Source organism: Camelus ferus, chromosome 19 (assembly GCF_009834535.1).
Source record: "Camelus ferus isolate YT-003-E chromosome 19, BCGSAC_Cfer_1.0, whole genome shotgun sequence".
Classification (NCBI taxonomy): Eukaryota; Metazoa; Chordata; class Mammalia; order Artiodactyla; family Camelidae; genus Camelus; species Camelus ferus.
In genome coordinates, this window is record NC_045714.1 from 17,696,605 (window position 1) to 17,840,783 (window position 144,179).

The 144,179-nt window shown below is 47.1% G+C and overlaps 1 protein-coding gene across 3 annotated transcripts; it reads right to left on the reverse strand.

The window, feature by feature from the left end:
* Positions 1-463: 463 nt before the first annotated feature.
* Positions 464-91,303, reverse strand: KIZ (kizuna centrosomal protein). 3 transcript variants are annotated; one of them, XM_032461738.1, is made up of 13 exons: positions 91,141-91,303; positions 87,030-87,092; positions 83,952-84,114; positions 74,517-74,609; positions 60,748-61,393; positions 60,055-60,370; positions 31,157-31,304; positions 23,625-23,790; positions 22,728-22,793; positions 12,628-12,732; positions 9,980-10,076; positions 2,282-2,325; positions 464-661 (listed from the first exon to the last, which is right to left on the reverse strand). In XM_032461738.1, exons 1-13 carry the CDS (start codon positions 91,227-91,229, stop codon positions 555-557), a joined length of 2,103 nt encoding a protein of 700 aa, XP_032317629.1. In that variant the 5' UTR covers positions 91,230-91,303; the 3' UTR covers positions 464-554. The 3 variants fall into 3 exon arrangements, with proteins under 3 accessions (XP_032317629.1, XP_032317630.1, XP_032317632.1); XM_032461739.1 differs by lacking the exon at positions 74,517-74,609; XM_032461741.1 differs by lacking the exon at positions 83,952-84,114 and having other exon boundaries at positions 91,141-91,198.
* Between the last annotated feature and the right edge of the window lie 52,876 nt (positions 91,304-144,179).

Genomic DNA, 144,179 nt, shown 5'->3' on the forward strand with positions numbered 1-144,179 from the left:
GTGGGCTCCACCTGCCTTCTTTTGCACGAGGCCGCCCAGGGTCCCAGCATCACTTGTTGAAGAGACCACTCCTCCCCGCCCTGAATCCTTATTGAAAATTGACCATCAATGTGAGGCTTGATTTCTGGATGATCAATTCTAGACTCTATATAAATCAGCAATGCTTCACTGATCCATGTATGTGTGCGCAGCACCACGCTCTCAATCACTGTGGCCTTTCAGTAAGTTTCAAAACTGGCACGTGTGAGTCCTCCGGCTTTCTCAGGGCTGTTGTGGCCATTCTGGGCCCTGAATTTGCATATGAATATTTCTACAAAGGAACCAACTGAAGATGGATGAGCACTGTGGCTGGTCGTCCCTGTGCTTTCTGGTAACACTTAACAAATGTGCCAGTTCATATTTATGCCATGAAATTTCACTGGAACAGTAACATGGTCCCAAGTTTTCACGTTAAACAATTAGAAAACACAAAATAACACGTTTATTGTGAACATCCCATCTGAACACAGGGTTTTAGTTTGTTGACAGGCTTTATTTCCAACAGGTGCTACAGCTTACAGGTCATAAAAATCATCAGAATCGTCAGTGGGCGTGTTACGGTTTCTTGGACGTAAAGCAGCTTCAATTTCTGAGTTGCTGTCATCAGACTCTCCCCAGAAGGCTGGAAGAGGAACCGGACACTGGTCAGCATCCCTGCATGCGGGCCAGCTTGGCTTCAGCAGCCCGACCGGGTCACTGGAGCCCTGGTCCGGCCCAGCCTCCCAGGCCCCTGCACGGCACACCTGCCCAGACGTGCCTGGAACACAGCTCAGCCCTGCACAAACGTGCCCATTTCTGTGTGGTCTACACCTTGTTACGGAAAACGCTCGGCAGAGCACGTTCTTTCCCTTCTGCTCAACTCTTTACGGCATGATCGGGGCTCGGAAGCAGGGGGCCAGGGGGTTCCATCAGCCCAGACACCTCACCACGCCCCTCCATCCTCAGTAGAGCCCAGAGGAGGGAAGTCGTGGGGAGGCACAGCAGCGAGGGTGCCACAGACACATGTTTACTTGGGAGGGGATCCTGGGGCCCATGATGGGAGAGGGACCCGGGGAAGACAGAGGCCCCTCGCAGGGCAGGCAGTGGACAGCTGGGGTCAGTCCTGCGGGGGTGGGGGGGCTCTGAGAGGCTGCGGACTCTCCCCAAATCTTCCCGCAGGAGAGGAAGGAAGGGGGCCATTTATCCACCAGCTCCAGCCCTGGTTGGCTGGGGTTGTTCTCAAGCAGGGGTCAGCTCCCTGGGTTCCAGGTCGCTCGTGAGGGCTGAGCTGGCTCCTTCGGCCACAGGAAGCCCTTGGGGGCTCCAAGCTGCCTGGGGTCTGGTGGTCCAACACTGACCACTGTGACTGCAGACCCACAGGCTCTGCCCAGCTCTGCGGTGATTTTTCATACACCCCATTTAATCCTTGCCCCAACCTGGTGAGTACAAAGTCTCTGTTTTATTGAGCAAATTGAGGCTGAGAGGTTAAGTAACTGGCCACAATCACAGTGACAGGGGGTGGTCAAGCCAGGAGTCCCCCCAGGGTGTCTGACTCAAATCCGTGCTCTGGGCTGGGAAGAGGATCTAAGAGACAAGAGGAGAGGGAGACCAGGCGCAGCCGCGGAAAGCCAGCGCTGGATGGAAGGAGGGCTCTGAGGGATGCAGAGGAGCTCCCTGGACAGAAGGACTGTCCCAGAGAAGGAACAGCAGGAGCAAGGGCACTGAGGCACGAGTGTGGCGCAGTGGGAAAGCGCCCACGGCTGGACCCAAAGAGGACAAGACGCCGGCAGGGGTCTTGCAGGCGGCGGGGCACTGGCTGTTCTTCCCCTGGAGTGCAGGGAGGACAATGGGGGTTCCGAGGCGGGTGTCCAGCCAGGGGAGGGCAGCCGGGAGCGGGGAGGGTGGGGGAGTTTTCCACAAGAGCCGTCAGGTCACGAGCAGTGGGTACTCGGGGGCATTCGCGGGGAGGACAGGGACTGAAGTGGGAAACATTTCATGGTGGAACACACTGGTGTGGGGGCCAGGATGCCCTGCACTGTGGTCCACGGCCCGAGCGTCCTCAGACAGCCCTGGCCCTGGAGACCGGTGCTCAGAGAAGCCCCTGTCCCCTCCGAGGCCACCCCCCCCCCGCCACCTGGAGAGCTGCGGGGCCCGTGACACAGGCAGGCTGTGGCCCACAAGTGTGCAGATGACCCACGCACCACAAACCACTCTTTTAGTTAAAACGCAAAATCAAAATCTGGTCTCCAGTTAGCTCTCTTACCTTTAGACTTTAAATTGGTAGTTGGTTTCCTCTTGTTTTCATACCTGTAAAATAAAGACATAACCTGAATCCTGAAAAAAGACAGGCTAGCACCTTCACAGTGAGCATGGCAGCACATGCGACTCACCACCTGGCCAGGCACTCTACATTTCCTCCCTGGGTGTTAAAAGCAACACGCAGGCATCAGGACCCCCGAGGCCCAAGGCTTCTGCAGGTGTCCTTCCAGGAGGGCTCGCAGTGCACCTCTGCGGGGATGGGGTGGCCTCGGGGTCCCGGAGAAAGCAAGGCACCCTGGACTCTGCTGTGACAGCGGGCAAGGACGTCCCGGAGGGACAGAGGCAGGCGAGCACACGCCGGGCCCCCAGCCCTGGCTTTGAGCGCACAGCATGCCCAGTGCTCACTGCTCACTCTGCTCGGCCACGAGAGCACCTCCCGGCTGACTCGCCCATCCACCACCAAACCCACGGCCCTTCTCCTGTCTCAGCCGACAGACCCCCGCCCTCCAGTCCCTCTCAAGCCCCGGGTCACTCCCCTGCCCCACCCCAGGCCCTGCCCACCCCCAGCACCTCCCAGGGTCCTTCCTCTTCCCTGTGCACCACCCCACCCGCTCGCAAAGCCAGCATCTCTCGCCAGACCGTTCTGACAGCCCCTGACGGGTGACACCACGTCCCCCTGGTCCCCTGCAACCCACTTTCCCTCGGCAGCAAGAGTGGGCTTGTGGACCACAAATCTCATCACTCTGCCTCCTCACTTACAACACTTCAGTACCTCCCCTGTGCTTCTGGCAGAAGAACTAAATCCTGGACAGGGTCCAAGGCTGATGCCCAGACCTCATCGGACCCTCCTGTGTGGCCTCACTCCCGAGTCATCATCGAAGTTGCTATTTCACAGCCATTTGTGTCACTGACATGTGACCCTCCCCGGGCTATCTGTCCACAGGAGCAGCACCGCAGCGTCGCAGCTCCCCCCCACCCCCACCGGCGCCCGAGCTTGAGCGCAGTGGGTGCTCAGAATGTGCAGAGTGGACAGATGGCCCTCACCATGCACGGGCCTTGCCTGAAGGCATTTGGTCAATTTAAAAAAAAAAAAGTTAGCTTTTTTCCCTTTTTTGTTTTTTTTGGGGGGGAGTAACTAGGTTTATTTTTTAAATAAAGGCACTGGGGACAGAACCCAGGACCTCGTGCCCGCTGGGCACGCGCTCCACCCCTGAGCTGCACCCGCCCCCTCGGTCAGATGGAACCCGGCTCCCACGTGAGCTCAGTCAGGCTGTTCACGCTTCTTCCCAGAACCAGACACGGGGTGGCCGCGCGGAGGGTGGAAGGTGCTGCCGGGCGCTCCCTGCGCCGCCCTCTCCCCTGCGGGGCGGCTTCTTTTCCCTACGGGAGACCGTCTCTGCGTCTCTGGGAGTCGACCTGACACTGCAGTTCCAGGCTGATCTTTACCACACACAACTCCCAGGTCGACACATCTTCCTCTGCGTCACACGGAACGTGGAAGGCCAAGGCGGGGCCCAAAGGGCGGCATGAGAACTTCCCGTGGACTGGACAGAGCCGTCAGCGGGGCCTGGAGTCCAAGCACCTCCCCTGCCCGAGCTCGGGGACGCATCTGCGAAGAGGTGGACGGCAAGCGGTCCCTGTCACACCTCCAGCCCTGGACGAGCTGGGAAGGGACAGGTGGGGCTGTGTTACCACCACCCTTGTCCAGGCGACACTGAAACCGCTCACGTAACCTTCAGGAGTCGCACGGCACTGTTCTTGGCCTTTCCCCAACCACAGAAAGTGAGCATGGCCTCAGCCGGCGGGCTGCACGGGACCAGGCGGGGCCTGGGCCCAGGACTGTGGGGCCGTCGTGAAGCGCGGCCGCGGGGTGCTGCCTGAGCATCGACCGAGGAGCCCGCCGCCCCGGACGGTCGCGGCAACCGCTGGACTCCAGGGGAGCAGACGCGGGCATTTCCCCCACACGCTTACGTAATTAGCCTGGATGCCTTATTGCACTAAGACCACAGAGAACTGATCAGATTGAGTCAGTGTGAGCGCGTCCCTGGCCTCGTCACAGCAGGACAGCGGTCTCTGTGGTGTCCCCCCCACCGCCCAGTGAGCCCCACATGCCCACCAGTCAGAGGCTCCAGTTAGTGCGGGCCACGCCAGCCCAGTCACACCTTCCCTCTGCCCGTCCATCAAGCAGTCTCAGTTCGTGACGCATTTCGGTAACTGCTGGTAAATTCCCTCGCTGTTGATAAGGAGCCAGGGCGACGCGCGCAGCCAAGCGCTTCTGTCCTTGTCTGTGCTGCCCGCACGGAGGCGGGCGGCCAGGGTCTCACCGCAGGTCCCACGGTAAGCCCGGCCCCCAGCCCGGGGTGAACGGCGCCAGCTGTGACCCAGTGACCCGGGCACTAAAGAAAATAGTCAAAGTTGTAAGCGTCGGTCGCCTGTTCATTTTCTATGCACAGAAGGCCAACAACACCGATAGAAACGGTCCACACGAGTAAAAAGCAAGGTGGCAAGGACGTCTGCTAGCATTCAGTTCTGCCTGCGGGCAGCACGTAGAGACAAAAGTGAGACAGAAGCAGCCAGGAAGAGGCCTGAGAGCGTCTGGAGGATCGAGCCAGGGCCTTCGCGGTGGGGGTGGTGGGGCCCAGAGAGGTTGAGGGATGTGTCTCAGCACACAGAGCTGGGCGGGGCGGGGCGGGAGTGGAACGGGATGCTCTTCCCAGCTCACAGAAGCTTACAAAACACACGTTCAAACCATGGTCTCCGCCCCCCAGAGAAGCAGTAAAGCAGGAGGCAGGGGGTGGATGCTTCCGGGAGCTGTCATGCCCAAGGCCACTCCCTCAGCCCTGCAAGTTCCCCTCCTGAGCAGGCTGGTCTGTGAATCAGCAGGAAGGCCCCCTTGGAGCATCCAAAGGGCTCAGAGATGGCCCTGCAGGGAGCGGGGGCCAGGGAAGCAGTCTGGCTGCACAAGCCTGTTTGGGAGGAGGTGGGGCTCAGCTGCAGGGGGCCAAGGACAGGTGAGGCTGGGGCTGCATGAAGCCTCCTCCTCCAGGAGCTGATGGACAGGAGCGCTCAGGCGGATGGGAAACTCCCCTGACAGGCCTCCCACCAGCGGGGCAGGGCCTCAGGGGGCAGCAGTTCCATGTTCACTCCCTCCTTCTCTCCGCAGATACCACACAGGTGACAAGGTGACAACGCCTCGGGCTCTGTGCTCTGTGGCAGCAACAAACAGGACGTGCTTGACCTCGGCCCTCAGGGCTCTCATGCTCGGATTGGGGACAGACACCAAAACCATACCTGCCACTGCAGAGGGGGCTGCGGGGAGGGCTGAGGACTGATGGCGGCAGAACTGGGGGTAACATTCCGGCCCCACACGTGCCGGGGCACCCCCGCCCTCATCCAGCTCAGGGCCAGGAGGCAGACAAACACCCCTTCACTGGCAGACTGGATGGAGGGCAGGCCAGCACCCCGAAGACACACTGGTGGGTGCTCATCCAGCTCCTGCTCCCGAAAAACAGGGGTGCAGAACACGCGCGGACAGGATGGAACCAAAGCTGATGTCTGTGTGCACGTGCCCCGGCTCCCGCAACTCATGTGGGTAGCGCGATGGGACACAGGGGTCCTGCGGCCGGGGTACCTGACTCCGCAGAGGCGAAGGCACTCATGCACCTGGCTTTTATAAAGAAGAATGCTTGCGTGGACAGCAGGACCGGACACTGATGATCACACACTCAAAGTGCAGCGGTGACCGAGCACCACTGACGGAGAAAAGCCCCTGAGCAGCAGGCTGCGTGAGTGCAAGGCAGAGGCCGGGCGGCCGGGCAAGCGGAGGGTCCTGGGGCTGCAGCGCAGGGCTGCCTCTGAGCTGGGGAGGGGGAGGCAGTCAGGTTTCTTCATTGATTTCTGCTTGGAGGAGGTACAGGGCACTGGACCTGGGACCTCTTGGGTGCTAAGCGTGCACCCTAGCACTTGAGCTGCGACCTTCCCCTGCATTTCTGAAGGAAGGCAGTAGCTACAGGCCACCCACACGCACGCCAAGCTGCCACGGCTTTGAGGCCACGTCCGTCGAGACGCCGAGGGCCCTGTGGGGAACTCGGTCTGTGGTGCTGGGGACAGTGGGGGAGCCCTGGCGGTTCGAGGCTCTTGTTAGAGGCCTGAAAATAATAACTAACCTTCCAGATGTGGGCTCTACACTCTGAATTCTATAACTTTAAATGATTTTGACTGCTAGGTACAATCAGAATTAAAATGTCTCATAGCATCTTCTGCTAGAATTTTCTTCTAAACAGACATGTGTCTGAAAAATACAAGGCAAAAAAAAATTTAAAAATTCAAAAAAAAATCCCAACAAGTGCGCCAACAGACCTCTGAACCCTCCCTTTCAAGTGTCCGAGGCCGGCCAGGTCGAGGACAGTTTGACACAGTCTGAGCGCCCCCTGGTGGCTGGCCAGGGACCCTGCAGGTACCATTTTCAGGGAACTTTACTCCTCCCCTTCAGCTATCAAACCAGAGACTGTTCTTTCGAGCTTGGAGTAGAAAAAATAAAGTAGGCGGGCTTATGGCAAGAAGCGTTTGGAATACTTATTAAGAAGCTGCTAAACTGGGAGAATTTATGGAGAATGTAGATTTGCTAAGCCAGAGACAGAGATGGGGCTTTTATATTAGAACCTAGAGGACTTTCTGGAAGACCTCATTTTTATTTCTTGGGACTGCTGGTTCCTGGTGATCTTCACATTTCCCCGGGGAAATGGCACACGGGCCGCGGAGGAGAGACGGCGAGCACTGGCTGCAGCCTGGCGCCCTCCGCTGGCCGCTCCCGTGGCTGCAGGGCTGCCCCGAAGGCCACCCACGGCGGCCCCCAGGGTGTAGGGGGCAGGGTGCCTCTGCTACCTCTTCCCTAGTCAGGCTGCAAGCACATCCTTTCCTTTTGGCGAAACATCATATTGATCCAAGCCAGAAACTGGCGGCTAAACTACACTGTCCGCTGAACAAATGGATGGGGAGGGTGAGGCGGCTTCCCGGGAAGGTGCGGGAGGCAGTGTCTGCAGGGGAGGAAGCTCTGGCATGCACCCTGAACAAAAGGGGACAAGTGGGCTTTACTCTGAGAGCCGCATCCTATTAGGACTCACTCCTTCCTACATCCTTTCATCCCCACTCAACCACAAAATGATTTTGCTGAAGCAAAGACAATGGTGGAAAAAGATTTACACTGAAAGAATCTTTAATAATAAACTGTTGCCGATCTGCCTACTTGCCCATGATTTATAATACAATAAACACCGGATTCTGTTCCGGCTCATGCACGGAGGCCGCGGCTCCGGCAGAGGGAATATGAAAGCACTGGGACCCCACCACCATCACAATGAAATGAGCAGGGATAAATGTGCTAAGAGTATCTCTTTGCATCTTTTATAGCTGGTGTGTATTAATCTGTAACGCTTATTAAGAAAGTCATTGCTATGCAAAGCAGCACCAATCCCTTTCTCTGGCTTTTCAACAGAGTGCACTGTTTAGCCAATAGGACGGACCCTCGGGCCCTCATTCTGCATTCATCGCAGGCAACATTTGCACAATGTATCTCTCAAAGGCGGCTGAAAGGAAGGCCTTAATACTCATGTAAACAACTGCAAACCAATTACTTAATGAATCAGGCCCACACATAATGAGGTGCAGACAAAGAGCTATAAATGCATTTTTGCGCCCAAGCCGCTGCTTTAAAGTAAAATCCCTCAGCTGTAGTTTGGGCTTAACTAGCACATCATAATTATTGTCTCCAGGACATCAGAGGAAGCCATTTTTTTTTAAGGTCCAGCAGGGTCTTTTTTTTTTTTTTTTTTTTTTTTGAGGTTGCTCATCAGCTCACTGACAAAACAGAGCAAAGAAGAATTTGTAAAAGGGCTGCGGCAGCACCGCACTGCCATGTTTATTCTCAAGTACTGGGTTTCGAGACCACTTGTAAAAGCAATAAAGCACGAGGACTGACTGCGGGACGTGGGAGCCTTGCATGTAAGCCGCTACGAAATTGCAGTGAATTTAGGCGCAGGCGGCAGAGCCCGGCTCTCCACAGCCCAGGGTGGCGACCACCACGGAGCCCGGCACGAGGCCCTTGAGGCGACACGCAGAGCGCTGAACCCGCACACCCCACGCCCGGGGCTCCGCGGCACACCCAGAACCACGGGTTGCTTAAAGCCTTTTTTTCCTTCCCTTAAAAGGGATGATGTTATTACCTGTGATTCAGGAAATTAATTTCATGCAGAAACAACAGGACTAACAAAAGGCCCCCGCCTCAAACTGAAGGGGAAAAAAGTTTGATTTCATAATGAAATATAAATGCAAGACGCGAAATGATCAGACTGAGAACACGTTCTACAGGATCCGACTGCTTGCTGAGTGTACTGAAGCTTGCCCAAAGAATATATATTTAAAAGGTTTAAGAAGAACTGGGCTTTTTAGTGCTTCAAAAATATAAAGGGAACAAACACTTCTAACAATCTTTAAAAACAAAAGGGATGTGTTACTAAACCAAACGGTGACATCAAACCCTGAAACTACCTGTGGAGTTTGTTTCCTGCAGGTCCCTGCAGCAGCCCTCGACCTTGCATCTGGCACAGCCGTGAGCAATGCAGCGCTTTAGCGCCTCCTGCCCCGAACGCACCCTCACTTCCTTCAGAAACAGAGACGACAACTCAGATCTTAAAGATACTTCCAAAATTAAGTAGTTCCCTAAAATCAAACTTACCAGGTTTCTGAAAGCAAGAACTTAATTTCAAAGAATTGATCTCATTTAAATGTATTCCAGGTCCTGAAAATAATGTTTTTCAAAACATAAATGAAACTGAAAATTTTTTCCATTGTAAAAACACATTTCTGAACAAATAATTTTACCTTACTGGACATCAGAAATGTAAAGTTCCTGTTTTAAAATTTTATCGGGGTGAGCAGTTAATTCAAATGTAACACAATCACCTAAAGACATCTTTTGAGGAGAAATCTTACTACAAATGCAGACTTGTGCTATCTTAAATGACATTTAGCCCAACGCAGAAAGGTAGCTGTTTCACCAACGACTGCTGCTTTCCACAGCCATAAATTCTCCCCATGTGGCTCAACGCCATGGCGTGGCATTTCACCCCGATGACAAATCTAGCGCTCGACTCCCTTATCAGGGCTCGAAAACTTACAAGATCTGCTACAGTTCAACAAATGCAAAAAGAGGAATTTTGTTCCTTATGGACAATAAGCAAGAAAGTATCAGAAAGGGAAAGAACCACCCAGCCCAAATGCTTGGTAAAAGCGCGGAGCACAAAGCAAGCGCCCAGCAACGGCTTGTGCACATATCCGCGTCTCCCAAAGAACAGGCCACTTCCTTTCTCTGGAGCCCCGTCTCCCTGCCCTGCCCGACACCCTCCATTGTGTGCTTTCTAAGAGGCCCTACTGGGAGCAGCTGTAGACGCTAATTTGTGGTTCACTGAGGTGTCAACTGAGTCTTAAACCAAGGAAACAGCAGCTGCAAGACAATACTTGGCCCTGGTGCAAATATTTTCAAAGGTAGACTGAAGTTTCAACTGTCATTTCAGAGAAACAAAAACCTAAACGGTAACCTTCCATCGAGTCACACAACAACATAACACCAGCCAGAGTGTAGTTCATGGAGAAGTGACATTTCTCATCTTGGGGCCGCTGTTCAGAAAGGCCCGCTCGACTTTACCTTGACAAAGGGCTCCCTTCGCTAGATGAAAAGCTAGCTTCTGAGGCGGTTTTGCGAGCTGTCTTTGTCCGGAACGTCCTGCTGCCAGTGTTCAAACCTGTGATGAGCACAAACGTGGAGAGTGAGCGGGGCCTGCGGCGGGGGAGCCACGGCCCCCCGGGAACTTGTGAAACAAACGTCAACAGGGGACGAGCTGTTCGCCGAAAGCCAGGCGCGTCCGAGGCTGAGGAAGGCCACGCTGGCTGAGATGGGAAGGAAGGGGGCTTTCCTGTGAGGCCTACACAGAAGCCACAAAAAGCAGGAAATCAACCCATTCAAAGGGCACTGCCTCAAATGGCCAAGACCCGTGTGGGCACGTGGCTGTCCTGCGGCACCAGGCTCTGGCTGCCCGACGCTGCCCAGACACCGGGAGCTGGGGACCGGGTCTCGGAGATAACCGACTCCTCCAGATGATGGTTACAGCCCACCCATCCTGAAGTCCCTGTGCCCAAGCCTCTTGTTTTCCTCTCTTGCAGAGAACAAGTCTCCACTGAAAACCACCAAGGCCACCTCTGACCAGCCTGGACAGGATGGCGGGGAAGATGTACTGTCCACCCCTTTCCCTGGAGCCGGGGACCCAGGCTGTCCCCACGGTGCTCCCAGCGAGCAGGCAACACTTGACCTCTGTGTCCTGGGTGCCCTCAGCCTTGGATATTTCTGCCACAAGGCTGATTCTCAACGGGCGGGCAGCCAGGATCTCAGACAGAGACGCATGAGCATCTTGGCAAAACGCAGCCGCTGGGCTCCTAACCCGTGCCCCACCGGCCTGCATGCAACCTCTGCAGCAAAGCTGTTCTCTTAACAACGTGCCCATGTTGGGCCCCAGGACGGTCTGCACCCCCTTAAGAAGACCAGGGCTCTTCAGACACGAGGACAAAGTGGCTCTCCGCAGGGACAGGCGCAGAGCCAGAGACCCAGCGTCTGGCACAGACAGGAGCTGGAACGCGCGCTTCTGGGGGCTCCGGGTTCAGAGTGCACACCCAGCCCTGCCTGTGACTCTGGGAGAAGTTCAGCCCTGCGGTGGCCCTCCCAGCCCACTTCCTGCTTCTCTGTTGGGCTCAGAGAAGTCCTAAGGATCAGGGTGAGGGCGAGAATGAAAAAGGGACGCGTGACCAAATGCCAGATAAACTCCAGGGCTGCATCAAACTTCAGCGACAGCCAACACGATCAGAAGCACATCTAAGCCCAGCGCCGGGGAATCTGGAACCTTGCGAAGCACGTGGTGTAACTCTGAGTGAGGACTAAGGGGCCGAAACCTCGGGGTGCCTGGCTGCACAACCCGCACTGTGTGCATCACTTCACGTGGGTAAGTTAACAGACCAGCACGTGGACTGTCAGCACGTTACCAGTGCTGCAGTTTCTGATGCGCGGCCGAGGGAAGACACACCCTCTGAGCCGGTCTCAGCAAGTGGGTTTGCAGCGCCACCTTGCAAACCGCGTGTGCCTGCTAGCGGGCTGCAGTGCTCTGAGCGAGGCAAACTGGTAAATTAGGGGGTTGGACAAACACTCTGACACCCCTCTGGACTGATTCTGTGACTCAAATGTGAAGAAGGTGATGAGAGCAAACAGGGAAGGGCTCACAAGGGCTGCGTCTTCCCAGCGCGATGCAGACCTCCACTGGGCAGAGCCCGTTTGTACCTTAACAAACTACCAGGTCTCCTGCTTGAGGAGTTGAAATAACCACCACCGCCGTGGCCAGCCCTCCCGGGGGCTTCTCTCCAGCAAGCCCTGCACCGGGCATTGAATGTGCAGAGGCTCCCTGAACCCTCAAAGCCACCGAAGTAACTGAATTTTGCAGCAACTAATTGTAGCACTGATACTGCCCAGGAAACAGCTCGCCAAGGACAGGCAGCGAAGTCTGCTGTACCTAAATATGCCCTTTCAAAAAGAATCTCTCTGATGAAGACATCTTGGAGGCAACTGGGAAGTCTGAATATGGACTGGGAATTATGTGACATTAAGAATTCACTGTTCATTGTGATGGGTGAAATTCCAGCACGGTGGTTTATATGACAATAGGAAAGTCGTTAAAGTGTACTTCCTTCTGTATTAATCCATTTACAAAGGGAGCTGAAGTAACTTTTACTAAATGGAAGGTAATAAAAACTCTGAAAAATAATGAAAATGTAACATAAAATACAAGAAAACTAAGAAAATTACAATTAAAAAACAAAAATCCTAGATTGAAGGAGCTACATTTAAGCTTAAAACTGAGCTTTCCTTGGGACTTACAGTCTTTCCATTTAAAGAACGCCAAGTCCCCCAGCATTCTGGGACGGGGGAGGCCCAGACGACACTCCCCACTGCTGATTAAGAAACTGGAAGATGTGCAAAGAGAAGGAACTGGAGGTATCTCCTGTGGCGCTCAGGGTCAAGGCACCCTCAGGACACGGCTGGCAGAGTCCAAGGGCCCGTGAGGCCATCGCCAGCACACACCCTGGAGGGAGGCCTCTTCCGAACTCCTGTTTGTCAAGGACTGGAAAAGTGACCCCATGACAGCCTGTTACAGAGCAAAGCCCAGAAACCTTCCCAGAGGGAGCACCCTTCCCTGACAACGCAGCCCTGGCCACAGCCTGGCGTCCCAGACACTGGCCCGTCTGCCTGCTTACCTGGCAGTGGCGGCACAGAGGCCTCCGCCTTCTGGAGCCTGTCTTCAGTTTGGCGTGCGCCGTCCTGAAGGGTAGACAGCTTCAACACCTGGTAGGCTTTCGTCTCTACAGATTAGAAAAAGGCACAGATAACTGGGCATCCGATGTGCAACAGGATGAAGGTGGACCCCAACCTTCCATCATCCACAAGAATCAACTCAGGAAGGATTCAAGACTTAAATGTAAGACCTAAAACTAGGGGAAAAAACGTAGGAGAAAACTGAAAACGTAGGAGAAAAGCTTCAGGACACTGGACTTGGCAGGATTTCTTGGATGCAACCCCAAAAGCACAGTCAACCAGACAGACAAGCAGGACCACCTCCACCCTAAAACCTCTGCATGTCAACAGAAACAACCCACAGACCCCTCGGCCCGCTCTCAGAATAGGAAAGACTGCTGGGAAAAGCAGGAAATAAAAGTCCCGTGACAGCCCCGGGTGACGCAAGCTTCCCCACTGCCCGAGTCCCAAGGATGCCTGAGTGGAACGGAGGGCAGAGAGTCAGAGTTTCAGCAGAGACACACCCAGCGAGGCAGCATCCGTGGGCACAGACAAAGGGCTCCTGCGGTCAGCACGGGGCGCTGGCTGTCGGCTGCACTCCTGCTTTTGCTGGTTCAATTTAAGAACTTAACCACAAACCCCTAATTACTGGAGTAAAACTACCATCACACTGAAGAATGGAAATACAACTTACCCTGCCCTTCTGAGAAAGATCAAGACAAAAATAAGTATCTAAAGTGAGCATTGCATTTTGGAGTAGGAAATGCTATGTAATTAAAATATGTACACAACAGGTCCTCTTTACCTCTGAATATACTAAACCCTAAGGCAACCTTTTTTTTTAACGTTGCTGGATTGTGAAATCAGTGTACCCTGGAATTAGCATTTTGAAAAATGTAGTTTAGAAAACACCAGAGGCAGCCTGTGCAGAAGGGGAAGCGCTGCCCTGAGTGCCTTCTCCGTGCGCCTACCGGGGGCCGGCCCAGGACAGGCGGTGTCTCTGGCCGCGGGTCTGCCCCACGGCCCCGCACGGCTCAGCGGGGCGGCGTCCCGCCACTCCCCAGCTGCCACCTCAGACTCCTCGTCACGTGATTCTGGGAGCACGGAGAAGGTATTAATAAAAATCAAAGATGGAGTGTCTGAATTCTGAAAAGGTAAAGGAGCACCGTTCAAGAGGTAAAAATGCCGTTTTGTTTTTATTTTCTGGAGATCAACCGAACAGTGTTTTAGCTCTCAGGACACAAGGCCAGGCCTTAGTGACATTCTGCCACTTCCACATTCAGTTAAATTTGTTTGGTCAAGGAAAAGGTAGCAAAGATAGAAAGAACTTTTTTAAAAAGAAAGAAAGAAAAAAAAAAAAGCAGCTCCTTGACAAACCAAGTCTCCTGGTGGCCGGAGCTGGGGTGGCCTCTGTCCACTGCCTCAGGTAAATCATCTGACTCCAGGGAGCCAGCCCTCAGCTTCTCAGAAACCAGGGAAACACGTGCTATTTATTTTCAGGAGAGGATTTTTGTGAAAACTATCAGGCTAGTGGTTGTGAGGTGATTTCAGACAGGGGGAGTCCGTATGCCGCCCAAATATAAGACTGTCTCGTTACTGGTCTGAGCCCCGGATGGAAGACTGGGAGGGAGCTAGCCAGCACAGGGGCCAGGTGCCCACAGGGCAGGCCCCGCACGCCTTCCATGCTGGTTCCTTCTTGAAGGATGTGGACCCTTTCACGGGCTGCCCATCAATGCTGCCGAGTCTGCTTTCAATGGTACAGGAGTTTGGAGGGAGAAAGCTCCCCCCGCCCGCCCGCTCTGACGCCCTTCCCAACCGCGGCTCCGCACCGGCACTCAGTCCTTGAACCTCCTGGGGCCCCTCTCCAAGCAGGGCCCTGGCGCCTTTGTCTGGGATGTGGCTGCCCTGACCCAAGTAGTAAAGGCTGGCAAAACCCAGGCCCGTCGCCTGCCCCACCTCCCGTTCTGTGAGGTGCGAGGGCAGAGTGGAGCTGCAGAGGAACAGCGTCAGTGCGCTCAGCTGGAGGAGCTAACATTGTGCGGGGCAGCAGGAGGGACCCCCAGCAGCCGGCGCCCAGAGCGTCTGGTCAGAAGAGCTGCACAGAATAACACTTGAAGGACTGAGATGACGCAAAAAGGGAAAACAAAATTAAAGTTTGGTTAAAAATATAACCAGGAGAGGTTAAAGACTGCAGCCTGTGCAGAACCAAAGGAAGAAGGGCTCGGGTACACAGGCTCCTGTGAACAGGCCGGACAGGGCAGGCCTGGAAGTGTGGGCACTCTGGGGCCGCATGCCCAGACAGATGTGACCCGGCTGGGGGAGCAGTGGGAGGGCTGACCTGCAGCCTGCTGGAGACCTCGTGCCCGGTCCAGTGGGGACAGCTGTCCTCTGGCCTCAGCCGACGGCTGCCAGCAGGGAAAGTGGCCAAGTTTGCCGGATTTGTGCTTTTAGAAGAAGTTAAAATGTTGCACAGGCCGAACAGAACATAGCTGCAGCCTTGAAAGTAGACAGCAGTGAGCAATTTTTCATGTGTTCACTGAAAGTGGCACAAGAACACGTAGAGAAACTTCAGCCACGGGGTACAGGCTAGGTGTCAGTCTAGGCTTCTCAGCTGAAGAGCTGCCCGAGCCGGGCCACAGCGTCCAGGGAGGCTACAGCAGCTGCACGGGGGGCAGGACGGAGCTGCCTGCACCAAACGGCCCTGGCTTCAGGCTCTCTGGGGGCAAGAGTGCACGTTCTGCTAGGGGAGCTCACACAGTTCAGACATTCTCCTGGAACAGCCCAGAAGCCTCAGCCAGGATGCCCGCTGCACTGAGGCAGGGCTCCGGCCTTGAGGTCTGCGGCATGGCAGGCCCAGACTTCTCCAGAAAGAAGGACAGTGAGGAATGAAGCGGGTAAAAGCCGCACGGTGTAGCCCCGCCAACCCACAGGTATGAAAGGAGTTAGGGGAGAGACGGGAGCCACGGGAGCACATGGAGACGCTCCAGCCAGCCTGCTGCAGACAGGGTGGGGACAAGGGTCACACAGGCCCAAGGTGCGAAGACCCTACGCCCGCCAACTCGAGGACCACGCGGCCCCTCAAGGCTTCACTTGGTAGCCTGTGACTCAGAACTCCAGAGAAATACTTCCTCCCGTTAGTAATGATGCTGAGTAGTGCAAACAATGAGAGAAAACAGGGATTTCTAAGGAGACAATGACAGTCGACGAGGTGCCCCAGAGAGCTCGCTCTGGCTCTCTGCTCCAGGGGGCTTGGCGATACTCAGAGCTGTGTCAGGATTTAGCTTCCAAAGTAGGAAACACTGCAGCTTAAAATACAAAGTAAGGCAAGGGGGCCGGGGGCGTAAATCTAACCTTTGCTATCAATTCCAGACTGATGACACAAGGAGATAAATTCATTTTTCCCTCCTTCATTACATAAGCTGGCTGAACCCAATCATCTACCTTCCTGCAAAGTGGTGAATGATCACTGAGACTGTTTTTTCCCTTCTTGATATGCATTTGGTGTCTAGGAAATGGAAACAGAAAATGAAAACGTGCTGAATAAAAGGAGGCAGGAGAGACGATGCTGAGGAGAGAAAGAAAAAGCCCAACTTCTTACCGCCGTCCTTTTATATGCAAATGTACACCTGCTAAAATACTTCTAAATCTACAGAGAAAAAGAAAAAGAGAGTATCTGATGAACAAGTGCTTTTAACAGCCCGTTACAAGAGCCAGATGAACAAGCGGTTCACCAGCCTCGGAGGGGTGGCTCTCAGGCAGAGGGTCCGCCGTGGCTTTCGCGGAAATCCCTCGTGAAAAAAAGAAGAGTTGGGCCCAGAAAGGGAACAACAAAAGGAGATGCGGACAATACTATCGCTACAGCTGGAAAAACGGCCTTGAACTGACAAATAGCTGGGCACTTCTGAGTCAGGAAGGATAATTACCATTCCTGTAAGAAATGTATAGAAATTCTCAACTCAACTTCAAAAAATATTTTCTGTCCATGAGCCCCTCAGGGCTGTTACTCTCCACGTACTTTACGCGCACGTCAGTTTTCCATGCACACTGCACCAGATGTGTCGCTAATGCAGCAAACCCAGTTGCTTTTGTAAAATGAAATGAAAATTGTGGAATATAATTCTAAAATTAGTTCTTAAGATACTATTACTTAAAACACAGAAATCACTTGTCCAGTAATCTACTCAAAACCTTTAGGGTAAGGGTGCTTCCACAATTCTGAAACACAGAAGATGCATCTACACTTAGGATTTTGTTTTTAATGCCATCCATCCATGTGAATGTGAGACACACGGGCCGGGCCCACAGGCAGTCCCCTTCCACATCCAGACCTCCCATGGGAACCCCTGCTCCAACGGCGGGCCTGGCCGCGCGTCTCCCGCCCAGCACCTCTCCGGCCTGGTGCGCAGCCCCGGGTGCGCAGGGGGAAAGCAGCTCCTGGTTCAGGTGAGCCGCCTGCTGCTGCTGCAGAGGGCAGGTGTCTACCTCACACTCCGAGTGTCTCTGGGGCAAGTCAACAATCACACCTGAAGTCAAATGCCAGGCTTCCATGGGCCTTTAATGAACATTCCCAAACTGAACTGAAGCAGTTTTGCTGATACTAATCACATGCAAATTCATAACCACGGCACTGCCACTCACCAATGCTCAGTCACGGGAGGTGGATCTTCAACCCTCAAGGTCATGGGATTGTTAACTTTTGATTATCTTGATCAGGAAGCTGTATGTTACTGCTATAATTAAATAGTTTCTTAAAAACAACATTTTTAGCAGTTTGCACTCAATGATTTATAAAATGAGAAGAACTGGAAATAAAGACAATATTGGCATCATCATCACCTCTAGGAGGGCAAGGAATAATCTCTGTGCAAGATGAACCAGGAGCTAGAAATTTAAAAAGAAGAAATCTCTCCTCATACTCTGTAGTGGGCTGAACAGTGTCTTCCCTCCCGAGTCATGTCTACTGAGAACCTCAGAATGTGATCTTATTTGTAAACAGGATCCCAGCAAATGCATCAGCTAAGGATCTCAAGATGAAACCAGCCTGCATTTATGGTGGGCCCTAAATCCAGTGACTGGGGTCCTGCCAGGATGAGGACATAGGGACACAGAAAAGGAGGCAATGTGATGACTGGGGCAGAGAGTGGAGTCACCTGGTCCTGGAGCCACAAACCAGGAGCCACCAGGGGCGGGAGCAGGCCAGGCCTCCCGGGAGCCTCGCAGGGCCTGCTGACCCTGATTTCAGGCTTGGGCCCCTGGAGCCGAGCGAGTGCAGGCTGTCACGGCGACCCTGGGCAGAGTGCACCCCCCCGTCCCTGGTGGTGGTGACACAGCTAAAGCCCAGCCTCTCCTCTCTCCACCTGAGTCTCCTGCATCAAGTGAGGGTGTCTCACTACGTGACCTACAAGGGCCCTTCCAGCTCTGAGACCCCAGCTTCACGTTCTCAAACCCAGGCAGTCACCTGTTACGAAAGCCTGCTGCCTGGTCTCGGCCCCTAGGGGCTCGCGGGAACTGGTCGGGGGTGTGGCTGGGGCACAGGGTTCTGCTGTGCGGCCACGGGAGAGTTTCACAGGCGCCTTGAGTTCACTTGCCTGAATGCACCCAGTCAAGCGCTCTGCAGAAAGGGGTTTCCCATTCCTCCATGACCATGGCACAGAGCAGCACCAGCCTGCCACGTCCTGAGCAACGAGTTCTTGGCTATGTGAGCAGCAGGCCCCAAGGGTGAAGCCCCACTAGCCCAACCCGTCACAGGAATGGGGCCACACGGGCAGGGCCAGGGACAATCCAGCAGCAGACAGTGGTTCCTGGGGCCTTGCCTGAGTTGGGGGCTCCCTGCCCCAGGCACAGCCCAGACACCCTGACTTGACTGACTACGCACTTCTGGGAAAGAGCAGGTGACGCGGCTTCTCGGTGATGGCTCAGCAGGGAAGTGCTATGCCCCTGGACTCCAGCCGTCCAAAGCTGTTACCCCAGTTTTCTCTCCCAGGATAAATCAAGTCACCAATGACAATGTGGCCATCGTCTATTTCCAGCCTTTCCCCAGTCTGATGTAAAACTCAAGCAATAACGTTTGGGGAAGCACTGCCCAGAACCTCAAGTGGCACCCTTCACGTCTCTGCTGACCTCCCGCAAAGCTTCTAAGTGGACGTACCTCGTATGACCTTGAATCCTTCGGCTTGCCAAAGAGTATCAGTGAGAAATGGCAGTCAGGCAGCCACTTTCAACACAGCTTGACCAAGAGAACTGGTGTCAAAAGAATGAGAGGCTGAATGGACATTCTTAGAGGCTTAATCCTCTCCAGATAAAAGCTGAGAGCCCTTTTCACATGGAGCTTAAGGAGATGCGTTTTGCCAGGATGGGCACGTGGGGTGGGAAAAGTGTCGGTGGACTGAGTGACTGAGAGTATTCTGGCCTGAATCAACAAGTGATCAAGGAAACTCCTTAATACTCTCGTTTTTATTCATTCGCCCGACAAACTGCGTGCCCACTGTGTGCTAGACACCATGTTGGAGGCTGGGCTTTTATGACATTTAGCACAAGCTGCATCATTTGCTCAAACTAAAACTCCTTGAATTTACTCAAAGGTAAGTTTAGTACAAAAACAAATAAAATTGCCAATGTGGGAAATTTCACTTTGGGGGTATAAGCAGTTCAGAGGGAGACTTTCTCTCTTCCATCCTGGCCCAAGTGCTCCAGGGAAACGCACCTGACCCACTGCTCCCTGCGTGTGTCCCAGGCCTCATGTCCTCAGGTTCACCCCTCCCGACCAGGGCCACCGGGATGGTCTGCACTTGGAGGTCTTTGCCAGCTCCCACCCCTCTAGGCTTTGTTCATCATTGCTCTCAAAACCATCCTTGCAAACCTCACCTTTTGTTAAGACACATACTGACGTTTAGCTGGTCCAGACACCCTGATACAGGCACCTCTCTGGTAAAACCAAAGAGGCAGGGTGGCGGGATGGAAGGGGCTGAAGGTTTAAACCCTGAAGTTTGAGTGTGACTCAGGATCTGACACACCGACTCTATGGCCCTGAGTAGGGCTCTGAACCCTGGCCTGTCTGCAGAACGGTCTGTTCACCTGCAGGGCTGCTGTGAAGGTTAGAGATGATGGAGGCTTGGTGGGGAAGGGACCCAGGCTTTGGCTGTCCCTGGTACTCTCAGGACTCTGCCCAAGTAAAAAGTGAAATATATATGCAATTTATGTTCTATTTATCATGTACAGAAAACCACACAGTCACAGCTAATCACATTACTGATATTCTACCTGGATTCTTCAGTGTGGACAACTAGACTAATGAAAGGGCTAGACTGTGTGGATTGTGTTAACAGATCCTGGGCTGTGGCCACGCTTACTGTGTGTGTGTGTGTGTGCGTGCGTGTCTTGTAAATGTCGGCACAGAGAGGAGCCAGTGTCTCATGCTGGTGATTAACAAGGCTGACGCCTCAGAGTGACAGCAAACTCTTTCAGGATGAGCCCTGTGCCCAGAAGACCTACGCTGGGGGGAGCAGCAGGCAAGAAGCGAGACGACCGAGAGCACTGGCTCGTCTGGTCCCTTCACTGTTGGGGAATGAGAGCCACAGGCACTGAGATAAGAAGCAGCATCAGAGCTGCCAGAAACAAGAGCCCCCCTCGCGCCCTGGGAGAGCCGCTCCCTGCCGTGGTTCAAGCAGGTGGCAGAGAACCTCTCACCTGGGGGACGTGCAGCTAGACCGGCCTGAAAGCTCTCCGGGGGCCTTGCTGGGCAGAGCCACCATCTCTGCGTGCCCCCACAGCACGCTGGGGTCAGACCCCCAGGACCTCTGACCTCTGCACAGTGCACACTGGAGACTTTCAGAAGACTCTTGTCAATGAACCGTTTACAAGCGTGAACTCGTTTCAGATAACTTTCTTCTATGTGAAAACGAAACCCTTCCTGTGAACAGCCAGCAGGGCTAACGTTCTGTGAACCACTCTTCCATCTCGTGAGGACAGTGGTTTCCCCAAAGCAGCCTCTGGAATGTTCCTTTCTTTGGAATATTCTAGAAGGACTGCAGCCCCCACACAAAGGAAAGCCTCAAAAGAACCGTCATGAAGGGGGAGCCAGACTCTACTTTAAGTCAAACTCTATGCGTGCCTTACGTTACCAGAGGCCAAATCTCCAAATAATGATGGCAAAAGACACACACATTTAATGACGAGACCAAGGTCAAGAACTAGAGATCAAAGCAGCTGTGACCACAGACAGCCACGGTGTCGGGCGGTTGGGCACCCGAGCCCCCAACACCAACCCCGGGGGTCGTGGCCGTGGGGCGGGACCCGAGGCTCTCCAGCTCAGGAAGTTCTCTGCATGTCTCCCAGGTTATCTGTGTCTAGTCCTCTGGTGCACAGCAGGCACGAAGCATTTTTTTACTGATGGGTCAATGGCAGGACACTAGGATTACACTTTCTCTAAAAATCTTCACGGCACACAGCCCTTACGACTTCCAGGCACATCGCACCTCTTCCCACACGAGGAGGAGAGAGATCTGAAACCCTGCTACTTAACTATCTCCTCTCTTATAAAGAAATTCTGAGACAGATACAGAGGACAGACTGGGGGTACCAGGGGCGAGGGGGAAGGGACACGGGTGATGGGGTCAGCGGCACACACTTCCAGTTACAAAAGCGGGACGTCCTGACGGTGTCTCGTGCAGTGTGGTGACTATGGTTGGCAATACTGTACCGCACACTGGAGAGCTGCTGAGAGTAAACCTTACAAGTTCTCATTCCAAAGAGACAAAACTGTTCCTGAGTGGTGACAGGCGTTCCCTAGGCCGACTGTGCTGAACTGACCGTCTTGCAGTGCAGACAGTCAGTATGGTGTCCACCAGACACTGAGACAACTAAGTCAATTATACCTCAGTTTTTTAAATCCCATGGGTAAACCGCATCTGAGTTAATTCTGGGGACAGTCCCTGACTCGCAGCGAAGGGCGACTGGAAAGGACACTGAACAGATGAGGCAGAACAGGCAACTCATTCTCCCCAACAAGCCCTTCTGATCCCAGCAGGTCGTCAGCTGCTCCCGCTCGCAAAGGTAAATGCAAAAGAAAAGTGTCAAAGGCTCCTTGGGTTAATTCTATTAATAAAACCCAACGGGGGACTCTCTGAGTTTTCTCAAAATGAGGAATAACAATGCAATAAACATATCACTGGGAAAATGTTTAAAAGAAAAGAAAACCTCTGAATTTTAGGGTGAAATACTATGTGATGCAGAATATACACAATAATTGCTCTACTATAAACTCCTTTTTCAAAAAAAGAGTTCATCACAGAAACATGGATTTAAAAATTAATCACCAGGCCATGAATTGTACTGCCGTACAAGAAAGCCATTCTTTCTGCTTATAAACCGCAAAACTACCACACATGCAGACACATGCCTCAGTGCCCCGTGCCCCGGTCTATCTACTCGTATAAATATTTAAAGTCAGACCTCTGAATTTATAACGAAGTAGCGCACCACTTTACAAAATAAGGCACTAGTAAATTTCAACGTGCGCCAAACAGAAGTCTGCTCAGAATACTAACTGCCGCTGCGGCTGCTCTAAAACTCAGACAAGCGAGGACGTTCTGATCTCATCTAACCAAGCCTAACACATGTGCAGAAATCTTAATAGGTCTTGAGGAAACCTCATCACTAAAATGTTTAAATGTTCAGATGGGCTTTGTAGCTGGGGCCCCAGCAAGCGTCCTGTCTGGCACTTTTCCCTGCTCTTATTATGACAATACATATCCAATTATCACAGGAAAGGAAAAGAAAAATCAGAAGCATCTGTCGTTTGCCCCAGAGTGACGGGGTGCCCTGCAGAGCCTGAAGCAGGTGCTGGGAGGCTCGTGCTGGGGGCGCTCACGTGCGTAAACGTGTAGCATGACTGTGAAGAGCTCAGCAGACACGGTCACCCTCCCCCTTCCCGAGCGCTCGCGGAAGCTCCAGCACGTGGCGGTTGGACGCGCTGGCTCTTTAGCGGAGTCCACAACCACGAACCAGACGTTCTGGTGACTAAGAAGGCTGACTCCGCTTCTGAGGCCCTCAGCCACGACGTTACCTGTGACCGGCACCCCCGCTGCCACACTCTCCTCCTCGCTCTCGTCTCCACAGATACTTGAAATGTCTAAAAACCAAACACATGATAAAACACATTTCAGGGTTATGTTGCTGAAACAGGCCTTTGGTTTTTTTAGCTGCATTCCTTTGATTTTCATTGCCTCCCCACCTCCTCTTTGGGGTTAGTTTATTTCTGGTCCGAAACAGACTACTCCTAAAAGAAAACCTATTCAAAAGCTAAGGCATCTCCATACTGCTTTCACGCAAAATAATTAAGCCTGACATCCATCGAATCTGGGTGGGGCTCAACCCAAGTGAGCCTGTGCACACGATCAAGTTCTGAACGCCCTAAGCAGCTCCTCGGGGTCTTGGAAACACCACCCTAGCAGTTTAGGGCATGTCTTAACAGCAATACTACGATAATCACAATTTCTAGATACTAAAAACTGGGTATTACATTTTGGGGGTCATAAATTCATTGAGTCTTAATCATGTGTAGACTTTTATAAAGTTCTATTATAATTAAAAAGGTTGTTTGCTAATTATGAGTAAATTCTATTATCAAAAACTTCACAGGGCTTTATGGAATCATTTTAGTGGAATCATCTTCCTCTCTGTGGGATGATCAGAAGTATCCACTGTCGATTGTTGGTTTTGTTAAGGTTTCATGCCTCATTGGCAACCAGCAGAACTGCAGACCTGCAATCAGGTTACCCATTCCCATGAGACTGGCTGAAAGCATCGATTTTGGGAAGGGGGTCTAAATGGGTAGCGGGGTCTGCATCCGGAATTGGAGGCACTCCTTAGGCAGCGCTGTCTGATGGGCACACATCAGGAAACGGGGTGTCACGCTGACTCTGAACACATTTTTGCTGGATGGACCCTTAATGACAGCTACCTTGTCCCCTGGTAGGAACGCTGCTGAGCCACAGAGCGGGTTTTGCGTCCTTTGTTCCACTCCTGTCACTCCTGGTGGACGGCGACCCGCGTGATGACTCACTGCTGCCAACAGTCGACCTGCCGTCCTGCTCCTCTGAGAGGGCCCCTCCCAGTGACGCTGCCGCCTGCCAGGTGTCAAAGAAAGCACCAAGACATAAAAACACACAGGAGCCACGTTCCCCTTGGTCTCAAAGACCCAGGCTCCAAATATGAATATTTTAGGTCAAGCTTTACTGAGGAATGAATTGCCTCCTGACATTTAACTGAAATTAAAATGCCTTCAAGATAAAAGAACATCTGATTATTTTCCAGCGTAATTTAATTCTTCTCAACAACTTACATTCACAAGAATACATTTTTTGAAGACTGAAGCTTATGTAATGCAGTGTTTTTCTACTTGGGGGTACGTATCTGAGACGTGCCCACCTCTGCTAATCTGGGCTGCTTTATCCAAGATTTACTCTTTTCTCACATGAATCCTGTTTTTCAGGCATCCAAGACAGTTGGTTTGGACTGAGAAGGAGATCTGGAAAAACATGGCCCTGTGGTGTCACCATTCTAGAAACAACCCCTGAACTTCCTCCCAACGGGCAGACTGTGGAGAAATGTCGGGGCTGGGGCTGAGGAGGATACACCATAGTGAAGAGAGAACGAGCCTTGCTGGAGGTCACAGCCTTCAGTCAGGACAAAGGCACGCTGCACTTTGCCTCTCAGTCTGGGGCAGCTCGGGGACTCAGCTGCCCTGAGCTGCCTGTCTGCTTCCTGAGGGCACCAAGCTGTCTCACCCACATCGCCCCACATGTCCTGTGCAGGGAGCTGGGCACAGATGTACCACAGCCCACCTGAGAGGAGGAGAAAAAGGGGCCACTAACAGGACAGGTTAGTAATACCTGTGTTGGTTAACTTCAGGCCAGCACTCTTCCCAGGAAGTAGACACACACTGGGAACCAGAGGTGAACGACCAGTGGTGACATCGTCTGGCTGCCAGAGCACACATGTCTCTCTCTTCCTGCTGGCACGAGGAAGTCTGCCCAGGGCTGTGAGGGGAAACCTCTGTGGCAGTGTGACCCCTTCCATGGAGCAGACTACAGCAGCAAACACAGGCCAGGGCCCAGCCCAGCCTGTGGGGAGTGGACACGAGACCCTGCAGGTCAAGGTGAGGTGAGGAGCTGGACAAGGCCCCACAGGTCACCTCCAGTCCAGGGCGAAACAGTAACAATGAAACCACCTAGCAAACCAAGGAGGAGGCTGTGAAGAAAGAAGTCAGGGGAAGTCCCTGAGGCAGACAAGGGGGATCTAGCCTGTGAGTCCGGCTCTGAACATACTCCGAGGCCACCACCATCGGCCTCGACATCCCTGCAAGGCTCCTGCCTCCAGCCCTCTTTAGGACCAGCTGGCCTCTGGGACTCCTGGCCTATCCTGGGGGCTGGAGGCTGACTGTAGGCGACTTAAGAAGGAGTCCTAGCCTCCTTGACCAAAGAACCTGGCATCAGGTTAGTCTTCCTGTCTGTCCAGTTTCTGTAACCAGGAGCTTTTCCTCCGTTTGTATAAAGATGGCCTCGGGTTTTACTCTCATTGTTAACAACTCTGTAGAATGACCTGTACAGAGTCCCTGTTTCTGCAGACAGAGGTTCAGGGTACAGCCTTTCCCTGGAAGCTCAGGCCAGGGCTGGTCCCCATCACTGGCTGCCAAGTGCCCCAACCCCAGCAGCATGGACCCACACGGACCACTGCACCACACCTGCTACCAGCATCTGTCCAGAAGATAGGACCTGCCACCTCCCAAGTCAGTACGCTCTCTGGACCAGCCTAGTGGGTCTCATTTCTAGCTCTCTGCCAGTCCTGGTCTGGTTTGTCTGTTCCCATAGAGAGTTAAGCTCCTATTCCGTGTACCCAATAATCCTGGATACATAAAAAACATTTTAGAATATGAACAAAAAGAACTTACGCACTAACTGTAACTAATAATTACTTGGCATGACTTCGTAACAGCCACTGTCTTACACATTTTAAGAATAAAGCTGTAAAGGCCTGTTGAAGGGTTCTGCTCTTTCTACTGTAGAACCTACAGACACGGAGAATGTTCTAGACTGTCAGTAACTCGCATGGCTTCTCACCAGTCCCTCAATGATTCACACATCCCCTTAATATAAGAGCTTCTTTTGCTTTAGTTGGGTTCCAACTGGGCTTCAGAAGAACCAAACTGACTTGCTATAATAGCCCTGCAAACATCTTTCTAACAAGCCCCTGTAAGCTGGGTGAGAATACCAGCCCACAGCTCTACACAGAGCCTTTTTTTTTTTCAACCACAGTAACCACGGTGACATGAGTATTGGGGACACTGCAGGTTTTCATGTATTTCATACATCTTATCCTATTCATCTTAACACTCACATCTCCAGGATTTCTCTTTATTTTTTTGATAGGAGTGTTTATAAAAGGACTCATGTTTTAAGATAATTCTAGAGATCATTTCTCAAAGATGAGTATTTTACATCTATCATGATTCTGACGGTCACACGACGACATGAGAATGATGGGCTTGACTCTGCTGGACCATGAAGCCCAGAGAGAGGGCAGATCTGCCCGGGGGGTCATCTGCAGAGGACCTGACAAGCAGGGGATAATGATGAGCAGGGACAGAAACAAAAGTCAGCCTCAGACAACGAATGGTCAGAAGGTCCACTCAAAAGTCCAGCAGAAAACAACACGTGCAGAGTCAGGAAAACACCTGCGAGGCATTCTCAAGATGTGCTGTTTGCAGCCCTCTGGAAAGGCCCCTTGGCAGGAAGGCCCCAGTCTGAAGGGGCCTGCAGTGTGACACTGAAAACAGGAACCCAGACCCACCCTGCCCAGGAACCAAAGCCCAGAGAAGAGCAAGCAGGCGCCGCGCCCACCCCATGCCCCCGCTGGGCCCGGGGCTCCGCAAAGGAGGGCGCTCTCTCTGAAAAATGCCACCAAAGATGGCCTCCTGGTGGTGCTCACGAATGGACTGTGTGCAGTGTCAGCTCACCTGTTAGCTGACAAAGGCTCTCGCTCATCTCATACATTTGGCGCCCGGGGCAGGGGCGACTGGAGACTGTTCTCCAAGGTCTGCAGCCAAAGTCAATGCCGACAAACTAGTCCCTCACTCTCCTACCTCCCAGGAGCCAGGAGAAAGTGCTAGAAATTCATGCCAAGGCGCACACTGCCTGCAGGATGACTGATGCTGACAACTCCATGTTTCAGATCTTGTGCAAAATAATCATCTTGTGAATTACACTTAGTGGGACACCTAGAATTAACTGGCTCAATTCCACTAGCGTTTTCTCAAAGTTCTAGATCTAGAACCCTAGGAGTCATCTAGGCTGACTCTTTTTTTAGGCTGACTCTTAATTTACATCCAGAAACTTATAAATTGTGATATTCAAATGCATAAATAGATGGATGAAGACATTAATGGAAAAGAGTTTGTATCCAAACACCATTAAGAAAAATAAAAGGTGAAAATCAAACTGTTTAAAATTGTAGCAAATTGTACAAATTTATATTAAAATAGTTCCCAAAAGTCAATAAGAAAAAAATACTACTAACCTAATAGAAAAATGAGCAAAGAACATGAACTGCAAATTATAAAACAAGAGCTACATATGGCTCACAAATGGGTGGGAAAAGTCTGACCTCAACTGTAATGCAAAGGTCAAGTGAACAACAAAAGTTGGCTGTCATTTGCACTTCTCAATCTGGTGCTCCAAAAAAAATAAATAAATAAAAGTAGACAGTATCCCGCTTCACAAAGAGCTCAGGGGAAGCTGCTTCCTCCTGGTTAACTGACGACCGCGCAGGTGGGAGCAGGCAGCGCAGAGCAGGACCCGAGAGCCCACTCTGACTTAGCACTGCCCCGTCTAGGAGCTCACTCCCAGGAAACAGCAGGCATGGCTGTAAAACCTGAACTGCTCAGGTGTGCTCTGAAACTAGAGGAAAAATGAAAAACAACTCATAGTGTTCAGCACCGGGAGCCTGGTGGAAGAGACGGTGGCGCAGCCACACAGGGGTCTCCGTGCAGCCGTCGGGCGTGATGCAGAACCTCTGAGGGGAAGAAAGCACGTTCACCATGACAAGTGGGGATGAGGAAGCCACGCACGCAAACAGCACCACCCACCACACACTGTCAGGATGTTAAACGTTAAACACCACACACTGCAATGTCAACAGGGTTGTACTCAAAAGAGTCGGATAACAGGCAATTTTCTTTTCTTCTGTTTACCTTACTATTCCAAGTTTGTTTTTTTCCGTTAGTTTTATTTAAGAAACATGCTAGCTCTAGAAGCATCTGATTTCTGCAATGGGTGGTACAAATACAAAGTGGACATGAAAATACTTAATAAAATAAAATTACCTCCCATATATAAATCCACGCTATTGACGCAGACACAGAGGAGCAAGAGAACGAAACACTGCAGACAGCACGCAGCGGCTCCCCTCCTGCAGGTTCACCTGACCCTCCCTCAAGACCCTCCTGTGCGCACCAGATGTCATCTTCCAGTTTCACAGAGAAACGCACGCATCATCACTTAGGTGCTATCTGAATTGTAAGAGAGGAAGGAGATTTCATCTGTGTAGCAACTGAAGGAACGGGGAGGCATTCACGTGAGCCAGCGAGCAGGAACTCAGGAGGTAAGAATGAAGCAGCAGCCCTCACTTAGGGAGGGGCGGAGGGGCTGCTCCGCTTTGCCTGCAGGAGGTCCCCTGGGTGGAAGCAGACAGCACTTAGGAGAAAAGGAGTATTAATATACTTTGTATTTTAATGAAGCATCCAACTCACTTTTTTTTCCCAAAGTAATAAATTTTTCTGATTTAAAAGTGGGCGGCTCAGTTATGTAACGGCCTAATAGGTGAGGCGGGTGCTGCAGTTCTTATCTGGTCTCCAGGGGACATAATCCGGGTGTTGGAAGCTTTATTGATGTATTTACTCAAGAGACAGGACTGACTGCAGCGGACAGCAAGGGGCCCACAGGTAAACATCATTTACATGCGGCTGTTTAATTATCCATTTACCCAAGAGATCACAGTAAATACTCCTGAGCTTCATTAAAGTCTCAACCAAGTGATTTCCAGTAGAGCTTCCTTAAATTCTGAAAATCTCTTACTTTTAAGATTTTTATCTACAAAGAAATATTTAACCCATACTATTTACCAAATGTATATATTGTTCCATGAGGGAAACAACTTGAAGACATGTGACTGTGCTAATCACAGAAAGATGACTCCTGAGTCGCAGCCGTCCTGAGCCGGCAGCACCATTCTGTGTTCGTGTCTGCCAGCCCCATCCTGCCCACAGCACGCCGGGAGCGCTGCTCTTCAGGGCTGTGCGTTTCTTCAGCTACAGCCCAACAATCTGAGAAACCACCTGCTTACTTCTACTTTTAAGGATGGATTTTGTCACTCATTTACTGGTAATTTTTATGGTTGTCACTAAGATGATGATTTAAAAAGGAACAAAAAACCCACTAGGGGAGGCAGAATATCATTTGATGCTTAATTTATTAATTGGGCAGTCCCTTCCCATTAGTAACAGAGCTATTACTGGAAAAATTATGAGTGAATTGGTTGTCTGGAACTTAGAATAAGTTTTCTAACAAAAACACCATCTTTTTTCTTTTAAGATGATTTGATGGCAAAGGACCAATACTTATTTCACCACTGACATGGCTGAAATGTGACGCATTTGCAGCAAATAAGAACAGAAAATGACGCTGTTTCAGAATAGTACTAAAATACAATGGGTAATAAAACCTGAAAACAAAATCCTTCTAAACATCTACATTTTTCAGTAGATATGGAATGAATCGAAAAGGCTCTGTTCTTCCTAAAGAACACTGTTCTTTCGTGAAGAACATTCACACAAAAGGTATTACACTGCAAACCAAACCAAACCAAACCAAACCAAACCATGAGTTACTTCCTGCAGCACACATAAAGTAAGCCAGGAGAAGGAAAACGTGCAGGAAGGACGTGCACAAGGTTGTATCTGAAAAGGGCAGATCTGCGCAGGGCACACAGGGCTGGATCTATACCTGCAGTCATCACTGCAGAAGGGGGAACTCGGGAGGAGGAAGAGGAGAGGGGGTCTGAAACAACAGGGCACAGGGGTATCCACATGCGAATGTGGGTTGGTGAGTTCACTGCATCCCCCCATGTACGTATGTTTGGAATGCTTTAAAGTCCTTCTACTCTCTTTTAATTAAAGGGCCGAGGGGGGCACTGGGGGGCTGGAGGTGCTCTGAGAGGCTGGAGCGTGATGGCAGCGGGCCTGGACTGCACAGCGACAGGGGCTGTGGCTTTGGGACAGGTGACATGGTCTGCCTCCAGGAGGGGCATACGTAGGATCCTTGAACTTCGCATGTGATAAAAATAAAAACTTTAAAAGATGAAAGCCGGAAAGCCCTACATTACGTACAAGGATGAAAGAACATACTTTGAAACAAGACAAACTACAGGACATTAAACTTGGGGGAAGGAAGGCCAAGTTTCTGAACATGGTTTTCCAGGGAACAACAGAGACCAGGATGCGGGGAACCTGGGCTCTGGGTCCTCCCCTCCCATCTCCTTGGGAATCTACCCAGTCTCTCCCTGGGCTCCAAGTCTGAGCCGCAGCAGGCCCCTCCTCCACCATCCCCTCCCAGTCCAGGCGGCAGCATTCCCGGAAGCCCTGCAGGGCCCCACCACAGCCCAGCTCGGAGAGCTCCGTGACCTTCCACACTCCTCTCAGCCGAGCACCAGCCCCTCAGCCTGGGCCAGCCCTGCCCGGTGGGCCTGGGGCTGCCCTGCCCTTTCTCGTCCCCGTCCCCAGGCTGCCGTCCACTCTTCACCACAGAGAACGACTCCTTCTCCTGGAAGAGTGCTGGCTTTCCTCGTCTGTTCTTTGGCTCCTAACAGCCCTTGTCCATCAGCAACCTGTATTTTAAAGGTCGCTCCACATTGCCCTCCACTCCCTCAGACACGAAGTCTGCCGTCACTGCTTTTCCATCGGCCTGCTCCCTTCTCAGAGGGTCCACATCCCCAGCCATGCTCTCCTTCCCTGAAAGGAGGGGCTGCATTTTACTTCTGTCTTTCCCTCTAATGGGTCTGGGCTGATGCCTATGGACAGAGACGGTCAATACATATTTGCCGAGTTGGCATAAATGACCAGACAGCATTTTTAAAGGAAAGAGAAAGAAAACCAGAATTTTAAAAGAAGCTTCTAAGTTCCTTGGGAAAATGCTGTGGTAGGTATGTTTAACTGGGTTACCTCCAGGACTGGAATTAACTTTATGTGAGGACTTGAGACTCCTACACAAAACACTGAGCAAAAGATCAGACAGGTCACACAAACAAACAAACCACAAAACCTCACTTACAACTTACCATTTCTTAAAAATATGTTAATCATCGTTAAGAACATAATTTATTTCGTCAAATGACTAACTTGTACATGCTGAAACTTATTAAAAAAAAAACAAAACTGCTAACCCTTGTCCTCTGGTCCATGCTTCTGACTGGGAAAACTTCAGACAGCTGAGCGGCCCCTTCCTGGAGAGAACTGTCGTGCCCTTTCAAGGTGGCAGCATGCTGACCCAGTCCTGCCCTCGGCAAGCCTGAGGCTGGTACTCGTTCAAACCTACAAAACAGCAGCAGAGGACACATTAGGGATTTGTGGCATTGGGTTACTGATGAGAGCCCCACGTTTTCAAAGGCCCCATAATCAAGTTAGTAGGAGACAGCTTACCCAGCAAAGTCTAGAACCTAATGTATGCTGGGCTAAGGGAGTTTCCAGAGTCCATGTTTCTTTTTCTTTTTTTTTGGTAACTTTTATTTTATTTTCATTATGATTTCTTTGCTAGCAAGCATTCTTAACTCCATCACCACACTGGATCCACACCAGGATCCAGGTATTTTGTGCCGCTGCTACCATCTAGCCCAGGTGGCGTGTGGTATAGCTTGGCAGCTGATGTCTTTAAGCTCACACTGTGTGGCCTAATGCGTGGCTGTGGCCACAGATCACCGCCGAGGTGGCCAGGCTCCTCTCAGATGTGCTTAAAAGAAATGGACCCCACTTCCATCTCAGCTATGGTTTCTCCTGTTGCACTCTTACCTTGGGCCACTTGCCACGGTTTTTAAATTAAGACATCATTAGGAGAGTTAGAAAGTGAGCCTACGCTGCTGCCTGGACTATGATATTCAGACACTAAAAGGGATCAGGGCCGCTTAGAAAAATGCCCTGTTCTGGGTCTGGGGCAGCAAATGCACAGGATGAGCCCAGACACCCCATCCCTGCAAAAAGGAAGGAAGCATTCAAAGACGACTGAGTTGTGTGCAAAGGCCCTGGGGCTATCTTGAAGGGGATCCCATTGGCCAAAGACAGGACAATTTGAGCACCAAAGGAATAATAACTGCAATGGACTGAAACACAGCAAATATATAAAAATACATGAGCTCTTTTAAAAATTAAATACATAAATAAATTGTAAAAAGTAATTAAAACCTTTGGATTCAGCCTTAAAAAGGAAGGAAACCTTGTCACATGCTACAACACAGATGAATCTTTAGGACATTGTGCTAAGTGAGAAAAGCCAGTCACAAGGAGGCAAATATGGCAGCAGTCCACTGCCACACGACCCCGCAGCTGTCCAGCAGAACAGTGAGCGCGAGGGGCTGGGAGGAGGGCGAAGGGGAGAGTTCTGTTTAACGGGCACAGAGTTTCAGTTTCCTCAGACGGAAAGGTTCTGTGGATCTGCTTGCACAACCATGCAAATGCAGTTAGCACTACTGAGCAGCACACTTCAGAGTGGTTTAGATGGTAAGCTCTGTGCTTTTACCACAGTTAAAAATATAAACGAACCAGCCAGCCTGCGGAAGCCACTCGGGTAACAGGTCGTTATTCTGGAAACTAGTTAAGTAAAGGGATATAATCAAGCATTTATCCTGCCTTTGTGGTTAAAAAAATAAACTTCAGAGTTACCAAGCTGTTGACGGGGAAAGTTTTTCCAACTAATCAATGCAGAAGAAATGACTGAGTTAGAAAAGTCACCATGGTGCAAGTGCAAATTAAGGACCACACCTAGGAAAGGATCATGCTCCTGAGAAACCTGCGTGCTGCCAAGCTCTGTGCCAGAGGCACCAGTCGGCCAGTGCTTGAGTCCACGGACGGGTCCGGGCAGCAGGAACAACAGGACGACCGGACACGTGCTGCCCGAGGAGGTGGGATGAGGAGGCCCAGCAAGGCCTGTGATGTTGTTTTGCCAAAATACTGGCTTGGAATGTCATCCTGTATCTGGACCTAACCACCAGTTTACAGGGAACATCGTATTGCATCCTGAGCCAAACACAGCAAATGCAGGACTTTTTTTTTTTTGCTACAATCAAGGCAAACTAACAAGGACTAGATAATAAAGAATTTTGTTAAATGGTAAAGTATTAAATTAAAGAAGTATTTGTGAGTGAAGAAAGCTGTCTGTTTTAAACTACTCAAGAAAAAAATGTGGGTGATGGAAAGAGATAAAACAAGACCCGCAAACTGCTGACAACTGGTGGATGCGGGTGGGGGTACATGGGGCTTCACTGCACTATTCTATCTGCTTTTGTGGATGTTTAAACATTTCAAAGTACAAGTGAAAAAAACAGTGTATTAATATCCGCAACTTACTTGGGAATGCATTGGAATAAAAGGCTGGAACTGACAGATGGGTGGGCAGGGGAGAGACAGATTTGGGAGTGTGATCAAATGTCAACAGTGGAATCTTAGTGCTGAGTATGTGGATGTACAGTTCTTTTCACTTTCTGTATGTCTGGAAATTTTCATAAGAAAATGTTGGGGAAATGTTAGGGAAAAAGTCCAGGTACAATTCAGAACCTCCTTTAATAAGTCTTAATTGTTACAACCTTTGCCTGACCTAACCCTGGTTTTTCTCGAGATGTGATGACAGTGGGGTTCATCACTGGAACCCCTGAAGTTACTTTAAAACTTCCCAGAAAGATCCTAAGGTTCCAGCTGGTTTGGCAGAAAGCCCCTTCAGGGACATGCCTTTCCTGGTGACATCTAGACTTCACCGATGTAGAAAGCCACCCGACTCCTTTGTTCTGATTCTATGTGAATGAAGCAACCTTTGCATTTGTACTTGTTTTTGTTTCTGTTTTTAAATAGAGGCACTGGGGACTGAATCCAGGACCTTGTGCATGCTAAGCAGGGGCTCCACCACTGAGCTATTCCCCACCCCCATACTCAGTTTTGCAACAGAGTTCTCGGCTAGGAAAACGCACTCACAGGCCATCAGCAAATTCTAGTCCAGTCAGCAGATATATTTCTCACAATGAGTTAATAAATTGTGTTTCGAGCTTGAAAACATGTTTTTAGTTAGGTTGAATTAAACTTGAAAGCGATGAGTTAAATTAGTTGGGATGGACTGAATTATCAGAGACCAGTCTCTCTGGTGATGGATACATGTGATTTCTGCAGAAAGTCGAGGCAAGACTCTGGTTACTGATACCTCTGCCAACTGTGACCACGGTTTGGGTCCTGGCATGAAAGAATCAGCTAAGGTTCCTAAAATTATTATACTTGCTTCACAAAAGGACAAAACCCCTTAACTGGCTTGCGTGGGGTCAAAAAGCACATGAGCTTTTGGAGGAGGAAGAATATCCAGAATCTAGAACCAGGGAGAGTGAGGGGGGTGGAGGGGGTGGGGATGGGGGTGGGGGGGAGGGTGGAGCTCCCAGGTGGAGCACATGCTGAGCAGGCACGAGGTCCTGGGTTCAGTCCCCAGCACCTCCATTAAACAAGTACATAAGTAAACCTAGTTACCCCCCCAAAACAAAACAAAAAGAATGTTAGAATCTGTGACTTCTGAACAGCTAAGCCCACACTTAGCAACAAGGAGGGCACAGGCCATGGCTGGCCTTGTGTGGAGTCCCGCCCCTGGTTCGACACAAACACACCAAGTCAGAAAGTCTGCGGAGTGGTACAAAGGACTTAAAGGAGTTTTTTCCTCTTTTTTACACTTTACATTGGAAACTTCTTAATTATCAATGCCACACAGAAAAAAACAAAGCGTGACGTCAGCTCAATAATATACTCCTCCAATTAAAAGTAAACAAAACAATAGGCTTTAAATAGTCTATAATTAATTTCACATACCTGGAATGGCTTCCAATCAGAAAACTGCAATTTAAGCAAATATTCCAACACTTCCTAACTGCAACTGATTAACAACAGATTGGTAATTTGACCAAAGTTTTAAACTCAAAGTAATAAATACCTTGAATTTCATTCTAAACACAAGCGAAATAAAATAAAGAGATTTCTACATACTGTTCTCCAAACACTATAAAGCTCACTCAGCTTTTCAGCCTTGTGTTGCGGCACAATTGGGTGGCTGCATCTGCAAGTAGTCCCTGACAGAGACAGTTAGTTGCACTTGGAAAAAACAAAGTCCTGGGGAGTCTCACTATGGTTTCCACATAAGAAAAAGTAACTTAGTAAGTAATCACTTTTATGGTAATATACACTTTCCAGGAGGTAATAATGAACACATTTTTAAAATCCTTAACCTAGTGAAAATCAATAATAGGATGATAGCAATGGTTTTGTTTTTCCTTTTAAGATGCTTCATCTTGCGACTTAGAATTCAGAAGTCTCCACACTGTCTCTCAGAGTATGCTGCAGGACAGGTGTCCCATTTCACAGATGGGATTAGAGAAGACGCTGACTGCCAGCATGTGGTCGGGGGCACAAGCAGGGCCACTGCCACACCCAACACAGACGGCTCTGTGCACAGGCTGTTAGTAGTCCCAACTCTCTGGAGCCTGTGCATTCTGCCTGGCTTAGAATTCTGTGACACCAACGTCATTAACAATTAAGGAATGGAAGTAGGTCATTCTCTTCAAATCTGCGTTTCTGGAATGACCAGTTGACTGCTTCAGTCCAAGAGACATCACAAAGCAGCCAGAAATATTTCACTTAGGAGAACACCCAGCAATAAGCCCCAAGTGCCGAGAGGCACTGGAGGGGGAGAGCGACGCGTGCCTGACACCTGTTAGAAAGAGGCCACATTTACCACCTGATAGCTAGCTCTCACAGGTCATGGAGACACTTGGCACTTTTTCTGAGGCTAGAGGGTAACCCAGGGACAATCAGTGTGCATAAACCGCATCCCCAGTCATGACACACAGGGTGACTCTACTTGTGGCAGCACATAACAGTGACGTTAGCAAGCATTCCTGACTTGTTATCTGGCTTTAAAAAATGACTGTGGCAAAGAAACAGTTCTGAAGGCTCCAGATATTAATTTTAAAATTTGTGTTGGTCGTAAAGAAGGATCATTTCTTGGGGAAGGCTGATTTACACAGAACTGTAGATCAATGGTCATGTAAAATGCAGCCTCTCATGATGGAAATCAGCGCTCTATTATGCATGTTGAGAAACGTAACAAACGTTCGTCTAGTAGATGTGGCTTTCATGTCTTGTCATCCAAGTCAGTCTGGCAGCCCAGGTTAAGAGAGTCACACAATGAATCATTAGGTCTAACAAGTCAGTCTGCAAAGAGAATTATAAATGCATATACGCTTTTTACGCCACGTATCACAACTGTGGTTTATGCCAAACAGTATATCAGCAGACAAAAGGCAATGAGAAAGCAGTGGGGGTGGGTTACAGAGCCCCACCGTGGCCACCAAACGACCAGAAAGATCCCTCCCCAGACAGTCTCTTCCACCCCCGCGTAAAGGAGCATTTAAGGCTGCCGTTTTTCATTTCACAGGATAAGAACGTGCATGAGGATCTCCGTGCACTGCCCTGCACCACTCTAAGTTGAAGAAGTCCTGACCAGGAAGGTCACTTCCAGCATTCTCTGTAGTTTGGAGGCCAGGAGGACAACGCAGAAGGCAGTGCAAACACATTCCAGACTCGTGACCCCCCACGTGTGGCCTGTAGAACAGGGCCACGTGACAAGGTCCTTCTGGAGACGCTACCCTGACTTCCCCTCATGCCTTGAGGGGACCAACACATAGAAGATCACATCCTCCTCCCTGTTTCCAGCGCTCACGTAGGGGCCTGTGGGGCTAGCGGAAGAGAGAGAGCAATGCTGGACATGGGACCACCAGACCCAGGCCCCCTCGCTCTCTCAGAAGGGCTCTCACAGACGCTGCCCTGCCAGCCACACCTGAGCAGGAATCTGTTCTCTGCTAGGAAAGGGCGGGGTGTATTTTATAAGAGGAAATGAACGCAGTCCTCCAAATAAAAATCAGGGTGAGGACACTGGTAACATTCACACACCGTGAATCTGGCACCGGACACCAGCCCTGGACAAACCATTATACACATTACACATCTGTAACTTCATGTATTCAAGCCTACAGAGATGCCACATAGCTTCTGAGGCCATGAGAAGAAACCCAGACGGCTGAAAAGATGGCCGGATGGTATAGATTTCTGACTGACTGAGGCAGATGTACAAGAACCTTGGATCATATAAGCCAACGATCCTGCAGACAACTCAGCCCCCCACCTGACGCCCCCCACAGCAGCCCAGCTTTCTAGCAGTCACGGCGCATCCTCGGAGCAGTGCTCTCAAACTTGAGGGAGCAGAGTCCCCTCACCCACTCACTCAAACCCGGATGGCAGGGCCCCACCTCCAGATTCCTGATCCAGTGGACCTGGGGTGGGGCCTGAGAACACGCACTCCTAGCAGGCTCCCAGGGCTTGTGCATGTGGTCGGCCCAGGAACATACCTAGGGGCCTGTATCACCAGCACGGCCCTGGAGACTCAGGACCCATCGAGGTTTGGACCGGCCTGTAGCTGGCGGCTCTACCGTTTCACTGAGATGCGCGCTCGCCAGACAACGCCAGCAGGTGCTCCCTCCCCTCGAGTACGCCTGAAAGCACCGCTGTGAGCTGGGACTGGGAGGGACACATCCAATTAACAATTAGAAACAAACACATTCACAAAGAAGCAGACGGTGAGTTCTGTAAAACAGTCACACGGACGGCTACCCGAGCCTCGTGCAGTGCTGACCGTGCGGACTGGGGTTCTGCGCCCCTCCTCGGGGACAGGAAGCGCCCCCCACCCCAGGAGCAGCTTGGCGGCAGCAGTACGTGTCACGTCCTTCACTGCTGCCGCCCCGGGGGGAAAGCCTTGGGAGCTGGTGAAGGACAGCTGCTCCGCAGGCTTCAAGGTCTTCTCTGAGTGTCACTGTGACCACAGAGCCTGTAAAATAAAACAGGTGCCGTGTGAGGGGCCATTTAAGTGCAGACGGCTACCTTCTAGAATCTATGGTGGTTCTTCCTGGCTTACTGACATATATCTGTAACACAATCTAGACGTAAAAATGCAACGACGAGACTGTCTCTCCACAAAGATGTAAAAATGGGGCAGTTTGGAAAACTTGTGTGGATGTGGCAGTTTCAAATCCATCAGAGGAAGTAGTTTTTAACCCTTTGAAGACTTTAATGATGTTCAAATCCACAGCTGTGCAATCTCATTTCACACTGCACCTGATAGGAACGCCAGATAATCTCAACAGTAGAAAAGACTAATTTTATATTGTCAATCATAACAAAGTTAGATCTCTTTGACTCACAGGAAATTTACTTAAATTGTCACTGCGAAGAAATGGAAAACTGCTAGCTGAATGAAGTACAGGTTTCTGAATGCAGAAAAATGACTATTATTTCTCCTTTCAGATCCCACAGCAATACATTTTTCTTTATTCTTGGTAAGAACAGGAAGGCGTGGAAAGAGGCCTTCATCACCCACCTGCAGTCTACCTGGGGCTGGTGGAGTGCAACCACCTGGCCGCTGTTTCAGGTTAGGTCCGTCACCATGTCACAACAGCCTCCAAAGAGACTGGTCAGTCACTTCCTTTAAAAAAAGGTCTGTCTGGGGGAGAGCATGATTCTAAAAAGCTACGGAAGAAAGTATCAAAAGACCAGGGGCAAACCCTGAGCAAGGGCCAGGGCCTGAAGTTTCTGCACCTCTCCCAAACCCGAGGACAGCAGGCGACACGCAGGCACTGGTGCGCCTAGCGGCGGGGGTGCAGGGGAGCCCCCTGCAGGGACGAGCACTTCATCTGTGCCATTCTTAGGAATGGCGATTCGAGAAAGCAGGTTAGTGGTTTCATCGCTGTGGATGGACACGGCAGCCCTGATGCCGGAACCTGCACCCCCCACCCCGCCCAGGACCACAGCAGGGCTCAGGGGGCAGTGCTCAATCACACCCGCTCGTCCAGTCGGAACCTCCATTTTTTCCAATCTGATCAGTCAAACGGCAGGCCCGCTCAGACCAGCTGGCCTCCCGCCTGTCTGCGAGCTACTGGCTGCCTCCTTCACAGGCATCTTCCTGGCCCTCCCACCCCTCCCGTCCTGAGCTTCTCCAGCACCAGGCTGACCACACCCGCACTCTGCCATGACCCTTGGATGCCGAGTCTTCTCGACTAAACCGAGAGCCTGCCGAGAACAGTAACCGGATGTGGGATCCCACAGGTGCTGAAGACACACTTCACGATGCTGTGCTGACTGACAGGCCAAGATTAAAAGAAGATTAGAGAAATTCACAACACACCTATTGTCATGGTCTGTTTTGATATGTTGGCGTCACACCAGTTGGGGGCTTCCAGGGCTTGGCAACGAGTGAGCAACAGACGGCCACAAGCACTGTCCCCACGGAGTTAGGGTGGACACCAGATTAACTCAGTGCTTGTCTGGCTGAAGGATGAGCTGGTCTATGTCGAGGATTTCTAACAGTTATCTCCCCATGGGATATCAAACTTCGTCTGCAAAATATCCATCAATCTTTTGCTGAAAATAACTCTCCCAAGTAATTCACACACTGTATGAAGCTAAAGATTAAAGACTATGTGTTATGAAAACACTATTTTAGGATTCAAGATCCCAATTTCTTTCACGCCTTCTATTTGATTTTCTACAAAATAATCCAGCCAGAGGGCCTCGGCCTGACAGCCTGTGTCCAGTCTCTCCCAGGATTTGTGGACCAGCCTGGCACCAATGCCTGGGCCCTTTCATCTGTTTGTTTTCTGCAAAGTCCAGCAGGAGGACAAACCTGCTGGATGACAACTAATCGCTAGAAACGTGAGCAGCACTTGAAAGAGGTGCATTGTATTTTATCCAACAACAGTTAAGCATACAATAAATAGAACTCTTTTTTGGCCAAGTTTAAAGTAATTGCTTTCCAAGAAAGCTTCTTTTCCGTCTTTCAGTTACACAGAATTTAGGATATAATTTAAAAGAGACAATTCTATGCCAGGCTAAAGTAAATACGCAAGGTACATTTTTTTTAATGAGAGAATGAGAGAAAAAGTGCTAGATTCTTGCCTTCAGTATCACAAGCTGAGAATTACTTCTTGGCAAATGGAAAATAAACTTTCCCTTAACTCTAGCAGGTGACCGTCACACAGGGCCGTGGGTGTCATCTTCGGTGGCCTCAGAACTCCGTGCTTCAGCTGCAGTGCTGCGAGCTTGACTCTGGGATTTTATCTTCTCCAGGAGACAGCAGTCAGTCTCAAATGGCCTGGTGATCACTGACTATAAGTAGGGCTGAGTCTGCTTACATAATTAACGTAATATAATGTCCGTTGTTAAAAAGTTTTAAGAAACACGTTTTATTGTCTTCTCAATGAGGTTAAAAAATCATAAAGCAGTTGGTCACATCCAGAGCAAAGTTTTAGGGAGGAAACTATTTCAGAATGAGCAACAACAAACAGACATCACCGTAGGGGTGGCCGTGCGTGTGAGCCTGAAACTGAGGAATAACCCAACACATCAGGTGGGAAGAGGCAACCGGGTGACCTGTCCCTGCGGGCCGCCGCAACTCGCAGAAACCCCCAGGCTGGAAACGCAACTTCTTTCTCCTCTTGGCTTCGGTCCCACCTTCCTTCCAAAACATAAGGTGGCTTTGATCTTTATACTAAGAACACACGGTCTGGGTGGAAAAGATGATTTTTAAACTACCATTTCATCGGTTCCTAGGTCTGGTTTTCTGCACTTAATTCCCAAGGAAATTGGTTGATTATGATGAACAACATTTAAAACTCTCCTAAGACCCATGAAGGTTCTTAAGTTTAAGCAGAAGTAACAATGCGTTCACGCACCAAACGCTCAAAGCCCACAACTGCTGCAAAATACAACTAACGAACCGGAGCCGACGGCTGTCAGTCAAAGCCTGAGCCGCTAACTGAATGTGTGTCGCTCACTGGTCCTCCCGAAGCAATTTAGCACCTACACCAACCAGAGAAAACCTCCCTGACCTCCCACCCACAGGTACCAAACACAGCTGAGAAGCAGAGAGGCCCGGAGAAGCGCCGCTTCCATGAAGATGCAAATTGAGATTTAAACAGGGTAACAATCGGCCTGAGCTAATCCCTTTACAGAGGTGTAAATGCTGTTGAGGGCTGAATCCCGGGCTGCCAGCTTTTGTTCAGCAGCATCACAGACAAATTTCACCCAAGAGCAACGCCAAGCCTCCAACTCTGAGGACGGCTGATAAAACAGTTTCATCAAGGCAGCGCAATTTGTTTGCTTTGATATCAAACTTCCCGACCAGGAATCCAGACGTGTGAACGTATAAACCGCATCCAGAATGAGAGCCCTGGGAAAACACACTGGAAGCCACCCTGTCCGGCCCGCCGGCCGCCTGCTGGAGCAGCTGTACGTGCGGCCACAGTGAAGCTCATCGGGGGCTCTGTCTGCACACGAGACGGCTGTAGGAAGGACAGACACACACAGCTCAACAGCGCTTCTCTTTTCACAGGCTGGCCTCCAGGCCCATGTTTTGGTGGCAACCTCAGCCCCATTGTGCAGCCCTCTGGGTGGTCCCTCCCAGGGGGCCACTTGAAGGGCGCACAAAGCCAGGAGGGGGGTGGGGAGGGGACAGAGGACAAAGGCCAGAGGAGGGGCGGTCCTCAGCAGGCCGGGACCAGGGGTCAGCAAACAAGGCTCCTCTCTTTCCCGGGGAAACAAGGGCCCCTTCTCTTCACCTGGAGACAGAGCAACCAGGCCGACAGCTGGACCGCGGGGCTGGGCTTCGCGGCGCCGTCCCGCCCTGTGCGCTAACATCCTGCTGCGTGAGCAAACCCATGCCTTTTCCCCCTTGTTGGCTTCAAAACAGACCTGATCCTGCCCCATTTCAATTCTCAGAACTACTCCCTCTCCCAGGCCGCCTTTCTTTCTTTCTTTCCTTTAAGTTCCTTAAGGAGCCACTGGAAGGCCGGAATTTCTCATGGGTGTTTCCCTCTGCCCTTCAACAGGGACACCCAGCCTGAAGCCAGGACGTGCCCTGCGTGGCCGGGGACCCCCGTGGCGGCTGCAGGGCCCTTGGTCTCAGCACGCTTTCCCCTTGGGAGCTCTGGGGGCTCCAGCTTCCCACTTGGCTCAGAAAAAGCCCTCCCTGCTCTGAGGGTGAAGGCTGGAAAACATCTACTCCCAAGCAGCAGACTCACACAGACATTCAGTCCATCAAAATGACAAGCAAATTAAAATGAACTTACACTGACGAAGGAAGGCAGTGAGAAAAAGAGAGACAGCTAGCGGGCAGCCATGAAAGACGGGGACTTGGAACGTCTGCTCACACCCCTCGGACGTGAAGGTCCCACCGTCCGTCTCCCAACCAGGACTCCCAACGGTGCGGTGAAGCTGGGAGGCCATACTAAGCGCTCACTTTCTTCTTCGCTTTTGGCTTCGGTTGTCTCATCTGCTTGGCCTACCGCACGCACTCCCCAGAGTCCTCGCTAGGGGAGGCCTGCCCACGCAGGCATCCAGCTTGAGTCTTCCTTTTCTAATCCCACCTTAAAACGAATTTGGTTCTCCCAGAAGCCCGCCACCAACGGCTCAAAGTCTGCTCTTCAGAAGTGAGGAACAGAAGTGAAACACTGGAAGTACCGTGAGCCATAAGCAACAGAGAGGAGGAAAGTGTGCAGATTGCCCCCAACCCCCAGGCTGCATCTCAGCTTTGCTCTGAGGACCCCGTCCCCACTGGAACTCACCCACCTTGGGTGGGGCTCCAGGTGGGCACAGGATCCAGGTACGAGCTGGGGGCACACCTGTGCTCCCGGGACTACGCAGGGCGTGGGCACATGGTGTGGTCAGAGCAGTGGAGACACGCTGTGTCTGGACAGTGGCCCTGAGGGAATGGAGCCCAGGAAGGGAAGGAGAAACTGTGGCCAAGGGCATCACCTGGCGTCCTCCACTGGCTGCTCCTGTACCACCCCGGAGCTGACACCTGGGGGCACAGGGACGGGGAGGGGGGGAGAAGAGGGAATGTTTATGGTCTAGCTTTTTGCAAAAAAGGCTGCTTCCATCTCAGCCCGTTACCATGACTCCTGCCGGTGATGTGCGCAGAGCCGGCCCAGGACAGCACTGGAGTCAGTAGAGGGGACGGGACAGCCACCAAAGGCTGTCCTTGCTCCTGACAGAGACCCAGGAACAGAGAATTCCCTTCTGCCCTCCTGGTGTCTCGACGAGGCTCTTGGCACTCGTATCTCTGCTCAGGAACCTCAACCAGGCAGCACAGGCTGGAGGAGGGGACCAGGCCTCACCAGTCTCCTGTGTCCCTCCCAGCCCCGAGCTGGCACGATGGCCTGCCCCCTGCTGAGCCCCACCAGGCCTGCAGAGGGCGCCCTCTGCAGTGTCTGCTGGTGGCAGAAAGACTACCCCAGGGGGGCTTCTACATCTGCCTCTGGGGCCTGGGCTGGGGGACTCCAGCCAGCCGGGCTCACTGATGGCAACACCTGCCCACGGCGTCCCCCGAGGCCTGCTGGCGGCCCCTTTTTCTTGGAAACATGCCACATTCCAGTCTCTCCTACCTTACCTGGGTCTTAAGACAACTGGGGCCTGACTCCCAGGGTCTCCCTCCAGCTTCTGAAACCAAGGGTAAACTTGTTCCACTCAGAAAAAACTGCTTTTCCATCTCAAATCTGTACGGAAAGAGGCCCAGTTCTGCGACACCCCCTAGCAGGATTTAGCCCAACCGCTGGCAGAGGAGCGGGTCTACGACACATCTACCCTAACTCCATCTCCTTCACCCCTCCCTCCCCTCCCCTCCATCTCGCTTGGTAGAGGAGGGGCAGCAAGGGACATGTGACGTTCCTGAGGACGCAAGAACACCAAACCCTCAGTGGCACCACCCGAAAGACCAGCAGGTGGAGTGGGGAGAGCCAGTCTGGAAGCAGGCCCGCAGGGCTGTCCCAAGGGTGCGCAGAAGGGCCTGCAGGGTGCGGGCCAGTCTGGGCCCTGAGCCCTGGAGTCTCACAGCAGCATTCTGCCCTGAGAAGAAATCGCTGGGAGTGAGCTCTAAATTGGTCAAAACTGGAACAATAAAGGGCTGAAAAAAGAATCTTTCCACTTAAAGCGAGGAGGGGAGAGAACCAAGAGGTCTAAGAAAGTAAGAGGCCGCCCCATCAACATTCTGGGAGAGCAACAGGAGAGGGAGCTCTGGGGCCACCAAACCCGGAAAGCTGGCCTGGGATGCAGGAGAACTTGGCTTACCGGAGCACGGCCGCAGGGGGATATTTCAGGCGCCCATCAGCAGATGTAGGTAAGGATAGCTCCACGGCACAGGGATGCTGGAGTCAGTGAGATACGGTGTATGAAGTGCTCAAAGGTGATTCCGGCTAGGATTATGATCACTAGTAGTGTATCAAGCTTTACTCACCCCCTAAACCTGTCCCTAACATGTTGATATTAAAGATGTCAGGCAGGCCAAGGGGAAGTATGGTAAAACGCTACTGTCCCACCCCACGTCGTCCCCGCTGGACTCGGCTCCCTGGCCCCAGAGCAGTGCTGAGCCCGTGACTCCCCGGTCCTGCCTCCAGCCTCCCGACCCGGCTGCAGGCTGACAGCTACTCACACAGCCTGCTCAGACGTTCCCGCAGCGGTTAGACTATGCTTTCCTTTATTATAAATTTTCAACTCTGATTATCTTGTTTCTGGAAGGTATCCCCCTTTTTAGGAAAACTTTTATCACACCCATTTGGATGATTATTTTCTGGCTGGACCCTGAGTTCTGGGGCCTCATTGGTGACCTTGTGTCCTGATGCTCAACACAGTCATACTTAAGGCATGACACCTAACATTTCTCAGTGAAAAAGGCTGAGTAAGTAAAATGCCCATTTTGTCATGATTCTGATTCTCTGATGCTAGAAATTAAATTTACCAAACACCAAGAGTTAGAAGTAGGAGCAGCAGAAGCCAAGTTCATTTCTAATTTAAAAAAAATGGGGGCTGGCCACTCCTGTTTCACCTCACGTATTTCCCTGAGTCTTGACTTCTGGAACCATCCCATCAGAGCACCATTCATTATCAATTAACTATCAAATTGCCAATATGTGCCAGCCACTGTACCAGGTGCTTGTGCCAAAAACCAAACCCGATGAAGGCGATAAAGGAGAGCTCAGAGGTCAAGTTCAGTTAGTCAACGTGGTACTAGTCAAAAGGAGAGCCAAGGTAACAGCCACCAAAGGTCGCAGCTCTGCCATTCTTCCTGCCAATTCTCAGCATGTCTGGCCAAGGAGAGAGCTAGAGAACAACCCCAGCCACACAGGTAAATTCTTGATTTGTTCCTGGTGGTCACCTCTAGTTAAAGACAGGGGACTAGGGGCAGGGCTAGCCCGACAGGAGAAATAAAGGGAACAGGTTCATATTCCGAGTACTTTTTCATAAATAGGCATAAAGCACAGCCACATTCTGAAACTGCATATTCTGTGTGTCAGCAGATGGTCATGAGTTTGGAAGGCTTTCGAGAAATCACACACAGGAAAACAAGAAAGCATTGTGCACAGCCTAAAGGGACAAACTGTTAACAGACGTGAGAGGGCTCATGACAGGGAGAGAGACGAGACGGAAGAAGAGAAAGCCAGCCCCGGGAGAGACTTAAAAGGTGAAGGCAAACTAAACTAGAAATGACTTGGCCAAACTATGCACTTCACCGTTAAACCTGAAAGGGACCGAATGAGACCTGGTTTCTGAGGCCTTCAGACAGGAAGGCGCAGCCAAGCAGCAGTTACTGTGAGGGAGAAGCAGGCAAGGGGCGCGGGGCTGGGTCGGGGCGGCCTCGGGCGTCGACGCTGTTTCTTCACCGGGCGAGGCTATGGGGTATTCGCTCCGTGACAGTCAATCGAGCGGCACACCCCAGACTCATGCCCTTCTCTGCATGTCTGCGGTACTTCCACAGCAGCATTTACCTTACACGGTGCATGCGGCAAGCTTCCTGCAGCGCCATCAGGGTAGTGCAGTAGTCTCTGCACTAAGAACAACAAATACAAAACACGTCTTTGATAGCATTCGAGAGAGAAAGTAGTAAAGAATCACAGAATCAAAGTCTAGAGAAAAAGGAAATTCAGAGAGATGAGTAATTTTTGGAGCACCTTTTCTTTGAAGGGCATGTGTCAGTTTCTGAGAAAGCAGCTGGCAGTGTGAGAAGCTGAGTGGAGCTCCAAATGACCCCAGAGAGTAGGAGAATAAAAATTCGAGTCCAGGACCACCAAGGAAAAGGAACCTTAATGAATCACCCACATTTGGAGCTGGAAATGCAAAGGGCCACTTCTTACAGATAAGGGTGAGACAGAAATTGTCTGGCCCTCAGGGGGACTGAAGCCTGGCTTCAGATCATCTCAGTCTTCAGACCTGGATGAAAATGAACCAGGTCGGCTTCTGCTCCAGACGCTGCGAGGCGCAAACGTAAACCCTCTTTAGAGGACGAGGGCTCTAGGCCTCCAGCCACTCCAAAAACGCTCCTGTACAACATCCAATAAGAAATGACCAGAGAGTGGAGAAAAACAAGACAGAGTGATTAAAAACAGAGAAATAAAAGAAAATACAAACAGACCCACAGGGAATAATGAAGATACAGTAACTAAGGTATTTACATTGTCCTGGAAGAGTGTAAAAATATTAATTCACAATAGATTTTGAAAGGTTAGAAACTTACAGATCAAATGAAAATTAGTAAATATCCAGGTCATTAGAACTATGGAGTCAGCCAGCTTGAGCTCATGGGGACACGCAGAACCCCACACCCAACGAAGACTTCACGGTACAGTCTTTTCAAGCATCCACAGGCATCTGAAAAAAACTGGCTACAATCAACAAAGACCAAACAACAGTTGTTGTTTAGAGCACATTCTGCCAAAAATGTGATAAAATTGGAAATCTGCGATGAAAAGATAGTCCTCCTTTCCCCCGGTATGTTTAGAAACTAAAAAAAACCAAAAAAACAAAAAAAACTTTTCTTTTTTCCTGGATTGAACCCAGGACTTTGTTCATACTAAGCACTGATCTACACCAACCCCCAAAATCATTTTTAAATAATGCCTATTTAAAAGTATAATCCTTGTAAACATTTAGATAATTAAACTTATCAAACTGAATGACACCAACAAGTGTTACTTGTGGGGACCCGTGGGGTGCAGAAACGTAGTACGTCAAGGGAAATTCAAAGCCTTCAGAACATATGCTTGAAAATGAGGAAGACTGGAAATTAGGCATTCAACTCAAGTCAGAAAAAGAACCACATAGTAAAACCGAGGAAAGTAAAGAGGGAATAATAAAGATAATAACAGAAATGAAAGAGATTTTTTTAAAGCAACAGATGGGATCAAATCTGGTTATTTGAAAAAATAAAATAGACAAATATCATGTAGGATTTGATGAAAAAAATAGGGCAGACAAAAAATTATAAATGAAAAGAGGGGACATGAAACAAACAAAAGAAAAAACCTCACAGACACACAGATCAGATTAGTGGATCAGATTAGGGCAGAAGTGGGATGGGGGAAAATGTGTGAAGGGGGTCAACTGTACGGGGGCATGCGACAACGATCACTCTGCAGTGTGTACACATGTCAGACTACACGGCTGACCATTCAAAAAAAAAGAAAAAGAAATAAGGGAACATGACAAATGATTATTGACACAGGAAAAATTCTAAAATATAACATGCTCACAAATTTGAAAACTTAGAAAATGGATCTCTTTCTGGTACACTACACATTTTCAAAACTTACCCAAAATAAATGAAAACCTGCGTATACATATAAGCACTTAAGAACTGGGACAAGTAACCAAACAAAATTTGCGGGAAATTTCACCAGCCAGCCTGTCGCTGGTGAAAGCTCTTCAGGCTGTAACTGTCATGAGTCCTCAGTGTTACCCTGGCCCTCGCTCCAGGTCACCCCTCTTCTAACCGAGGCTAGCAGCCTCTAATGAGGGCTGGGGTTGGCCAACCGAGACTTCTTTTAACATCTGCACGCACACAACATGCGGTGACAACGGCTGTAGTTACCGCCTACCTGGCTGACAATCAGGTCTCAGGATTACCTCCCTCTTAGAAACCTGGTTATGAATCTTTAAAAAATTTAAACCCAAATAAGGAAAAGCCTCAGGTTTTTCAGTTCAAAATAGGTGAGCTAACAGGGGAGGCACAGACACGACTGGAGAAGGACGCGCGGGCAGAGCGAGCACCCCTCCCCTGCCCCGCCGGCACTGGGTTAGTTTTCCAAAAGTGCAATGCACGACCTGACTTTGGGAACAGTCGCCAGAATATGTGGGGTGACAAGAAAAAGCTCAGGGGGGCACCTGTGTTGAGGGGCAGAGGTCATGTCCAGGAAAAACAAGTGACGGTGAAGGAAAAAAGCAACTGAGAACAGACACCTGCAGGACACTGACTTCATAACTTCGCTTCCAGCCCCTCTTCACATGAGCTCTGGGTAAGCTCTGGAAGGACACAGTTGTGGCCCATTACTCCAGGTGACATGGTTTCCAGCAGTAAGCCTTCCTCAGATGCGACGACTTCCCTCCTGTATTTACCTTTCAAGAGGGGCTGAATTAAAATCACCGGGTGAGAGTCAATCTACGTAGTGGCATTCTCACAGCCTCGAGGAAGCCAGGCTTTCATCCGGCTTCGCTTAAAAAGCAGTATTCCCTCTGGCCCTCAGCCTTATGCCGGGGGAGAAAGAACAAAGCAACTCAGCACGCAGCCCGCGGGGCAGAGGGAGGCGCGGGCGCGCCGGCCGCTTGTCTGAGGCTTGAAGGCACAGAAATCAATGTGGACAGAGTCACAGGCCAAACTGCCGCTGCTTGGTTTCCTTTTCTTTCTCTAATTAAAGAATCTATTTGCTTCTTGAGCTTCCTTATTCAACCTTCCTGGTGACTCAGAGAGGCAGGCAGTGGAGGGTTATTGGGAGACGGTTGAGAGTGCAGGCTCTGGACCCAGACGGCTGTGTTTGAAGCACGCTGAGCCACTCTGTGACTCTGAACACAACCTCTCTGCGTCTGTTTCCACCTCTATAAAATGGTGATGACAGCAGGAACGACTGGACTACCAGAAATAAAGGTCTCCCCACAGTGCCTGGCACAGAGTTGGTGCTTTAGAAGGAATAGCACTATTTGGCGGGGATTCGCGTGGCAGAGCAGAGTACCTAAGGGCATGAGTCAATCTGGGTGTCAGCTCCATCTCCAGCTAGCTTTGTGACCTGGGAAGGTGACTCAGTCTCTCTAAACCCCACCCCAACCACCCTACTCAGCATCTGCAGTACAACCCTGCCTCGGTCCTCCTCACTCTTCACTGCAGACTCCTCCCAGATTCCTTTCTGGTTCCTTCTGGTCTCCCTGACCTTGGATGTGGACTCAGGCCGTGGGCTGCTTCCTGTGTGCTTATTTCCTAACATTCCTCTCAGGGCCCCGGCTTTAAAATGCATTTATACTCTGATGACTCAGTAGAGCTGCAGGATACAAAGTCCACACACAAAAATCAGTGATATTTCTATACAAAGAACAATCTAAAAAGGAAATTATGAAAATAATCCCATTTGCAATAGCATCAAAAAGAGTAAGATACTGTTTAAAAATAAACTTAACAAAAAAGGCAGAAAACTTGCACACTGAAAACTACAAAACCCTGTTGGAAAAAATTAAAGAAAACACAAACAAATGGAGTGACATCTCGTGTTCATGGAAAGGAAGACTTAGTATTGTTAAAATGGCCGCACTACCCTGAGTCACCTACAGATTTAATGCAATCTCTCAAAATCCCAGTGGCATTTTTTACAGAAAAAGAAAGAACAATTCTAAAATTCGTACGGAACCACAAAGGACTCTGAATAGCCAAAATAATGTTGAGAAAAAAGAACAAAGCTGGAGGACTCACATTTCCTGATTTCAAAACATATTACAAAGCTACAGTAATCAAAATATTTGGTACTGACATAAATACAGATATAGAGACCAATGGAACAGAGTAAATCCATGCACACAGTCAATTGATCTTTACCAAGAGTGTCAAGAACACACAATAGGAAAACGACAGTCTCGTCAACAACTGGATAGCTACATGCATGAGTAAGAATGTAACTGGACCCTTATGTTACGGGACGCAAAAAATCAACTCAAAATGGATTAAAGACCTGTAAGACCTGAAGTTGTAGAACTCCTAGAAGAAAACAGGGGAAAAGCTGCCTGACACTGTTCTCAGCAAAGATTTCTTGGATATGACACCAAAAGCACAGGCAACAAAAGCACAAATAGACAAGTGGGTCTAAATTAAACTAAAAAAATTCTATACAGCAGAGGAAACCAGCAACAAACTAAAAAGCAACCCACTGAATGGAGAAATTATTGGCAAATCATATGTCTGATAAGGGGTCAATGTTCAAAAAATATATAAAGAACTCATAACTCATACAACTTAATAGCAGAGGGCAGAGAATCTGAATAGACATCTTTCCAAAGAAGATATACAGATAGCCAACAAGTACATGAAAAGGTGCTCAGCATCACTACTCATCAGGGAAATGCAAATCAAAACCACAGTGAGATACCATCTTACATCTGTTAGAATTGCTATCATCAAAAAGGCAAGAAATCACAAGTGTTGGCAAGGATACAGAGAAAAGGGAACCCCTGTGCACTGCTGGTGGGAATGTAAATTGGTACAGTCACTATGGAGGTTCCTCAAAAAATTAAAAATAGAACTACCATATGATCCAGCAATTCCACTTCCAGGTATTTATCCGAAGAAAATGAAAACACTAACTTGAAAAGATATATGCATCCCCATGTTCACTGAAGCATTATTTACAATAGTCAAGATATGGAAGCAACCCAAATGTCCATCAATGGATGAATGGATAAAGAAATTGTGGTATATGTTTACAATGGACTATTAGTCACCCTGCAATTTATGGTAACATGGATGGACTCTGAGGACATTATACTAAGTGAAACAAGTCACTCAGGGAAAGACAAATGCTGTATGACCTCACTTATATGAAGAATCCCCCCCCCCCACAAAAAAAAACTGAATTAATAAATACAGAGAACAGATTGGTGGTTTGGTAAGCAAAGGGTGGGAGGAGGCCAAATGGGTACAGCAGTAAAATGTACAAACTTCCAGTTATAAAATAAATAAGTTCTGAGGCGGTAACGTCAAGCATGGTGACTACAGTTAACAACACTGCATTATATATTTGAAAGCTGCTAAGACAGTAAATTCTTAAAATTTTCACAATAAGAAAAAAAGTTTAACTATATGTGGTGATGGATATTACTAGCCTTACTGTGGCGATCATTTCTCAATGTAAACAAATATCAAATCATTATGTTGTACACCTGAAATATATATATAAGGTTATATTTCAATTGTATCTCAATTAAAAAAAGATAAAAATATTTTCAAATGAAGGATAACTAGCCAAAAAAAAGTTAACTTTTCATCCACATGCTGGAACAAATGGACATCCACATGCAAAAGAAAAAAAAAAAAAAGAAGAATCTAAACACAGACTTCATACACTTCACAAAAATCCACTCAAAATGGTTCACAGTTCTAAACATAAGACACAAAACTATAAAGCTCCTAAAAAATAACCTAAGAGAAGACAGACCTAGGGTTTGGCTATACCTTGGGTATAGCAATGACTTTTTAGATACAACACCAAAGGCATGGATCCATGAAAGAAATAAATGATAAACTAGACTTTATTAAAATGAAAAACTTTTACTGTGCAAAAGACAATGTTAAGAGAATAAAACAAGGCATATATACTGGGAGACAATATCTGCAAAAGACACATTTGATAAAGGACTGCTATCCAAAATATACAAAGAACTCTTAAAACCCAACAGTAAGAAAATTAACAACCTAATTAAAAATGGGCCAAAGACCTTAAGATAGCTCAACAAAGAAGATGTACGTATGGCAAATAAGCATATGTAAAGATGCTCCACATCACGTGTCATTGGGGAAATGCAAATTAAAACAACAAGATACCATTTCACACCTCTGAGAATGGTCCAAATCCAGAACACTGATAACACCAAATGCTGGTGAGGATGTAGAGCAACAAGAACTCTCATTCACTGCTGGTAGGAATGCAAAATGGTACAACTGCTTTGGTAGACAGTTTGGAAGTTTCTTATAAAACTTACTAAAGTAATGAGACTACTAGAAGGAGAAGAAAGAGAGAAAGGAGAAGAATATTTGAATTAATAATGGCTGAGAATTTTCCAAAGTTAATGACAGACACCAAACCAGAGATCCAGGAAGGTTGGAGAACCCCAAGCAGGATGAACACCCAAAACTGAACAGAATATCATAAAAATCCTTTATGTGTACGCATGCAACAGCAGAGCATCAGAATACATGGGCAAAAACTGATAGAACTGCAAGGAGAAAAAGATAAATCCACTATTACAGCTGAACACTTCAGCACAACTCTATCAGTAACTGTTATGTCCAGCAGGCAAACAGTCAACAAGGATACTGCGGAATGGAGAGCGTCTTTATTCAACTGGATCTAACTGACATTTATAGGACACTTCATCCAACAATAGCAAAATACACATTCTTCTGAAGCTCACGTGGAACATTTGCCAAGACAAACCACATTCTGGGTCATAAAACACACCTCAACAAAGTTAGAAGAACAAAAAGTGTCATAGTAAGTGTGCTCTCAGATCACAATGGAATTAAACTAAGACATCAATCACAGAAAGATAATAGGAAATCTAAAAATGTTTGGAGTTTAAACAATGTATTTCTGTATAAGACTTCTCATTTGACCCATGTATTAAGAGAAATTTAAAAATATCTCAAATTGAATGAAAATGAAAACAACAACATCAAAATCTGTAAGACGCAATGAAAGCAGTGCTTATGGGGAAATTTATAGCACTGAATGCCTGTTTTAGAAAAGAAGAAAGATCTAAAATCAATAATCTAAGCTTCCACCCTAGGGAATGAGAAAAAAGAAGCAGATTAAATCCAAAATAAGCAGAAGAAATAATAAAATTTAGAGCAGAAATCAATGAAATTGAAAACAAGAAAATAAGAAAGAAAAATCAACAAAACAAAAAGCTGGTTCTGGTCCTTAAAAAAAAAAAATCAACAAAACAGATAAACCTCTAACCAGGCATATCAGTCTGCTCAGGCTGCCATAATAAAATACTACAAACTGGGCTACTTCAACAACAGGGATTTCTTTTTCATAACTCTGGAGGCAGGGAAGCCCAAGGCCAAGGTCCTGACTGATCTGGTTCCTGATGGAACTTGTACATTGGCCACCTTCTGTGTCCTCACATGGCAGAGAAAGAAGAGCTCTGGTGTCTCTTCCTCTTCTTATAACGGCTCCACTAGCCCTGTAGGATCAGGGCCTTACCCTTCTGACCTCATTCAACCTTGATCACCTCTTCACAGTCTCTATCTATAGGTACAGTCACTTGGGCACTGGGGCTTCAACATATAAATTTGGGAACAGAAACATTTCATAACACCAGGCTAACTTAGGAAAAAAAAGAGAGAAGACACAGATATCAGAAATAATGAGGCCACCATTATTGATCCTACAGACACTAAAAGGATAATAAAGGAATAGTAAAAACTCTATGCTCACAAATTTGATAACTTAGATGAAATGGACCAATTTTTTGAAGTATACAATCTACCAAATCTCACAGAAAGAGATACAGATAATATCAGGAGAACCATTTAACTTAAAGAAATTGAATCAATAATAATTTTCCAAAACAGAAAGCACCAGGTCCAGATGGGTTCACTGGTGAATTGTACCAAACATGTAAAGAAGAAATTATACCAATTCCCTACAATTTCTTTCAGAAGCTAGAAGCAGAGGAAATACTTCCTAACTCATTTTTCCCCCTAACTCACTTTGTAAGGTTAGCATTATCTTTATACTAAAAACAGATAAAGACATTACAAGAAAGGAAAACTACAGATCAGTATCTCTCATGAACATAGACGCAAAAGTCCTCCACAAAATATTAGCAAACTGAATCTAACAATGTATAAAACATTATATACCATGACCAAATGAACTTTATCCTAGGTATAGAAGACTGATTCAACATTTGAAAATCAATGAATGTAATCTATCACATTAACAGGCTAAAGAAGAAAAATCACATGATCTTATCATTAGGTACAGAAAAAGCATATAAAAAAGTCAACACTCATTCATGATAAAAACTCAGGATCCCAGGAATCGAAGAGAACTTCCTCAACTTGATAAAGAACATCTACAAAAGCCTACAGCTAACATCATACTTAATGGGGAAGAACAAGATTCTTTCCCAACAAGAGCAAGAACAAGACAAGGATGTCCCCTCTCACCACTCCTCTCACCATTCCTCTTCAACACTGTCCTAGAAGTCCTAACTAACAAAATAAGAAAAGGAAATAAAAGATACATGTAGGTTGAGAAGAAATAAAATTATCTTCAATCAAATATGACATGCTTTTCTATGCTGAAAATTCCAAAGAATTGACCAAAAAAAAAAAAAAAAAACCCCAAACCCTGGAGCTAATGAGTGATTATAGCAGCACTGCAGGATATAAAGTTAATATACAAAAGCCAATTGCTTTCCTATATAGCAGCAATGAACAATTAGAATTTGAAATTAAAAAAACAATACCATTTGCATTAGCACCAAAAAGGGAAGTATTTAAGAATAAGTCTAACAACATTATGTACAAGAAGTATATGGAGAAAACTACAAAACTGATGAAAGAAATCAAAGAAGATCTAACTAATGAAGAGAGATTCCATGTTCATGCACAGGAAGATTCAACACTGTTGAGATGTCAGTGCTTCCCAGCTTCATCTATGGACACAATACAATTCGGTCAAAATTCCAACTATTTATTTATTTATTTATTTTTGGATATTGACAAACTGATTCTAAGTTTATAGGGAAAAGTAAAAACCTCAGAGGAGCCAACACAGCACTGAAGAAAAATGCAGTCTGAGGCCTGAATACTACAAGACTTCCAGATTTACTATAAAGTAACTATACTCAAGACAGTGCAGTACTGGTGAAGAAACAAATATATCAATGGAACACAACAGAGACCAGAAACAGACTGACACAAATATAGTCAACTGTTCTTTTATGAAGGAGGAGAGAGAATTCAGTGGAAAGAGGATAGTCTTTTCAACAGGTGGTATTGGAACAGATACCCACATGGAAAAAATGAATCTAGACACTGACCCTATGCTTTTCACAAAAATTAACTCAAAATGGATCACAGATCTAAATGTAAAATGCAAAACTATAATATTTCTAGAAGATAACATAGGAGGGAATTTGGGTGATCTTGGATTTGGCGATGATTTTTAGATATAATACCAAAAACACAATGAAAGAACAAAATTGATAAGTTGGTCTTTATTAAAATAAAAACCTTCTGGGGCTCTCAAGATGGTGGTGGGTGCCTTGAGTGGCTCAGTTCAGCAGTAGTGATGGGACGGCACTCACTGAGGGCTGGCCACTCCTAATGGCTTGAAAAAACAGAACAAAACAAAACAAAAACACAAAACCTTCTCTTCTCAAAAAGACACTGTTAAGAGAATGGAGAGACTAGCCACAAACCAAAAGAAAATATCTGTAAAACACATTCTCTCCGCGATAAAGGACTTGTATCCAAAATATACAAAGAGACTTAAATCTCAACAATAAAAAAAATGAACACCCCAATTAAAAAACAGGCAGATCTGAACAGACATCTCACCAAAGATATACAAATGGTAAATAAGTACATAAAAAGATGCTCAACATCATACGTCATCAGGGAAATTGCAAATTAAAACAATGAGATACCACTACGTACCTATCAGGATGGCTAAAATCAAGAAAACTGACAACACCAAATTCTGACAAGGATGGACAACCACAGGAACTCTTATTCACTGCTCATGGGGATAAAAATGGCAAAGACACTGGAAGCAGTTTGATGGTTACCTACAAAGTTAAACGCAGTCTCACGTACAATCCAGCAACTCACTCCCAAACGAGCTGAAACCTTATGTCCACCCAAAAACCTGCACACAGTCTACAGCAGCTTTATTCATCATTGCCAAAACATGGAAGCCACAAAGATGGTCTTTCAGTAGATGAATGCATAAGTAAACTGTGGTACATCCAGATAATGAAATATTATTCAGCACTGAAAAGAAATGAGATACTGAGCCATGAAAAGACAGAAAGGAATCTAAAATGTATTTTGCTTAATGAAGGAAGCCAATCTGAAAAGGTCACATATTGTATGATTCCAAATATATGACATTTTGGAAAAGGTAAAACTACAGAGGCAATAAAAAAGTCCCTGTTACCAGGGGTTCGGATGATGAGAAGGAAAGAGAGATGAGTGGATGGTGCAGGGAAACTTTTCTGTGTGACACTGCAAAGGTGGATGGATATCGGACATCATGTATCCGTAAACACACAACACAAAACAAAGTCTCAATACATTGCTCATTCACTAGAGAAAGAACCAGAGCAAGTAACACGTGCAAGAGAAACCGCTTGTTGGTTAATGCAGACGTGCACACCCACCTTTCCAGGTCCCTGCCAGTCTCCCAGGTTCCACCCCTGCTCACCCGCACGTGGCCCTGTGTGAAACGCACCTGCTCAGATGGTGAGGGTACAGGAGATGGTGAAGGTACAGGGAAGGACGAGCGCAGGTTACTGGCTGCTGGGCTGCTCACTCCGCCACCCTGTCATCACGAGAACACATCTGATCCGGCCTGTTTTAGGTCACTACGCGGAGTGACTTCTACCCATTGCAAAGTTACAATCTTTGATTCCAATTTGTCAACTGTATTAATTTTCCACTGCTGCCTCACAAATTAAGGACGTAACACAAATTTATCTCACAGTGCCCAAGGGGCACGGGTCTGGGTCTAGGTTAGCGGGGTTCTCTGCTCAGTGTCACTAGGCTGAAATCGAGGTGTTGGCTGGGGCACAATCTTATCTATGGCTCAGGGTCTGCTTCCAGGTTCACTGGTATTGGCAGTGTTCAGGTCCTTGTGACTGAAGGCCTGAGGCCCTCGGCTCCCAGACACCGCACACCGTTTCCCACCACCCGCCTTTGCAGGATGGCAGCTCATGCCTTCAAGGTAAACAGGAGAATATCTCAGCAGCCTTGAATCTCTCTGACTTCTGTAAGAGCCCAGTCCTTTCCAAAGCCTGATCTGTTTACATCAGGCCCACTCTAGATAATTCCTCTTGATTAGCTCAAAATCAATTGATTTGAGACTTTCATTGTTTCTGCAAAATTCTAAACCTGTCATACAACAGCCTGCCATGCGGGGGAGCTCCACCAACTCACAGTCCCGTGGGCGCTGGAGGCCAGGGGGCTACACAGGTGTATGCCAGGGGGCAGGGATCTCAGGGGCCATCTCAGAATTCCGTCTGCGTCTACCTGATGAAACTAATGGATGTCCGATTACTTCTCCCGAGTCAAGTTACTCACCATGCTACTCTTCTCTCAGAAGAGCCTTCAACGTTCTGTGAAACACAGAGATGAACCTAAATATATCAGCTGGATATTCAGGGCCTTTCTCAACCAGGTGCCAGGCAACACATCAGCCCTCTGCTCTAACAACGCCTACTGAGTGTGCTTTTAGTCACACCCTGCCGGCTCTGCCCCTTGTGTTCTCCAGTACCTGCACTCCTGGTCATACTCTTCCTTCAGACCCAATTTACCCCACTCCTTCCTCCTCCTTATTCAAAGCCTGTACAGCCTTCAAGATGCTGCATCGTCACCTGTATAAAACCTTTCCTGACCCTTTACCACCACTCAGCGGCACCAGACATGCTGAAACATAATACAAGGCAGGCCTTGCTTTATTGAGCTTCGCAGATACTACGTTTTTTTACAAATTGAAGGTTTGTGGTAACCTTGCATTTTCAAATAATGGTTAGCATTTTTTAGCAATAGGATATTTTTAAATTAAGGTATGTCTGTTTTTTAGACATAGGGCTACTGTACACTTAACAGCCGACAGCATAGTGTAAACGCAGCTTTTACGCACACCGGGAAACCAAAATACCAGTGTGACTTGCTTTCCTGCGATACTCGTTTTAACGTGGGGCCCTGGAACTGATCCGGAACATCTCGAGGTGTGCCTGAAGCGACCATCATCGCTGCCATCAAATTGGAGGTTCCAGTTTCCTGATCACATCCTTCCGTGTGTCTTCCTTTGTCCCACCTCTTCACCTCTGTTAACTAAAATTCATTCGAGGAACTTTTCTCCAGGCCCCCTCCAGATCCACAAGTAAACTGAGATAGGGACCTTTGAGGTCACAGTGGTACTTGGTAAGTAGGATGCCACAGCCTCAGGTTAAGAATGACCCATCAGAGCAAAGGAGACGGGCCCATGCTGAGGAGGAAATAAGAGGACGCCGGCAGGTCAACCAGCATCACTTAGAACCACCTTCCACCTCCTCGTGGGGAGGACCTTCACCACACAAAGCCCACAGGCTCAAGCTGGGTGACACAGACACAGAAAACCACCACTGCTGACGGACCTTTCATTCTGGGGGTATTTTATTAAGATAAACACTCAAAAATTCCCCAAGTACCTCCACTTTCCAACAAATTTGGGAAACCATATCCCCAAATTTCAAGGAGCTCAGTTTTAAGTCAGAGGAAAAAGTCATTCATACAGGACAACAGGAGATAGAACATTCGTAATTCTACACACATACTCAACTTGTTTCATGGCAGACAGAGACTGAGCCCTGGGAGGTTCACTAGTCCTCCAGTTAGCCTACCGAAGGACTAACTTGCCCAGTGAGCTGCTGTAAAAAGCAGCCTGCAAATACCAGCCTACAGTAGAAGCGCTCTCTCTCTAGTAATAAAGTGTCTGATGATGTCCGTAGCACCCACACCTCTGTGATGAGACAGACGTGCTGTTACTAGGAAAAGGCACTCGGTTTGCCTCTGCAATGAAGCCAGCCTCCCAAGGGCAAGAGCCATACTGGCTCTTCCGTCCACAGTGCAAGCACTTTGCACCTGGATGCTCTTAGTCAGCATTTCTTAAACATCAGTTTGCAGTCGGTCAGACTATGAATCAAACTTCTCACCGAAAGGAGATAATGAGCGGTTAAGAGGCAGCATATGAACAGGGACCGTGGCACTTTGAAGAGAACACAGCCCCTGGCACGCAAGGACGCCCACCACCTTCTCACTGCTGCTGGGGCTGCTGGGAAGAAAGCGCAGAGGGCGGCGGCCTCACGGTGCACCGACGTCCCGGGGGGCCCGCCCCAGGCCCGTGTGTCGCTCCTGTGCCCCTGGCCTTGGCTTCCTCATTGTGAAAGGCAAGCCCCACCTCAGGCTGTTGACTTGGGTTCCTTCCACCCTTAAGAGAACTGACGCCATTAGTGCTACTTATATTGTAGGATTGGTTCTCAACAGTTTCTACATTTTCTGTAATTCCGAGTATCTCCAATTACTAGTAAAAACCATCATATAAGAGCTTTTATGAGTTGGATATTATAAGTACTCAAGATACATAATACTAATGTTCCTATTTAACCTTAAAAATTCCAATGTCCTCATTTTTACATTCAGAAAAGGAAAGCTGGCTTAGAAAACCTTATTAACTCATATTTAATCATATGACAAAAATGACACTATGGCAAGGGATATAAGGATTACGCGTATCAATTAGACACAAAGTTCTTAGTCTCTAAAGCTGAATTCCTAGTAAGTTTAAGTGTTCTTGTGTTAGAACAACTCCAAAATGATGTATTTTCTCAAAGGATGGCAGGTATGGGGTGGGAGAATGACTTACGAATTAACCATGGATTGTTTAGATACAATTATTAACTGCCAAGGACCATGATTTCAATGATATTCAGAGTCTCAAAGCTATTTCATTAAAAAAAAAAAAAAAGGAAAAAAAAGAAAAGAAAGAAAATTACCCCTTATCTAGAAGACTATTTGTGAGACTTACGGAGCTTAAACCTTCATGGCTGAGTGTTCCGTAATACATTCCCCATGAAATGGTCTCTGAAAATGCCTATAATTAAAAACAGAACAGTAAAAAAAAAACAAAACCAAGCGGCTTACTCTCTTGTTGGTGAGTTAGCGGAAGATTCCTTTTTTGAATCAGGAGAGCTCAGGGTTTGCAAAATACAATGATGTTTCCCTGTGAGTGGGGCATCTCCTTCTTGCCCAGCGAGGATTAAATTTAAGGCCTCGGTTCCGTCTTCTCCCTCCACGTTGTCACCTGGATTTGGCTGTGGTTCTGGGCTCTTTAAAATCAGATCATCTTCACTTACAGACACTGTGAGGTCACTACTGCTGATCGAACTTTCCTCTGCCTCCTCTTCCTGCATTTTCCTGAAAGGCTTCTGTGACTCTGGGTCCCCACAAGGAAGATGATCTGTCACAGGGGATATAAACAGATTACTGATCATGAACTTCAGGGAGAAGTGGGTAAGATGTTCTACCTCACAGAGCAGAATTCGTCATCCATGAGAAATGTGCAGAAACAATCCACAGCTATTTGCAGTATTTTAAAACTTATGAAAATTTTAAAAAAATTCACAGTGGGTTTAAAAAATCAGAGAACTTACTTGCAAAAGTATTTCCACATGTGTATTTAAGAAATCATCAGAATGGAATTTGTTGGCAAAGTAACCACTTTGTTTTTTGACAGATAAAATTAGACAGTATTTGTATTCTTACCTAAGACCACCACCGCCCAGAGAAACTAAATACCCACAAAAATCAGCAGACAATCGCAGCCTCTCGCCCCACCTGAGGAAGCTGCCCAGGCAGACGGCCTCTCTGGAGGACACTTGTTTTCGGATGTGCCGTATTCTGAGGCTGATGCCGGAGGCACTGGCAGTCCGGCTCTGTCTTCCTCTACTTCATTATGTTCCCATGTCAGAATTGCTCCCTCGGATCCCTCGGATCTGCTGGAACTGTCACCCTTTAAGTCACTGGCTCTGTTCTCTGGACTTAATCTTCTCCATGACGGGGAATGGAGTTCAGCAGACTTCTGGCCCTCAGATAAATTACTTCTGCCCTGACGTGTGCTGCCTTCCGTCTCCAAGCAATGAGTCTGTTCCTCCTCGGACCACGCGCCAGCTGTGACTGGCGTTTTCTCACCCATCTGAAGACATGTCTTTCCATCTGTTTTGTCAGACTTACTTAAGCACCGCGTGTCACTATTAGTTTGTACTACACAGCTGCCTGTCACATTTCTGCTCTGGGCTGTCTGCCGGTGTGAACGTGGGTCAGGGATTGAAAAGTTCTTTGTGGGCTGGGGGGGTTTCTGCTCCGTACTGAAATCTCCCATGCTTGAGACAGCTGACAGGTGACGGCCCATAAAGGTTGTTGCTGGCTGATACACTCCTCTTGACACGGCTGTCTGGCTGTTAATTTCAGCCAGCATTACAACCTGTAGCACCAAAAAAGAGATGCAGGTTAAACATACTGTGTATGAACAACTGGGTTATTTAGGTTGTTTTCAGAAATGAAATGAGGTAAAGGCAGCCTGACCTATGAAATCAACACCTCCCACATTTTACAAAGCTCATGGCTTCCTGCAAAATGAATGACCAAAACAGCGTAGTCCACACTGTTTACATGTGATAACGATGTTGGCTCACAAGGCAAACACTGTCTAGAAACTGTGGAATCTGTATTTTTCAAAAAGAGATACATACATTACATTGCAAAACACGTGCATGTACTTAATGCCACTGAACTGTGCACTTAAGCTTGGTTTAAATGGTAAATTTTATGTTCTAGCATATTTGAGCACAATTGAGAAAGTAAGCTGTGAGTTCTAACCACTTTCCACAGAAGATTGGGCTGATGGAGCTAGGGAGGTGTTTGACACCAAGAAAAGGGGCAGCATGTAAAGGGCTACTGGGGCTTTCAAAACTCTATTTCTAGTATTGTGTGTAATAAAAAAAACCCTCTAATAACCACATACTTATGATTGAATTAAAATATACTGCATGTGTGCAAAATAACCATAATTTCCTATCAAACTGCAAATAACAACTGCAATTTTTCCTGAACTACTTGAAGAAATTTTAAAGACATTTAAAGCAATTTAAATTTACTGGCATGTCTACGGGGAGAATGAGCACTGTCTCTTCCTTAGAAAGAGGTGGGGCGGAGTGCGGAGAGGAACAGAGCAGTCAGTTCAGTGGCCTGATCTGGGGCACACAATGGGAAGCAGACTGGGAAGTAACAGTCCTACAGCCTTAGAGAAGTTAACTGCTTTTCTTCCAAAGGGATCAAAGCTTCTCCACATACGTAACACATTTAGTCCACAGAGGACGGGAGAAGAGATGGAGAGATGCATTTGCACCCCTCCTCTGCAGATGGAAAAACTGAGGCCAGTGTTTTCAGAGAGAACATGCCATTCACATGGCTGAGACAGACGCCAGGACTCACTTCTCTACAAACATACTCTCTCTCCTATTTCCAAAGATAAAACAAACAACTTTGAAGCTAAAACAACTAAAAAGGGATGTCAGAGAAAGAGTAGAACAAGGACCTCTCAACGTCCTCTGCTCTGTAAAAGAAACAATAACACTGGAAAACATCTTGAGAATAACTTTTCAAACTCTGGAAATTAACCAAAAGCTTGCAGCAATCTGCGGAGCATTGATTCAAGAAAAACATCTGAATCGTGGTAAGAACGGTGCACCTCACATTTTAACTTGCCCTATTCCCACTTACCCCTCCTCAGATCTAGAGTAACCTTGGAAATCAGCAGCCTTATAGACACTGAAAGGGAGCAAAGAAGGATCGGAACCCCTTCAAAGCCCACTGCCAGAGAGCTGTCGTGATCTGACCTGTCTAGTGAGTTTCCGCAAGACCACCCTCACAAGACTGTGTTTATTTGACCTGACTTAGAGCGGACATCATGCAGAGAGCCTTTCCCCTAGGGGCAGTTATTAAAAATAATCAGAAGTAATTGTTTAATATTGAGGCTGCCTAAGGCAATGGATAACAGTTGGGCAAACAACAGGGTAACTGAAATAACGTAAAAGGAAAAGCTGGTGAACGAGATGTTCACAGGGGGCTTTGGAAAGCTCCAACATACTACTGGAAATCTAGACTACGGGCAGCTCAGGAGAAGTCCTGAGAAGGGCCTAGGCTCTCACTTCAGGCTTACCTTGAAGCTCTGCGCTGGCACTCATGTGATGGCTAAGGTGGAGCTGTAAACTGCCCGGATGAGTGTTGAAGGTGTGCCCCAAAACACACCCAAAGCCCCTTGGCAAGGACTGTGAGACTTACTGGTTTCAGGCATTTAAAGAAAGCTCTGTCTAATCATTGGCTGGTATCTAAGCTAACTGAACAGAACCTCAGTGACAACATATCACAAAGAATACAGACTTTACATAATTAATTCAGAAAGTCACTAAACAAACACACAAAAACAATAAACTCTGGGCGGGGGTAGAAAATGATGCTCAGAGTGGCCATATTTTTATTATTTAAAATGTCCAAACGTTAACAGAAAGTGACGAGTCATTAAAAGAAACAAGAGGGTATGATCCATACAGAGTGGGGGAAAGGCAGTCAAGAGAGACCATCCCTGAGGACGTGCAGACGTTGAATTTACTAGACAAAGGCTTGAAGTCAGCTAGTTTAGATACGTTCAAAGAACTAAAGGAAATCATGTCTAAAGAACTAAGGGAAAGTATGAGAAATATATCCAAATGGAGATGATCAATAAAGAGATAGAAATTATTTAAAAAACAGAAACAAACAGAAATTCTGCAGTTGAAAAGCACAATCACCAGAATGAAAATTCAGTAGAGGGGCTTGGCAGAGAAGAAAGAATCAGGCAGAGAAGGAAGAATCAACATACCTGAATATAGGTCAATTCAGAGTCTCCAGATTGAGGAAAAGAAAGAAAAAGAGTGGAGGAAAATGAACAGAACCTCAGAGACTGGTGGGACATCATCAAGTTCCCAAACTTGATGAGAAACATTAATTTACACATCCAAGAAGCTCAACAAGCCCAAGTGTAACAAACTCAAAGAGAGCTTCACCTAGAGGTACCGTAATCAAACTACTGAAAGTCAGAAAAAGAGAATCTTGAAAGCAAACATAGAGAAGGGATGCCTCACATAGAAGGGATCCTCAGTAAGCGGTGACTTATCATCGGAAACCATGGAGGCCAGGGAGCAGTAGGATAACATAATCAAAATGCTGGAAGAAAAAGACTGGCAATCAAGAATTCTATATCCATCAAGACTTTCCTTCAAAAATGAAGAATTAAAGGAAACAAGAAAACAAAAAAACAAACAATGAAGGAGAAACAACACTGTAATTCAAATACACTTCAATTAAAAAAAAAAGTTAATCCAGTTTGGTGCAGCCATTGTGGAAAACACTATGGAGATTCCTCAAAAGACTAGGGATAGACTTACCATATGACCCAGCAATCCCACTCCTAGGCATATATCCAGCAGGAACCCTAATTCAAAAAGACACCTGCACCCCAATGTTCATAGCAGCACTATTTACAATAGCCAAAACATGGAAACAACCTAAATGTCCATCGACAGATTACTGCATAAAGAAGCTGTGGTATATTTATACAATGGAATACTATTCAGCCACAAAAATGACAACATAATGCCATTTGCAGCAATATGAATGTCCCTGGAAAATACCATTCTAAGTGAAATTAGCCAGAAAGAGAAAGAAAAATACCACATGACATCACTCATAAGTGGAATAAAAAAAGAAAGAAGGCAAATGAACTTAAATATAAAACAGAAACAGACTCAGAGACATAGAATACAAACTTGTGGTTGCCAGGGGAGAGGGGGGTGGGTAGGAATAGACTGGGAGTTCAAGATTTATAAGATACTGACAGGTATATATAGAATAGATAAACAAGTTTACACTATATAGCACAGGGAAATATATACAAGACCTTGTGGTAGCTCACAGTGAAAAAGAATGTGAAAATGCATATATGTATATTCATGAATGACGGAAAAATTTTGCTCTACACCAGAAATTGACACAACATTGTAAACTGACTAACTCAATTAAAAAAAAAGTTAAAAAGAATGAAGGAGAAATAAAATGTTCCTCACTAAACAAAAACAATTTGTCACTCTTGTACCCTTCCTATAAGAAATACGACAAGAAGTCCTTTAGGCTGAAATGAAAAGACATTACACAGTAATTCAAGTCCATGTTAAGAAATAAATAGCACTAGTAAGGGTAACTACATTGTATTTGGGCTATAAATACTTTTTTTGTGTGTAACTCTTTTTTCTCCTACATGATTCAAGAGACAACTTCATCAGGCAATAATTGTAAATCTATGTTGTAGAGCAGCATATAAGATACAAAAACACAGTTTGCATTACAATAATATCATGAAGGAGCAGATAAGGAATGGAGCTATACAGGATCGAGGTTTTGGCATGCTACTGAAATTAAGTTGCTATTAAATTGTTAAACTTGATTTAAACTGTTAAAAACAGTTTGAGATACAATTCACCAGTCATAAAATTCATACTTTTAAAGTATACAATTCAGGATTTTTAAAGTATATTACAGAGTTGTGCAGTCATCAGTCAACTTTTGAACATTTTCATCACCCCAAACAGAAACCCCATTCTCTTTAGCAATCACTCCCCATCCTCCTTGATCCTCCCTCAGTCCTAGGCAACCGTTTACCTACCTGTCTGTCTCTAATATTTGCCTATTCTGGACATTTCATATAAATTGAATTACACAATATTTTTTGACTAACTTCTTTCATTTGACACAATCAGGGTTTATACACACTGTAGCAGGTGTAAGTGTTTCATTCTGTTTAATGGCTGGTGACATTCCATTGCATGGATACATCACATTTTGTTTATCCATTTGTCAGATGATGAACATCTGAATTGTCTGCACTTTTTAGCTATTAAGAAAACTACTGCTATGAACATCTGTGTACAAGATTTTGTATGGATACAGGTCTTCACCTTTCTGGCATGTGGAGTTGCTGGGTAATATGGTAAGCACGTCTTAACATTGTGAGGAACTGTGAACTGTTTTCCAAAGTGGCTGCACCATTTTACATTCCCACCAGCAATTATTTAAACTTCATTACCAAAAAAAAAAAAAGAAACTTGCAAAAATTAACTGCCGTGCACTACAAGGCAATGCTACATGTGAAGTGGCTCAACACTTGCAAAGTAAAATACTGGCTCCAGTAAAATACCAGCAGGGCTTCCACAGGGGGGCAGCTTTCCCACCTGCTGAGATCAGGCACCAAGACAGGTGTTTCTTTTTTTTTTTTTAAGATAGTCTGTCATTTTGTTTGCTTTGCAATAGGAAATGGGGTGGTCTTGCTTTATTATGTGTCTTCTCAAAGCAGTTTTCACATTATTGTTGACAGTGGAATAATATTAGGAACTGAAAAGTTTTTTGAGAGACACACGTTATTGCCAAAGGAAGGAGCGTGTGTCAGTGTTTAAGGATCTGACACAATGATCACCTTTTCTAGGCCTTCCTATTACTTTCTGTAGTTGAGTGCTTGAGGTAAATCTATAATCCAAGATTTTAGTTCAGTTCTTCCTTTTCCTGTCACAGTTATCCATCTGTAGTCTCTTAAAAAATACTAGACAGATGTTACAACTGATACCACAGAAATATAAAGAATCATAAGACTACCACAAATAACTATATGCCAACAAACTGGACAACTTAGACGTGGATAAATTCCTACAAACATACAACCTATCAAGACTGAATCAGGATGAAACAGAATCTGAACAGATCAATGACTAGTAATGATACAGAATCAGTAATTAGAAACCTCCCAACAAACAAAAATCTAGGACTAGAGAGCTTCACTAGTGAATGCTACCAAACATTCAGAGAATACATACCAATCCTTCTCAAACTCTTCCAAAAAACAGAAGAGAAAGGAACTCTTCCAGACTCATTTTATGAGGTCAGTGTTACCCTATACCAAAACCAGACAAGGCTGCCACAAGAAAAGAAAACTACAGGCCAATGTCCCTGATCAACATAGATGAAAAAATCCTCAGCAAAATATTACTAAGCAGAATTCAACAATACATTAAAAGAATTATACACCATGACCAAGTGGAACTTATTCCAGGAATACAAGGATGGTTCAATTATCTGCAAATCAGTAAATGTGATATACCACACCAAGAAAATGAAGGATAAAAGTCCTATTATCATCTCAACAGCTGCAGAAAAAGCATTTGACAAAATTCAACATCCATTTATGATAAAAAAAAAAAAAACTATCAACAAAGCAGGTACAGAGAGAACATATTTCAACTTAATAAAGGCCATATATGACAAACCCACAGCTAACATCATACTCAATGGTGAAAAGCTGAAAGCATTTCCTCACAGATCAGGAAGGAGACAAGGATACCAACTTTTGCCATTTTTATTCAACATAGTATTGGAAGTCCTAGCCAGAGCAATTAGGCAAGAAAAAGAAATAAAAGGCAACCACACTGTAAAGGAACAATTAAAACTGTCCCTATTTGCAGATGATATGTATTATATATAGAAAACCCTTAAAGACTCTATCAAAAAACTGTTAAACAATCCCATTCACAATTGCATTAAAAAAAAAACCTAGAAATACATTTAACCAAGGGAGTGAAAGACTATAAATTGAGAACTATAAGATGCCAATGAAAAAACTGAAGAAGACATAAATAAATGGAAGATATTCTGTACTTATGGATCGAAAGAATCAATATTAAAATGTCCATACTATCCAAAGCAATCTACAGATTCAATGTAATCCTATCAAAATTCCAATGGCATTTTTCACAGAAACAGAATCATCTTAAAATTTGTATGGAACCACAAAAGACCCAAATAACCAAAGCAATCTTGAGAAAAAAAAAGTAAAGCTGGTGGCATCATGCTATTTGATATATAAGTTCTTTGATTCCAAAATATATTACAAAGCTATAGTAATTAAAACAGCATAGTATTGGAATAAAAACAGACACGAAGATCAATGGAACAGAATACAGACCCCAGAAATAAACCCACATATACATGGTCAATTAATTTACAATAAAGGAGACAAAAACATACAATGGGCAAAGGACAGTCTCTTTACTAAGTGGTGTTGGGAAAACTAGATAGACACTTGCAAAAGAAAAACTAGACCACCACCTAATACTATGTACAAAAACTAACTCCAAATGAATGTAAGACTTGAATGTAAGACCTGAACCATAAAACTCCTAAAAGAAAATACAGGTGATAAGCTTTTTGACGTAAGTCTCGACAATGAATTTTTTAATCTGACACCAAAAGCAAGAGCAACAAAAGCAAAAATAAACATGTGAGACAACATCAAACCAAAAAGCTTCTGCACAGCAAAGGAAACCATCCACAAAATAAAAAGGCAACCTACCGAATGGGAGAAAATATTTGCAAATCATTTATCTGTCAGGGGGCAATATCCAAAATGTATATAGAACTCATAATTCAAGAGCAAAAAATTATCTGATTAAAAAATGGGCAGAAAAATTTGAATAGACATTTTTCCAAAGACTGACACAGAGATGGCCAAGAAGTACAAGAACACATGCTCACTATCACTAATTATCAGGGAAATGCAAGTCAAAACCACAGACAGATATCACCTCACACATGTCAGAACTGCTATTATGAAAGAAAAGAAAAGAAAAGAAGTAAGTGTTGGTGAGGATGTAGAGAAAAGGGAAACTATGCACTGTTTGGTGGGAGTGTAAACTGGTACACTGTGGAAAGAGTATGGAGGTTCCTCAAAAAATTTAAAACAAAACCACTATATGTTCCAGCAATTCCACTTCTGGGTATTTAACTGAATGAAACAAAAACACTAACTTGAAGAGATACATGCACCACAGGTTCATGGCAGCATTATTTACAATAGCCAAGACATAGAAGCAACCTAAGTATAACTGATGGTGAGTGGATAGAGAAGTTGTGGTAAAAATACACAATGGCATATTATTCAGCTATAAAAAATGAAATCCTGCCATCTTCAACAACATGGATGGATTTTGAGGCATTATGCTAAGTGAAATAAGTCAAAGAAAGAACTATACTGTACGATCTCTCTTACATGTGGAATCTAAAACAAACACAAACCAAGCCCACAAATATAGAGAACAGATGATGGCTGTCAGAGGTGGGAGGTAGGGGATGAAAGAAATGGGTAATTTTTCTTTAGGTTAAATAAATTGACTATATATTGGGAGCTGGGGAAAGTGACAGCAAAGCAAATGAATATACTTGAAAATGCTTACTAGTGAACAGAAAGTAACTTTTAAAATCAGGAGTTCATCTTTACTGGGGGAAGGGGAGAGGACCTATTATGGAGGTATCAGCAAGGTTAGAACTATTCTAACCATGTGACTGGAAATCAATGACAGCTTTCAGAGCAGGCGACTCTTGACTATTACTGCACTGTGAAAAATACATTTGTACTGTATTTCACGTTTTGCAGAATGCTAAGGTAATCTTTATTTTTAACATATTAATTTTTTTTCCCACAGACAAGGGAACTGGTAAGTACTAAGGCGAATGCAGAATGCAAAATGGAGCTATCAGGCCTAATTTCCAGCTTTTCACACAATATAATACTGTTCTTACTTTCTATGTAAGCAAGTCCTTAAGTCATACTAAGATTGCCAGAAATTCCTTAATAAAAATTTACATATAAGATGCTGAAGGAATTATTTACTTTATTGTGTGTTATAAACTGAATTGTGCGCCCCCCCCCTTATGTTGAAGCCGTCATCTCCAATGTGACTGTATTTAGAGACGGGACTTCTAAGGAGGTAATTAAGGTTAAGTGAGGTCACAAGGACAGAGCTTTAATCCAACAGGACTTATGTCCTTAGAAGGGGCAGAGACATCAGAGATCGCTCTCCACACACATGCACAGAGAAGCCACCTGAGGACACAGAGAGAACAGCCATCTGCCGCCCAAAGAGACAGCTCTCACGAGAAGCCACCCCAGTTGGCACCCTGACCTTGCCTCCAGACGCCCAGCCTCCGGAGCTGTGAGAACATGAATTTCTGTTTAAGCTACCCAGTCCATGCCACTGTGTCGTGGCAGCCCAGGCTGACGAGGGCATCACGACAATGTGGTTTTTAACTCTTCTTTCATTCTGCCACTGGGACAGCTTATAGACGCAACTGAATGTTGACAACCGAGCGAGCACACAAGGAGAGGTTACTGGCCATACAAGCTAACAGAGGATGGAACTACCAAAATTTTAAAATGGATCCATTAAATTTAGGCTTCAAAGGTATGTTCTGTAAGTTATTTTGTATTGTAATCACCTAAAATCACCTACGACCAGTTGTTACCACCAGGTAGCTTTACCTCCCGTTCGCTAATTCAGAGGCACCTCCCCTCCCCACCCTCCGCCCATTCCCCCTGCAGGCCTCTCCACTATTGAAGGTACGTGCTGAAAAACCGGGCACACCCTTGTATGGTCACCTAGTGGAGAAGGAGACGATGAGGACAGTGACGGCGGGGAGGGTGGCCACAGGGTCAGTGAACACTTGTCCTGCACCAGGTGTCCAGCCGACTTTTATGCATTACCTTTTCTAGCCCTCACAACCACCACGGTATCACTGCCGCTCTGGCAAGGTTCAGCCAGGTTGAACAATGTGCTCTTGGTCATTGGAGTCAAACCCAAATACAAGGACGCCAGTGCCCATCGCCTGTGCCACAATACTCAAAACTGAGTAAGTTAAACTCAAGTTGCGTTATTAAACTACAACTTTTCTGAAAGAAAAACCATAAAAATTCCTAATAATGAATCTGAAGTGGATGTCTGACTTCTTACTAAATTCAACCAGTACAAACTCAGGCAGCACCTGGGTCAGCTGGAATATTACCACTCACTCTCTCCCAAGGTTAGGCGAAAACGCACCATCTAAATGAGTAACTCAAATACTTCACGCGATACATCTAGGCTGGTTTTATTCAACCAGGAATTTCTCCCAACTTTTGAGAAGCATTTGGCCAACACCACCTTAGAAGGCAGTACAGCAGGGTGGCTGAAACACGGACGCTGAAGCCAGCGTGGTCTGGGTCAGAGTGTGGGCTCTGCCTAGCAGCACAGTCCTGGGCAAGTTAATCAACTATCTAATGCTACCAGAATTAGAAGCAGGAGGAACCCCCTGCATAACCACTGCCACATGGCCCCAGCAGGATAGCTTCCAACCGTGGGAGCAGAGCACCCCAAACAGCCTTCAGCCCTGTGATGCTCCTCTCTGGTCCTTCACGTTCTCCAGCCCTGGGAGAACAGAATCTTTCTGTGAAGCATCCAGTCCACTTCTGCTTTTAGTAGAATATGTTTCACAGTATAACAGTTCAAAGAAACTTCACAACCCCCACCCCCAAATCCAGGCTCTCACTCACAAATGCCATCTCGTCTCTCTCGGTACAATTTATGTGTTCATGTGCTGTGTATATGCTCTAGTCACTGCTGCTACTGAAAACTGAGCAACAAGAAGAGCATGCCTAGAGACCAACGGAATTAGAGTTCACCCCAAAAGAGAAAAAGACAATGTGTAACAGAGGAGAAGGATTACTGTATTGCAGTAAAACCTGTGAGGATCCAGACGGGGCCTGCACTTTGTCTTCTTGCTGTCTGTTAACCACCACCACCGAAGGTTACTAAGTACACTCACCTGGAAACAAGCCTGGGGGCCAGCAGGCCAGTGATGACGCCCCACAGGACTCTCAGGAGCAGCCACTGGGTGCAGGAAACACCGGATGACACACTGTGAACCAAGCTAGACTTTCACACTGAAAACAAGGCAACTACGACCTGACCTGACGGCTCTTCTCAGTAGAGCACCCAAGTTACTTCTTTTGGTTGAAAAGTTGCACAACCACTTTCTAAAGATATATTGTTCTATAATTCAGAATTATCATTAACTTGATAGCTCCTCTCCCCTTCATTAGCGTTTTCCACCCAATTAGCTTTTTCCACCCCAAGTCAGGTCCTCGGTTCAGCCCTCACATCTGAACACATGTGAGATGTCCTGGTTTCCTCTGCCCCGCCAGCCCTTTCCTGCAGCTCATCCCGCACAGCCCGGCTGGGGACGCGACTACTCCAGGCACAAGTCCTTCCTCCACCTGCCTCTGCGCGTGCGCACTGACTCCGGGAGGCGATCTCAAGTCCTCGAGCCTGGGACTAAGTTCCATGATGCACCTTTCCAAGCTTATCTTCTCCCACTTCCCGACAAGAACGTAAGCCTTCAGCCAGACCCACAACCACCCACTGGGCTTCCTGCTTCTACACCCTTGCTCACAACTCTCCCGACCTGAGAATGTCTATCACATCCCCCATGGCTGACACCTGCCCACCATCCTCGCCAGCCCACACACCACCCGCCCCACCAAGCCATGGATTACTCTCTCTCCATGTGGCTCACATGGCCTGCCCCATGTAACTGGCACTTGGCACGTGCTATCTGGTGCCACAGAAAGAACATGACTTTGTGGGGAGCACCCTGAGGGCAGGCACTGCAGCATTCTGAGAGGGACCCACTGTGGCTTCTCAAACAGAGTATGTGTTCAGCAACGATTTACTTAAGTCAACCACCAGCTTCTGGCCAGCCCCTGGAGCCCAGCGCTCTGGGCACAGAGACTAACCCTTAGGACCGCCCAAGGAGGAGGAGCATGGGTTCCACTGAGCAACAAAATGAACTCAGGTGATCCGGAGCTATTCTGGGTCAGTATATAACAAGGATTAGCTAATTCTGGATTGTGCTGAAATGTCTTCACCTTTCACGTGCTGAAACATCAGTAGGAAACTGAAAAAGGCAGCATATAAATGTCTCAAAACATTACCTAATTGATTCTTACATACAGCTGACAGTCAAAGCTTTCAAGGAGATGACAATTTTAAAAACACTTTTCTAATTATTCTATGCAGTATTTTAAGGAATTGTTGGCTGTATGTCTCTTGCCCTAATTTTAAATATGACTTAAAAGGAGACTATATAAGTATATGTAAGGTTAAGGAATCAGTAGTGCAAATAGGAAAAAAAAGTCTTCCGTTTTACTTAAGTACCATTGACACCACCACACTAACATTGTGTCTATCAGGAAAGGCACAGAAAGAACAAATTGGTTTATAGATGAAAAAACATGCCAATTATTTCATGACCAAATGTCAAACAGAAAGGCTGCCTGAATGGTTCAGAAGTCTATCACAACTACCACATTTGGTGTACATTTAATGGCACAGAAATCATTTATCATTAAAGGCCTTTTTATATGGGTCAAGGCTGCTGGAGCTTGCGGTTTTGTATCTTACAGTTTAAGAATGCTCTAAATTCTAGGTTTTTTAACTTTCTAATCTTTGGGAAGAAAAACTAAAACTTCCTATACACTCAGATTAATGCCTGCTAATGCACAGAAAAAAGAAAAACTAAAACCTTACTCCTACTATAAAAACAAAATCATGTGGCCTCTGTTTCTTTTCTGATAAGAGTCTTAAATACCAAACAGTTAACTGCATAATAACATTCACTGGCAGCCAGGCAGCCTGCTTAGCAGATACATAAAGCAGGTAAAAGGAGAAAAAGTTAATTTCTTGGCTGAATGATTCCATCGGTAGCTGCAGGGCGGACCTGAAAGTCTCTCAGTAAAGTAGCCGCTGATTCTTCTATCAATCTGTCGCACACATTCTCTTCCAAGGAAAGCATTAAATATGAAAATCATATCCCGTTATCATCTGTCCCCAGCTTTCGGCCCAGCAAGCTTTTCTTAATGAATGCTGCAGCCTAAGGGACAGCGCGCGCGGGCTCCTCGGAATAATGGAGTGACGCTGCCATTTCTGCTTATTACAGTATCGCCTGGCTGAGGGGGTTTCACACAGTCACAAGTGACTACTCTTGCCAGCATGCTCCAAGTTATTACAAGATGTTTTCAGACATTTCATCTAAAAGAGCTTTACTGCTTTTAGTGAAGAAAACATCTATGGTCTTGAACAGAATCATTTATATGGAGATGGGTGGGAGGATTAGAAGCTGGCATTATGGCAGACACAGCGGAATTTATTTAAGTATTCCTTGCCATTCTTTTTGTCTGTTGCTTGGATATGCAGTCCTTTCTTTCCACTTTATCTATGAGAAGGTTAAAATGTATGAAATTATGTATACGAAGAAAAGAAGCAAAATGCCACATTTTGTTTACTTCTCGCTTAAAACATTTCTGGACCAAAGAAAAAAGAAGCTACAAAGAATTACTTTGGAAAACACAATTTCACCTACAACAACACTGAGATTTTCTTTGGAGTCTATCTTACACCCACAGTGACTGCCTTACAGCAAATTTAATTGAACAAGATATTAAAGCAATACTCTATAAACAAATGTCTTTAAATAATCAATTAAGGTTTAATCAAAAAGATCTTTGTAATAAAATGATTTTACTTAAAACAATATCTTAACAGATGAACCCTCCAAAAATCCTCTGTTAACAGAAAGTTTATCATTTAATTTATTACCTTTTCTCTGTCTTCATCTTTCAGTTCATGTTTTTCCCCCAGGCTATCTTTTGAGAGTAGCTGCATCTTCTTAATTTGAGCCTCATACTCAATCTAGAGACAAGCAGAGTTTGATCTTGTGAAGGGTATTATTACAACTAGCACCTGTCTATGTTTTCAGTCTTTACGACATACTAGGAACGAAGCAGAAAGTAAAGGCTAATATTACTGAGAAAATTCAACTTACCTTAGAGAACGGTTTCACAAACAACACATTATGAATTCTGTAAGACGTTATATGTTTTAAATAAAACTTGATGGATTTTTTACTTAGTCTTTTATCAATTTAGGAAATAAAACCTTGATATATTAAGCTACCATGAAAATCCAGTTACTTTATTATGAAAGTAACACATTAGATAGTGTTTTCTCGGAAAAGTTTTGTCCTTAAAAAAGGAAAAGAAAGCAATCCTACTGAATTCTTATCTGTATGGTATCTACGTAATATCATGGTCCTATTAGTCACAGCAACAGAGTATATTATTCGCTAGATCATCAACTTAAAATAAATTCTGTTTTCCATGAATACAAACACACTGTAGACGTCAGTGATCAGCACCATAGGAATCAAGTTTGCTCTGGTGCTAATAACGACATACAGATGTCTGCATCATTATCACACTAGAACTGATGAAAGTGATTCCATCATAGAACGACTTTTTCTTAAAAGGAAGGCATAAAAAGCACTTTGATTCATATGTTGGTAATTAAAGCCTTAAAAAGTCCCTGATTGTGGTCCATTGCAGATAAGTATCAGAACATTTTCTAAATTAGGCAGTGATGCATTGCAATTAGAAACACTCCTCTGAGATAATCAAATTAGAAAATTGTTTTCTTAGCAATTTGTTTTCTGAGCCTTTGTTTTGGCATATAAAAAAATGAACAGACAATAATAACCAAAACTGACTTGCCTCCCTCAAAATATCTTAAAAGGTATTACACGCTGCCCCATTTTTAATAACAGTTAAGCAGGGATTTCTTTTTTCTCTATTAGAATGCTATTAACACAACAGATAGCAGCAATGATACAAACAGATACCTAATTAAATAAGTTTCATAAGGCCAGTACAAATGATGAAATAAGCCAAGAAAAGATATAGAAATAAGGCAATTAAGAAACTACAATTTATATCTCTCTGTTCTATACCCACTCCTTTGAACTCCAGAGAGATTTAATTTTTAACCCAAGAGCTTTAAACAGGTATACTCTACAAATTCCAAGAGAAAGTATCTTTAAAAAGAGACAGGGGCAGATTACAAAATAAACAAAACAAACAGATTTATTACATAATAACCTTAAGCAAAAATGCTTTGTTCCTGTGGCTACAAAAGCTCTCTGAGATCAGCTGTAAACATGCACTGGGCATCACACCTGATCTCCTCATTCTGGGATCATTCGGTAACAGCTCCTAAAGACAGAGCACTTTCTCATGGAAATATGAGAGTATTAGTCCATTCATTTCACTGAAGCAAAAAAGTGGTAACTGCATTAGGGCTTCATAAAGAACAGCGAGGAAGTGTCTTTAAGAGTCCAATGTAGAGTGTTCTCCATGCATCTGAAAAATTTATTGAATTGTAAGTACTCCTCTAAATGAATAATGCAAATAAAAACTGTACATTGTATTTGAAATTGAAATAGTTACTGTGATAAGTTGATAACTGATACAAAATAACTCTGCATGATTGAGGCCCATGGATTTGAACTGTTCCTGCTCGTCTTCTTTGCCTTTTATTTTTATACGCAGTACTTGGTTGTTATCCATCCAACCCTCCTCCTGAACACTGGAGAGCAGGGGTTTTCAACCGTGCTCTGCAGAAGCCACAGGGCTCCCCAGTTCCAATTCCTCCTTTACCTGTAGTTAAGCAAAGGGTTCTGCTATGTTTTTTGGGGCAGGGGGAGTTTACGTGGAAAACACTACATAGTTGAATCTCTCCAAGACCTGCTAGCTAAAGATACCTAATGAAGCAGGAGAGCAGGTGTCTACCTGCACCTATTTCTCCAGCCATTAGTCTTTCGCATTTTACTCCCTGTTTCTTCTCTGATCAGGTCCCATGTGCTGCTTCTGCCTCCACGAGACATCAGGCCTTGCACTGTATCCTTTCTCCTGGGCGCAGACTCGGGCCCTATTCCCTCATCATGTGGCCTGGATTCCCCACGGTCAACTTGGCTGCTTCAGGGGCCAAACTACTCAGGCCCCAGAAGCATCTGCAGGCCCAGAGCCTCTCTAAGGACAATCCTTGCATCCAGCAACTCGCCTAGGAAAATCTGTTTTAATAAACCCAAGAGCACTGAATCAGCCCACAAGGAAGTGGCTCTGTGCTGTACTGCTTCGCGGCCCTGGGCTAGCTGCTGCCCCTAAATACAGGAGGCCTGTCCTGTTCACTTCCTTACTCTGTACAGGCAATTCATTTCAGCTCAATTCATGAAATCTGTTGACAGTGATCTGGGGTCACAGGCGGAGGAGACGAAGGCCCTGGCAGATCTTTTGTGTCTGGGATAGCTCCACACTCACGACCCATCCCGTTTTCCAATGTGTTCCTTCTGTTCTCCTTTATTCTTATTTACACTTCCTCAATTTCCCCTCGTCACATTACCAGCTGCCTGAAAGCACCACCATTACCTTTTTTTCATACGCTTTCTGTTTTTGTTGGTCTTTGGGACTGTACAGTAATTCTCTGTTACAGAGCTGCACAGGGCTTTAAGATCAGCTGGCTTGGCCTCCTCATTTACAGGTGAAGAAAGGCTACACAGAGTTATGTAAATTGTCTGGTTTGATTCTCAGATGAATATGAGACATGGAGCTACAATTCACAGTCTTTGTGTTTTCTTCTATTTTTTTCCAGCATACAGGCTTCTTAGATGTTGAACTTTTACCAGCAGATATGGTGGGATATTTATTTATTCAACCAGTACACATTAACAGGCAAAACATTTGGTTGGTAAAATGGGATCTGCTCCAGACTTTGTCCTCCAGGAGCCTGAAGGTCATGTCTGCCCACAGTGGCTGTCACAACAATTAGGAGGAACTAAGTAAGAGCTCAAAACATTTGCTCTCCTCAAATTTTACCCTCTACAGGCACATAGAACCTGATGACAGAATTTTCAGTAAGAACCCTATCTTTAAATAATGACATTCTATCTTCAGAACGCCTCTGCTATTAAACACAAATGCTTCTGGAGGAACACCATGGGGCACAGTCAGCACCACCTTCGTTCTCACTCAGCTGTCCATGGTCCATAAGAGAGGACAGAAATGGGGAAAACTTCAGTGGGTGCTTACTGGGTGCGCACTCCAGGACACGCTCTGGGCCAGACACGGAGCGCGCTGGGACGGCAGACGAGGAGCTGGCCGTGAGGTGGGCAGACGGACACGGAAACGAGGACAGCACCGAGGGAAGTGCCTAGCGAGCTCACTATGACACAGACGCCAGGCAGGAGGCAGGGACAGAGGCCTTCTAGCTGAAGGAGGTAGGAGATAATGTGAATGTGGTGCTTTCAAGGGAATCCAAATCGTTCAGCAAGTGTGTCAAAGAGAGCGAGAGTGTGCACGTGTGCGGGATATAAAGACGTAGCAGGTTGTGGGGGAGGCATGGGGGGATGGGGGTAGGGGATGGGGGAATAGTGAGGAAAACGTGGGGGTGGAGGGGAACGTGGGAGAGGGAGAGAGGGGAAGAGATGGGGATGTGGAGGAGACAGGTGGGGAGATGGGGGAGGGAGACAGGAATCGGGGAGCAAGCAGAGACAGGAGGGAGGGACGGGGGTGGTGGGCGAAGGTGGACGGGGAAAGGCTGGGGAGAGGAAGCGGGAACAGCTGCGAGTCTGTGTGAGCGAGACAGAAGGACCGCATGTGTGTGCTGGTGTGCATGGTCAGAAGTTTTTGAAGCCGTGGGGTGGTGTGCGGGCGGAGGCCAGCATCTGGGCTCTGTCCTGAAAAGACCAGGCACTCGAGGATTTCAGGCATAGGAGAAGCGTAACCAGACAATGACCCTCCCGACCTGGGGACCCTCCCTGAGTGCCCAGCATGCCAGCCTCACACCGGCACATAACATGGAAGGCTAAGCAGCCGCTGGCGACCCTCCACACAGGACCCCGGGACCTGCCTGGTGCTCCCACAGTCCAGCACCCTTATCTCTGTGCTCACGGCTCCTCAGGAGCTAGGAGGCCGCCCTGCCTGCAGGAGCATGTGGTCAGTCAGCTCCCCCCCATCCTCAGTCAGGGATGCTCAGGCACCCTGTACGCCTGTCCCAGGTGCTCTGAACTACCTGCCAGGCGCTGATCGTGGTGGTTGACAACACCCCTGTTCTGCCACCCATCCTCCCGTCTCCACTCCCCACCTGCCGACCAGCATCCCTGCCCTTCCCAAACAGGCCCCTCACATCGGAACCCTTGTCTCAGGGTCAGCTCTGGAGAGCGCCAACCTGAGATTAGAACAAAGGGCACCCCAGCAAAACTGCTCTAAGAACCAGCTGAGGCCCTTCCACCAACGCTGCTAAGTCGGGGAGTGGGGGGCAGGAGGAGGGAGAGAAGGGCACAGTCTTCACCCCTGTGAAGATACTCCTGCTGACATTCATGAAGTGAGTTTATTCAGCCTCTTTATCCATCCGATTAGTAGCAATACAGCCACAAAACTGTACTTTCTAAACTACATGACATCACTATCCTTATAAAGCCCTGAAAATAATTATAGGCCCCCAAATACAGAAATAAAATCCAAAAAAATCCATTGAGCTTCAAAGCTTTTAGCCCATTTTAAAAGACCTCAACATTCTATAATTAAGAGGTCCTAGTCCTACAAAGAGGGAGAAATTCAGTAAGAACCACATCTTTAAATAATGACATTGTATCTTCAGAACGCCTCTGCTATTGAACACAAATGCTCCTGGAGGAACGTTAATACAATTTGGGCAAAACCCCCACTTCTCTCACACTGCTTCACTTGGCTTCACTTTCTGGAATTTCACCAGTTAAGAGGTCCATCTGCAGTCACTGGACTCTATTCAAGGGAAAATACCCTGGTATTTTGGAGTGTATGTTCAGAACACCTGGCACCTAAGACTTCCTTGAGGTCAGTCAGCAAAGGGGTGAAGACCTGAGAGCCAAGTGGGGTGGGATTGAGGGAGACAGGGGGCTCCACACCCCTAAGGTTACACCTGGACGCTGGCACAAAGGGAGAGGCAGGAAGACACCAGAGACAAAGCCCGCTCGGATGCTCAGCTCACCCACGGCTTGCTGAGTCAGTGGTGTCACCAGCATAAGCGTCTGGTTTCTTGGGAACGTAAGGCATCCAGCCTCGGACTCAGGGTCACAGCCAAAGTACAGTTCTCCACAGAACACACATCCCTCCCGACTGCTGCTACATGATCTGCCCTTTTATGCCATCGGCAGATTTCTTTCTAAAGGCATTTCTCGTGCAAAATTCAAAGAGGAACACCTATGTAATTTTTGAATGATATTTATGAATAGAGCTTTACATAGTCCTACAAATTTTGTTTATCATTCTCTTCCTTAAAATGGTTCCCCACCCTGACATTATTTAGCAGCTCATGATAAGGTTTTTAAACACATCCTATCATATGCAACAAATGCTCTCAGTATACAAATATTTACGAAGGATGACGCTTCCTTTCAAACTGCTCCCTCTCACATTTGGTTATAATGCGACAAACAATTAAGTACAGCATCAGTAAGAAAATAAGAAAAATAAGAGGAAAACTTCTATTATTTCCTTTATTTACTGGGAAGAAGAAATTCCCTGCTGTGTCCACCACTTTAATTTTCTCTGCGCAACCTCTGAAAAGAAAAGAGGTTTACAATATTGATAACAACTGCTTTTGAGCTAAGCATTCTGCCTGAGTACTGAGAGAAGCAATGTGGAGTGCTGTCACCAAGACTCACTGCTGCCTGGGCACATCTAGCCTCCAGATCTTGGTTTCTAAATACCTTCACCCACTCAAAGGGACCGCAGCTCCTTGGGTAAGAGGCCACTTTCATGTCTGAGGCATGAAAGTATAAGTAAACCTGGACCACATTGTGCCCAAGAACAAAGAAGGCTCAGAATTAATGGGGTCATGTCAAAAGGATAAAGGGGCCAATTTGAAGAGACTCTCACTAGCAAAACTTGGGAAAATATAAGCAACAAAAGAATAATTACAGTAATTTACAATATACTGACTAAATACAAATTCACAAGTCCGTGGTGATTAGGAGAGAGAGAAGAGATGAGAGAAGGAAAGAAAGCTCTTCTTTACAGAAGAATGCCTGCTAATAGATGCAGAAGATGGAATTAGCAAACAGCGCTTCACAACCTCCACTATAACTGGCGCAGGCATCATTAAGGGTCCTGAAACCACTAGGGAAAAGGCTGCTGAGGAACAGGTATTCCCAGGATATCAAACCACCACACTACAGATAATTTACTGCTTTACAGAGGGAAACAAGGCGCCTTACGACAGAGAGACTGGAGATCACCATGTTAACCACGGCACCAAACTCAGCCTCGCTCTAGGACCGCCTGATGTAACGCTCCTGACAGGTGCAGCAGGACACGTGTAGACCCAGTTGTGATTATTTAGCTTTAATTAACACTCACAAAATCAAAACTTCAGTCCTCAGGGTCACAAGCCACATTTAAGTGCTTAACAGCCGCGCACGGCTGGTGGCTGCCGTATTAACAGCATCAGTCCAGACAGCACATTTCCATCACTACAGAAAGCTCAACTGGGCAGAGCTGGTCTAGACAGAATGCCCAGTTTATGGGAAATATGGGGGACACTACACAAGTTTAATGATGTCTCAAAGAAATAACATGAGCATTCTACAGGCAACTGGCCTGCCTTCTTCAAAAGCCAGTGTCATTAAAAAAAAAAAAAAAAAGAAAAGCGGTAAGAGACTGAATTAGATTAAGAGACTTAAAAAAATAACCAAATGTAATGTGTGAACCCCCATTGGCTCTGGGTCTGGAAAAATAGAGACTTCTGGGGGGAACTGGAGAAATTGCAATATTGCCTCAATATTAAAGAATATTATGGAATCACTACTCATTTTCTTAGGTGCGACAACGGTATTATGACAATGGAGGAGACCGCCCTTGTTCTGAGGGGATCCACACGCAAGGTTTTAGGGAGGAAATGTCATGGTTTCTGCAGCATACTTTCAATGGGTCAAGAAAAAATACATACACGCAGGCAAAGCAAATACAGCAAAGTATTTACAGCTGTTACAAACCCCCACAGACAGGAGGGCTCACACACAGCTGAGACGGGCCGCTCCCAGCTCTGGAGGCTGCAAGTCGGAGACCTAGGTGCCGGCACTTACCTCCCGGTGAGAGCCCCCCCACCACGTCATGAGCCACTGCCCCCTCTGCTTTCATGGGGGAAGGGGCCAGGAGCTCTCTGCAGCCTCCATTATGCGGCACTAACCCCACTCACCAGAGCCCCACCCTCACAGCGTGCGCACCTCTCAAAGGCCCCACCTGCTAATAACACCACTTTTGGAGGTTAGGATTTCAACATCTGAATTTAGGCAGGGGGACACAAGCATTCAGACTGTAGCATGAATGTTCATTATAGTAATTCTTTTAATTTTTCTGTGTACTTAAACATTTTATAATAAAAAGCTGGGGAAGACTTTGACAGAGGAAAAAAAGTAAGGGAAGTGCTGAAGCCAACATGTCCTGTAACCAGACGCAGGGGGGTTAACTTGGGCAACAAGCCCCGAACAGCACAAGTGGTGACAACCAAGCCCAGCCCTTCACGCTCGGCACAACTTGTGTAGCAGGAGGTGACCCGCAGCCTAAGGCAACGGGGAGCCCGGGGCACAGAGGGCAGGGATGGCGGTGGTGGTTCTGGATCGTAGAGCCCCCGGGTTCCCCTCCCTGTTCTCCCCCTTGGCCTCCCCGCCCCCTGCCCTACCCGGCCTCCAGGAACAGAGGCCAGAGGCGCCCAGGCCACAGAAGCAAAGCCCTCTAAGGAAGGAGGCCGTCCTAGAGGGAACCCCATGAGGCCAAGAGAGACCACGTGCCAGGCGCTGGGCCGTAGTGGCCAGGCCGGTTTAAGTTAACTACCTGTGTCATATAACAAAGAAGAGGTGTTCCAGCAATTCCTCAACTAAAGCAGAAGTCTGAGAAAATGCACTTTCAAGTTCTCTGAGCAGAAGCTGGCCACGTGGTCTGTCTGCCACCCGCTACTCCCCTCTTGATCCCTACAGCTCCTGCCTGAACCTGGATTTTCATGTTTTTTCCATTTCTTTCTGATACACAGTTTACAAAGCTCTTTGGTTGATCCTTCTGCCCTAAAGCTTACCTTCCTTCAATTTGTCTTCCGTGTTGCTACTAACTATATCTCTAAATACAAATGCTATCATGACAGTTACATCTGCTGTGTTTCAGTAACTCTCCCAATTTTGCAAGATAAAAATCCTTCTTCCTAGTGTTGTACTCAAGTTCTTTCATGGTTAGTCTCATTTTTCTGACTCTTTTTTTTGGGGGGGAGGGTAATTAGGTTTACTGATTTATTTTTTGGAGGAGTTACGAGGATTGAACCCAGGACTTCGTGCATGCTAAGCATGTGATCTACCACTTGAGCTATACCCTCCCCTACTCTTCTTAAACACTCTATGCTTCTTTTATATTGGGAGTACAAGCTCCTTGAGTTCTACATCTATTTAATCCTTGTACTTACAGTGCATAGCACGCAACAGCCACTAAATACGTATTTAGATACTGAATGAATAAACAGTGGATTCAGGCAGAAAAGTGAAAAAAGAAAATATAAAAAATTTTAAACAAAAAACCCTGAAAGTTATTTTATCTAACCCCTTAACAACTAAAATACTAATATCTGACAGCTTTATTCAGTGGTGTTTCCGTATCATGTCAGTGGGTATTGTGGTGTCAGCATTCATATCAACTAAAACAGCATCATGTAAGAGCCCCTCCTGGTCTCAGAGCTGTTCAGTATCTTGACCGTGATGGTAGATACACAAACCTGCACCTGCTAAAACTGCATACTACTTAACATAAACACACACAGATGAAACTGGGGCACTCTGAGTCAGACTCCTGGATTGTATCAATGTCAACATCCTGGCTGTGACATTATGCTACAGCATGCAAACTGTTACCTTTGGGGGAAACTGGGCAAAGGTATACAAGGGATCTCCCTGTACTATTTCTTACAACTTTGTATGACTTAACAATTATTGCAATAAAAATTTCAATTAAAAAAAAAACAGTCGGCCACACGGTAATGAATTCCCAGAGAAAGCTGACAGCTAATCTTAAGGATGAACAACTGAATATTAATGACTGCCACGGACCTGAAACTTACAGCTAAATTTCCAATTTTAGCAAAAAAAAAGACAAAAACCACCCCCATAGTACGAAAACAAGACGTCACCTTCAATTCTTGAAGCTTCTCTGCATTTGTGGCAAAGTGCCCAGCATGAGCTTGGACCTGCTCAAACCTCTTTAAATATTCTTGGTTCCGAGTACGCGCCCTCTTTTCTGACTCACATATTTCCTTCAGGTATTTCTTTAGTTTTACATACTTCAGCTTAACTCTGGAAAAATAAAAGCAGATTTTTACACAATGGAGTTAGAACTGAAGAAGTCTAAAGAGGAGAATTTTCTTTAACAAAACTGTTAATGACACAGGGTATTCTAAGGTATTTTACCCAAATGCTGAAGCCTAAAGGACAAGGGTACATGTGCATTTTTAGAGAGGAAATTAATGCAGCATCACTGAGGTATCACATCTAGGCATAACTCTCCTGAGAAACGGATACAAAACCACATTATACCATTCACACATAAAGATTTATACGGATTTCTTTCTCAAAATTAAATGTGACTTCAAGAGCAGTGACTATGTGGCCATGTTCAGATGGACAGCTTGTTAACATTCTTTTATGAGACAGACAATTTCAAAACCACCTGCTCATACAGAAACAGAATCCAACAATAAACCGCAGTCTCTAAACATCAAGCAATTTTGAGGGGGGAAGGTATAGTTCGATGGGAGAGTGCAGTGCTTAGCATGCACGAGGTCCTGGGTTCAATCCCCAGCACCTCCATTAAAACAAATAAATAAACCTAATTACCTCCCCCCTCAAAAATAAAAAAATAAGCCAAGAAATTTTGAAATTTAAAATGCCCTAAAAGCTCTCAGATATTTTAAAGTTTTGTTAGAAATTGCAATGACATACTAAGTGTTAAAATATTTTACGATATATGGACTGTAACTCTACTCAAATTGTGAGAAAACCTTTGGAGACTCTCATTCAAACCCAGGGTCAAAGCCAGCAGGCGGACGGCTGAGCAGTGCCGTCCACTCCCCCCGCAGAACCAGCACTGCTCCTCCGCCGCCTCCTCCTTCACGAGTATTTAAGTCATAAAAGAGCCTGGTACACAGCATTTCTACTGTTGGCTCAATAATTATTCACCATTCTCTTTTCAAGCAAAAATAAGTTGAAAACTGCAAAATGTTCACCCTCAAAAACAGATCTGCAAAGATGCTGGAAATGTTAAAAATGAATCAACAAACCTTCAACTCCCACCCCTAAGCCAGTAATTGTCAAGAAATTTTTTATTGTGATAATAATTCTGATCTTGGTTGGCTGTCCCCATTTTTCCTCCTGAACAAAAACCTTAAGGCTGGGTTTACTGCAGCCCACGTCTGCCGTTTCTGACACAAGTGACAGTGATGGAGGTGGAACCCAATGTACTGTCTTTCACACGGGAGTGATGAAAACTAAACCGGGGTGGATAACAGAGGCTCTGGAAAGCCACCGTGCCAGGCTTCTCCTGCGCTCCCCACACTCCCCCGGCTCAGCCTGTCTTCCCAGCAGCACCGGCATGGGCTGCACCTGCTGTCCAGCCTGTCCAGGGCCGCTCTCCTGAGCCTGCAGCAGGGAAAGCCTGGATGTGAAGAGGGGTTATCAGCTCCTGGGGTGGCCCTGACCACAGGGGCAGGGGGGTGGGAACCAGCAGGTAGGGAGCCCCCTCCTGCTGCCCCAGAGTGGACACTAATGAGGGGCAGGGTGGCGTCTCCACGGCTCATCTGAAGGTCCGGACAGATGGAGCCCCGGGGCCCACAGTGGGGACCAGCCCCGTCTCCAGGCTTATGTGACCACTTCCTACAATAAGCTACCACCTGCCCAGATCCGGTCTCAGGCGCTGCCTGCTGGGGGAAGCAGGCCGAGGCAGCCCTGTCAGACAGTCTGGGTTTTCTCCTGCGGGCAGTCAAAGGAAGCCTGCTTTTAGCAAACCACACCCCTGTCTCCCAGGAAACAAGAGGCTGAGAGAGGACGAACTCAGCAAATGGCAGCCTGGTGAAGGTCCTCATCCTCTCTCACGTCACCCGGCCCACCACCACCACCACGCCAGGAAGCCCCCCAGGAGCAGGCTGCGGGAGAAGCCCGCACTCCGCCTTCCATCCCTTCAGTCGGGAGCTTGAAAGGTGGCAACGGCCACGGACCCTCCAGCTCTGGGCCCACCTGTGAGGCCACAGCATCTCCAGCACTGCTGTCTCCTCCTGTCTCTTCCAGAGCCACCAGAACACACAGCTGCCTACCATGAAGTATGGACACAAACTTACAACCGAAGGATCACTTTGAAGATGAGAAAACAGAGGGGCCTGATGAGTGATTTGCTCTTACAGTATTCTTGGTTTCTCTCTCTTCTGGATGAGAGGTTTTCATTTTGCGCTCATATTACGCTATGGCTAAGTCACAAACTTAACTCTATCATAGCCAGAAAACCTTCATGTGAATAATAAAGGTGGTAACTTTTGGCTTATGGATAAAGTTCAGTTTCCATAAAACAAAAAAAAAATTAAAAGTTTGCTCTTATAATGGAAAAGAATCTGAAAAGAAAATATGTATGTATGTACATGTATAACTGGATCACTTTGCTGTACACCAAAAACTAACACTGCAAATCAACTATACTTCAATAAAAATTTTTTTTACGTTTGATCTCAATGTTAGAGTAAATAACCTAAAAAGGATAACACATATACTATCCACGGCTCAGAATAGTTTGAACAGTCATTGTCATACACCCACAAATGAGACATCCACGCAGCCCTGTCTACAACAGTTTGTTGGAAGGTCACCTACAGTAATTATGCCTTAATCATCACACAGACTCAGTGTGTTTAAATTGTGACCAAAAAGGTAAGTAAGACTACAGTGCATCTCATTCTTAAGATAGTTAAGCAAAATAGACTCCTGAAATAATAATGCAAATACCAAATAATGAAAATACAATCATTTTTACCTTATACTTTAATCAAATTGATTCTTACATTTGATGCTGATTACATTAAGTTGCAGTGTTTACCTGAAACAGTTACACATTAGAAATAAGAGAATGGTAACAGTACTACAACTATGTTATTTATAACATACATCAGAGTTAAATTTTAATTAATATATGCAAATTGGTTTTAAAACTTTCTGCTATCATATCTTACCTGCATATGTCAGATTGATTATATTCATAGAGTTTCCTTTCCAGGTCCAGTCTCTTCTTTTCACTATAATATAGAAAGAAAATATTTTATGAATTAATCATACTGATCAGTAACAGGCAGTCAGATTTAGAACACGATCTCCTTTGAAATCACACCTTTGTGAGAAAGTTTCCCTGGTCTAAGAAGCAGAAAATGCCAGCTGTGTTTGAAACTCAAGATGCAAAAACACTAGGGAAGTCTAAAAAGCGAAAAGGATACCAATATGCAGCAAAAGGAACAGGATTCTCAAAGAAACAGGGAAATGTATAAAAGGCTGGGAAGCAGGTTGATTCATTCAGCAAGTATCATGTCTTGAGGGCCACGAAGATCCAGGCTCTGTTCGAGGCCTGGAGACTGACTGACATGGTGAACAAGCTAACCAAGGCCCCCACCCTCTGGCAGTGACATTCTAGAGGGAAGAAGAGACAATAAACAAGATAAATATGCAAAATACAATATGGCCAGACATCTCTGAAAGCGATGGGGTGCCACCAGGTCTAGACACAAAGCCTCCATAAATCCATCCCAGGCTGAAGACTGCTGGCTGGCTCTGCTCCAACCAGACAGACCTGGGCAGGGCACAGGCAGTGCTGTGTTAGGAAGAGGCCTCTGAAAAGCAGACCTGGCCTTGCTCATGGTTAGCAGAGACCAGGGCCCCTAACACCATTACTTCAAATTTGGGGCATTTAGCCTGTGATGTCCAGGTGAGCACTGGTAGTAAGCTGGAGGACAGAGCTTACTTCCACACCTGCACACCAAACCTGGGCAAGAAGCGGGGGAACTCGGCAGCAGAGGAGGTGGCAGCAGCAGAAGCCAAGGGCTAGGGAGCAAAACTGCTGAACAGGAAGCCATCCCAGTTCCAAAAGAGCCCCTGGGAGGTGACATGGACAGTTGGTGAAATCTGACTGGGGGTCTGTGGGTTGGTATACCAATGTTAGTTTCCTGACTGGAACGGTTAAATGGTGCTCATGTAAGGCAGTACCCTCATTTTTTTTGGAAATACACACTGGAGTTTCTGGGAGTGACGGGGCATCGTATCTGAAGTTCTCAGATGGTTCAGGAAAGTTGAGTGCTTTTATAGACAGGCAGATAGACTGAAAGGGAAAAAAGAAGATGTAAAAAAATGTTAAGAGTTGAGGAATTGGGTGAGGGGAATATTAGAGGTCTTTATTCAATACTTGCAACTTTTCTGTTGCAAGCTTGAACTTATTTTAAAGTAATTTTAAAAATCACCTTTGACCTCTAGTGAAAAAGGATCAGTTTTTACGGGAATCCGTAACCTCCCAAGCAGCAGTTCTTCTCAATAATAAACATAAAACTTCTTTGTTCCTGCTCTACCTTGAGTACATACAGATATCTGCTGGTCATACTTCTCTATTATGACACTTCAAACACTGAAAAATCACAAACACATCATCATGGCCTTCTGACTCCAGGCAAAAGGATGCCAACCTCATGAACTCTCACAGGTCACCTTCCAACCATATCCACACCACAGTGTCCCAATGCTGACTCTCATTTCTACTCTAAAATCAAGACAAAACAAGATATTTACCCCAATAAAAGGCCAGAGAAAGGCTTACTGGGAGGATCATCTGGCAATTCCTGCATCTTAAATCTCTATTTCAGAATCTTTAAACACCCAGCCCTGGCACCTATACCTGTAGGCCCTGGTTTCAGTCACCTCTAGCCCTGACCTGGACCTTTCAAAGTTTTACACAGCTGGGTGGTCTGTAAAGAGCAGCCGCGGGGCTTAATTTTTTCCTTCCAAGCCACTTGTTATTCTGTTTTTGTCTCAGGTAACACTGCAATGACCCACCTCTAAGAGGAGCAAGACAGGGCAAGTTGTTTTTATCTCCCACTCCCCGGGTGTGTCCAGACTGTCAAGGAGCTGTGACCACCCAGGGTTGCAGCCTTTAAAATGATTGGAGAGTTTTAGGAACCACAGTCCTTATGGTCACTGGAATTGGTTAAAACAAACAAACAAAAAGGTACATCCAAACACTCAAATAGGACACAGATGATGATAGACATTGCTCACCATTTTCAACTTTTTTACTTTACGGCTCATAGCTCGACTAGAGGAAAAAAAAAAAAAAAAAAACCTGAGGCCTTACTTTATATATTACTCAACGCCCCTCATTTCTGGTGAAGAACCAGGTCAGAGAAGCTGAAAGACCTGCCCATGGTCACACAGCCGCTCCTGGCCTAGATTGTAGATTTCCATACTTCTTCTGCCATTTCCTCTGAATCCACAGTTACTTGCCTCTGCACTTACCAGCTAGGCCTTAGAGTAAGCTACAGACTTTTAAAATGAAAAATGAATACACAAAGTAACAGATCTGTACTGCCTTAAAAATAAAACAAACCTCCAAATGCAGAACCATGAATAGGCTATAAAATTTGACTCAAATTCCTTATATAATTTCAACAGCCTCACCTGCCTTAATAGTTAAAGTATTAAGTGTTATAAACATAAAGTGAGTAATAATCATCACAGTCATTATACCATAAGGACTATAAACAGCCAATCGTTCCCAGCACGGGAAGCAAAAATGATAACTGAAATTAACTTAGTTTTTAAAAGATGCCATTTGAACCAGTAACAGTGGAAAATTAGAACTTGGGTTAAGAGCTACAAATAACCAAAGGCCTGAGGTAACTAAGCTACTCTTTGACCGGAACAGAATCAAAGAGCACTTTAAGGGTATACTGATGAACCGAGCGGCATCTTGTCTCTTAATTATCAGGTATGTGCAAACACTTAATAACACCTCTGAAATATCACACTGCCTCTTTTCCGCGTTGACTGGAAAATGGTCATTATTTAGTGGCAATCCGCGGCTACTCGGCTTTACACAAGACATTCACAACTCTGGGACACCAGCTGGTTGACTTGGGGATTTCTTCATTTCTTCCATTCTTTCATCATTTATCAAGCCCCTCCCCAACTTCAGGTTCTCTAAGAGGAGCTAAAGATCCAGCTAGATGCGGTCCCTGTCCTCCTGGAATTCTCAGTCTACCCAGGGAGCGAGTCACTTAAGCCATTATCCAGAAGGGCTGTAAAGGGAGGGCACGTAAGTTAGGAAATGGCGGATGGGTACTTGGCGCAGGAAAGGCCCTGCAGGAAGTGATTTCTTCAAAGCTGCAGGTGAGGTGAATGGGTGAGTGAGCAGCCACATGTCAGGAAGAAAACAGGACGCAGAAAAGGGTTAATTGGTAAAAATATGTGAGGGTAATTAAGAAGGCCTGTGATGGACGCTCTATAAACATTCGACAAGAATTAAATCTAGCACAGGACGAATACAATTACTTTTCAAAGCCACTTACTTCTGCCTTTACCTTACGTGTAATTACTGTCATTTTAGAATTGTCACACACAGCTCTCCTCTTCACTAAAATGATTCTGCAGCTTTTAACACTCATTAAACGTTTTGTTTATCAAGAGATCCAAAAATCTATTTCCTTTCCTGTCAACTAATGAGATTTCCAACTCCAATTAATTTAGCAGCTAAATATTAATCCAACAACTTATCTTTTATGTAGTTATTTACAGTAAATTGTTTTATAATCTTCTCTCTTCAGTGGTTCTTATCGCTCATGTCTTAATCAAGAACCCCCTGACGGCTGGACTTCTTAATCAAGAACCCCCTGACGGCTGGACTTCTCTCTCTCTCTCTGGAAATTTCCCCCCTTCCTGGCAGATCTGGCCCCCAAGGTCTCCTGCATGTCAACAGGGCGTGGGTCTCACACACAGACACACACTCGCTCTCCCGCCGCGCTCCCGGCCCTGTCACCGCCGAGGCGGTGCGGCCGTCAGGGCGGGATGACAACCTGAGGAGGCCCGGGCGGGGCGTGTAGCGGGGCCTGCCTGAGAGTGACAGGCAGGAGAACTCCCACTCTCGCTCCGGGGCAAACCCGGCGACGCGGCCGCTACCCCCGCGCAAGCCCTCCAGTGAGGGGACGTCTCTGGTCAACTAAGCGCTCCAGGCCCCGCCGTGACCCGCGGGCGGGGCAGGGCGGCGGAGCCCCGGGCCGGCCGGTCCCCCGCCCCGCCCCGGGGAGGCCGTACCTGTCCCGCAGCCCTTGCTGGAGGCGGCCCAGCCTCTCGTAGTAGTCTGGGCTCGCCTGGGGCGCAGACGGCGCGGAGGCCCGACGCATCCTGTCGAGACGCCGGCTCCTCAGGGTAGCGGAGCCCGCGCAGTCCAGACCACCGCCCCACCATGCACCGCGGGTAGACGCGCGCCAGACGCCGCGCAGGGGGCGGGGCTGGGCGGGTAAGTGGGCGGGGAGTCAACCTCCAGGGGCGGGGCGGGGCGCCGAGAGTGGGCGGGGAGCTGGCCCGAAGGGGCGGGACGCCGTGGAGGGGCGGGGCAGCCAGCCTGGAAGGGCGGGGCGTCCGGGGAGGGGGCGGGCCGAGGCTGCAGGCAGGTAGTGGAGAGGCGGCCTTGGGGGATCGGTCCCCAGCCCTCTCCGCCGCGTGAGTGGCGTCTTTCTCTCCCCTGACCGTTCAGAGTTCTCACGAGAGAGACTCTGGCCCTCCTCCTGGCGGGGGCCTTCTCTGAGGGCCAGATCAGCAGCCGACCCCGCGATCCCCGCCCCCTGGATAGAGAATGGAGGCCGGGCGGGAGTGATTCACGTGATCATTTTTGTCTCTGGTCTCAGATTGCTTTAATTTTACAAGGTGTATTCTCTCCTTCCCTCCCTTCTTTCCAGAATTTGCTGAGTGCCAGCACTGTGCTAAACTTTTTCTCCTACTAGCACTTAAAGCAAAACAAAGCACAAAAAAGACAAAGACAAAACCCACAGTACTAAGCAAGTATGCTCAACCCTGACGGAAGAACAACCCCCTGACTTGAAAACCCAAGCTGACCCCGCGGCTGTGGCTAGGGCTCGGGTCACGTTAACGGTTGGTGAAGAGCAGAAAGTTGCTAGCAAATGGCTTGCAAGCAGACATGTGTGCAGACAGCTCGGTAGACAAACACCCTGTACAACACTTGGCGGGGACTCTACAGCCCCCTGCCTGGCCTCCAGTCCCTTCTTCCACTGCCCAGCCGTGTGACCACGTACAAATCACCCTCTTGACGTCCCGGGTTCCTCATATTACAGGGAGGCTGTTCCTGCAGGGCCCACCTATGTCCTTTCTGTAATGATGAGACTCGTTAATGTAAGTAGCAGAAGGGGGCCCAGCACACGGGAAGCATCATCATCATTACCCACGTAGGGGAAAAGCTTCTTGGAGATTGATAACCATATTCCAAAACCCACAGGGAGGAAAAAATGAAACTATAGAATTTCTTTAGTTTCTTATTCTTCACTTCTTTTGTTTCTTCTCAGTCATTAATTTCACTTAACTCGTGTGCTAGGCGACAAACTAGTAAATAGATCAGCAGCAGCAGCAGTGGACCATTCAAAGCTCTGCGATGTAAAATTGACCATTCAAAGGCCAGACTTCTCTTCACATTTGCCAGGTCTGGAGCAAGAGTATGGATGGAGACTCTCACACCATCTATTGAAATGTTAAATAATTATAAATCAAGATGACAAATTGTAGATAAAGTATGTCCTCTCCTACCTTGACTAATGTGTCTCCATAAAACACATGGGAGCTCATATGACTCAATAACAAACAACCCAATCAAAAAATCAGTTGACATAAATAGAAGTTTCTCCAAAGAAGACATACAAGTGGCCAACAGGTACATGAAAAGATGCTAAACATCGCTAATTACTAGACATATGCAAATCAAAACTACAATGAGGTATCACCTCACACCGGTCAGAATGGCCATCATCAAAAAGTCTACAAATAATAAATGCTGGAGAGGGTGTGGAGAAAAGGCAATCCTCCCATACTGTTGGTGGGAATGTAAATTGGTGCAGCCACTATGGAGAACAGTATGGAGGTTCCTAAAACACTAAAAACAGACTTACCATATGATCCAGCAATCCCACTCCTGGGCTTAAATCTGGAAAAAATGAAAACTCTAATTCAAAAAGATACACACACCCCAATGCTCCTAGTAGCATTTTTGCAACAGCCAAGACATGGAAGCAGCCTAAAGATCCATCAACAAATGAATGGATAAAGATGTGGGGGGTGTGTGTGTGTGTGTATGTATATATATATATATATAATGGAATATTAGCCATAAAAAGAATGAAATAATGCCATTTGCAGCAACATAGATGGACTTAGAGATTATCATACTAAGTGAAGTAAGTCAGACTGAGAAAGACAAATATCACGTTATATCACTTATATAGAGAATCTTAAAAAAAAAAAGAAACAAATGAACTTATTTACAAAACAGAAAGAGACTCACAGACATAGAAAACAAACTTATGGTTACCACCAGGGAAAGGGAGGAGGGTGCGGATAAATTAGGAGTTTGGGATTAGCAGATACCAACTGCTATATATAATATAGATAAACAACAAGTTCCTACTGTAGAGCACAGGGAACTACATTCAGTATCTTGGAATAACGTATAATGAAAAATAATCTGGAAAAGAATATGTAGATTCATAAATGTATAATTGAATCACTGCTGTACAGCAGAAACTAACATAACATTGTAAATCAATTCAACTTCAATAAAAATAAATAAATAAATAAATAAATAAATAAATAAATAAATAAATAAATAAATAAATAAACAAACAAACAACTGACCAACCACAGGAGAGTTTTGTTCTTTAACCCCTTTCCCATCTCACCCCTTAATTCTCCCCACCCTCTTCCTGCAGGCCCAGTCCTGCCCTGCAAGGGGCTGTACACACAGTCAGAAATGTGTCTCCCTCCTCCCCCACCCCACTCCACAAGTCCCAGCTCTGTCCTCACCCCCATCTCAGCCTCCTCTTGGCTGTTCCTTGGGCTGAATCGTAACCACACCAATGATGGTCACCCTTGCAGAAAGGACCCAAGTAACAGGTCTTAAGAGGCCTTGGAAAGGAGCAGGGATGTCAGGGTGGTGTATACCTGGACTGTGTCCTAGAAAGGTGTGTGTGTGTGTGTGTGTGAGAGACAGAGAGAGAGAGAGCTCCATGCAAGCATGTCCCCTGGCCCTGGGGCCTCCATGCCTTGTATGGAGCGGCATGGCCAGACAAAGCCAGAACAGGCTGTGTGATATCTAGAAGCCAGGGCAGGGGCCCTCTTGCCTGGATCTAAGGGTGGTACTGATGTTACTTTTATTTCATTGTTATATCAAATCATTGTATTAAATTGATCCCATGGTAGTGTGCAAAGGTTTACCTCACTGATTTTAGTGCAAACAGTATTTTGCTACAACCCTGGCAGAAAAAAAAATGCATGTTTGGTGATATTTTATTTAGGTCCATGTCTTCCCAGATTAGTTTTTAAGGGAAAAAAATCCCCAAACAACGAATGTAACTAATTATTTTCAGTAAATACACAAATGAAGCCATCTTTTAGCATCCCAAATTTTTCTTAGGCCATTTTAACAGAGTCTAAAATTAAATATAATTAAACAGTAAATAGATAATTCAAAATAATTATAATTTGCATTCTTTGCTTGATTTATTAGTAACACATGACAAACCTAGATGCAGGGTCTGTTTATTAACAATAACACCTTGCAAACTAAATGAATGTTTCTAGAGTATTTATGCTAAAATTATGCATTCTCAATGGCAACAGACTTAATAAATTTGGAGTTCTTCACTTAGAATATTTAATTTGCTGGAGCATTCTCTTTTAATATTGTTCTTAAATCCCTTTCTATTAGCAGAGATGATTTCTGTAAGCTGCTCTGCTTTTAGCTCACCTGGACCACAGGCCAACACGTCTGCTGGATGACCAGGTTTCCTGTAAGCCACAGAGTAGCTTAGCTGGACGTCAAGAGAAACATAGCCTCACCCACTTATGTTTCAGAGGAGGAGAATGGTTCAGGGCTCTCTGTAAGGGATTTGCCCAAGGTCACACCACCAGTCATTGAGGTCACATAAATGAGCCTAGTTCCAAAGATGGGTCCCTGATGCCCTGCTAAGCAAACATCAAGGAAAGCCAATGTTTGATCCCAGCAGCCGAATGGATCTTAGGGTGGCTTATATGAAATTGCTGCTGTTTTTGGAACTCTAAAACGATGGATCAATGAATGGAAAATTGATTTTGGAAATACATTGAAATCAGGATTTTACATTTTAGAATGTAAACGCCATACAATTTTACAATTAAATTCTGTGTATTTGAGTCAATAACTGCTTGGAAATTGTCTCAGTTTCCTAGGACATCCATAATAAGGTAGCACAAACCAAGTGGCTTAAACAATAGAAATTCATTGTGTCATCATTGTGGTGGCCAGAAGTCTGAGCTGCAGGTATTGGCAGGGTGGGTTCCTTCTGGAGGCTGTGAGGGAAAATCTGTTCTGTTCCATGCCTTTCCTCCAGCTCCTGGTGGTTTGCGGGCCACCTTCGGCTTTCCTTGGCTTTGGGAGGGCATCACTCAATTCCTGCCTTTATTTTCATGTGGCATTCTGCCCGTGTGTGTGTCCCCCCAGATTTCCCCTTTTATGAGGAGACCAGTCCTATTGGATTAGGGGCCCACCCTTCTCCGGTGTGACCTCATCTTAACCAATTACACCTGCAATGACCCTGTTTCCTTACAAGGTCACATTCTGAGGTCCTAGGAGTGAAGACTTCAACATAGGAATTTGAGGGGTGGGGAGGAGACACAATTCAAACTGTAGCAGACAGGAACATGGGACAGTATCTCATTTTGCAGTCACTACACAGAAATAGTAGACATTGCACCTTATACAGTTAGAAAATTCAGCTTATAAGTAGAGGTGACTCAAAAGCAGAAGGTAGGGGGAAAGTACGTGGTGTCACATGTAGACGTGTACGTAGCCCCTCCTGCCACGGAGCGTTTACACTGATGTAAGCATTTATTGTCTCATTTAAACCCCATGAGGGGCCTTTGAGGGCCCCACAAGTTTAAGCAACTGGCCTAAGATCACACTGCCAGTGTGTTTTTAGCCAGCTAGTGGTAGTGTTAGCATTTAAACACAGACCTCTTCCAATTCCAAAGTCCACTCTTCCCTATCCTCCAGTCTATATGGCCTTGAAACTCATTGTTTGATAGTTACTGATACTTTTGTTTTCCTTGTATGAGATGTGTAAAAATACATACCGTGTGACCCAGAAGGGCTTTTACACATACATAGTTCATCATTTGGGGATAGTATTCCTTGACATAATACGCACTTTCTACGTACTGTGATACAGCACTGTGTGATCACCATTCTGTTCATTTTTTTTCCTCAGAAAGACTACATTTCCCATCCTTTCTAGCAGTGAAATGGGTCTACATGACCTAGTCTGGGCAATGAAATATGAGCAGAAGTGACACAGCCACTTCCAGGTTTGCCCCCACAACTGTACTGTCTTCTCTACTTTTCATTAGGTGGCCAGTTGGATGTCAGAGGACCCAGTGGAGAACTCTGAGGCCCTGGAAGAAGAGTGAATGGCTGCAGAGAGCACAGGACTGTAACTTGGGCAAGAAATAAATCTTTGTTTTGTTGAGTCACTGATCTTTTGGGGTTGTTTGTTTCAGCAGCTAGCATTACTTATCCTGACCAATACACAAGCATTCCAAGCAATGATTGCACAAATACATCAAACTATCTTTCCACAACATTCTCAGTGAGGAATTTATGTGACTATCCAGATGGTCAAGGAGACTGCAGACCTGGAACTCTGAGATTAAGGGTCAGTGTCTGAGGAGAGAGGCCTAGCCAGCAAAGGCAAAGCTACAGTGAAGAAACATCTGAAACAGCTCTATCCACTGGGACCTTCGGCAATGATGGAAATGCTCTGTTCTGTGCTGTTCAATACAGTAGCCACTAGTCATGTGTGACCATTGAGCAGTTGAACGTAGCTGGTGCAACTGTGGAACTGAACTTTTCATTTTGTTTCATTTTAACTTACTAAAATTAAAATTTTAGAGAACATGTGTTTAGTTGCTACTGTGTGAAACAGTGCAGATCTAGAGATAAAGCAGAAAGATGTTTCAGCATGGTGAGGATGAGGGGGAGGTCACAAGTCACTGGGAAGTAGAAAGCCAGAACTAATAGATGAGATGCCATTCTTGGTGGGAGGTAATAGTGACCCCCAGGGGGAGTGTGATTGTCAAGTATGTGCCCACTTGGCAAGGCCATGGTACCCAGTTGTTTGGTCAAATACCAGTCTAGACATTGCTGTGAAGGTTTTTTTTTTTTTTTTTTTTTTTTTTTGATGTGATTAACATTTAAGTCAGTAGATTTTGAGTAAAACAGATTGCCTTCGATGATGTGGTGGGCCTCATCAAATCAGTTGAAGGCCTTAAGAGAAAAGAGTGAAGTCTCTAGAAGAAAAAGCAATTCTGCCTCCAGACTGCCTGTGTCTTAAGGGCTGCAACATCAACTCGTGCTGAAATGCCCAGCCTGCAGGCCTGCCCTCTGGGCTTCGCACCTACTAGTCCCCACAGCTGCGTACACCAATCTTTTAAAATCGACCAATCTCTCTCTCTCTCTCCAACTATAGATATATGCGTACCTTAGAAATATTGTGGTTTCGATTCCAGACAACCTAAATAAAGCAAATATCACCATAAAGAGAGTCACACGATTTTTTTGGTTTCCCAGCATATACAAAGGTTACATTTACACTCTACTGCAGTCTATTAAGTGTGCAATAGTTTTATGTCTAAAAAAAGTACATACCTTAATTTAAAGTATTTAATTGCTAAAAAATGCTAACCATCATCCAAGCCTTCAGTGAGTCATAATCTCTTTGCAATAGTAACATAGAAGATCACTGATCACAGATCACCACAGCAAATATAATACCTTATAAGTTTGAAAGATTGAGAGAATTACCCAAATGTGACACGGAGACATGAAGAGAGCAAATGCTGTTGGAAAAATGGCACCAATAGGCTTGCTCAGTGCAAGGTTGCCACAAACCTTCAATTTGTACCAAAAAAAGCAGTATCTGTGAAGTGCAATAAAGTCAAGACCAAAAAATGGGGTATGTCTGTGTATCTGTCTTATCTATCTATGTATCTGTCTGTCTGTCTGTCTATCTATCTACCTACCTGTATCAGTCATGCTGGTTCTCTTTCTCTGGCGAACCCTGACTAATACAGGAGGACAGGAGGTTACTAAGAGTGTTTTGCTCTAAGACATTTGTAATTGTTCATTTAAAACAATAAGAATTGGGTGCAAATTCCAATAAATAAAATGAAAACATAGATTTCCACGTTTTATTTCATATCACGTAAACCAACAACTAATGTGTGGGTCTCTAAAATATGCGTGTTCCACGAAAGCTAAATAAGAACTGAAAAACTGTATGAGTGGTTGTGAACGAGATGGGCTCACTCTGCCGCACAGCTCTTGCGTGCCCAGGATTTCCACTGAAGTCCTTGAATCTGTGCTTCCATGAGGTCTCCAGGATTATCCCATTGTTGACAAAAGGACTCCTCAGAGGTGATGGACTCGGAGCATCGAAGCCCGCACTCCTCTCCCTGCAGGACCGGATGGTGGCTTGGTTCCGCCCGGCAGGGGATGCTCTGCCTCCCTGCAGGTGCTGACGTCACGCGTGAACGCTCTGAATGCTGAGATTCATTTGGTGGATTTCATAATTGTTTGCCACTTGGATGCACTTCTCACCAGAGTTCAACAAGTACTCCTAACCACAAGGATTGGAAACAAAGGGATGCTCTAGGCTTGCTCTTAAAACTCGCAGGCAGGTTGAAACCACAGGGTTTTGCATAATAAACACCATTTAGTTGGGCGGCTCTGTGTTTGTGTTTACGGGGTGACAGAGTGCCGGATGTTGAACGTTCTACTTTTCACATCATCTGCAATTATCTATGGCGTGTGTCTTTGTAGACCTATTGGCTTCATTTCTTCCTGGGGCACCTGGGTGGTGACTGCCACAAAGAACACCCTCTTTGCTCCAAGAAGCACTTGCCATCCTGTCCTGGAGAAGTGGTAGAACACAGAGGCTGAGAATTTTAATGTATTACCACCTCCTCTTACAAGCTGTGTGACCTTGGGCAGATTACTTAACCTTGCTGTTTCTCAAATTCCTCAACTGGGAAATGGTGATAGTAACAGTGTCTTCCTCTTAGGCTTGTTGAGAGGCTTAAATGTGGTGATTTGGCCTGTGTGATGCCCTTAGCATCATGTCTGGTCAAGTTATCCTTCAATAAACATAAGCAGGTATCACTTCTTAGAAGGCGGGAAGAATATCCCTTTGAGAGATGGGGAGAGTCATTGGAGGTTGTATTTACCCATTTTTATGTATAATTGTGTGTATCTGCAAATCCCCAACTCCCAATTTATCCACAGTTCATCACCACAACTCAATTGTATGTCTTCTACAGAAAGACTGGATTTGACATTCTTCAGCCCAGCTCTGGGACCAGAACCCCACCAGAAGACCACCCAAAAGTACTGACTGATGGGAAATTTTAAGAAATTGAGGTATAGTTCACATATCATAAAATTTACTCTTAAAGTGTACAATCCAATGGTTTTCATCATATTCAAAGAGTTGCACAACCATCACAACTATTTAATTCTAGCATTTTTATCAACTCCCAAAGAAACTCTGTATCCATTAGCAGTCACTCTCCATTCCTCTGGGCCCCCAGTACCTGGCTACCACAAGTCTACTTTCTGTCTCTGTAGATATTCCTATTCTGAAAATTTCACGTAAGTATAATTACACAGTATGTAGCCTGTGTCTGAAGAAGATATCATTTTCTCAGTGTAATAGGATGCTCGTTATGAAAGCTAGCTTCATGGGTGGGGAAGGTATAGCTCACTGGTAGAGCATATGCTTAGCATGCTTAAGGTCCTGGGTTCAATCCCCAGTAACTCTAATTTTTAAAAAAGCATATTAAGAAATGTGGAATCTAAAAAAAAATGATACAAATAAAAAATATCTTTTATAAAAGCATCAAATATGAAACACTTAGAGACAAATCTGACAAAAGATGTGAAAGCTCTGTGCACTGAAGACTGTGTGTATATAGGTGAGAGACATTAAAGACGATCTAAATAGATGGAGAGAAATACGGGTCAGGAGACCCAACACTGTTAAAATGTCAGTTCTCCCCAAACTGATCTATAGATTCAATGGAATCCCAACCCAAATCCCAGCAGGCGCTTTTACAGAAATTGATGAGCTGATTCTAAAAGTCATACGGAAAAGAAAAGGACCTGAATAGCCAAAATAACTCTAAAAAAGAAGACAGTTGCAGAAGTAAGACTGATTTCAAAACTTATTACAGGGCAACAGTAATCCACTACCCTGCTGAAAAGGAAACCGTCCCACTGCTCCTGCACAATTTGGGTGGAAGAACTCAGTGGACGCACGGAAGCTGGAAGGTGGGTGGGACTGGGCGTGAAGAGGTCTCAACCTGAACCTGTCCTGGGCCAGTCTGTTGCCTGTCGACTTTAGCACCCCAATGCATTCAAGGAAAGGACCTTGTACTTACTGATTATATGCTTGCTGATTTTCTGGGGTTTGTTGTAATATGAGGAATGGCACTCTTTCCAGTTCTCTGCATCACCCAGCAGAAACTGTGAATTGATGGAATGAATTTTAAGTAAAAAATAGAGGGAATGAAACGATTCAGGTGTCTAGAAGTGACACTATGAAATGAAGAGAGAGAGCCCTGGGGCAGCTGGATGTTGAAAGGTGTGGAGAGAAACAGCCTGTCGGGAAGCACAGGGGCACGAAGCCAAAGCTCTCTATCACTTCCCCGTGTTCAACACCCCACGAGGGTCCTTCTCCAGCACTCTCTAAACTGCCTACCTTTCTAAAGCCTGACTATTTCAAAGCTGAATTCTCCTTAGGAATACATCTCTAATGAGCATGTTTGGAAACTGTGACAGTATTATCTTTGGGCAACAAAAGGACAGAAGGGGAAAGAATTATCTGCGAGGGAGCGGAAGAGGAACACAAAGATTTCCCATGACCCCTCAAAGCTCAGAGAATGCACCTGGGCATTCCAAGAGCAGGAGAATAATTGGGCCTCATGTTATTTCCATTAAAATATTCAACTACATCTCCGGAATATTTTGGCCACATCATCAAAGCAAATGATTACCTCTTATCCTATAGAAAGCCTGGAGACAAGGTCAGTGTCATTGTGTTTTTCAAAAGCATCAGATAAAACCTCCCTTGTCATAAAACCACAGAAATAATTTATGGTTTCTTTGAGTAACTTTACAGCAAAAGCGAAATAAAGCCTCTTTAACCTTAACTTACCAACTATTTAATTAACTCTATAACCTCTTCACGTCCTACAACTTCCACCGTTTAGGAATTGGTCTATAGTATCTTATTTCATTTTTATTAATTGTTTCATATTTTGCTTGTCTTGGTCTTAATATAATGTGTACTATCAACTTATTGACAGCAAAATAGTCCTTCTGATTAATGAGTCTTGAGATTCTGAGAACAGGAACGTTTGAAGGGACTTAAAAGGTAAATCTAGAGGATAGTCACTGCAGGGATGATGACACTGGTCCAGAGAAGTAGGATTTAGTAGACAATGTCAGATTCTGTTCTGATTAGCTACTGTTGCATGATAAATGATTTTTTTTTAAAAGATTTTTAAAATTATCTTTCATTCTTCTGTGAGTTGACAGGGCTCAGCTGGGTGGTTCTTGCTTGGGTCTGTATCAGTAAGGATTCTCCGGAGAAACAGAATAAATTATATATACAACTGTATAATTCTTTCTCTCTCCCTTCATTCCTTCCTCCTTTCCTTCCTTCCTCTATTCTCTCTCTCTCTCTCTCTTTCTTCTTTGGAATTGTCTAGAAACTCAAGCTGGAGCTGATGCATCAGTCTTGAGGCAGAATTTCTTCTTCTCCAGGAAAGCTCAGTTTTTGCTCTTAAGGCATCATGACTGGGTGAGTCCCACCCACAGTACTGAGGATACTCTTCTTACTTAAAGTCAACTGATTTAGATGTTAACTACATCATCTACAAAATACCTTCACAGCAACATCTACATTAGTGTTCATTTAAATAACTCAGTACCCAGTACCATAGCCTGGCCAAGATCACACATAAAACCATGCCGGGTGCCTCATATGGTTATAGTCAGATGTCTTCTGAAGGCTCTCTTGGGCTGGACGTCCAAGATGACTCACCATTGTGGCTAGTGGTTGATACTGGCTGTCAGCTGGGAGCTCAGCTGGGGCTGCTGACCAGCATGCCAGCCTGTTCCGTCTCCAGGTTTGGAATTCTCTCAACATGGTGGCTGGGTTCTGAGAGGGAGTATTCTAGAAGCCAGAATTCCAGGAAACAGGAAATGGAGCTGGGACAATATTCCACCATGTTTTGTTGGCAAAGCAGTCATGGGGCTCACTCAGATTCAAGAAGGGGCAGAAATAGATTCCACCCCTTGAGGGGAGAGTGGCAAAGGCACACTGCAGAACATATGGGCTGCGAGATTTAGCTGAAGACATTCCTGGAAAATACAACGGCACAAACAATTTCCATGCACGTTGGCCTGCCATCCAACCACCAGCACCCGAAGCTCTTTGCCTCAGAGCTTCTTTGGTGGCCAGAGTCTGCTCTGCCTCTTGTGGGGCAGGTCTGCAGCGATGGGAAATTAGCACCAAACCAATGGGAGAGCTGGATGCTACAAACCCCTTACCTCCCAAAGCTCCTGTAGCAGGATTAAGCTCCAGTTGCAAACAATGGTACCATGCTTGATAATTCAGTGTTTCTTGCTGTGTTTCCTTCCACGTTTGTTTTCCCTGCTCCCCCTACTGTGCTGCTTCCTGAGATCCCCTCTGAAAAATGTACTTGCCCTCTAATTTTTGTCTCAAGGTCAGATTCTGAGAGAACACAGCTCAAGTTATAGAGTAACTAGTCCAAGGTCAGAGCTAAACCTAGGGCTGAGTTGGCTCCCAGACAAGAATACTTCTCTTTTTTGCTGAATTCTGAAAGAGGTTCAGAATATTAAAGTGCTTAACTTTATTGAGTATTGGAGAGAGGGCTTAAAAAAGCGAAAAATTCAAAGTTGTGTTCGCTATCTTAAACAGATGTTTGGAAAGAGCACTGGACAAGAAGTCAAGAAATGTGGGTTCTAGCTCTTACTCTGTGAGTCATGAATAATGAGTCGTGTCCCTTCCCCAACTCAAGCAGTAATCACACCTCTGGCATTTCTGGGAGACTCAGATGGGATGATATCTGCAAAAGCAGAATCATGAAGAAAAACAGTCAAATGAATGGAAGGGATTAATTTTTCTCATTTTTGGTGGGTCCTTTAATAAAACATTTGTGTTTTAATTTTTTTTCACAAGCTCACATGGACTCTTTTTTTTCTTAGAGCACAGTGTATTTTTATCTTTATTCATTTAATTTTTTAATTGAGGTATAGTTGATTTACAATATTGTGTTAGTTTCTGGTGTACAGCACAGTGATTTAGTTATACATATATATTCGTTTTCGTTATAGGTTATTACAAGCTATTGATTATAGTTCCCTGTGCTGTACAGTAGGACCTTGTTGTTCAACTGTCACATGGACTCTTTTTTAAAACATTTTTTATTGATGTGTACTTGATTTATAATGTTAGTTTCAGGTGTACGACAAAGGGACTCAGTTATACATATACACACATATAGATATTTCTTTCATATTCTTTCCCATTATAGGTTATTACAAGAAATTGAATACAGTTCCTTGTGCTGTAAAGTAGGTTCTTGCTGTTTATCTGTCACCTGCACTCTTGATCCGTCATTCTGTACTTCAGAAGTAGACAGCTGCCTAGTCCACCAGCCCACTCCGTCTGGATAATTTCAGGTTATCCTGAAGTCTCCAGTTTTAAAACAAAGTCTTCAGATGTGACTTTCAGCAGGAGTTGCCCGTGGCCCACTCTAACTAGAGCCTTGTCTCAGGCTGGACAGCCAGGCTCTATTATTGCAGAACATACATAGGCATGAACTGCCTGGGTAAAGACATTTTTTTCCTCTGTTGGTTTATGTTTTTTTTTAATCACACCATATTAAGACTTTCCACCTCTTACTAGCTTTTTAGGATTTATAAATTTCACCTAGCAGTGTGTGTGTGTGTGTGTGTGTGTGTGTGTGTGTGTGTGTGTGTGTGTGTGTGTTGAGGTTTTGATACCCATCTCTTTGCGTTAGCAGGATAGAAAAATGCAGACAACAGATTAATAGGAGAGCAACTATCCCAAGAATGGCCTTGGACACATTTAATAATATCAATACTGCTCTGTGGTAAAGCATAACCACAGCGTCAAGACTTACACACTTATTTGCTAACTGAATTTATCGCACTTTCTGGTTGAAAAGGTAAAATGCAACCTACCTGCTAATGATTTTGAACACGACCTGGGTTTGATCATTTGTTTTTATGCTATATTTTTAAAAGGGAAATAATTTAGTTTGATCTACAGGTTTGTTTAGAAAACTTTGCCAACTTAACTAAATCCACAGCTACTCCCTGCAGGAATTGGCCTTGCCTTGCTAGACACTTGCCTTGGTTTATGCTAATGTGGGGAAAGTCTTAATCTGGGAATTACACATCTCTCAAAGACTAATTTCACAGTAGATATTTTTTAAAATGCTGGTTTACAGATTCCTACCTACACTGCCCCTCTACAGGGGGCAGGGTGCTCCTTGGTTTACTGCTCTGCCGGTGTGTTAGATCCTGAAGGCCGAGAACTAATTACTCTCCTTTCTGCCACCAGAACAACTATTTATGACCCCTTTCTCCTTCCATTGCATGGAACCAAATCATATGAACTTTCATTTAATTGGTTTATTTACTCTTTAAAAAAAAAATCCGTCTAATAGAAATAGGGAAGGGGGGACTAGAAAATAAAATCAATTTCTAAAAACAAATCTTAGAGTGAAACACTAATTTTTAAAAAGAAAGTTTTTTTTTTAAAGAAAGCCTCAAATTCAGAATTTAATCTGAAAAAATCCTTTATTTGCATCAATAATAGGCAAAAGACAAGAAAGTCCTCTTTGAGCTGAGGGGAAAGTTGTCCTTGGAAATGACTTCAGTGATAGGATTTCATCTGTATTTCAAAGGCATTAATTTCATACTGTCCGCAGTAGGTAATGAGGATGCACAAACTCAGGTCAGATTCACCCTCCGCAAAACCCGCAAATGGAGATGCTGTCGATTGATACGCCCGCCGGCCGTCTTAATCATCGTGATCAAAATCCGAATATTCAGGAAAGGGGCCCGAAGAGGGATGCTTTTGGATTTTTAACAAACCCTCGACCGAACTCAGAAGCCCAGCCTGCTTTTCCAAATCTTTTTCCAGGCCTGAGACCCGTCCGCTCGCGTGGGGCTGGCAGTGTTCTCGAGTGCTCCGACGCTCCCCCCTCGTCCCCCAGACCCAGACACTCCCCGACCCCGCGAGCGGGTCTGGGCTGTCAAAACACGCGGCGGCGTGTTGAGTCCCAATAACTCGCACGATGATTAATGAGCGGCTTGATAATTTAATATCGCGTGTGATTAAATTATAAGGCGTGGGGGAGGGGGTCTGGGCCGACACCGCCGAGCGAGCGGGTCTCGGCTGCGCGCAGAGCCGCGCACCTCCTCGGCGCAGCGCCCGGCGGGGCTCGGCGAGCGGCGGGTCGGCGCCTTCCCAAGGTCAGTGGGTCTGGGAGGGGCACCCGGGGGGGGGCGGGGGCTGGGGGGGAAGGGGTGGCTTGCAGTGGGGAGAGGAGTCTGAGCGGTAGAGCTGGGCGAGTGGCCGGCTCTTCTCCCGCAAAGGCGCGGAGGAGCCTGGAGATGGCCACAGGCGAGGGGAAATCTCTTCCTTAACTGCCCGCCTTTCGGCCACAGGGCCTTAGGAAGTCTCTGGGACCCCGGGACCCCTGAGGAGAGGGGACGCTGGGCCTGGCCCGGCTGGATCTCCTCCCGCCCCCCCCCCCCCCCCCCCCAGCTCCTGGACTTGGAGAGGATTTCCCTGCAGGCGGGGAGGTGGCAGTCGGGTTGAGCCAACACAAGCCCCTTTCTCCTCAGGCCTCGGCCCTAGTCCTGTCCAGTGCTGGGTGGGGTCCGCGCCAGCCTGGGTCCGGGCGCCTCCAGGAGGAGAGAGGGACTACCCAGCGGCGCAGGAACCTGAATCCCCGGGAGAGCGAAGGGGTGCTAGCAGAAACTCGAGGCGCATCTCCGGGGTTCCCAGCTTCCCTTACTGCGGCGCGCGAAGGCGATCTAAACCCGTCTTGAGGTTGCTGGGGGACTCCTTGCTGTCACTCCCTTCTTAATGGACGGTGGACGGGCTCGGGCGTGACCACCCCTTCCTCCGGGAGAAGTGGGAGCGCGGGTTTGCAGGCGAACGCCCAGCATTGGCCTGCGCGGGTAAAGAGGCCTGCTGTCCTCACGCTGTCCCTGCCGCCACCGCGCGGTTCTACCCGGAGTGGGGCGGCGGCTGCTTTTGCTGCGGTGCATGGCGCCGGGGTGGGGCGGGGACGGCGGTCTCGGAGGGGGACCCAGACAGGCCACTCGCGGGCATAGGGAGCGTGGCTTCTCACTTCGTGATCGCATCCAAGGGCTTTACAATCAACCCGGAGAGGCCCTGGAGAGGCGAGATGTCCCCAGAAGCCCCTAGGAAACGGCATCCTGGCCCATTCAGACGCTGAGCAGAAGTAAGTGCCACGACCGGGGTTCCGGAGGGCCGGGTGAACAGGCTGTGCCCTGGGCCTGGCAGGACTACCGATGCTGGCTGGATTTGCAGCCCGGCGCCGGGTCCTAGGAGACGCCGCGGGCGGAACCCAGTCTACCCGTTTTCCTTCAGCCAGAGAGGCCCAGGAGGGGCCGTCTGGTGTCTGGTGCCTTGGGCTCCAGGTGCGGTGGCAGAACGTTCCCCACCGCCCCTGCTCCCCGCAGAAAGGGATCGAATCTTCCTCAGGGTGGTTCCTCCAATATGCGGCAATTTACCATCCTCCCCCAGCTTCTCTGGATACTTGCAAGAAGCTCCGAGAAAGGGGGAAAACAGAACCACCAAATGGTCTTGTAAACAGAGGTCACAGTACGGGGGAGGGGAGAGAAAAAAAAAGTTGTCTCAAAACACCCCAAGAGAATGTAAAAAATAAAAGCTGCCTGGCTGGAACAGAAACAAGCCACAAATTGGTTATAGTAGGTTCAGCCTGAAATGCCTCAGTTAGTAAGCACAGTGTAGGCTTTACCTACAATTCCGGGATATTCGGAACACAGAAAATGCTCCTTGGGAAAAAAGTCTGAACGGTGGGGTGAGGTGGAGGAATCGCCCAGAAGCCCCCCCTCGGTCTTGGACCGGGTGTGGCCCTGGACGCGCCTTTCTCCCGGGTGGGATGGGTGCGGCCGAACCCTCCTGGTCCAGGCCCGGAAGCTCCACAGAGGGACCGCTCTCCTTACAGTGCCTGAGTAATAAGTAAAAAGGGTTCCTGGGCCAGGCTGCTGCCTGCGCCCGCCTCTGCCCTGGGGATAGTTCCGCAGAGAGGCAGCCCCAGGTATCGCCAGAGCGCGCGCTGGCTGTGGACCCCGGGCGCCGACACGCCCCACGGCCCGACGTGGAGGTTGCGGACTGCCGCTTTCTCCCTGTTCATAAAATCACTCCTTAAATTTGCTCCTCGACCGTGCTTCTCTCAGACACAGCCACCCAAAACAGTGGCTGGGCCTACCGAGGACAATTTAAAAGCTCAAGGCCAACTTTTTCCACCAAAAGGTGCCACAGGCCGTGTTAACATCAGGCACCTGCAGACACAGTATCTTCTCCAGGAATTAAATTTGAGTTCTGGAAGCGGGACTGGGAAGATGCTAGACAGAAGAGTGTCCTTGGACGGAAGGACCCCGCGGTTGTCCGTATTGACATGGGGGGAGGGGAGAACCAAGCTAGGTTGTATTTCCCGGATTATCGTCAGTCTGTTGTCTGGCCTGACGAAGCCAGGACACTGTGAGGGAGATGGCAGTCCCCAATTTCTAATGACCCCCAAAGTTGCTAAAGGAGGAACAGCTCGTTTTATGCTTTCACCCGCAAGATCGCTCGCGTCTAATGATGTCGGACACCTGCAACATGAAGTGGAAATCCGTGGCGCATACGCGGGCACGGCTGGTCCAACGTGGCAGGACGCGAGCCCAGCCGCCTTCCCGCGGCCTCCCGAGGGCAAGTTCGCGCATTGATTTCGCCGCTCGCTCTCAGCCCCGCTGCCGAACGCCATTTAGGCCAAGATCGGGTATAATGGGAAACACGATCAGCAGACAATTACCCTTTCAGAGGATTCACTTCTCCTCACAGACACTGTTATTTGAGAAATAGGATCATTTGATTTCATATTGCACTAAATAACACCCAGCCGGTTCAAATTGCCAGTTTCTTAAAAACCGCCCATTGGAATAAATTGCGGCGGCCTCTTTTGCTTTTTAGGGCAATATGACGGGCACCGGGCACAACTTGGAAAAACAGCTACAAAGCCAGCTCGGAGCCGTCGCTATTGGTGGGAACGGCTCTGCCACCCCGCAGGCAAAGGCATTCAGCCACCGGACTTCCTGCCACCGCCCCCTCCGCCCGCCGATTTAGAGACGGTTCCTCGTGGCTTTGGGATCGAGATGCCCAGCCCTAGCCGCCCGGAGAAAGCGCCTGGGGCCACGCGGCTCGCTAGTGTCCAGCGGAGAAAGACGGAGGGGGCGCGACGCGCAGATTTCCGTGTGTTGCGCCTCGCTACCGACCGGGCTGATGTGCTTGGAGGCGGCCGAGGGTCTGGGGCTCCGCGGCCGGGTCTGCGCGCTCACCCTCGCGGGTCTTGGGTTCCTAGCTGGAGCCGCCACGGCCCCGCGCCCTGCTCCCCGGGCGCCTCCGGGCCCGCGGGCCGCGGCGCTCCCTCTCTGACCTCAGCCAGGAGCCGTGGCTCGCGGACTCCGACTGGGGACCAAAGAGGAAGGAACCTCGAGAGGGAGAGAGCGAGGCCGAAGGGGAAAGGGAGGAGGGGGCGAGCTCGAGTTCGCGGCACACTCACCGCCGGAGACGTTTCAGAAAGAATTAAGCTTTTTGAAGTTGGCCACGAGCTGCGCTTTAATTAACAATCTGTTCACTGGGTGACAGTTGTTTAGCTTGGTGGGGGCGATCCACCCCACCCTCCCTTTATAGAAAACAAGATTTGACTCCTCGGTGCTTGGTTCATTTGTACCAAGGGGCAGGGTGAATTTAAGATGGCCGGGGCCAGGGCGAATCTGCCTGTTGACATCTTTATTACATTTGCGTTAATGGACCTCACGAAGGCCGATTAGATTCTCCCTTCCCCGGGTAAATTGAAGGCCGCACCCCGGAGACACCTGTGCACCCCATTCGGGGCGTGGGCTGGAAGGACCCTTTCAGTGGGTCCTGAGACCGGGAGGAAGTTAGTCTAGGCCTTCGGGGATTTGGGGGTGGGGTGGGGGGAGGCTTTTCCCTTTCCTGGAGCTGGGAGGAGCCTAGGAGCCGGGGGGGGGGGGGTTGTGGGCATGCGTCCAGAGGGGAGGTTACGGGCGCCTTGAGAGTGGAAACTAAGTTTCCAACGCTGGGGTTGGCGCAGACTTCAGCTCCGGAGCGGTGCGGGGTGGGTTGAGGGAAGTCGTGGGCGCCGGCCCTAGACCGGGTGCCGGGGGCCTGAGTGAGCCCGCACCTTCCACTGGGCCTTGTCCCACGAATCCTGAGCCGTGTTGCTCCTTCGCGTTTCACCCAGCCATCTCCCCCAGAAGAAAAAAAAGCGTCCCCCAAAAGGCCCCAGCGTGCCCAAGCCATACCCCGGGCCGGGTTGGGCCGCAGGCCTTCGGACCTGCCCTCCAGGCCTGGGAGGAGGCCGCGACCCTCAGCTTCGCACGCCGCCAGCTCGGGCGCTGCGTATGCGGATCCAAGGCAGGCCCGGGGCTGCCACCCGAGCCCAGGGAGCGCTCCGGTCCCTGCTCCATCCAGGCCCCTGCCCTAAGGCCCTCGCGTCCTCACTCCATGCCGCACTCTACCCCGCTCCCCACCTCTTCCCCGAGGGGATAAAGCTAGGGAACCCTTTTCTGGTGAAAAGAAAAAAATCACTTCCAAACGCGATAGCTGTTTGAGCAGGCAGGAACAAGGTGGTTAAATTCGGAGGAGCCGGGAAACTGGTCTTGACGGGCTCCAATCTTCTCTGCCCGCGGGAGTGGAACCGCAGAGCTACGGGTGGAACGGCCGCACCGCCGTCATCGAGACTCTGACCCGGGGCTGGAGCCCTGGAGCTGGCGGAGGCTGCTGCAGCAGGAGCCTACGCCCCCTGTGACCCCGCAGGGGCCTCCAAGGACGGCGTGGGTGGGCCTTTCCCTCCGCACTCACTTATTTCGGACCCAAGCAGGGGCAGCGCGTGAAAAGCCGACCTCCAGCAGTGGGTGGGGAGGCCTGTGTCGTCCGCCCAGTCCCGGCTGGGAGCCCCAGGTGAGGGCGGTGAGCACCAGTTGTCACGGCTCGTGTGGGTTCCGGCCTCGGGGGTTGGCCGGGACTGGCCAGTCATCCCCTTCCTCACCCTCCCTGCCCCACCAGGGTCCACGCCCCCTGGTGCGGGCCCCCGCGCTCCCCGCCCTCGCGCGCTCTGCCTCCACGTCGCCGCGTTTACCAGCGCGTTTTGTTCCCCTTCGGATTCCGGACCGAGGGGCTGTAACCGTGCTCTCCTCCGACGGACGCTAATCAAGTAATTTCCCCATCCCAGCCCCATCAAATTGCTCTTTAGCTGTTGAACCGCGGAGTTTTGCTCGCCTTTTCACATGCTAATCACGCCCATTCAGCGGCTCTCGGTGGGGCTGTTTGTCGCGGGATAAATCTCCTTGTTTGCCGGCTGCATGATTAATTGATATTGTTGTCTGGCTTTTGTGGGGACCGCGAGGAGCTGAAAGGCGGCGCGTCGTGACTGCGCCGGGGGCCGCTGGCGACATCATCGGGCTGCCGAGGTCCCGGTGAGGTCGAGCCAGGGCTGATGACATTACGCGCCCGATTTGGTTTTCCTTATTAAGAAGATGATGAAAGACTCAGAGACCCCAGTTTTACAACCCACCACCGGGGCGCCGAAGCCACAAGCGCAGACAAAGCCCAGGCGTTTGCTCAAATCAGCGAGAAGAGTGGGTGTCACTTCTCCAAGCAGGGGACAATTAAATGCATTTCGGCCCACCCGGGGATTTCAGTAGGAGTTGGACATTGGAGCACAGCGTTGTGGTTTGGCTTTTCAAGCAAAGAATAAAATCAGCTTTTGTTGTTGTTGGTGGTGGTGGTGGTTGGGGGTTGTAAAGACGGGTTAAAATCCTTAAAAGATAAGGAAAGGAAGCCAGAGCTCAGATGCGGACCTTATAAGCAGCGGTCCGGGAAAGCAGCGCGGAGGCGCTCCCAAGCCTGACCCGGGTTTGCCAAGCGCGCGGGGCTTGTACCGAATAATCGCGCGCTGACGCTGAACTCGCAGGATCGCGAAGGCCCGCGTCCGCCCGCAGGCCAAGGTTGTATTTGCCACCACCCGTCTGTGCTCTTCGCGGTCTTTCCCGTCGCCCGCAGGTGTGCAGTCAAACCCACAAATTCCTGCGCCCTCCGCACCCCTCCCACCCTCTCCCCTGCGTCCTGGGGTTTTATCCTCTACCGACAACCCCGAAAACTTGGAGATTCAATTAAATAATTCCAGTTCCGCGGTGCTCCTACCGCCTGCTTATTGCAAATATTTCCTTTTTCGAGTTCTTAAAAAAAAAAAGGCAAAGAGAAGAAAAGAAACTGTCGCCTTCTCTTTCACTGCGCGCAGAGTAATTGATAGGCGCCGTCGGAGGTCAGAATTTGCATAAGAATTAAGAGCAGTAAATTAATTTAATATTCCATGCACATCTCCAATTATTCCTGGAGACCTTTGTCTCCGCGGCTGCCAGAGAGGGGATTCAGCTGCTCTTCAGCCAAACAACATCTGTGCGGTTAATAATTTGATAAACAGCTCATACAAATAGTTTCTGAATTATCTGGCAGCCCAATGACTATTCAGTTTGGAAACGTTTTGGCAGGGTCTCCCCGTGTCCTCCGAGAGCCTCAGGCGTCCGCCCAGACAAATGTCTTCTTATCTTTTAAACATCAGCAGACGACAATGTGTAAAATAAGTCATTTCATTAAGTAATAATTCTGCCCCTTAAAAAACAAAACATAACAAACAAACAAAAAAACCCTTCTTGGGTCGTCAGGGCGTCCACAGGTCATCTATTAAAGACCCTGAGATGGCAGAATTCCCAGCAGCCCCCTTGCCCGGGGACTGAGTGGAGGGGAGACGGGGGTGTTGAGGAGGAACTGGACGGGGTGGGAGCTCTTTTTCCTTAATATCAGGGATTGAAACTGAGGGACTGGACTTGGGCATAGAAACATCTCTGAGGCAAGGAAGGGGTCCTGGTGGTTCGCCCTGGAAGGGGGACACAGGAGGCGGACGAGAGGGAGACCAAGGTTTTGCTGTAGTGCTTCTTCCGGTCTGTAGGTAGTATTTATTCCCAAAATAAATACGTAAGAAACACACTGAGTAATCAGGCAGCGGGGCTGAGTTGTTTCAACTGAATACAGTCCTTACCTGACTGACTTCTCTCCATTTCTCCTCCTGGCCAGACTCCCTCCACCCTGCCTTCACCCCGGCCCACACCCCATCCCCCCCCCCCGATGGCAGCCCCCCACGAAGCCCAGGTGCAGCAGCCAAAACGTGAAGCTGGCCCAGATTTTGAAAAACAAACAAAACAGACACTTGTAGAACGATGCCACCTTGCTGTCAAAACAGATCTGAGTTTAGACACTCGCCTTTGCTCTCCCTGTCTCTGCACTGAAGATTTCACGGCCGTGATTACGTTCCTTTATGTTTCTGCACCCATAGCACAGCCCTGTTCCCAGTATAAAGTCTAGAAAGGGAACACTGGCTCTTGAATGAGACCCAGACTGCTCTAATGTTTGCAACCTGCGCCCTGGGGCTCCATTTACTGCAAGTCCGTCTTTACCCTAGAATCGCTCTGCACCAACTTCGCTGTAACACGAGGTTGGCCTAGGACCTTCATCTCTGCCTACACGTTCCTACACAGCTGAGACATACACCTCACCCGTTCAGTATTCTACTTTCTATTTTCTGCACTGCTGACAGTCCAAGTACTTGAAGCCACTGAAGACTACCCCGAAGTCCCGAGGAGTGTGGAAGCAGTAATATGATAGAGCTTTGTCCTTGTGCTCTGAGAACCGGGGAAGCACTGAGCTTAAAATACAGCCCTTCAGACTATAGGTCTAAATATACAACTTCACAATGAATACAATGCCTGCCTGGGCTCAATGGAAGAATCACTTTTCCAGAAAACAAGTCACTGTGTCACAAGAACACAATGGCATTTCTACCGAGTACATTCATTTCTATTTTTACAATTTTCTTCTTGCATTTCATTAGATTTTTCCCCCTTAGAACTACAGACACCGCCAGGCCTGGCAGGCTTTTATAAGCATACAAATCAACTCTGTTATTTATGACTGGGGTTGCTGTCTGCATCTTTTTATTAATTTCTGACTTTGATTCAGACTTCTCTAGTCAGCCGAGTGACTTGAAAACATTTTTCTTGAACGGAACATTATCAATTCTTTGGGGAGCCATTCTAATTTTAAACACCAACATACTCAGTTTCTTAATCTGCGGCTCTGCTCTCCCTCGCTTGTATGCATATGACTTGCCCCCTCTGCGGTGGGTCGTTTATGCGTGATATTTATCTTCTTCACATTTGTTCGACTATTTTTCAAAGCAGTATATAGACAGAAAATGGCTATTAAACAGGAAGGCAGGGAACTCTGATTATGTTTTTGACTATGTAAGTAAAGCCAGAGAACATTGACATTTTGAGATTTTTTTTTTTTAAACTAATGAGCCCTCTCCAGAAAAGCCGTCTGGATACCATTAAAGTTGATGAGTTTGGAAGGATTATCCTGATAAATGCTTGGCTTCTTGGTGATTAGACACATATTTTCAGCACAGTTTCCTAAATGAGCCTGCAGGTCTGTGGTTGGAGGGAGTTTTGCTGAGCATAATGGGAAATTGTTGGGGAGAAGGTCCAGCCCACCACCTTGCTTTGGAGAGTTCAAATCAGAGGCACCTGCGCTCCTGTGCACTTGCACTGGCAACACTGGAGATGCTGTAACAGGTGATGTTAGTCATCCACACAGCACACACTCTGGCTATTTCCAACCTAATTGTAAAAGAAATATACTTTCTATCTCGAGAAAAAGTTAAAGAATGGCTAAGGGGCAGGATAACAATTTAAAAGCTCAGTGCTCTTTCTATCAAGGAAAAAAGGGTTGTATTTTAAAATTTGAGAGATAAGGACAGTGAGGAGCCATTAAACAAATCTTTCCAATAACCAAGTTCTTTCAAGTCATTTTCTTCATTCCCCTTACAAAAAAAAAAAAAAAAAGCAATGTTTACATATATGGCCAGCATAAACCCAATTCTAGCTGCAAGCTGAATTTGAAAAACATAGGTTAGCATGTACTAGTTGTGAACAGCATTCACTTACACAATCTTTTAGGGGGGGCAGGTAATTAGGTGTGTTTATTTACCTATGCATTTATTTATTTAGTGGACGTACTGGCGTTGAACCCAGGACCTTGTGTGTGTTATGCCCCCCCCCCTACTTGGACAATCCTGTCTGCTCTCACTTTCCTCTATTGTCATGTTGCAATGAGCTGTGCTGGGCGCTGTTGCTCGGTGGGCATCTCTGTCCCTGACACTGTGTTCGAGAGGAAAGAGCTTCAACACTTATCAGCCTGTGGATAACTGCAAGCCACGGGAACAAGTCCAGGTTCTTCAGAGATGACTGCAAAGTGTCCCCGATCATCACAGATGTCAGCCCACCCCATGGCTCCTGCCTCTCTCTCTGCTGCCCAGGACTTGTGGTTGTGACTGACAAGTTGACAACTTCCCCTAACTCCAGGGGCGTCCTTCACACCGCTGTGGGTTTACACGTGTATGTTGTGGTGTATGGCAGTATGTTTCCTTGAGGAAGAGGGCCATTATTATGATATTTTAAAAATGTGTGCTATGGGGCAGCATGGGCTAGCAGTGAGGCTGGCTGCCTCTGCTGAAAAGGAGGGTCATGAGCGGTAGGGACTGTGGGACCTTATGCCATTTGCTTCTGCCAGAGGGCCCAGACTAGCAGCCTGGTGTGGACTGACCCTGACAGGGGCTCCCAGGGCTTATTCTGCTGACTCCGTGACAAGGGGAGGTGTGGACCCTGCAGGATGTCAGACTCAGGCATGACATTTGAGACCTGCCGTGGTCAGGCTGGAATCAATGTTGGGATAGAAGGGAAAAAAATGGTGGGCAGAAGGCTGACAGTTCTAGCTGTCCACTAGCTAGCTGCAGGCACGTGGGCAATCACCTCATCCCCCTGTGTCAGGAACTTTCACCGATTTATTTTCTTCTCACTGGCATGTGGCTGTCCATCTGGACTACATTCCCCAGCAGCCCTTGCAGCTGCGTGTGGCCCACGTGACTAGGTTCTCACCAATGAAATGCAAGTAGAAGTGATGGGCGGAATCGTCATCTCCTACTTGCACCTTCCTGTTCCTTCCTGCTGTCTGGGAACGATGCTAGTGGAAGGCACACACTGAGGATGATGGAGCCCCACTCCATGGCCTGGGTTTGCAAGATGACTTCCTGGAGCACACTCTGCCTTCTCATCCTGCACTGCTACTTGGAGAGAAATAAATTTCTATTTTGTTGGAAAAACGGCGTATTTTGGCTCACTTTGTTATGGCACTCACTGTAAGGAATCTGCATCCTGGCTTTATTTTTCTTAGCTGTAAAGTGAGAGTATCTTAGTTTGGGTCTCTCCAAATGCAAGCAGTTTATTGGGAGGTGATCCCAGGAAATACCAGTAGGAAGTGGGGCTGAATGAAGCAGAGGGGAGGCAGCCAGCAGGTGCATCGTGGACCAAGTTACCACTGGGCAACCGGGATTTAACTCCACCATTGAACTCTCTGGGACACAGTGCAGAACACCCGCCTTTGAGCGAGTCCACCTGAGCTGGGATATTTGCGCACTGAAGCTCATCGGACATTAGCGGAAGGGTTGTTCCTGCAGGGCATCCTTTCCCCAGCACCTCCAACCTGCTGCATACGCAGGTGGGCTCTGGGAGCCAAACAGCAACGAGAAAGCCCTCGGGCAGTGAAACGCAGGTGCTGGTGCTTGGACATGGAGCTGGTGTACACTGCAGACAGCCTCCGCTGCAGAGGGCATCCCCCTCCCACATGAGAGTTACCTGGGGCTGGTTTATCCATCGACATTATTCTAGGTGCGAATCTGAAACACTTGCTCTAGCCAGGCTGGTTACTCAGTTGAGGGCACCCCAAGTACCACATGCGTCCATTTTCATTCACACCACCCTTTTATGTGGAAAGCAGCTCATCACTGTGTCCCCACCTTGGTCTCCACTGTACCACTTACCTATTGCCACTTAACTAACTGCCCCAAATAAGTGGCTTCAAACAACAGCAGTTTATTACCTCCCGCAGCCCTGTGAGTCAGGGACTCAGGCAGGCAGGACTTGCGGGCACATCTCCAGGGACGGTCAGGTGGGCTTACTCACATGGAGTGACCCAGGTGGCCTCTCATCTTCCGGGACCTCTCTTCACATGGTCTCCATCATTCCGTAGCTTGGCCTGGACTTGCCCACAGCATGGCGGCTGGGCTCCAAGGGGGAGGAGGTGGAAGCTGCTGGTCCGTGGAGGACCTGTGGCACTGGAGGTCTCCACGTGTCACTCCCATCTCATTCTGTTGGTTAAAGCAGGTCACACGGTCTTCCGAGATTCAAGCAGATGGAGACAGGCTCCTGCTTTTGATGGGAGGAGCTGCAGGTGTGTACGGGAAGGGGGTAGACAAGCTGTCTATCCAAATATGGCCCTGGCATGTCCTTGCCCCTTTCGACTTACTCACATCCCCAAGCCGTACCCCAGCCTGCCTCAGATAGGAAGCCTTCCCCGCCTGCTGCCCGCCTGGGCCTTCTGCTTTGTCTGAATGCCTAGGGCGCCTCTTCCCACACACAAGCGTTATTTTGTCCTTACTCGTTTGCTGACTCGTGAGACCTTTTGTTGCTGTTCATGTTGGCTCTTTGAGGGCAGAAACTGTAGGTTACAGTTCAGAGAACTCTTTGCACAGTTCGGAGCATGCTGTGGGCTCCTGGTGTGCGTCTGTACAAAGACAAGGGAAGGACGGATAAGTCGGGGCTGGTGGAGGGAGCGACAGATGCCCTTGGGCTAAGAACTAGGTCAGTAGGGCTCTTCTGTAGTTGAGCTTGTTCTGAAAAATCAAGTAATTCTCAACTCCCCCCCATCCTACATGAGGCTCAGGTGACAGATACACCTGCAGGCAGGAACAGCCACGTCTGTAACTGGGCTGGATCCCTTGGACGGTCCCTGGAAGGCTTCCCCTTCCAACACCACCTCTCTGCCCATGGTGCACTGTTTCCTGCATCACGCCTTGTCCTCTTTTAAAATGCAAGTACTGCCCATTGGAGATGGAATGGAAGTGGTGATGGGGGAGGAATTTGAATCTCTGATGACTTAGCACAAATCAACTGGTAAGCACAGTGTTTTTTTTTTCTCTCACAGAAGAAACTAGGGCAGCATGAATGTGCTGGGGGACTGGATGCCACTGATGCTGAAGAAAGGAGAGCTGAGGAGGGGGTCCCTGTGGACACGTTTCACTCATGTTTGCCAGGCCAGTTGTCCAGGACACATTCTGAATAACACATTGTCCTGGGCATTCAAAAGTGGCTAGCATTCTCACGGACAAGAGAGAAACGGAAGCGGGTGCAGTGAAAGGAAGATTCCAGAACCTATGAAGCACATCTGAGCGGCTTTGCCATCAGCAGATGGACATCCCTCCAGTCTCTGGGATCCAGCCTTCTATGCTGTGACTGGCCCCTTAGGTACGACGGTCCTGAAGGCAGAGTAAGCCTGTGGGAAAACTCACCCGGGGGGTCTGCGGGGAGTGGAATCGGTACTGTTGTCGTGTTTCAGTAAAACCTTTAGAAGAAGCACTAAAGGAAGCTCAGCAGACGACCGGGATGAGCAAAGTGCTGAAAACTGATGAAACTGCCCTGGTTGCTCCTAGTCATTGGTGGGGGGCCCTTCTGTAGCTCCCTGAATATACACCCCCACCACACTTTTAAACTACATGCTCTGAATTGCCTTTCTGGATCGAAACCTTCTTGGCTATGTCAATGAAAGAAGGCTTGCACAGCCCACCTCGTGACCAAGGATATGAGAGGTGGAAAGGATGAAGGTTTCTGCACATTGTCGTGACTGGCAGCATGTTGTGGGTTAACGTTGGCTGCCAGGCAGAAGATGCACTTTATGGACTTTGATATGGACTTTGTTACGGTCTCTGGCTCTAGGAGAGGCAGAAGGCAGCCTGGACTCTGCCGGGGGTCACACCTGGGTTTCAATTCTGCCCATCATGAGCCTGGCGACCTTGGGACTTTTGAAAACTCAGGTGTGTGAATAGGGTTCCTCATCTGGAAAATGGGACTAGGAATACCCAAGTCACGGGATTGTTTTTAATAAGTAAATGTATGCTAAGTTTCTAGAAAGTTCCCTGGCACAAAGTTACATTTAATAAATGACTTCTAAAACAAGGGTCTGTTTTGTCACTTACCACCTGATCACTTCACCACATCATTGTGCTTGCAGGTGGTGTCTGCATGTTTTATTAACCATCAGAAAAGAGGCATGTGTGATTCCTAAAGATGGGAGAGAAAGCCAGAGGGTCAAGGATTACTGGTTATCATCTTAACTAAAGAGAATCTTCTGGTACCAGTTTGGGGGGTTCATATAGAAGATGAGGTGTTAAAGCCATAACAGAAAGGAATTCTTTTTTTATGGTGGAAATAAGAAGTGGGGTGGTTATAAAAATTGTTGGAAGACCCTGGAAGGAGCTCTTCCTTCTGCCCAGAACATCCAGCCCCCCACAGCCCACTGACTGCGTGCTTGCATTGCTTCATTTTTACAACCTCTTGTAAGTGCATAAAGAAATTCTTTTCCTTGTGGGTAACCCCTGGTTATTGGGAGCCATCCTTTTTGGCATTCTCTGAATCCTAATCACAGTGAGACGCGCTCTTCAGATGGGAAGCCTGGTAAACGGCCCCACTTGTTTTACCTTTATCCCTTGACCAAACTGCTCCAAGTTCAATCATGTCTCCAAAAATAAATCCAGAGCAATCCTTGCCATCATCGACTTCTCTCCCAAAGGCTATTTGTTGGTTGATGACACTACAGAATTTGCAGTGTCTTCAAACACTTGGTGGGCTCTTTAACTGAGCTGGAGCACCCGCACGCGGGGGCTTTATTCAGCCTTTTCAGTTAGTCACTTGTCAGGAAGCCAGGACCCAGGGATTCCAGAAAGGACAAGAACTTGAGAACTTTACCAAACTCCTCTCCACAAATTTGAAAGATGGAAAAATAATGTCTGTAGAGAATTAAAGGTAACTACCAGGGGAATCTGGGAAACTGCTGGGCATGAATGGACCTGCAGGTGTCCCCTTCCTGAAGGCAGTTAGTCTTGAGTTTCACTTCACTCGTAGTCTGTGCCCGTTGCCAAGGGTATGTTCTTCCAGTAAACGTAAAGGCAAGTTTCTTGGCATTTGCTTTGCTACGTTCTCCGACTGGAAGACTCATTAAGGAGCCATTCCTGATGGCTACTGGAGCTGTAAATGCAACCCCCCCACCCTTAGTATTTGGTTGAGATGGCCCAGAGGTTTGGCGGTCGTTAAATCTCCCCGAAGCAACATTTGTCACAATGAACCGAAGTTGTCAACACACAGCATCATTAGAGAGAAGCCAGCAGTCACCACCGGAGGGAAACGGAAATCCAGTATGCATCGCAGAGCCCACTCCTTTCTAATCTAGGGTTTCGTTCCCTCTTTGGGGGAGGAGGGAGGTTGCACCACCTTCTGCCTGAGTCTTTAATCGGGTTGCTGTTCCACTCTTCCTTTCGTGGAGCCATAGAAGTGTCTGTGATGAAAGATTAGAGTGGTGGTTTGCAGTGGCTGTGCCCAAATGAAACATGGCAGTGCTCCCGGCGGGCTTGTGTGTGAGGAGAGGGAGCTGGGTAAGAAGGCGCCTCAGGCTCCCGGCTGTGCATGCTGATTGCAAATTGTGCGGATAATCCTCGTGCCTTAAAAAAAAAGGTGTGTGCGTGTTGAGGGAGAGAGAGAGAGCGGAGTGAATTTCTTTCTCTCACCTGATTATGAGCCTCACGCAGAGCAGACATCGGGGAAACGATGCTCGGAGTTCCTGCAGCAGAGCGCGCATGCGCACGCGCGCACACGCTGACAGGCTAATGGCTACTTTCCCAAAGAGTGGTTAGAAAGAAGTAGTAAATGGGACTGTGTGGATGCGGGGAGAAGACCCGGGCAAAGATCAAGATCCCCAGCAACATATCGGATAACACATAATTGGAGGGTCACAGCCAAATGAGTGCAGCCGAGCACCGCCGGGCAGGCCTTTGCGGGCGATAAAGACACTTGTAAACAGTTCAGTCCCAGAACGCGGCAATAACATGTTGATCCGGCGTGTAATGAGGTGTCCCTGGAATCAATCAGTCGTCCTGGAGAGCAGGGAGCAAGGGCAGTGGCTGTCTGTTTGATGACCTTTCCTCGCCGCCGAGGACCCCATCTCCCCTGAAGAGGACTTTTCTCATTTGGCAGCCGGCTCTGAGTGTCAGAACTTCCCTTCGCAGCCAGCAAATGAACAGCCGGGCCCTGCATGCTAATGAAGTCCGGGCTATTTTGCACCTTTTCATCCGCACATTATGCTCTTGACTCTGGAGAAGGTGGGAATTAGGCCGGACCCCGGTGTCAGACTGCCTGATGGCTTGGCTCCGGAAAACCGGTAATTGAAGCTGATGACTGATGCGAGGGAGGCCTGAATTTGGAAATAAACAGTTTCAAGCACTGCATGTCATTTCTAGAGAGACTGCCGAGAGAATGGAAATGAGCTCCGTTTCTTGAATCTAATGCAGTTTCTCAGCAGGAAAAACACCGTCTTTTAGACAACAATGCCAGTCATTAAGATTTAAATGTTCTGGCGATAATAGAAGTACTGGCCTCCGGTTCACAAACAGCACTTATGTAAATGCCTTTCAACACCCAGATCTACATTTAATCCACGCCCCTGAAGATAACTGCGTCGGAAAGCGGAACCAAATGCAATTCTTAGTCTATAAATATCACTCATAAGGACAGAGAGGAAAACAGTAAAATTGTTTGCCAACATGTCACAGAGCGTCGCCTGTCAGCGCTGCCGGCTGAAATGGCAACTCCTGTTGAAACAACGAAAGGATGTTCGGAAATCTACAATAAAACACCCGGAAGGCGCACTTTTACTAGTTATTTTTGCACGGCTGTATTTCTTCCCGAATAATATACCATCCTAGCCTTTCATGCAGAACGGCATGAATACCCCCTCCCTTATATGCTGGGAGAGCCATCTGCATGTTCCATTTGGCAACAGGAGCCCAAATCTGGACCTGCTCGCTTGTCATCTTTGAAAAGAAGTTCTTTCATCGAGTGTTTATTTCATCTTCTTTTAACATTACTAGGTTGTCACAAAACCCCAGACCCCAAGTGACATACTGTTTGGGTGCCCTCTCCCCAGTCCACGGAGACTAACTGGACCTCGGGATGCTGTGTGCAAAAGGAAAGGCTTGTAGCCCACACAAGGCCTTTTGTGTTTCAGGAGGCTTTAAAAATCATGTTTACTAGCCAGCCCCCAGGCCAGCTCTTCCTGGGCGGGAGGAACACCTTCCGGGAGAGAATTCCAAGCCAGGAGGAAGGAGAGCCGGCCAGGGGCATTTACCGCAGCAGGTCCAAGTGAGTCACGCACAACCATCGCTTCGCCCTTTTCTCGCTTCTCTTCCCTCGCAGGAGTGAGAGTTCGCTCTTTGGGGCCTTTTTCAATTTAATGGTGACTTGCAGGACTCTCACAGGCGCTCTCTGGTTTGTTAGCGACATCAAGGGTATCAGCTCAGCTCGAGAAGGAACCGCAGACAGCCAGGGAGTTATTGTCACTTCGGTTTAAGGTGGCAAACCTATCTCGCAAAGGATCAACGCTGAATTACTTCACCATTTCAAACTATAGATAAGCAATGCATTTCTAATAGCGCACTCGTGGGCCCCAGGTAGATCAATGAATATTCAACAATCCTGTGCACGAAATATATGAAACAACGAGGAAAAGGCTAAAGCTTCCACACGCGCACGCAGGGAGACACCCACCCCTCCGTGTGACAAGGTAGCTCTATTCTGCCCTTATTTCTGTGCCTCCCAGGGTCTCCCACAGCACAATGGCTAAAGGAGAGGGAGAAAATTGGGGTCACCACAATGCGATGATGATAACCACAAGGCTCTCCGGGCTTGGTGTACACGTACGTACACTGGGAATCCAGTCTTTAAACAGTGATTCCTTCTGTGTCCAGAGCAGCACTGGTTTTTTTGAAAAGCTTCCATGTGTATTTCCCCACTGGACTCTCATCTCAAGCCTGCAGCACAAAAGGCCATTTCATTAACATGTAGGGAAAGGAAAGCGAGAGAAACGATGTGATTTTCTAAGGTCACCCAGGAAAGCCAGTGGTGAAGCCAGAAGGGGAACTTCCTGTTTGAAACGTTTGCCGTGTTCTCTTCTATAAACCTTCACTCCCTGGTGCAGGTATTATCCATAAAGGAGGTTGTGCAGCATTAGGCAGTGTCTACTTTTATCCATCACAAGCACCACCTCTCTGGTTGGTGTTATGGGACTGAAATTGCCGTGACTTGGAATCAGGGTGGGAGCGTAGCAAGAGCAGGACGTTTCCGGTCTTTGCTGGCCGCTGGTCACAGCGTCCCTGCTGTGTGGGTGAGGAGCCATCAGCATCGTCTGAGGGTCAAGGTCGTGGGTTTGGCTTTGGTTCGAATCCTGTCTCAGTAAACGCAGAAAAGCAGAGGGGGTCACTTTTCAATCATGTAACAGGAATGTCAGAAGTGGATAGTTTAGGGTAGAAGGTAATGGGCTCCAAGATGCTGTTAATGTCCCAGATACCTTTTGTCTTTTCTACTTCACCTTTTCTAGAACATCCCTTCCATCGCAAGGAGGCCTCATGGTCACATTGTGGCTGCACGGTTTCAGCCATCTCAACTGAAGGAGAAAGAAGGGAGGAGGACAAGGCAAAGGGCCTGAGCAGTATGTCCCTCCAAGGAGCTCTGCAGGAGGTAGCTCCATCCCTGACTTGTATTTGTAGCTCTTTAGTGAGAACTTTCATGAGGCTATTTCTACCTACGAAGAAGGCTGGGAAGTGCAGACCTGAAGCTGCCATGTCACTGCTCAGTCTGGGTTCTCTTACCTGGGAACAAGAGAACCGAGATTGTGTAATTAACTGGAGAAAGAATTTACTGCCACAAATGCTTCCCAGATGAATGCATCCACGCTGGTTATCCCACTTCTTCTTCCAAAGTCTCAGTTTCCCCCTCCATCACCTGGGAGACCAGAGGCCCTGCCTCACTGCCACGTCACAGGTGGGTTGTGAGAGTAAAGTGGGATACTTCACATCAAGGGCCCACTGCAGTCCCTGGCATGTACACGTTAGATATGGTGACCTGAGAAATGAGATGTGAAAATACACCCAGCCTCACTGGAGATCAGGGCGGTGCAAACCAGTCCTCCAACAGGAGGTCGGCTTCCTCTCCCTTCCAGTCGACGAAAATTAACATAAGCAATAGTGTGCAAAATTGGCAAGTTCAAGGGGAAGTGGGCACCCTCAGAAACTGCTAGTGAGATAACTGGGGCAGTATTTTTGGAGGGCAGTTTGGCTACAATCCTTCTCCTTGGAACCTACCCTAGGGAAGTGTTTGCACAAATGTAGAAGGAGACCTGTCTGACAACGGAATTTGAAGCATGGTTAGTAACAGCAAAAACAAATAAACAAAAAAACCCACCCAAACCCCCAAAAACAACAAAAACCAAACACATTCAAGAGAGAAACGTTTAATTAAACTGTGGCTCCCTATGCAGAAGACTAGAAGAAAGAAGGAGACGTGTGTACGTAGTGACAAGGAAAGAAGGAAGGGGAGAGATACCTAGATCTTGTTAAGTGAAAACAGCAAGTTGCAGAATGACACTTAGGAGGTGATGCTGTGTACTTTCAACTTGTGTTTCATAGTGCACTCCACATCAAGCCTGCCCTCTCTGTCTGTCTTTCCATCTCTGTCTCTGTCTTTACACACACACACACACACATATATATATATTTGTAATTGTACAGTTAATGGTCTGGAAAGGAATGCACCCCCAAAATAATGATCACCTCTCGACTCAGAGCAAAAGAATGGTCAAAGGAACGTTATCTTTGACCCCTGTAATGATTTACTGAGGTGGTTTTTTTAAATATACACTTTTATGGCAGTATTATCCGGAGATAATTCTCTCTGGGTCTCTCACATTTATACTGCATGTCTTGTGAGCAGAGGCACTGACAGCTTTTGTTCCAGACTGTCTGTTCAAGGATGTTTGTACAGCAAATAGCCTTGGAAGACAGAGAGAGGGCTTCCTTCTGAGGCAAGGGCAGGTTTGTTTGCTGCCCAGTATAATAAAGAACATGTTCACCTCTGGGACAAAGTTTGAGCAGTGTTTGCTTGCAGCCCCTTAAAAAGACTGAGATTTCCTGAGCTCAAGGTTTCTCAGGTCTGATGCAAACCCAGCGTGGGTGTAGCATTCACCTGGCCCCCCTCTATGTCACCCCACAATATTCAGGGGCCGAAAGGAGCTGATGTAAACAAGAACCTCACAATTTCTGTGAATAATAAAGTCCTTTGTCTCTGACCCTGGAGTCTCATGTCTTCTGCTGACATCCATGAACTCCTGCCTAAAATTTCAGCCCCTTCACAGTTCTTATAAAATGTAACGTACATATTGAAATACACACATAAAATAAGTGCACAGTTTGATACATTTTCACAGAGTAGATTCACACGTGTAACTGGTACCAGATCTGGAAAAAGAACATTACCAGCATCACAGAATCTCTTCCACTCCCCTTTGAGTCAATACCCTCCCAAAGGTAACACGCTTCTATCTAACAGCATGAGCTAGTTCCGCCTGTTTTTGAACTTTGTGTAAATAGACCCACACAGTATTTGCTCTTTTGTGTCTGGGTTCTTTCTTGCAACATTACATTTGTAAGATTCATCCATATTGTTACAGGTAGTTGTAGTTCATCACAATCATTGCTGTGTCAGTAAGACACAATTTATTTACCTAGCCTACTGTTCATGGACATTTGCATTATGTCTAGTTTTTTTATTATGTAATTATTTCTTTTTTACATTTTTTTTTGAGATGTGCTTGACATACATCATGGTATAAATTTAAGGTGTACAGCATGATGTTTGACTTACATATATTGTGAAATGACCACTGCAATAAATTTAGTTAGCATCTATCATTTCACATAGGTACAATATCAAGAAAAAGAAAAAGAGAAAAAAATCCAAACAAGACCCAGGCCTTACAAGGGATTCACTTCAGCTTCAAGAACACCTACTGGTTCTAAGTGAAGGGGTGGGAAAAGATATTCCCTGCAACTGGAAACTGAAAGGGAGCAGATGTAGCTGCATTTATAGCAGACAAAAGGGAGTTCTAGTAAAAACCTGTAAAAAGAGACGAAGAAAGACATTACGTAATGATTTAGGAGTCAATTCATTGACAGGATATATAATTGTAAATACATATGCACCCAACACTGGAGGACCTAAATATATTATGAAAATACTAACAGATCTGAAGGGAGAGATTGACAAAAATACAATAGCAGTAGGGGATTTCAGTGCCACACTCTCAGCAACGCACAGGTCATCCAGACAGAAAATCAACAAGGAAACATTGAACTTAAACTATGCTTTAGACCAAATGGCTCTAACAGACGTATACAGAACGTTCCATCCAACAACAGTAGACTGTATATCCATTTTAAGTGCACACGGAACATTCTCCAGGATAGATTATATCTTAGGTCACAAAACAAGTTCTGGCAAATTTTAGAAGACTGAAATTATACCAGGTATCTTTTTTGATCATAAGAATATGAAACTAGAAATCACTAGGAGGAATAAAACTGGGAACTCCTCAAATATGTGGAAGTTGAACAATATACTCCTGAGTAACCAATGGGTCAAAGATTTTTCTTTTTAAATTCTGTCTTCCAGTAAGTGCCTCCATAACTCTTATCAATATGGCTCCCCAATGTTCTTGATTCTTTTAATCTTCCCACATTTTCTGCTGAACTTCTGTTATATCACATGAGGATGTGATTCATGCAAACCCTCTCCTATCTACCCCTCCTTAGCTTTGGAAGGTAGACCTTTTGTATTTGTCTGCTGATTATCTTTACCAACCATTCTTTCCTTTGTGTGTTCTGATTTAAGCCCCTCTGCCATGTATTGCTGCTACTACATACATGGAAAAACATTTGCTTTATGTATGTCAGGCCAGACAATTATATGTCACTTTTCTGGCTGTAAATAATTTCTCCCTTTTGGATCTTACTGCATTTTCCATCTTCGATTCAATCTGCATCACTTCAATTAAAGAACAGAAAAATAAAACTCACAAGGGAATCCTTGTGTATGTGAAATGGAAGCCTCATCAAATATTAAACCACACACACACACATGCATATATATACACACACACAACCAAACTCAACACCTGATTCTCCTTTTTATCTAAGTAACAAGGGTGGGAGACTCTTTGAAATCCTCCCTGGGACCCATGTAAATGACCAAGACAGTTGGGTAGCAAATGATCTTCAAAGTGGGCATCCTTCCAACAAATGTTTGCATCAATTTCGTTATTCCTAAAGGCTGATTGATGCCAGAAAGAACAAAAAGATAAGGCAAAACCCATCTCTTTTATTGCCCCCTGTCCTGCCTTTCAGGATGAGATTGTGATATTGGATAAATTCTGTGATCTTCTAGGGAATTTTAGACAGTCCCTGTTGGGGGCTGAGATGGGCGGATGGCTCGGGTAAGGACAAATTGGAGTTGGGTGTCCAGAAGTTCTCTCTCCTTCTCGTTGGCTGTTCTTCATGACATTTGGGGATTGAGCTGCTTAAAATGGGCTAGAGACAACCAAACCAGTTATGCTGAACTAGTAACAACCATGTACTTTGTCTGAATTTTTAACTTGTAATTCTCTAACTTTTCATGCTGTAAAATACAGCACGTTTCTTCCATGTGGCAAATGAAGAAATGAGAGTAGGTTTTCAGCTCGTGTTAAACAGAAATAAAGAAAGAATATCAGATGACTTATCCAAGAATTTCCTGGCAACTGAGGCGGGAGGATAAACGAAGTCAGGGTGTCCTGGGGAAAAGCCAAAGGTTCCAGAGAGCAGGATTCACTCACAAGGAAGCCTCTTTTCATTATGAAGAAAATTATTCCTGACTCCTAAAGCCAGGTATGTGTTAGCAAGATTTTAATACTGAAAATATTGAGAAAACTTACAAACATGGCTAGTAATTGGAGATTTAATAATATATGAGTGTCCAAGAAGAAATGATTGGTTTTGTTTATCTTAATCTTAGTAAAAGAGGACACCAATGACCTGGAACTTTAATCATTTTGGCAAAAGGAATTTATCTTGTAGTTTACCCACGGACTCAACTCTGGTGAGCAATGCGCTAGCGGAGGATGAAAGTTCTAACCTGATGTTACCAAACAGAAATGCAAACCAGACATGTAATTTAAAATTTTCTTACAGCCACATGATAAAAAGCAAAAAGAAACAGGTGAAATTAATTTTATTCATTTTTATTTTTAATTTTTTCTTCCCATTTTATTGAAATATAATTGACAGGTAGCACTGTATAAGTTCAAGGTGGATAGCATAATAATTTGACTTACATAAATCATGAAATGATGATTACAGTAAGTTTAGTAAATATCCATCATCTCATATAGATACAAAATCAAAGAAATAGAAAAAAATACTTTTCTTTGTGATGAGAACTCTTAGGATTTACTCTTTGAGCCACTTCGTATATAACATAAAGCAGTGTTAATTATATTTGTCATATTGTACATCACGTCCTAGTACTGATCCTTCTTATAACCGGAAGTTTGTCCCTTTTGACTGCCTTCATTCAGTTCCCCCTCCCACCACCTCTGGTAACCACAAGTCTGATCTCTTTTTCTGTTCGTTTGTTTGTGACGTATAATTGACCTACAACACGGTGTTAGTTCCTGTTACACAGCAAAGTGATCGGATATTGCTGTACGTTGCAAATGACCATCGGGATAAATCCAGCTACCGTGTGTCACCATGCAAAGACAGTACATAGTTACTGTTTTCCCCACACTGTATATTTCACACCCGGGACGCACTCATTTTGCAGCTGGAACTTTGCCCTCTTAATCTCCCGCGCCTGTTTCTTTTCCCCTGCCCGTCCCCTCCCCTCTGGCCAACACCTGTTTGCTCTCTGCATCCGTAGCTGTTTCTGAAACAGTGAAAGGAATTTTAATAATGTATTTCATTCAACCCAGTGTATTTAAAACGTTCCCCTTTCAACACATAATCAACCTAAAAATAATTCACGAGATGAGGAATGTATTTTTCATTCCAACTTTCGAAGGTCAGCGTTTATTTTGCACTTCTAGGCTATCTCAGTGGAGCCAAAGCACTTTAAATAGTTCAAGTGAAACGTATCGCTACTTCAACCAAGTCGCATTTCACAGGAAAACATTCTTGTACTTCTTTAGTCTGAAGACTTACAGGAATTCAAATGAAACAGAATTAAGAGCTCAGTTCCTCAGTAGCACAAGCCCCACCTCAAGCTCTCGGGAGTCACGTGCGGCCGTGGGCCGCTGACCACGACCTGGACAGGACAGCTGTCACCCACCTGTTAGATATTCGTGCGGTCCAAGCTCGCTGCCAATCTTCCAGCAAGAGCTTCTTGGATTGGAAGAGACATCGTCTGCCCACGTCCCGGCTTTATGGGCTGAAGAGCTCGTCCCCAAATTCGGATGTCGAAGCCCCAGTCCCTCAGTACCTAGAACGTGACTACCCTTGGAGACAGGGCCTTTAAAGAGGTAATTACGTTAAAATGATGTCACTGAGGTGGGCCCTAATCCAGGATGCCCTTATAAGGGGAGGGAATTTGGATGCAAGGAGGGACTTGGGACACGCAGGCATACAGAGGACAGGCCAGGGGAGGACAGCGCAAAGGTGGCCATCAGCCCACAAGGGAGACAGGCTTCAGAAAAACCAGCCCCACTGACACCTTGGTCTTAGACGTCCAGCCTCCAGGAACGTGAGAAAACAAGTTTTGCCATCTAAGCCGCTCAGTCCGTGGAATTTTGCGATGGGATCTTGAGCAGCTAAGAGGACCCAACTCAGAAGGTTAAAAAAATCAGGTAAGCTCCTCCCATTTCAGATGTGTTCTTCCCATTTTGTCATAAGCTTCAGAGCTGAGTGTCCCCCGAATCCTTAGAGCTTGGATCTCTGAAAATCAGTTTAAGAAAAATCAGTGTCCAAGGGTGCGCGCGCGCGCGCGTGTGTGTGTGTGTGTTTCTTTAACCAGCTTTGTGTGCAAGGCTGTCAGTGGCTGTTTGGGCAGGACATTGTGTGTGTCTTCCATCTGGAAGGTGGGGAGGCAACGAGTCCCAGGGACGAACCACAAGCTCGTGGCTTTGGGGTTGGAAGTGAAGTGCCCGTGGCCAGCAAAGCCACCCTCTTGCCTTTGTCCATGACAGACGTGCGGCCTCTTCTCAGTCGCCAAAGTTCATCAGTAGCGTCTGCATCTGTGCCGGTACAATCAGGAAATTACGCAGACCACCCACTCTCACCCAGAGAGGACCGGTGATCAGCCAGCAGTGATGCACACTGATGAGCGTCCACTAATTGCGCAGAAGGTAATTAGCGATCATATAATATCTGAGCTCTTGCAACTGTCATTAACGTCCACAATTCACCAGAGATGGGCCCGACTGAATGGAGAGTGATTGCCGCGCGCTGAGTCTAGTTAATCCGAGGTATGTTGATCAGCACAGGCTGCCCTCAGGTCAGTGGTTAAAAGCTCTGGCGACCTCAGGAGGAACCCCGCCGTCGCCAGCGTCTGAATTGCTCACATCGGGATCCCTTTCAGGACAGAAAATTCAAAATGAAGTGGCCTGGAAACCTTAAGGGCAGAGTTACGGATGGGATGAACACATTTAGATTTTTCTGTAATGGATATGGTGACTGAAATGCTGTCCTGGTGTTGGCCTTAATTTGTGACACATTTAATACTGACTCAGGGTGGATTAGACGCTGAAGTTATACTGGTTTTTGTCACGTGGCAAAGGAGGTCAGGACTAAGACAGAGTTCTTTGTAAGAGGAAGGATGTCTGCTTATAATTGCCCTCTTGGAGCACATTTTTGGAGGTTTGTTTTATTTCAGAAGCAATAGCAGCAGAGTGGCATTTTGCCTCCCGTGATAAGTAAAAGTTGGGCTCATGAGATATTACATTTCACTGTGTCCTGAAGTCACGATAGATTTTTCAAGGCATTTGTCGCTGGAGCTCTGGGTGCCCGGCCCTGTGTCCCCCGGTCAGTGAGTTCGCCTGCAGCTGCACCGGATAGTCCCCCATAGATGAACCGTCCCATCCCAAGCACCTTTATCTCCCTGCTTTTCTTCTTGAAGGCTGTCGTCAGCACCCCATGAGCTTGGTCACCCCACTTACAGGGCAACCTGTAAGTGTCACGGATTCAGCAGCTCTGGGGTAAGTCTCAACAAAAGGGCATTGGGAGTTGGTGGATCAATACCCCAGCTTCCCTCTCTGAGGATACATCCTGCAGGGCTTCTCAGAGGGTCCTCAGTGGCGCTGAACCTGCTCGGCAGCAGTGTTCTCCCTTGCCGACCCCCGCACTTGTGCTTCCCGGGGTTACCTCCCGTGATGGTTAGTTTCGTGTGTCAGCTGGGCCGGCCATGCAGTGCCCAGATTAGACATCATTTCTGGGTGACCTGGTTGGGGGTGTTTTCAGAGAAGTTTAGCGTTTGCACTGGGGGACTCACTAAACTCACGGCCTTCCCTGAGGTAGGCGGGCATCATCCAGTCCACAGAGGTGCTGCACGGAACAAAACGCAGAAGAAGGAATTGGCCCCTTCTTTCCTGCCTCCCTGTGGAGCTGGGACACCTTCTCATCTCCTCCTGCCCTCAGACTCAGACTGAATGACACCACCAGCATTTTGGGTTTCCAGGAAGGAGGTAGCAGATCATGGGACTGCCCAGCTGCCACAAGCTTGTGAGCCAATTCCCCATCATATAAAGTCTCCTACTGGTTTGTTTCTCCGGAGAACCTTGACTGATCCACCTCCCAAATCAACTGCAGGCCCTCGAGCCCCTGCCCAGGGTCTGCTTTTGGAGAAAGTGAACTTAAATCCCTTCCCTTTCTGCCTTCCATCTAATCCCAGCACGCCAACACCCTGCGAGAATGCAACCTACCGTGACAAGTCCCAGCATCCCTGTTACCCGCGGGCAGGGCCTCTTGGTATGGAGTTTTTACCGGTGAATTTACGTGAATCAAAACCCTTTATACCAACCATGATTTGGGCTTCAAGTGGCAGTCTGCGCCGACGGCTGCTTCCAGTGTGGGGCTTGTGCAGGGTTACAGACCTCAAAGGCCTGAGCGATCTCATACGGTCCAGCTTTTCATAAAACAACACAGCCGCTGCAGGCCCCAGGGAACCAGCAGCTCACAGTTTATGGATTTTCCCCCATATGTATTTCATATAAATAGTAAATTCACGGGCATCTTTGCTCTGTAAGGTGGTTTCTGGGGGTTGTTTAAGCAGCTCAGAGTCTTCCAGATATTGTTTGAGAGAAGTTCTGCTGAGGAATAATGATGGCAGCCACCTGGGTCACTGCCTCCTCCGCGCCGGGCGCCTGTGCTGAGCTTTCTGCTGTAAGAACCGTAATCATCCCAGTTACGGATGAGGAAACTGTGGCTTTAAAAGGTTAAGTGGTGTCTAGCCTAAGGCCCCATGACCTATTAGTGGTGTAGACGAGAGTCTGCTTAGACACTGCTTTTCCTAAAAGCACATCGTTTGCTTTGAGGCTGAACATCTAAGAGCTCAGAGAGGTCTCCTCAGGGCTCTTCCGTTGCCGTGGCCGCAGCAGAGGTGCTGGGATTCTGTGTCCTTGGGAGGCCCGTACAGCCCTGGATGGGAGAAGCGTCCTGCCCCGGTCATGCGGGGGGAGGACCTGCACTGTCGCCGCTGCTCCCCGTTGGACTGAACCAGAGTCACCTCCAGGCGGTTTGCGAGGTACCGCACCGGGTCTGGCCTCCCTCCCCGTCTTTCCTCTCCACTCTCCCTCTGGTTTTTCCTGGGCTCAGGTCTTAGGAAGCCACGTTCACAAGAATGCTCATCTCAGGGACCGTTTCTGGATAACAGCCTGAGACAGAACTTACCAGAAAGGCCAACCTGTAAGAGAAATGTGAACTGGCAAGTATGAACAAGGTTTCTCATTGAAATAAAATATGATTGGAATATAGTTGGAAAAGACTTGAATGTCTGTCTGTCAATAGTGAATGAATTAAATAAGTTTCAGCACATTCATACAGTGGAGTATTCCGCAGCCATGAAAGAACGAAGAGATTTCATTTTAAGTCATTAGGAGTAAATTCAATCTATTGACTAGGAAGGAAGAAAGAGAAAATAAAATGCATTAAACAGAAAACATAAAATAAGAAGGCAGACTAACTTGTAGTATATTGGTAGTTGTAGTAAATGTATGTGACTTAAAAACAGATTCTCAGACTGGATTTAAAAATCCAATGATATATGCAAGAGACAGTCTTAAAATGGAAAGGTAAAGAAAATTTGAAATTAATGGCACCAAAAAGCTGTACCAGGAAAATGCAAATCAAAAGAAAGCTGGTGTGGCAATATTAGCATTCAGCAAAATAAAAATAAGCCCAAGGAAAAGCGCAGAAATGCAGAAAGAAATTAAGAGCCCAAGAAATGGTAAATATGTGTGTAAATCTAAATCAGTGCTTTTTAGCCGAAGGCAGTTTTGTGCTCCAGGGGGCATTTGGTACTGCGTGGAAACATTTTTGGTGTTCCTAATCTAATAAGGTATGTCTGCAAATGGCCCACAGAAGACACTGCACTATTGAATTATTAATGCTTATTATTAACTTAAAGCTTTCCCCCTGTGTTTGGAAATGAATGAAAGATGCCTGCTATCACCACATTTATTCAGCTTTCTACTGGTGATTCTAGCCAGTGCAAATGGAGACGAAAAAGAAAACTTGGAAAGTTGGAAAGGAAGAGAGGAAGAAATAAAACAGATGCTATGTTTGGTATCTACAAAAGCTAAAGCAATCTACAGATTAATAGTTAGGATTAATAAATGGGCTTAGCAAGGCTGCTGAGTACAATGACAGTATGCCAAAATCAGCTTAATTTTTATTTACCTTTATTAGCAACAGTTAGAACATGAAACTTAAAAAAAAAAACACCTCACACTATTTCCAATAGCATTAAAAATGAAGTATTTAGGAATAAGTAATGAGCTACACAGAGAACTACACAGAATCACGGAGCAACACTGACGGACTGGAAGACTCAGTGTTATAAAGGTGCTGGTTTTTTCTCAGTTGATGTGTAGATTCAATGCAATCCCAGCAAAAATCAGCAGGGTTTTCTTTTCTTAGTGGAAACTTACAAGAAGTTGATTCTAAAATTCATATGGAAGTGAAAAGGGCCATGTGTAGCCAAGGCAATATTGGAAAAGAACAAAGTCGACGGATTAACTTGATTACTGGTGCCTTATAGTAAGACAGCATGGGATGCAAGCAAGACAGACAGAGCCAGGAGCCAGCAAGTCGGGGAGCAGACCTGCATGCAGCTTAGTCTGTGCGTTCATTGCACAAGTGCCAGGAGGCTGCAGTAGGGAAAGGGTGGTCTTTCTGATAAACGATTCTGGGTTAACTGACTACCCAAAAGGGAGAAAAAAAATGATCTTTGACTCCTACCTACACCACATACAAAACCTAATTTCAAGTGGACTGAGCATATAAATATAAAAGGTAAAACAAATACAGATGGTAGCATAGGGGCATGTCTTCCTAATCTTGGGGGCTGATATTTCTCAAATGGAGTCAATAATCACCAACCAGAGAAGAACAAAAAGTCAAACCATGCAGTAGGAAAAGATATTTATAATATCTATCCATTTATCTATCTCTGTATCTATATAAATGACAAAAGATTGATACCCCGAATCTGTAAAATGTTCCTACAAATCAGTTAGAAAAAGAATAAAGACACATTCAATAAGGGAAGTTTACCTTCCGTATAACCATTCTCAGAAATCTATTGCTAGGTCCTATGGTAAGTCTATTTTTAGTCTTTTGAGGAATCTCCATGCTGTTTTCCACAGTGGCTGCACCAAACTGCATCCCCACCAGCAGTGTAGGAGGGTTCCCTTTTCTCCACAGCCTCTCCAGCATTTGTCGTTTGTGCACTTTTTAATGATGGCCATTCTGACTGGTGTGAGGTGATGCCTCATTGTAGTTTTGATTTGCATTTCTCTGATAGTTAGTGATACTGAGCATCTTTTCATGTGCCTATTGGCCACTTGTATGTCTTCACTGGGGAAATGTCTGTTTAGGTCTTCTGCCCGTTTTTAAATTGTTGCTGGTGGTGTTGTTATTGGGCTGTATGAGCTGTTTATATATTCTTGAAGTTAAGCCCTTGTCAGTCACATGGTTAGCACGTCCAGCGGTATTTGTTTAGGGCACTGAGTGGACTTGCCAGTGTGTCCTGAGAGGATGTGCACAAATAGCCTCAGCCTTCTCTGTGCCTGGGCGCAGCTCATTTTCTTTCCCTCACGTGAAAACCCGGTGTCACTGGCTTGCTCCTAGAGGTTTTCTACGTGTTGGCCGAGACGCTGTTGATCTCAGCAAAGCTCCATCATTTTCTGCAAGACTGAGTTGGCTCAACTGGTTGACACTCACTCAGGACTATCCTATGGAATATTACTCAGCCACAAAAAGGATGAAATTCTGCCATTTGCGGCAACATGGATGGACCTAGGGAATATTACGCTCAGTGAAATGTCAGACAGAAATACCATGTGATCTCACTTATATGTGGAATCTACAAGATAATGCAGATGAATAGTCTATGCAAAACAGAAACAGACTCACAGATAAAAGCTAACTAGTGGGTACCAGCGGGGTGAGGGCAGGGGGGAGGGGCAAGTTAGGGGGGAGGGATTAAGAGATACTAACTACTGTGTATAAAATAGATAAGCAACAAGGATATATGGCACAGCACAGGGAATTATAGTCATTATCCTGTAACCACTCATAATGAAATAAAATACGCGAAAATACTGAATCACTATGCTGTGTATCTAAAACCAATATAATGTTATATAAATCAACTGTTCTTCAATAAAAATTAATAAGCAGCTCTATGGACAGCAAGAGTTTGTAACGTGATCTCTGACCTTGAGGATTACTTGGCGGCATCTGTGTCCTCTTGTACCCACTGTTTTCTTTGTTTTCTGGAAGAGATCCCATGTGAAGCCGCCCCACCGAGTCACAGAGGCTTCCACTTCATGACTCCTCCAGCCACATCACCTAGTAATTCATCACTCAGACGGAGCCCCTTAGAGGTTCTCCCCTAGGCTGGGCTGGAGCTCTGCAGCACATGAGCTACAGCCAAATCTAAAACCGTAAATAAGCTGGTGGCAAGCAGAAAGGAGCTTTCTGAAGCAGCATCTTCAAGGATGGAGAAATGTCCAAGCAACATGGAAACGAATGTGTTAAAATCACTCCGACTGGATTAGGGTCTCCGCCAGTGAGAATCTTCCTTTGTCTCAGTGTGCCCCCAGCTGGCAGACGGGGCTCACAGTTCGCTTTCCAACACCTAGGCCTGGCCGTAGGGGCTGGTGTCTAAAGGAAAGAGGCACAGGAAGGCTTCACCTTCCGCAGCACTCGGGGCAAGTCACATTCTTTGCGGGGTGCTCTTTGCAACGTGTGAGGGTTAACCATCCAGATCAAGCTCCTTCTCTATTTGAGAACAAGCAGTTCACTGAAGCGCGCTATCGGCTCCAAGCCGAGGCCTTTTAAATTTTTGCATCGACGTTTCCCCCACTTTCTGCACCCCTCCCCCGACCTCTGGGGTGACGGGGGAGGGGACATCAGTTATAGTCAGGGTCCCACTCGCTGCTCTGTTATAATCTGCACAGTTCAGCCAGGAGGCTCACGATGAGCAGGAGAAAGTGAATTCTGAGAGTCGGGGGTGTAGTTATGCTGTCAGTACCCTGCCTGCACTCCCTCGGGCTGCCCCGGAGGTGGCCTGCTGACTGGTCCCTCACGCACAGGGCGGACCGTGAGGACCAGGCGTGACCCTCCGTCAACGAAGGGTGGGAATTGGCTGAAAAACATACCAGTGTCCTGGCTCCTCAGACGGCCCCAGGGGGACCGCTGGGTGGCCATGTGGTGACACCCTACTAGTGCACATGGGCTCCCTCATGCCTGCCTGTCAGCACTCCTTCACAGGGCTTCCCCAGATCAGCTCCTGAACAAACCATCTGAACGCAAATCCTTGTCTCAGGCTCTGCTTTGGGGCGACCTCAGACAGAGTCGGGCCATCTCAGACTGAGCCAGGCAGCCTGGACCACTGGCCGTGGCTTTGGCCGAGGGCCGGCCCGGGGTGCGGTGGGCAGGAGAGGTGGCCTTGCCGGTAGCGGCCACCCGGGTGCTGGCAGGTGTTTCCCAAGCACTGATTCTTGCCCCTCGATGGCACACACCACAGCCCGAGCAGGGCAGACGCAGCAGGGTCCTGAGGGCAGCGGAGGGGCCGGTGGGGGCTGAGATCCCTGCCCACCAACCCTGAGCCGCGGCCTGAGGCCAGGGCAGCAGAGGGAGGGGAGCTTCCTCTGCCTGGTGCATCAGAGGGGACACCGGTCATCTCCCCAAAGGCGCAGTTTTCTGATTTGCCCGGAGACTCTTTAGGTCTAGCAGCCAGTGGCCAGTGGAGGCTCACCGACTGGGTCGCCGACTGTGGGCCTTTTCTCTGGCTCCCATCTTCTTGAGGAAGATGCTTTGTGCTGCCTCCCTTGCCTTTGATGCGATCACGGCACTGCATTCAGTAGAAACCAGACTTCGAATTTTGAAGTTTGCTTTTCCTCCCGGGCAAGCGGTAAGATGCTGCCGTGATGTGCGGGTGAGGGCAGCGGCCGCAGCTCCCAGGCGGCCCTGTGATCACGAGATACACAAATGATACGCTTACCCCCATTCTGTACCCGGACGACCACTGTCTTTCACTTTCAGGACAGGAGTCAATAAATTGCATGATTTCATAAACCACTATTTACTATAAGAGAGTCTTTGTTAGATGGTTTTTCCCAACTGCAGGCTAGTGTAAGTGTTCTGAGCACATTTAAGGTAGGCCAGGCTAAGCTATGATGTTTAGTAGCTTAGGTGTATCAAATGCATTTTCGACTTGGGATATTTTCAACTTACCAATGCGTTTCTCGGGATGTAGCCCTATCGCAGGTTGAGGAAGATCTGTAATCGATGGTGATCGCTTTCAGAACAGGGACAGCCTTGCGGCCGTGGGGAGGGTGTGCGGTTACTGCCTGGGTGGGGCACCAAGTTACAGGAGCTGAAACATCCTCTCTCCTGATCCAGGCGGCAGTTACCGAGGTGTGTGTTTATGTGAACAAGTCACAAGCTTATCCTGCAGAGTGGTACACCTTATGACCTTGACTGAGTGCTTGTTCAAGAATTCTCCGTAGTATTTGAGATCCACGGAACCATTCCACCCTCGTACTTCCGCACACAGAAATAAGCCGATGGGTCCGGACACGACATTGCTCTCTTGTGTGTCCCTCGCCTGCTCTGAGCTGAGCGGGCAGGCGACACCCGCTCCGTCCCCAGGGCTCACACTGCTGACCGGCCTCTGAGCCACAGACCCAGCAGCGCGGCCCCAAGCCTCCTTTGCTCAGCTGTGAACCGAGGCAGTCAAATGCAATGGTTTCTTCTTCTTTTGATACAGCTTTAGTGCTTTTGGCAAAAAAAAAAAAAAAAAAATCACACTTGTTAAACACGCAAGGAAGGAAGCAACAAGAAGAGGAGCAAAGGGTCCTGCCTCACAGAGGTGCCCGCCGGCCACAGCCTGGTAAATACCCTTTCCCCTTTGGTCACCACAGGTCTGTGGATCTGTTGCTGTTTTGTAAATAAGTTCGTCTGTATCATTTTTTAAAAAAGATCCCACATGTAAGTGATGTCATATGATATTTGTCTTTGTCTGACTGACTTCACTTAGAGTGACCGTCTCCAGGTCCATCCATGTTGCTGCAAATGGCATTCTTTCTTTCTTTTTTATGGCTGAGTAGTGTAGAGGGTTCTAGCTCTTCAAGATTCTAGAAGAGCACGTGGGACAGATAAGAGTGACGTTGATGTGGCCCTTTGGAGAGGACGACTTGCTCTGTGTGTGTGTGTGTGTGTGTATGTGTGTATGTGTGTGTACGTATTAGTAAATGCCGCCGTCTCTGAATACCCGTGAAATGCACGGCACCCACAGCGCGGCAGACGAGCGCTGGGGCAGCACCGACACCCGGACCAACGAGCTGCCCGAGTCTGGTGCTTGTCCGAGGCTGCCCCCAGCAGCCTCCGGCCTGAGCTGTCAGTGGAGCTGTCGTGTTTCTCGGCCAGCTGGAGAGCGTGTGTGTGTGTGTGTGTGTGTGTGTGTGTGTGTACACACGCACGTGTGCTCTTAGAGGAGACGGTATTGGCTAATGATTATCAGCAACTGCGGAAATGAAGGGAATCAGTGACACAATAAAAGCGCTAATTGCTTGGCGACGGTGTTTGGGCCTCATTAGGTAGATGTGTAACAGCTTCAAGAGAAGCAAACTCCTGTGTCATTAGATAACAAGGCAAGAAATAGGTTATTTCCTTTCTGAAAGGTCTGAAAGCGTCCAGTTGCCTGATATGGTCACTTAGTAGATTATTTTCTGTCATCTCAGTTAATTGAATTTTATCCCTTGCTCTTAAAATGCTTTCCTTCAAAATAGGGTTACAAAGTTCAGAGAAGTCTTATTTTAAATCATCGTCAGAGAAGCCAGAAATCAACCTTATCTAGGCAACGTGCTCCAGGAGGGAATAAAAACCCCCAAACCTTTAGAAGATCACCTTTCCCCAGAGACTTCCCGGGCTTGTCTGGGCTTCCTGGCAGCGTGGTGAGGGCGATGGGGCGTGCAAATAGTGCTTTGTAGAACGTGTCTTTGTAATAGAGCGCCCAATTTAGATTTTAAAAGAAAACCCCAAATTATATATGGTTCCATGTAGAAATTCCATCCAAGCTTTCTGTGTTGAAAAGTTTTTATTTCAGTTAAAAAGAACAACGATTAGTACTCAGGTTTGATTCCAATATAGACTTTTTTTTTTTTTAATAGAGTTACCAGGAATTGAACCCAGTACCTTGTGGGTACTGGGCATGTGCTCTGCCACAAAGCTACACCCACCCCTGGTTCCAGTGTAAGTTTGGTTTGCAGTTTGTTAGGTAGTACCATGCTTTCGATCTGTCTGTGACTAATCTCAAGCTTGTCCTTTTGTTCTTTGTAAACTCTCTGTTCTTTCCAGATTGTGCACATACACACACACACACACGCACACGCACATACACGCACGCACACACGCATACCCCTTCACACACATAGTCAGGTAGAATGTGGTCAATGAACGAGCCCATCTTTTTCTTTTAGATGCCGAACACTGGACCAAATCAATGTGGCCACGATATTCACCACACCTCACATCTGGTTCCCGGGCTTAAGTGTCCTCGGTCACACTGCTTGTCATTTTCACTCTTTCACTACGGACGTTAAAATCCATTCTCTTAGGCAGAAGCCACGTGGGTGTTTAAGAGTCTCCCCCGGTGTGTCTTACTCAAAGCCCCAGCCCCTTTCAGGCACCACTGAACAGGTGCAGAGGAGGGATTTGGGCTCGCTGATGCAGACTTCCACTCTGACCTGGGAGTGGAACCCCAGCTTGAGTCAATAAAGGCCCATTTGGTGACTCACAGAGCGGTGGCTGCAGAGATCGGTGTCCACCTCCACCTGGCCAGCTCTGGGAAGGTGCACAGACCTGTGCCTCTTATCTCAGCCTTAAATGGAAGGTCAATACCTTGAATTCTCCTGCAGTCAGCAGGTGTCTAGAGAGTATAGATTTTCTGCCCTGTGAACTCAAATCTCCCGCATCAGGCCAGTCTCAAGCCCGTCAACACATACGATGGAGAAGCCAGCCCCTAAGAAACCCTGTGCCAGGAGCTTCTGCAGTTCAGGGCTGGCATGGGGGGGCATCTTCCCTCCTCCTCACCCCTCAGCCCTGTCCCCTTTGTTTCTGGTTGCCGGCAGGCTCTGGAACAGTCCATGTGCCGGTCTTGTGCTCAGCCTCTGCCGTGGCTGCCCCAGGACATTGTGGACGGTGGTGAGGCGCGGCTGCCCGGGGGCTCCGCCACGGGGCCGGAGCATATTTAAGCACGTTGACAAGCGTGGAACCAGTGCGGTTGTCAGTCTGATGTGCCAACCTGACCAGGCCACAGGGTATTTGGTCAACATTTTTTCTAAGTGTTTCTGTGAGTGTTTTTTTGAAGAGGTTAACATGTAAGACAGTAGACTGAGTAGAGTGGGTTGCCCTCCTCGAACTGAGGGGGGCTTCATCCCATCCGTGGAAGGCTTGAAGAGAACCGAAACCCTCCTCTGAGGAAGAGAGAATTCTTCCTGCCCAACTGGGACATCAGCGCTTTCCTGCCTTCGGCCTAGAGCTGAAAACGCTGGCTTTCCAGAGTCTCGAGACTGCTGGCCTTTGGGCTGGAACGACACCGCTGGGTCTCCTGGTTCTCAGGCCTGTGGACTCAGACTGGAACTGAACCATTGGCTCCTCTGGGGCTCCAGTATGCCAACCCACCCTGCAGATCTGTTCACTCAACAATTACTCATTAAGCATTACTGATCAGTAGCAGACGCTACTGATCCCACGTGGAGCCCGGGTTGAGAACCACTGCTTCCGTCCCCAGGGCTCAGCCCACTTCTCAGCGCTGCCCTGCCGCGCCTGCCTCCTCCTGCCCCAGCCTCGTCTGCCGGGCGAGTGAGGACCCCCCGCCTCAGCCCCACCTGCAAGGTTTCGCCTGCTTCCTTTCCTTCCCTGACCCTCTCCCACCGTTTCCAGTCTTCTGGAGATGTGCTGAAATCTCACTAGCTGTGAGCATGTCCTTTGTCCCATTTGTTTCGCTATTCTTGGGTTTCATCTTTTTAAATCCATTATTACAACTTGGACAGGATCTCAGAAGGGTGTGGAGACAAAAAGTAGCTGTTCAGTTCACCATCTTGAACTTCAAAAGCCAAAGATGTTTAAAACGATCTTTAATAGTTTTTTTTTGTTTTGTTTTATTCTTTAGTTACCTGCATGCTAGTTAACTCACAGCCATGAGCACGCTTGTATCCATTAGGAGATGATGGATATGATGAATTTCTTTTTTTTCTTTAACCCTGTTTTATTGAGGTGTATTTGACACATAGCATTGTATCAGTTTAAGATGTACAACATAACGATTTGATGTAAGTATATATTGCAAAAGGTACACAGTAAGTTAACATCCATCACCTCACGTGACTACAGAAAGTTTTTCTTGAGATGAGAACTTTTAAGAGCGACTCTCGCAGCAGCTTTCAAATACGCAGCACAACACTGTGAATTAGTCCTCATGTACATTACACCCACGGGACTTGTTTACCTTATAACTGAAAGTTTGCGCCTTTTGACCACAATCTGCCACCTTCTCCCACCTCCCACACTCTGCCTTTGGCAACCACTAACCTTACAATGGATTTCTTGAGAAATTCATTGATGGCACCTGAAAATACCTACCTGCTGGATCACATGGTTATTTAATCCAAGGTGCTGGCATAGGAATAAGGTCTTGGAATCACATAGATGCAGATCCCAATTCCTTATCTAAGTTTTCTAAGGCTCAGTTTCATTATCTCTGAACTGGGAACAATTACACTTGCCTTACAGAGCTGGTGTGAGGATTTGATTCTATCTTCCATGTGGACGTTCCTGGTACCTGCGCCTGACCCAGGTTATTTTCCTTCCTACTTCAAAACTGCCCCCCGGATTGTGCAAGCAGACCTGGACTTTCTGCCTAAGTCAAACATCTCCCTGTTTTATTCCACGGCAATGCCAAGTATACCAAAGCAGGAAACTGCCTGCAGTTTTCAAAGGAATTTAATGGATAGATGCCAACGTGAAAAGAAGTTGTTGTTTCTTCATGGGAGGATCCAAACGGCCCTCTCCTGTTTGAAAGCATGCTTGGTCATGCACTAATTTTGTTAGCAATGTGATTTCTTTCCTTTACGGGCAAACCTGAGCAGATGTTTTTACCTTCTTGGTTATCTCCGGCATATGTCACTCCTTCTATTTATTGTTTGGTTTTTAGTTATTCTAAAACATTCACTTCCCCATCCCACACCTTCATAAAGAAAAGGCTGAAAGCAAACTTAAGGGTATTTCTCACTGACTTTCGCATTTCATGAGGACCTAGCTGTTGCTCCTTAGTGACGTTTCACAGGAGAAATGACACTGAGAGGTTTCAGCCTTAGCAAGTTGACCTCTTGCCTGTTGTCTCAGCCAGGCCGTCCGGGGGGACATGGGGCGGGGCTGCGCTTGCCTGGACGGCCCAAGCTGTACTCTGCCTTTCCTCTTTTGGCTACCTGGTAGCATTGCATAGCGTTTTGGCCCAAAGCCTCTGGGGAAACAAATGTTGATTTCAATCCAGGGTTCCTTGTGGCCGTGTGCATCTGACCACCTGCTCCCCGCTCTGTAGCCTGGACAAGGGGACCTTTATCCCGCACAGGTGAGAGGGCTGCAGCTTAGGTGGTGGCACATACTCGGCAGTGGCCAGCATCACTGTGTTCCTGAGTGGGGCCTGAAAGGAGGCGAAAGTGCTCATCAGATCATGTTCCCGTTGGTGGTGCTGGAGAAACGTCTGGAGGAGAAGATGAAGCCCAACAGCCAGCATGAGGTGTGGGGATTGCCTGCGGGTTTGGAAGCTGGGTCGGTGCCGTGAAGGGGGCTGGGAGCACAGTGTCTCGTCTCTAGTTAGTGATGCTGTGGACTTTCTCAGCTGCAGTGTCATTTGATCCCCGACCATCCCCATGGAGCCAGGATGGCAGGTCCTATCCGAGCTGGCTTCAGATTTTAGCGGCATCAACAGCAGCTGATCTTGCCCTTGAAAAATGGAGAGCAGCAGAGGACGGGGCCCCTCACGTCGGAGTCGAGCTGCCCCCGGGAATGAATGCATCATCATCTTGGGGACAGGTGAGGATCCAGGAGGTCACCATGGGCCGCTTGGTCTCCAGCTCTCTGCAGTGTGGTCTGGAAAGTGCCCCCGGTAGACAGCCAGGGCCACCACAGGTCTTGCCTTGTGTGTTTCCTTTTCCTCCAGGGCCACCGTCTTAGGCTGCCTTCCACTGTCTGAGAACAGTTTTTCCAGTCCCATCATGGTTTATAGGGGAGGTTAGTCTAGAACTTGGTCCCCCATCATGCAGGGAAGCAGAAGTTATTTTCCTGTTATTCTAATGCTCTTGGATTTGGAAAAGCCAATTGCCTCTTCCATCCCATCCCCTCTCCTCAGTGTTTGTTGTTGCAAGCAGGCTCAGGGGGCTCCCGTGGGGGCTCCCAGGGGGAGAAGCCACCCTGTGCTGGATGGGCCAGGACCTCAGGGGGGCACTGACACACCATGAGAGGTTGTGCCCTGCCGGGGGGCGGGGGCAGCACTGGGTGGAGTTGGCTGCTCAGGTCTCTTCCCTGGGCAGGATGCATGCTGTCTTTTTTTTTTTTTTTAAGCCGTGGAGGAGGATGGAGCCAGGAGGAGTAGGAGGAGGGCTGGACTGGCACATCTGAGGACCAGATCCAGTTCCACTACTTAGAAGCTGTGGGGTTTTGACAAATCGCGTGGACTCTCTGGGTTCCCATTCCGTCCTGGGCAACATAGAGAA

What these genes read in the sequence shown, in the direction of transcription:
- KIZ (XM_032461738.1), bottom strand. Translation starts at nt 91,229, where the DNA reads ATGCGTCGGGCCTCCGCGCCGTCTGCGCCCCAGGCGAGCCCAGACTAC. An exon ending in CAGCAAGGGCTGCGGGACAG is followed by an intron (nt 87,093 to 91,140) that starts GTACGGCCTCCC and finishes TCTATATTATAG; the next exon opens with TGAAAAGAAGAGACTGGACC. An exon ending in AAGATGAAGACAGAGAAAAG is followed by an intron (nt 61,394 to 74,516) that starts GTAATAAATTAA and finishes TTGGTGCTACAG; the next exon opens with GTTGTAATGCTGGCTGAAAT.